This window comes from Nipponia nippon, unplaced genomic scaffold (genome assembly GCF_047370975.1).
Source record: "Nipponia nippon isolate SJK-2023a ecotype South Korea unplaced genomic scaffold, ASM4737097v1 scaffold_22, whole genome shotgun sequence".
Taxonomy (NCBI): domain Eukaryota; kingdom Metazoa; phylum Chordata; class Aves; order Pelecaniformes; family Threskiornithidae; genus Nipponia; species Nipponia nippon.
In genome coordinates this window covers 6,671,734-6,793,629 of record NW_028262339.1, presented here as the reverse complement: position 1 = coordinate 6,793,629, position 121,896 = coordinate 6,671,734, and the positions used below count along the sequence as shown (strand labels likewise).

The following is a 121,896-nucleotide window of genomic DNA, read 5'->3' as shown; positions in this document are numbered from 1 at the left end:
AACAGAATGGGCATTGGTGATCCCAGTTTAAATTTCTCAGTGATCCTGGGATGGGGCCACCTTGACCAGAGTCCTGTGAAGTCCCAGTTCTGCTCCCTGTTCTTCCAGCTTGCTGTAGTGTCTTTGGCAGTCCACTGGCTTTCTCATTCCCTTGGCTGTAAAAAGGAGTGCTGTGGATACAGGCTTAATGCACTCACAAGTGCTATAACACTTCCAGTTATTATTGTTATAGAAGAAATTTGATTAACTGCATTCTCCTCTCTGAACAGTCTCATTTACCATTAGTAGCTTAGCACTAGTAGCTAAAGTAGTTGAAGCCTTAGGCCGCAAGAGCTGACCAAGAGTAAGCTTTCTGATAAAACTAATGCTGCTAACACAGAACTAGCTGAATCCGGCAGATGCGAGCAGAATGAAGAAGATAAGGACCAAGGAAACAATTCCAAGAGAATGAGGTAACTTCAGAAGAAGGCCAGCCCAGCAACAGTGAAAACCAATAAGAAATCAAGAGACCACTGACCAGAATTAAGTGATTGGACTTGGGGATCGGGTGCTGGGTGGTACAGGTATAATTGAGGGGTGCAATCTGGGGTAGGTGCTCTGGAGGCACCCAGCTCGATCTGTAACCTGAGAACTAATAAAAGAGGAATTGGAAACCTTCACTCGGACCTTACATTAATCAGCGGGATCCTAGGGTCGGATCCTGTTATGGTGGCCAGTGTGCGTAAATCCATAACATTATCGTTAGCCCTCAAGAGCCTTGAAAACACATTCAGCGCATGCCCAAACTCTCTGAGCTCCTTGGAAAGATTTGTTCTTTCTTGATTTTTCTGAACTATTGAAACTTGAAGTGCCAGCGACCGCAGCAATGCGTGGAGTTGGCAGAGCTATTTAAATAAACCAGGAGAGAGTCTTACTGAAGCAGCACAAGCTCACCCAGCATGTTTCGCAGCGGGCTAGATTAGCCTGTAATCAGTGCCACACTGCACAGATTTTGCTGACTGATAGAAAAAAAAAGTATTAAGAATTCATTAGTTTGTGACTTGCTCAGTCATCTGCCATGCAGGCTGTAGCACAAGCAAATTCTTAGGCTATGTTCAGTGTTTTGTCGACCTGGGTAATAATAATAATAATTTGCTTGGAGAAATTTGCTGACCTGCGGATAACCTTTTTTGTCCTCTACACTTTAAATCTCTGAAAGGCAAGTAAACAGCTGAGCCACTTCTTTGGGTACCAAAATTTTTGTCTTTGAAACTGATCTCTTCTCCCCAGAGGAGCTTGCATAATCGGATGCAAAGCACAGCCAGCCCCTTCCCTTGGCTTCTCAGAAATCCAAGCCTAAAGGAGAGAGACCCAGCCAGCAAGCTCATCAAAGCGTGGGCAGATCTAGGAAAGGAGAGTAGATGTGCTTGTGCAGCTGTGATGCTCAGAAACAAGCAGCTGTTCACAACTGTGCTTCTCCATCTTGCTTCTTTTTTTAGATGGGCTCTTGGAGGAGAAAGGACAGATTTTAAGCAGCAGTGGTTCCTTTTAGCATGATATTAGGAAAAACTTCTTCACTGAAAGGGTAGTCAGGCACTGGAACAGGCTGCCCAGGGAAGTGGTTGAGTCTCCATCCCTGGAGGTAGAGATGTAGTGCTTAGGGACATGGTTTAGTGGTGGACTCGGCAGTGCTAGGTTAACGGTTGGACTTGATGATCTTAAGGGTCTTTTCCAACCTAAACGATTCTATGATTCTATGATTTCTTGGTCCAAGTCATATCAGCAAGACAGCTGGTGGACTTGATTTATAGAAAGCCATGTATCACAGGATCTAAGATGTAAGGCTGCAGTGTTTTGGGTTTTAAATCCTCCAAAGAGAAGGTGATTTGCCAGTTTATCACACAAGAAACTGTACCACTGTGTCGCGGATGGAGTGATGCACTTCACTCATAAGAGAGAGAAGCAAAAATATACTTTATTGATATAAACCAGTGAGTTAACAAGGTTCAATGGTAAATGTGACAGTGGTTTAACAATATTCGATGGCAAGGTGCACTTGATTATTTACTGCATAGAGGATAGGGTCAGACAAAACTGTCAGGGAGATCCTCCCATTGAGTCATGAAGTTCAGAAAGGACTCCCTGGCTTTCTAAACTCCTTCTCAAAGAGGAGCCTAGGTGCGGCTGGATCCAATCCTAGTCCCAGACTTGGTCAACGGTTTATGTCTAAAGGATTATATATGCGCAACCAATCCTTTACATCACTTTTAGCTAAGATTTCAAAGTTTGACATGCTATTAGTCACTTACCAAGGATCTGTTGTGGCAAGGAATCTCTCAACCTCAAGGAGTAACCTTGAGAAGTGTCCCTACTCAAGGGGAGATCCTGGCGTGCAGACCGCTGCCGTGCAGGAGAGCTCAGAGGGCTCTTAGGCTGCTCACTATTTATGGGGGTAAAAGATGATTGACTCATAGTCATATTTGCATACCAACCACAGATTTTAGTTTCTTCACTGTGATTAGGTGGGCGCATTGCACAATAGCCCTTGGCTATTGTGTTGTTATCTGTCTCCTGAACCCACTTTGAGCCAGATGCAGCCATCATGACCAGACACATCCATTACGACCACCACTGGTGGTTATCACCTGAGCAGGGTTATGGAAGATAAAGGCGGGGGGGGGGGGGGGGGGAACGGGACACACCGTCACACACTGGCTTCTTGTGTAGTAAAAATCTCTACTTTGACTAGTGACCACTGAGGGTCCCCGCATTGAGATTTACTATGTGAATGCAGGATTTACCCCAAGCATTGTAGTTTCTAACTTGAGGATACTGTTGCGTTGAGTTTACTGGTTCAGCCACTAAGCATTTTGGAGGAAATGGAGGAAAACCATGCATTCCTCGTGGATTTTTTTGGTGAACCAAAAGGGAAAGATGCAAATAAAAAAAAAATTCTGTCCAGCAAACAAAATATTTTGATCTGATATTGAACATTTGCTGATTCTTTTAAATTCATCTAAGGAAAAATATAAAAGAAAAATCTGTTAAAACAGACACTTAGTAAGCATCAGAATGAAAGATTTAGATGCTTTTCAGATTTTTTTTTTGCATGAACTATTTGGTGATACCACAATGATATTCTGAGGGACTTTGCTCCCGCTAAATCGGTATTTTACTGAAAAGGGTTTGGGTTGATTCTGCCCAGCTTTAAATGCAGGCGAATATTTTAGACAGCAGTAATAGTTGGTTTGAAACCTATTTCTGATTGCATGTGATGCTTACAGGCTCATTTCTCCAGGTTGAGACCAGTAATCGTGCTATCTACATCTTTCATTAGCAAAACTCTTCCTACATACACTTGTTATGTGTCAGGGTCTGAAATTTAACCTCTGCTCAAGTGAACATTGAATATCCTCATGATATGCAGCTCTTCCTCACTACAGCAAGAGTCCGTTCACTTTCCTCTTCTTGCTGTGCTGCCTTGTGTCCTCCTGTAAAGTGGAAGAACAACTCCTGCTGGCACTGCATGTCAGAATAACTGTCTTGTATCTCCAGCCCTTGTATTTCAGAGCCACGTTTCAGTTTTCACTTTGTGGGTCTGCATGGGGCAGACACTCTCTGCTCTTTCAGTGCATGCCGGTCCATCCATGCGGTGCAGAGCAGCACAGCACAAAGAAGCTGTCTCAGATCTGAAGCTGCTGCTTTTAACTCCAGCAGTGGTGCAGCCGTTGTCAGCTCTTGGGTCTGCATTCTTTGCTTTACTGTGTGCTCTCTGGTCTTCTAACATTGTTTCAGTAAGCTACCTGCATCCTGAGAGACTGACTACGCAGGATTTGGGGCACACTGCAGTGCTCTGCTAGGTTTTACTGAAAAACACAAACCTTTCTCTTGAAAAGCTCATGTTTTAAAGCTATACTACAGATATGCTGCTATGGGTATGTGCTGTCCCTGCCATTCCAGAATATTGCTAATGAAATAAGCCTATTTTTTCATTTATTAAAGAACATGTTGGTATGTCACAGTTTAGTACTCTGGGTGAGAATTCACCCTTCATTGAAATGGATTTATATGCCTACTCTCAGAAGGTTATTGCTTTCATAGAATCATAGAATCGTCAAGGCTGGAAAAGACCCTTAAGATCATCGAGTCCAACCGTCAACCTATCATCACTGCCAAGTTAATCTATACCATGTCTTCAAGCACTGTATCTATCCATTCTTTAAATACCTCCAGGGATGGGGACTCAACCACTTCCCTGGGCAGCCTGTTCCAATGCTTGACCACCCTCTCGGTGAAGAAGTTTTTCCTAATATCTAACCTAAACCTCACAACCTCAAACCATATCCTCACAACATCCTTGTAGTCCTTGTAGCTTTACTGGGATTTATGTGCCATACTTCAGTGTTAATTGTGGATTATTCTCATCACTTTGCCTTTCATCAGAAATAGGCTGTACTTTAGCAATCATATTATCCAGACTTACATGCAGTATTCACATATCTGTGATTTAACCCACATCCACAGTATTTCATAACATAAAGGAGACAATGAGTAGAATTCATCTCTTGGATTAAGATGGGTTTAACAGTCAGTAGAGGGCCGGGCATTACAGTCAATGGAGCCCAGAGAGTAAATCAGCAGATCAAATACAGGAATTTTCTTTAAGGTGAGTTTTCTGCACTCAGTGAAGTGGATTGATTGATCTCTACTAATCATAGCAGGAGCTTAAACTCTGGGCGCACAGCCAGCCAGCCACAAGTAGACCTGCATTTGGCTGTCTTAATCTGCAAACTGAATCCCATGTTTCACACTGCTAGAGCTTCTTCCCAAGACCTTGCTTTTCCCCTACCAGGCTAACCTCCAGGTGGACTTGCTGAAGCTGCTGAGTTATTTTACCCAGTAAAGGCCTGCTCCATCGTCTCTAATTGAGGAATGTGGCTGGCTTATGATACTGCCAAATCAGCAGAGAAAGCAGCACCTTCAAAACCCAATTCAGATCTTTGGTAGCTGAATCACCCTCCAAAGGGGTGTCTCTCTCTGCTGTCTGCGCAGGGAGCATGGGGGACAGCTGTCTGAGGCCCCTCAGCTCAGTGCCAACAGATAGAAAATGAATGTGCACTGCAGACTTCTTGGAAAGACGCCTGTCTGTTCAGCACACTCCAGGAGAAATAAGAGCATGAAACAGACTGAGTTCAAAGGTTGTCTAACCAATTTGACTTCCTAGCCCATTCTGCTGTGAGTCACTCCTGGTACGTCATCTCCACAGCATTTCTGAGTGTTTTTGCTGTTGAGGAGAAGAGATATTCAGCCGTATCAGGGCTGGACCTCAACTTAATACCAGTTCAATCATAGAATCATAGAATCATAGAATCATCAAAGTTGGAAAAGACCCTTAAGATCATCGAGTCCAACCGTTAACCTAGCACTGCCAAGTCCACCACTAAACCATGTCCTCGAGCACCACATCTATCCTTTCTTTAAATATCTCCAGGGATGGAGACTCAACCACTTCCCTGGGTAGCCCGTTCCAATGCTTGACCACTCTTTCGGTGAAGAAGTTTTTCCTAATATCTAACCTAAACCTCCCCTGGCACAGCTTGAGGCCGTTTCCTCTCGTCCTATCGCTTGTTACTAGGGAGAAGAAACCGACCCCCACCTCGCTACAACCTCCTTCCAGGTAGTTGTAGAGAGCAATAAGGTCTCCCCTCAGCCTCCTCTTCTCCAGGCTAAACAACCCCAGCTCCCTCAGCCGCTCCTCATAAGACTTGTGCTCTAGACCCTTCACCAGCTTCGTTGCCCTCCTCTGGACACGCTCCAGCACCTCGATGTCCTTCTTGTAGTGAGGGGCCCAAAACTGAACACAGTACTCGAGGTGCAGCCTCACCAGTGCCGAGTACAGGGGCACTATCACCTCCCTGGTCCTGCTGGCCACACTATTGCTGATACAGGCCAGGATGCCATTGGCCACCTGAGCACACTGCTGGCTCATGTTCAGGCAGCGCTCGACCAACACCCCCGGGTCCTTTTCTGCCAGGCAGCTCTCCAGTCACTCCTCCCCCAGCCTGTAGCGTTGCATGGGGTTGTTGTGACCGAAGTGCAGGACCCGGCACTTAGCCTTGTTGAACCTCATACAGTTGGCCCTGGCCCATCGATCCATCCTGTCCAGGTCACTCTGCAGGGCCTTCCTACCCTCCAGCAGATCGACACTTCCACCCAACTTGGTGTCATCTGCAAACTTCCTGAGGGTGCACTCGATCCCCTCATCCAGATCATCAATGAAGATATTGAACAGGACCAGCCCCAACACTGAGCCCTGGGGAACACCACTCGTGACTGGCCGCCAACTGGATTTGACTCCATTCACCACCACTCTCTGGGCTCGGCCGTCCAGCCAGTTTTTAACCCAGAGCAGAGTGCACCCATCCAAGCCATGTGCAGCCAGCTTCTCCAGGAAAATGCTGTGGGAGACAGTGTCAAAGGCCTTACGAAAGTAGACAACAGCCACAGCCTTCCCCTCATCCACTAAGCAGGTCACCTTGTCATAGAAGGAGACCAGGTTAGTGAAACAGGATCTCCCTTTCATAAACCCATGCTGGCTGAGCCTGATCCCCCGGTTGTCCTGCATGTGCCGCATAATGGCACTCAAGATGATTTGTTCCATGACCTTCCCCGGCACCGAGGTCAGGCTGACAGGCCTGTAGTTCCCCGGATCCTCCTTCCGACCCTTCTTGTAGAGGGGCATCACGTTTGCTAGCTTCCAGTCATCTGGGACCTCCCCGGTTGACCAGGACTGCTGATAAATGATGGAGAGTGGCTTGGCAAGCTCCTCTGTCAGCTCCCTCGGTATCCTCGGGTGGATCCCATCTGGCCCCATGGACTTGTGAGCATTCAGGTGGAGGAGCAGGTCAGTGACTGCCACCTCTTTGACAACTGGGACTTCACTCTGCATCCTATCTCCATCTCCCAGCTCAGGGGCCTGAAAAACCCGAGGATGACCAGTCTGACTATTAAAGACTGAGGCAAAGAAGGCTTTAAGTACCTCTGCCTTCTCCTCATCCTTCATGGCCAGGTTACCTTCTGCATCCAACAAAGGAGGGAGATTCTCCCTGGCCCTCCTTTTGTCACTGATATATTTATAAAAACTTTTTTTGTTGTCTTTAACGGCGGTGGCCAGTTTAAGTCCCAGCTGCGCCTTCGCCTTTCTGATCTCCCTGCATATCCTCACAACATCCTTGTAATCCCCCTGAGTCACCTGCCCCTTCTTCCAAAGGCGGTAAGCTCTCCTTTTTTTCCTGAGTTCCAGCCAAAGCTGTCTGTTCAGCCAGGCTGGTCTTCTCCCCTGCCTGCTTGTCTTATTGCACATGGGGACGGCCTGCTCCTGCACCTTTGAGGCTTCCTTCTTGAATAACATCCAGCCTTCCTGGACTCCTTTGCCCTTCAGGACTGCCTCCCAAGGGACTCTGTTGTAGCAAACACTACACATCAAGGTTATCCCACCAGATCTCCAGCCGACCCGGGCTTTATACCCCCAGCAGTAGGCGTGTCATGTTATAAGGGGCAGAGACAAGGGAGGGTCGACCCTTAACTCTTTCCGTACAGCACGTGATCTTCCGGTCGCCAGCCCTTATCTTTACTACATTTCCCCCTCCCTTAGCTCCAGTAGTTCTGGATCTTGCTGGGGAAGCTGCACGTAAAATAATCGATATATGGTAAGACTTATACAGACACGCATCCGTTACGTTCATGGATTTTGCCCAATCCAGCCAGTAGTTCGTCGCGGCTCCCTCATTACTCCCCCACACCATCAGGATGCATAGGGAAATGGTAACCTGTCAAGATAAGACTCAATAGATTGATTAATGTCTATACGGTCGAATATTTCGACTGGGTACCCATTCTAGCGTCCCTTTCTCGGTTTGCACACACGCATACCCACGTCCCAGGCAACGGAGGGAATAAGGGCCCCTCCATTCACGGGTTTGCAGGTCCCGTACTTGAACCAAAGGGTAAGGCCCTTCGTTCTCGTCGAGCCGGAAATGTGCCTGGGTTGCAGTCTGGGTTTTATAGGTGTTCCCTCAAATGGTATGATTTAAGGTAATTAGTGCCATCGTCAACAGACGCTGTGCCCGAAATAAGGGAGGGTCAAGGGGAGGGGGAACCCCTGTTCCTGGGCTTATCTTTTCCCCCTCCCTAAGTCGGTCGAGTAACCCTTTTAATGTGCGGTGCGCGCGTTCTACGATGCTTTGGCCCGTACTGTTATAGGGAATGCCATGACTCAACTGAATATCCCAGAGCGCGCAAAAGTCCTTTGTCTTCTTGCTGACATATGCCGCTCCATTATCTGTTTTAATTTTTTGTGGGATGCCAAGTTGCGCCATACAGTCCTGCCGATGTAAAATAACTGCGAGAGCATTTTGTTTAGCATGCATAGTCGCTAAAATAACTCCACTGCAGGTATCAACTGTAACATGCAGATACTTACGTGGATTAAAGGGTTCATAAATCGTAACATCAGACTGCCATATTTGGTTGGGCTGCAACCCTCGAGGGTTTACCCCTGCCTCCCAGAGGGGACCTTTGGAACACACAGGACAAGCAGCAATCACAGAGCGAGCATCTTGCAACGTAATGCCAGCGAGCCTAGCTAAACCGCGAGCTCCACAGTGGAGGAGCTCATGCAGGCGGAAAGCTCGTCTTAGGTTAGAAGTTTCTTCAACCGCCAGTACGCTCTTTGCTAAGCTGTCCGCTACTTCGTTCCCGGCAGAAAGAAAACTCGGTATGGAACTATGACTATTAACATGGATGGGACAGACAGGAGCGGTTCTCATTTGCAGTGCGGCGAGCAACATTCCGGCAATCTCCGACGTTGCCCCAAGTGCCCATCGGCACTTCTTCAGTAACTTATATACATAGCAAGAGTCTGTGATTAGATCCAAGGCCTCTTCGGGCCATTGAGTGAGAGCCATCCATACCGCTTTGGCCTCAAGATACTGCACGGATTGCCCTTGATAACTAATGTGGGTCCACTGACCATCCTCCTGCCATGTAACGACAGCTTTCCCAGTAATCGATGACGCGTCGGTAAAAACCGTGCGGCCTCCGGTGGGTTGTTCAACTATGGCACTAGCTGGCAAAAAATGGAGTACCTGGATTATCTCCCCACAGGGGTGTGGTCTTAGACCTTCAATACGACCCGTAAATTCAGCTATCGCCGCTTGCAGGAGCCCCACTTGTGGAAGTACGAGCTCCCACTGTGCCAAAGAACAGGGCAATGCGATGACCTCCGGGTCCTTCCCTGTTAAGTGTTGAGTTTGCCTCCGACAGCGGAGAATAAGCTGGGATAATAATGTTGGCCAAGAAATTAAAGCCGTCTTTGGTTTGCCTTGATACAACCAAGCAAAAGGCCAGCCTTTTTCACCATTATTTTGAATTAGTAAACCATGGCCAGCGGTATGGGTCATGTAAATCAGGGCAGTGACCGGTTGTTCAGGTGTAAATCGAGCGAGACCCCAATGCTGGGCCCGCTCCATAATTGTCCTAAGAATCTCCTGATGGTTTCTTGGAAGAGTCCTTGGAGCTAGGGGGGAATCTCCTCCTTTCAGGAGTTGATATAAGGTAGTCATTTCTGCCTCAGATATTGGAATAAAGTTTCTAAGCCACAATAGTTGTCCAATTAATTTTTGCGCCTCATGGAGTGTTGTCACTGTAGTCCGAATTTCAAATGATTGTGCTGTCACGCTTCGTGGCCTCAGTTGAGTACCTAAATACTTTACTGCACGCCCTACCTGTGCTTTCCGAGGCTCAATGTGTAACCCATGTCGCTCCAAACTGACTATCAGCTGCACGCGTGCCTTTTCCAGTAACTTCTCTTGGTTGGACGCCAATAACACGTCATCCATGTAATGGAAAATGATGACCGTAGGGAAATTTTCTCGAATAGGGCGTATCGCAGCAGCTACAGCAATTTGACACAAGACTGGTGAGTTTTTCATGCCCTGGGGTAACACCTTCCATTGATATCTGGCGCACGGGTGTTGATTGTTAGGCTCAGGAACAGTAAAGGCAAAGCGTACTCTATCTTCTTCATGCAAGGGAACACTAAAAAAGCAATCTCTAATATCTATAACCACTATTTGATAGTCAGGTGGAATCATGGCCGGAGAAGGGAGGCCCGCTTGTAGCGGGCCCATGTCTTGTATACACGCATTAACTGCGCGTAGATCATGTAGCAGTCGCCACGCTCCCGATTTTTTCTTTATCACGAAAATGGGGGTGTTCCAGGGACTTGTAGAGGGTTCGATGTGTCCTGCGTCAAGTTCTCGTTGTACCAATTGTCGAACAGCCACCCTCTTTTCCTCTGTCAATGGCCACTGCTCTACCCACACTGGTTTATCCGTCAACCAGGTGAGTTTTAATGGGCGGACACAGGCAGTGGCCATTATGATAAATTTGTACGCAGCGCTATATTCATCTTCTGCAAGCAACATCGTCCCAAGATGACAATGGGTAACTCAGCAATGACGGGGTTACACCATGCTACCCTAGCTTGTCCGGATTCCGGATCCTTCAACATAATTTGCATTGGGTTCCTGCTTTGATGCGAGGTCTGCATGCCTCCCACGCCTTGCAGCGAACCTCTCGGTTCGAGTGGCCAATCATCTGGCCATAGATGTGATGGGATTACTGTAACGTCCGCCCCTGTATCCAAAAGGGCTCTTAATACGAGGCGTGGTGTTCCCCCCAACTCTGGGAGCCATGGGGTAACTATAATATCTACTTCTGGTCGTGTGGTCATGTTTAGGGTGAGTGCCACATACGGCGAGGCTCTATCCCCAGCCTCCTCTATTGTGCGCTCCCATCTCCCCAAGGCAGCTGAGTTGGATATTGCATCATTGGAACCGCAGGCGACTGTGCTGGTCCCGGGGAAGGAGAGACTCCCTGTACCATACATTGCGCTGCTGTCGTCGGGCCTGTTGAGCTGATCACTGGGGCAGGTGGGGATGGCACGGCCCTCGGCCATCCCCTCTTCTCGTTTCCCCAGCCCGGTCTCCTTTGCTGACTCCCCGATTTGCACTGTCGAGCTCTGTGGCCTAGTCGCCCGCAGCGCCAGCATCGTAGGTCTCTCTCTCCTTCCCCTGTTCTGGGGGTGTTTATTTTTGAAGGGCATTGTCGCGCCATGTGTCCTTGCCCCCCAAACTTATGGCACGTAAGTCGTGCGCCGCAGCAGGCCGCATGGACCTCAGCCACTACCGGTTGCATACTTTGCGCCTGTTCCTGTTCCAGCACGTAACGAATCATCTGTGAAAGCGTGGTCCCTATGGGTAACTGTCTTAGCAACACTGCAGTTTGTGGGTTTGCTTGTGTACGTGCACAGTCAAGCAACATCGCCTCCTTAGCCTGCTCAGGAAGTCGAGCAACCTGGAGCACCGCTTGCGGCCGGTCTAAAAACTTTGTGAAGGGCTCACTTAACGATTGCCGTATTTGGACCCATGGAGGCTCCCTTTTATCAAGAGCCGCGATGATGCGTATCGCTTCCTGGGCAGCTTTTGAAGATGCAGCAAAATCGCGCCCCCGCATTTGCTGAGCCTGTGCCTGAGGAGTTGCGAACTGTCCTTCACCCATCAACTGCTCTAAAGTCACTCCTGCCATGGGATGGTTGGCCTGTTGCGCCTCGATAACAACTTGGGTGCACCGATTCCTCCACTCCTCCCTAAACAATACCATCATCGAGGGGGTCAATACGGCCCGCATCAACTGAATGATATCAAAAAGTGCAAGCGGCGTTGCAAAAACACAGTCTAGTAGGACTTGGGTTTCTGGGGAATTTAATCCATGACTTTTCACCGTTGTGGCCAATTCTTTCACCAACTTTGCATCTAACGGTTGCCACTCATATCCCCCACCTGGGGCTGCTCGGATAGGAAATGCTTGAATCGGAGGGGCCTGGAATCGCACTCCTTCCAAGACACAATTTTTTGCAATCATCCGCCAATCCGTCCTGTTTGCCCTCTCTTTCGGCATTCCCCCTGGCATAAGACTTTCTGCATTTGCCACCACCCCTCTCAATCGGCTGATCAATGCCTCGAGTTCCCTTGAAACCTCGTTAGTCCGTCTCGGAAGCGGGGGCGGATGAGCAACAATCGAGGATCCCTCGTCACCCCCTTCGCCCTCACTGCTATCAGAGCTCATGGGGTAATCGTGTACAGGCTCCCTCCACTGTGAGGGAATACCAGTTTGATTTCCCATTGCCCCAGGGATAGGGGTTCCCTCTGGTGGCTCAGGTATCACTGGCAGTGCCGGGGGAGCCCTACCACCCCCCCCCCCCGATGTCCTGTGCTCCGCTCTCTGTGTGTCCAGCACTCATCGATCACTGGGATACAACGGGGCGTCCTCAGGTGTTTTGCCTTCCTTTTCTCCTTCCCGCCATCTTCCTTCACGTAGTTCGCGATACCGCTGGGATCCCACATTGGCCCCCGGGACCCAATCCAGCAACCTATCAGTCAGCTCCCTTTCCACACATTGTTGCAACTCGCCCCAGGGGTACTGAGGAAGTGGCAGATCCGCCTGTGCAGGAGGTGCCGAAGGTTCCGTGGGTGGCCGCTCTAAACTCCCCACTTGTATCGGGAACACCTTTCCCGACTCCTTTGTTCCCGCTGCGCCATAGTCTCTCTGCACCTCCCCTTCCTCCGTTGGCTCAGCCCTCAGTAACAATGGTTCCGTCTGTGTCCCACAGGCCACTCCTTCCCAGCCAGCCTGTGTCCCCTCCGAAACTAAACTTGTTGGCTTTTCGTTCCCAGGAGATTCATGCCCCATCAGCGCGCTACGTGCGGCAGGCCGGCACCGCCTTACCGCAAACCCCCTCTTGAGCACCCTTGTTGTTACCGACTTTAGTACCTTTATGAGTTCCGCGAGCTCCATCGCTGTTGCCTGATCACGTCGGGGTCACCACTGTGTAGCAAACACTACACATCAAGGTTATCCCACCAGATCTCCAGCCGACCCGGGCTTTATACCCCCAGCAGTAGGCGTGTCATGTTATAAGGGGTGGAGACAAGGGAGGGTCGACCCTTAACTCTTTCCGTACAGCACGTGATCTTCCGGTCGCCAGCCCTTATCTTTACTACACTCTGTCAACCAGGCCCCTAAACAGCCCAAAGTCCGTCCTTCTAAAGTTCAGGGTAGCGGTCTTGCTGACCCCCTTCCTTACCTCTCCTAGAATTGAAAACTCTATCATTTCATGGTCGCTGTGCCCAAGACAGCCTCCGACCACCACATCACCCACCAGGCCTTCTCTGTTCATAAACAGCAGGTCCAGTGGGGCTCCTCCCCTGGTTGGCTCACTTACCAGCTGTGTCAGGAAGTTCTCTCCCACACACTCTAGGAACCTCCGAGGCTGCTTCCTCTCTGCTGTGTTGTATCTCCAGCAGATATCTGGTAAATTGAAGTCTCCCACGAGAACAAGGGCTAGGGATTGTGAGACTTCAGCCAAGCGCTTGTAGAATACTTCATCTGTTTCCTCATCCTGGTTGGGTGGTCTGTAACAGACTCCCACCAGGATATCTGCCTTGTTAGCCTTCCCTCTGATCTTAACCCATAAGCACTCAACCTTATCATTACTGTCGTTGAGCTCTAGACAGTCAAAACACTCCCTAACATACAGGGCTACCCCTCCACCTCTCCTTCCTAGCCTGTCCCTTCTAAAGAGCTTGTAGCCATCCATTGCAGCACTCCAGTTGTGTGAGTCATCCCACCATGTTTCCATGATGGCGACCACATCATAGTTTTCCTGCTGCACAGTGGCTTCCAGCTCCTCCTGTTTATTGCCCATGCTGCGTGCATTGGTGTAAATGCACTTCATTTGGGCTATTGATCTCTTCACCAACACAGGCATGCTACCCCTAGGCTCATCCCAAGCAAGACTGGTTTTATCCCCTTCCCCCTTCGCATCTAGTTTAAAGCTCTCTCAACGAGGCCAGCTAACTCCTGGGCCAGGATCCTTTTCCCCTTTTGCGACAGGTGAACCCCATCTGTCTCCAGCAGGCCTGTCAATGACATTACTTGGCTAAGAACAAAGACAATTCTGTGAATTCAAAGGACAGGGCAAATCTCTGATGGAGGAAGCAAGTTCACTTCCTTTTCAGCTAGAATTCTAGGAATAAGCTTCCCCCTCTTCCAAAAAATATGTTAAAATATTATTTGGGTTCAGATATGTTTAAAGTGATGCTGGTATATCTCACCTTTCTGCAAAATAAGGAAATCATTTCCCCTGCCTGGCCTCAATGTACAGAGACACCCGTGAAAATAGAATATTTCCACATTCCAAATACAAACCAGCAATAATAGTTTTATTGATGTGTGAGTTTCTTTACTGGTTCTTCAGATGTTTTCTGTGTGGCCTTGATAAATTTGAAGCAAGCAATGTCTGTACCTGCATGCTGATTTGGGATCAGCTTGCAGCCAAGGAGAGTTCTCTGAAGCTAGTGTTATCACTGGGGTACACGTTTACCAAGTCTTTATCCTGCAGGCTGGTCAAAATGTTAGGAAAGGTAGGAAGCACTTTTAAAAGGAGATTGTTCTGCAAATAGGATGTATAGTAGGTACTCGAAGCACAGAAAGCAGTAAATTTGTTTCCCATGTACTGTGTGCCAGAGGGCATTTGACAGTAAAAAAAAAAAAAGTGTTTGGAGAGATGGCTAGGATACTCTTAGAGAGAGCACTGTTTTCATAGACTAGGAAAGCTCCTTCTTTGCTTCTGGAGAGCTTATCTACATCAACAGCTTTTCTTCCCCTTTAAAAGAATTTGGAAATTGCTTTTATAGATGAGCAAAAAACCTGAGAATTGCAGAGACAGTCAGGACATGATTAAAAAAAACAAAAGAAAGATAGTCCTATTGAGAATAGGGAGAGCTAATTTCAGGCACTACTTCCCATCGGCAGGCAGGTGTTCAGCCATCTCCAGGAAAGCAGGGCTCCATCATGTGTAACGGTTACTTGGGAAGACAAATGGCATAACTCTGAACATCCCCCTTCCTTCTTCCCCCAACTTTATATGCTGAGCATGATGTCATATGGTATGGAATCGCCCTTTGGCCAGTCTGGGTCAGCTGTCCTGGCTATGCTCCTTCCCAGCTTCTTGTGCACCTGGCAGAGCATGGGAAGCTGAAAAGTCCTTGACTAGTGTAAAAACTACTTAGCAACAACTAAAACATCAGTGTGTTGTCAACATTATTGTATATTTGCTGCTTGTCTGGCCAAAGCTTTTCCTCCAGCAAACATTTTTAGCTCTTCTTACAGGTTTACATGGTACCCCAGCCATGGATTGTTATCATCATACAGTGTCGTGCGTACACGCACACACACGCTTGCAGAGAACTCCAAGCTCCTCCCATTGCCATATAGGCTTCCAGTAAAAATGCCTGACAAAATAGCGTCCTACGTGCAGCTTTTCATGGCCTTGCTGCAGCATGCTACAGGAGGTCACAGTTGTTACTGCACACTATAGACACCAGAATCCCACATCATTTGTGCCCCAGATGATATTGGGAAGGACAGAGTATGCTTAAGGGATGTTATTAGTGGCCTCATCCCTACAGACCAGAAGCAGGTACGTTCAGCAGTAGATGCTGTCTGTAAGGGGGTTGTAGAGGTAGGTTTATGTGTACCACTTGGCAGCAATGTGGCTCAGAGGTGAAAAAAATCATTAGGCACTCTAGGGAGATAGCTCTGAAAAGGAGAGAAACCACCTCATGGATATGGATAGATGTAGGCATGAGTAGCCTCTAGTTCCTTCTTGTTTGTTTTATTTCTAAAGGCTGAGTGCTGAGAATCATTAGTCTTAGTTTTCCTCTGCAATAAAGTACCTATATTTTTTAGTAAACTTTACAGTTTTTGACTTGATATGAAACTAGTGAGCAAGGGTAGTAATAAGGTGATTGCTATCAGGAGAAGAGCTTGTACCTCTGTTGGAAAGATCTGAACTGTAGGCATTTGTCAATATCAGCCAAAAGGTTTAGAAAAGGTTTTCTCTCCATTTGATGGGAGGAAAAGAGACATGAAGGACAATTTGTTAGATTGAGACACTGGATTTTTGTTCCTCATCCAGCATTAAATGGTTCTACAAAGTGATGCCTTGTTTCTCAGATTTAGTTCAAAGATGTTCTGTTCTCCCCCACCAACACCCCAACTAGTCTGAAGCCTGATCTCTGTCTAGACCACCCTGTGCAGTCCTCACTTTTGTAGAGGCCGCAAGCCCATGACTTTGAAGACCAATTAGAAAAGTAACAAAGTTCTCCTGGACAATTAAGAGCCTTTGTTCTCTGGACTGCCTGGCTCCTTCCTTTTGAAACAATACAGCCCTTTCACAATGGAAGCAAAATGAGAAGTGAATAAAGCAGCCTGACAGCTCTTTTCTTGTGCCCTTTAATCTTCAGTGACTTAGTAATATCTCAGTAAGTTTGCATAAAACAAAGCCAATGTAACATAGCCCATTATTAAGAGCAAAATAGCGTAATATAAATTTTCTAATTCTGTTACCTAAGAATGAGTTTGTCTGTCTGATACTGGCCCCCATATTTTTAAAGAGCATAGCTATGGCTTCTTATAGATTTGGCAATTGTCTTCCATATATTAAGTGCTACTGCAGTGTAAATAATGGAAAATTCTGGCTTGTTTTAAATTACTAATTTGTTACTACTGATTGATTAAGATCCAAAGCCAGAAAGGAATAAAGACATACATAGCCATGTGAATGTATATGCATGCCATGCAATGTGGCTAATACAGTCACTGAAACCTTAGATCTTACAGGAACATAGAACTAGAAATGGTCTCCCAGGTCAGTGAATTCAGGCCTCTGCCTTTGGCTGCGAACATCAGCTTAAAAGGAGTCAGCTCCTGGGAAACTGTGCCAGACCTGCCACATTCTGCTGGGCAGAAGCCTTTGTGGGCTCAGGCTAAACCCTGCTTGTATTGGGTTTGCGCGGCAAAGTTTTGGTAGCAGGGGGCTACAGGGATGGCTTCTGTGAGAAGATGCCAGAAGTCTCCCTTACGTCCGATAGAGCCAATGCCAGACGGCTCCAAGACAGACCCACCGCTGGCCAAGGCTGAGCCAATCAGCAACGGTGGTAGTGCCTCTGTGATAACATATTTAAGAAGGGGAAAGTGTGAGGAGGAAGGACTGGCAGAGACAACGTGTGATGAACTGACCACAACCCCCATTCCCCATCCCCCTGCGCCGCTCGGGGGGAGGAGGTAGAGAAATTGGGAGTAAAGTTGAGCCCAGGAAGAAGGGAGGGGTGGGGGGAAGGTGTTTTATGATTTGGTTTTATTTCTCATTATCCTGCTCTAATTTGATTGGCAATCAATTAAATTAATTTCCCCAAGTTGAGTCTGTTTTGCCCGTGACGGTAATTGCTGAGTGATCTCCCTGTCCTTATCTCGACCCACAAGCCTTTCATCATATTTTTCTCCTCCTGTCCAGTTGAGGAGGGGGAGTGATAGAGCGGCTTGGTGGGCACTTGGCATCCAGCCAGGGTCAACCCACTACACTGCTTTAATCAAAATAATGCTCCAAATAGTCAGCAAAAGCCTCACACCTCCATCATCTCCAGTACTGAGTACTCCTAGAAAGCAAGTCCCTGGACAGGGTATCTGTTTGAGACAGTGGCTCAGTCCCAGGGTTCTGCTCTGGATGTTAATCAGGGTGGCCAAAGTGGGACAACTTGACTAGCCTCTGGCACACAGAGCCCACAACAGCAGTCTCCTCTGGGGAGATGTGGCACCCTGCTGGGAAGGGGCTCTCGGCATAGAGCCTCTCCCTTTGCCAGCCTTTTGAGCTTTGTTCTTACTTTCTCCCTTCTTTTTAAAAAAGATGATGATTAGGGTTTATTTGCAGCTGAGAAAAGTGCTTACCTTTCATCACTGGGATATACTAAATATTTTAGGTTTGAAGCATTTGGAAGCTGGAGCAGTTCAGAAACAGGGATTGATAATTGAAACTATCATCTGCTGTGTCAATGTTTGTTTCTGCTGTTCAATCTCCCTCCTAAAACATATCTTATTCAACAAATTTGTTTCCACTGTCTGCTTCTGGTTCACTTTCACATCAAACCAAAAGGACTTTATTTCTGCTTGCGTCTGGGACTAGTACAGAGCCAATACTGCTGCAGAGGGTTGGAATTTTTTTAATTTTTTTTTACTTGCTCACCATCAGAATTACTGACTAAATTCCACTGCGGAGTGTTGATCCTTAGATCTGCAAAGGGGACATTTCTTTTGGCTGTGCTTAGAGCAAATCTCAGCTGTGACAGGCTTGCCCATGTGCACAGCGTGGTTTGGAATTGCTATGGAGAAATCACTGGTTAGAAAAGCAACTTGGTTCATTGTTAATTTACTGAAGCTGATCTGGCCTCCCTGAGTTGCTGACACCATGGAGCTTCAGATGGCATCCTGAAGAATTATTTTCTGCCTTATATTCGTGCATGGAAGGAGAAAGGGCTGGCCGCTGCTTGCTAACTCTTCACCAAATGCCATTTAGGTTAAATGTGATGCTTGTGGTTAGGACAAAAAGGACAAGGCAGCATGGTAATAGTCTGCAAACTTCCAAAGAAAACTAGAGGGAGTGTCAGCTTGCAGAATAGTTCCCCGGTAGAATTTGCAAAAGTCCCATCTCAAATGTAAACCAGATAAAACACCTGAGTCTCTCGCTGGAATTTGCCCTGTAATTGAGTGATCCCTTCTCCACCTCTACTTTCTGTGGTCTAATCTAAGTCCTTAAATATGTCTACAGTGAATCTTAGCAGTTCATGAAGCCACCCCAGACTCACCGAGGTCTCATTTTGCTGATGGAAGTAAATGAGTTCAGGTACAAAATCCCTTTAAAATCAGCATGACCTGCTGTTCTCCACCCCATTCCGTGCTGCTGGGCACAGCTCCACAAAAAAAAAAGGCCTTTCCAGGAAGCTGATTGTATTCACTGCACTTAGGAGAAGAAAAAGCATTTTGCTCATAATCCACTGTCACACCAGCACATTGTTTCATTTCTGATGACGGGCAGTCTCCTAAATCTGTCATCTGCAGTCAGACAAACAGCTTTTGCAGCTTGCTTGGCCTCTGAGATGTTACTGCTTCACATAATATTTTGTTCCTTTGGCTTCAGGCAAACAAAGAGTTTGATGCAAAGGAAATAAAAGAAAAAGAAAAGACAGAAGGTTGCTATCAAGGTCAGAATAAAGATCAGCTGTCTCAGAACAGGCTCGATGCCTTTCCTGTTGCCTTCACTGCTAAGGAGCACAAAATGGATGTTTGTTTGTTTGTTCAGTGATAAAATCTCATTCAGCTCCATGAGGATACTGTTAGGGGATAACTCTAGAGGAGAAACAGAAATTTGGAGAAGAAAGGAGAGCAACGGACACCTGAAACCAAGGAGGCTGGACAGGAGATAGGGCTGAGGAGTGTCAGGATGAGAGCTGGCAAGTGGGAGAATGTAGCCTGAAGGGATAATAGAGCAGAAACCTGATGGTAAGGATCATTTAGCACAAAACCTCTAGGGTAACACAAACAAACTGCGTCTCTCATACTGGGTCAGTGCAATGTCTGCACAGAGGACCTTCCTCTCCAGCCCCAGATTTCTCCTACTTTTTTCTTGCTACCAGCCATGCCTTGCATACCTGGCCCAGTGCAAGCAGGGCAAAAAGTCTAATTAACCTCTGATGTCCTAGGAGTAAAGGAGGCCACTGTATCCTCACCTGAGAGATCACTTCAGTCATTCAGCAGGTACACAGAAGTACAGAGGGATGGGAAGAACATCCATGGGCCAGCCAGGGTGCATTTGGGGCCCGGAGACTTCAATCTGTCAGAGGCTTCCTTGTTGGAGCAGTCCTGAGCTGCAATCCTGCTCCCTACACTGAACTCTGAGACCAGTAACAGGCTGTTGTTGCAGCAGCAGCTGCGTCAGTCTGTTGAGGACCTGACACTGCACTCCTCACTGCAGCACCGTGAGGCATTTAGTGACATCTGTCATATGTTTGCTCCCTTGTCCTCTCCTGGAGGGAAGTGTGGGCAGGAAGGGCTGTGCTTGGGAAGTGTTGCCATATGCTTGCTGTAGAGAACAGGGTCAAGAACAGCAGCTTTCTGGTTGTCCTTAGTCGCTGGGAGAGCTCACTGCAGAGTCACAGCCCTGCTGGAGGAAATCCTGTCTCCCACACAGTCAAGTTTCACTGTTTTTGGGAAAGGCTCTGCTGAACCACAGAAGTCCATCCGGAAGCTTTGGCCTCATTTAGGCATGGTGGAGGTCACAGAAAGTGCAAGACACGGCTGTAGCAGAAATGGTGGATAAAATCTTTTGCAGCATGTTTGTACCTTGTTCAAAACCTTTTGGACACTTTTTGAGCCACTTTAAGGTTAGGCAAGGTAAGTGTCCAAATGCTTCTTCCTAAGTATCTTTGACAATAATGAACAAAATCCATGATCTTTTAACTTGATGTTGTATTTTTTGAGATGGTATCAGACTGTACCTTCTGGAGATTCAGTTTCTGTACCTGGTTATTTTTAAATTGTGCCTTGGGTATGGCTTCTTGCGGATTAGAAATTCTCTTGCAAAGTATTGAAACCCTCCCTTGCAGATCATGTAACATTTGTCTGAAAAGGAGCTTTTTCTGCTTTGATGCTGCTTTTCCCTCTGTACTTCATAAAAATGCTGAACTTACTTACTTTTTGCCTTCTGCTCTCACTACTGCTAGCTAAATAGATTCTCCTCTAGTGCTGTATTGTTCTTCTCCTCTAGTGCTGTATTGTTCTTCTCTCTTCCCTTCCTTTTACTTAAGATCCAAACGATCTTATTGTGGGTTTTCAGGGTGTTAACAAGCAAAGTATAAGTAATTTTCTTTGCCTGTTAGTTGTACTGGTGCTAGTTTGTGGAGAAAACTTCACTTATGTGGTGGGTTGACCCTGGCTGGATGCCAAGTGCCCACCAAAGCCGCTCTATCACTCCTCTCCTCAGCTGGCCAGGGGAGAGAAAATATAATGAAAGGCTCGTGGGTCAAGATAAGGACAGGGAGATCACTCAGCAATTACCATCACGGGCAAAACAGACTCAACTTGGGGAAATTAGTTTAATTTATTACCAATCCAATCAGAGTAGGATAATGAGAAATAAAAACTAAATCTAAAAACACCTTCCCCCCACCCCTCCCTTCTTCCCGGGCTTAACTTTATTCCCAGTTTCTTTACCTCCTCCCCCTGAGCGGTGCAGGGGGACAGGGAATGGGGTTTGCGGTCAGTTCATCACACGTTGTCTCTGCCACGCCTTCCTCCTCAGGGGGAGGACTCCTCACACTCTTCCCCTGCTCCAGCGTGGGGTCCCTCCCATGGGAGACAGTTCTCCATGAGCTTCTCCAACATGAATCCTTCCCACGGGCTGCAGTTCTTCACGAACTGCTCCAGCGTGGGTCCCTTCCATGGGGTGCAGTCCTTCAGGAACAGACTGCTCCAGCATGGGTCCCCCACAGGGTCACAGCCTCCCTCGGGCACATCCACCTGCTCTGGTGTGGGGTCCTCCACGGGCTGCAGGTGGATATCTGCTCCACCGTTGTCCTGGTTTCAGCTGGGACAGAGTTAATTTTCTTCCTAGTAGCTGGTATAGTGCTGTGTTTTTGATTTAGGATGAGAATAATGTTGATAACACACTGATGGTTTAGTTGTTGCTCAGTAGTGTTTACACTAGTCAAGGACTTTTCAGCTCTGCCAGGTGCACAAGAAGCTGGGAGGGGGCACAACCAGGACAGCTGACCCAGACTGGCCAAAGGGCTATTCCATACCATATGATGTCATGCCCAGTATATAAACTGGGGGGAGTTGGCCGGGGGGCAGCGATTGCTGCTCGGGGATGTGCTGGGCATCGGTTGGCGGATGGTGAGCAATTGCACAGTGTATCACTTGCTTTGTATATTATTATTGTTTTCTTATTTTCTTCTTATTATTATTACTACTATTACTACTATTGTATTTTATTTTACTTCAATTATTAAACTGTTCTTATCTCAGCCTATGAGGTTTTCTCACTTTTACCCTTCTGATTCTCTCCCCCATCCCACTGGTGGGGGGGAGTGAGCTAGCGGCTATGTAGTGCTTAGTTGCTGACTGGGGTTAAACCACGACAACCATTAACCTCCATGGGCTGCAGGGGGACAGCCTGCCTCACCATGGTCTTCACCATGGGCTGCAGGGGAATCTCTGCTCTGGCACCTGGAGCACCTCCTCCCCCTCCTTCTTCACTGACCTTGGTGTCTGCAAGGTTGTTCCTCTCACATATTCTCACTCCTCTCTCTGGCTGCAGGTTGTTGTGCAGTTGTTTTTTTTTCCCCCCTTCTTAAATATGTTATCACAGAGGCGCTACCACCATCACTGATTGGCTCGGCCTTTGCCAGCGGTGTGTCCATCTTGGAGCCGGCTGGCATTGGCTCTATTGGACACAGGGGAAGCTTCTAGCAGCTTCTCACAGAAGCCACCCCTGTAGCTCCCCCAGCTACCAAAACCTGGCCACGCAAACCCAATACAACCCAATACCCATCTCAGCCAGACCCAATACAACTTATAAAATTTAAGAGTCCCTGAAGGCCTTGGGATGTTGGAAAATGTTAGCCTGAGGTTTAAAAGGGCAGATAAGTTGTAATGCATTTGTATGGTTGCTTGGATCTTTGCAGTCACAAAAGGTAACTAAATATTTAACAGGAATCAGAAAGCTATGTTGGATCTTTGTGGAAAAAATGTATTTCTGCGCTGGCCTATAAAATGTGACTGCTGATTGCTGGATCCTCGAAATAGGTATAGAAAGTGTACGGACCAGATGGGTCTTAATAGCACTGATGCAGCCTGTGAAACAACAGAGTGCTTCTCTGAAGATGATGAAATAGAGATAAGAGAGCGATAAGGGAAGAGCTAGAGGCAAGCTGGGCAGGGACGGTGCAAGCGAAGTTGCACAGATTTATAGTGGGATGTGGGGAGCAGGGGCTGGCCATGGCTCCCACCCTTTCCCCACTTCCAGCACCACAGTGAGCTGCCACAGCTCAGTGTGGTATCCGGGGCCCTCAGCACCCGGCAGGCCTTGGGGCCAGCGTCCCTGCTGCAAGCCTGCTCGATCCTGTGATGGCGGGAACCTTCTGTCAGGCACATTACAGATGCTGTCTCTGATTTAGCAGCATCAGTCAGCTCGGGGATTCGGATGAGAGCCTGCCTGCCATGTGTGTCTGCTTTCCCTGCGCATGGAGTGGGGAACTTCATATTTTGTCTGTAAATTGGAAATCATCTTGCTCGATGAGCACAGTCAGAATTGAAACCAAGAGCTGTGAATTGCAATTGGTTAAATACCCCTGAGCTTTGCTGGCCTCTGGCACCCATCATTCAGCTGTATGCTGTGTCTGACATAAGAACACAGCCGCTGATGGGACAAACAGGTGAGAGTCTAATGTTCCTCACTCCTCGGCTGTTAACATACCAGTCTAATAAATACAGTGGGAAGTGCTGTGAGGGGAATAAGCAAGCAGATTCCTGGTGAAATGCTGGACAAAGCAGAGCATCCGAATCCCAGCAGGAAGAAAACAAACCGAAAGTAGGGCCAGCCTTATCCAGTGCTATTTATAACTGATCTCTGCTTCCTCCAGTGTCCTGGTTTCAGCTAGGATAGAGTTAATTATTTTTCTTCTAGTAGCTGGTATAGTGCTGTGTTTTAGATTTAGTATGAGAATAATGTTGATAACACACTGATCATAGAATCATAGAATCATAGAATATCCTGAGTTGGAAGGGACCCACACTCCTGCCCCTGCATAGGACAACCCCAAAAATCACACCATATGTCTGAGGGCGTTGTCCAAATGCTTCTTGAATGTTGTCAGGCTTGGCGCCATGACTACCTCCCGGGGGAGCTTGTTCCAGTGCTCCACTACCCTTTGGGTGAAGAACCTTTTCCTAATGTCCAACCTAAACCTCCCCTGGCATATCTTCCTGCCGTTCCCTTGGGTCCTATCATTGGTCATCAGGGAGAAGAGATCAGCGCCTGCCCCTCCTCCTTCCCTTGTGAGGAAGCTGTAGACCACGATGAGGTCTCCCCTCAGTCTCCTCTTCTCCAGGCTGAACAGATGTTTTAGTTGTTGCTAAGTAGTGCTTACACTAGTCAAGGACTTTTCAGCTTCTCATGCCCTGCCAGCGAGAAGCTGGGAGGGGGCACAGCCAGGACAGCTGACCCAGACTGGTCAAAGGGCTATTCCATACCATATGACATCATGCTCAGTATATAAACTGGGGGGAGTTGGCCAGGGGGAACCGCTGCTCGGGAACTGGCTGGGCATCGGTCAGCGGGTGGTGAGCAATTGCATTGTGTCTTGTTGCATGATTTTACAGTAAAACATCAACACATTTTTCTACGAAGGACAGAATAGCACTGAGAACCCTCCGCTTAGCAGCTCCCTTATCTGTAGATAACTGTCTAGCTGAAACAATTTAAAAGAAAACCCTGATTTTAAGGTAGGAACATTTTTCAATGAATTTATTTTTAAGTTTATATATATATATGTAAATCAAAGTATTTTTTATTTATATCTTTCCATCAGCTTTTACTCACACTCGAAAGACTTGTCTGCTGTACAAAGCAGTCTCATCTGTTGCAGTGAATGAAACAGTCACAGTATGGTTGAACGTGACATGCAGTGAACTTGTAAAACACTGAATTTAAAATCAGACTGAACCTTCCCTTCTGGAACTGGGGAACTGTTCATGAATCACAGAAATGAGAACTGGAAGAGGCCTTGAGAGTGTCCTCTTCTTCCCATCATGCCATCACAGATGTTTTCATATCATTCCTGAAGTGCTTTATTCAAAATGAGATCAAGCAGTCTAGCTGTCTTCACCGGTACTGACAGACTGGAGTCATTACCTACTACGTCTTACATGGTACACACCTCTTAATGCATATGAAAAGGATTTCTGTAATACCACCACCCCCAGCAGTATCACTTTGTTGATTCCTGCACCAGTCTCTGATCCTTTTCTGCACTACTGCCACTTAGCCAGAATTTCCCTAATTTCTACTTGTTTATATGCTTTCTTCCTGTCTGTGTCCCTCTGCACTTGTCTTTATCAAATTTCACCTTATTGTTTTCAGACTATGTCTCCAGTTTGTCAAGATAACTTTGAGTTCTGATGCTAACAGAATCCTCTGTCTCCAAACTGTGTCATCTGCAAATATTCTGTGTATTTTGCAATCCACTATGCAACTTACTAATGAAAATACTGAATAAAACTGGACTCAGGACAGTCTCTTGTGGGAACCATCTACAGATGTTCTCCCAAGTGGTCAGGAAATCACTGATTATAACTCTTGAAAATTCATTTTTCAATCACTTATCCACTTCATAGTAATTCCACCTAGACCTTATTTTTTTAACTTGCTTCTGAAAACATCACAGGGAGTATGCCAAAAGCCTTACTAAATTAAAAGTAAATCACATCTGTTCCTTCCCTCTAATCCTTTAGACCCATTACCCTGTCAAGGAAGGAAATCAATTTTGTTTGACAAGATCTTTCCTTGACAAGCCCATATTCACTGTTCCTTATCTTCTTATCCTGTACATACATATGGATGACTTAATACTTTTTGTTCCAGCTCTCAAAGTTCAGTGTTAGGCTGACTGGTTCACAGTCCTTTAACCTATCCTTCAAGACAGGTTTTGTTTTGGTTTTCCTGGGGGCATTTTTACCCTGTTCCTGTCCTCCAGGACCTCTCCTGTCTTCTAGTTTTCATAGACAATTGCTAATGATTCAGAGATTGCTTCAGCTGCTCCCTTAAGTACCCTAGGGTGAATTTCATCAGGCCTTGCAGAGTTGCATATATCTGTCTTATCTCAGCATTCTGGCCTGTGCACTTAAAGTTAATTTTGTTAAATGTCTAGTTACAATTTATCTTTTTATATGGCACTGAAACAAGGAAGGCCTTAATACTTCTGCTTTACCTGTGGTTCGTAGTGGGACTTGCCTTCCTCTTTGTAAACAATAAATGGGGTCCAACAGGCAGAGGCTCAGATGAACCTTTCTGGGATATCTTATTTTGGCTTCAGACAGGCACCGGCTTCCTGGCCCAAAAAGTCACATCCCCCTCAAAAGAGAGTCTCCAACTTTGTCCCCATGCAGGTGTCTCAGGCAGTGGCAGAAAGGTGTTAGTGTCCCCCCCACTCGTGAGGGTTGCTTTTCTCCATGAAGTTTCTGGATGTGCAAAGACTCTCAAGTCTGACAGTGTCAGCCCAGCTCTCCCCATATAGCAGGCCTGATTTTTCCTCTCCAGGGTGGCTGCTCCTCTTTAGTTGTGGCTGGATTCATTCATCTGCTGTGCTTTTACCAGCATCGTGTCTAAAGCTCAGGGATGTGGATGGGGACAGGGACTAGACTTTCATAGCAGGGCTTCTGAGAACAAAATCAAGGGCTAAAGTCTTCTATGGCAATGTTGACCAAAACTCTTATTTTGTCGAAGATCTTTCATTCTTACTAGATGTTCCACAGCAGAAATGCTGTCTGCTTCCCAGTGTAATAGACAGGAATGATAAAAAGCCCTGATACAACCCAGCAATCTATTTTGCTGATCATGCACCACAGGGCAGGAGCTCTTTATGCTGTACCGTCCTGGCTCCAAGACAGGCATGTTGGCCATCCCATAGTTCTGGTCCCCATCGAGGGACCAACTGGAGTTTACAATGGCTCCTCCCTGCCTGCCTGCCTGGGTTTACCTTTGGCAGGAAGCCCAGATCCACACACAGTCAGGGCACAGACAAATCTTCTCCTGCCGCAGTGGTATCATATGGCCAAAGTGCAATCAGGACCCAGGAGCTCCTTCTCCTCCAAGTATAGACTCAGCCAAAGAGGCTGACTGGGCTGCTTTGACCTAAATTTTGGAATAAGCAGTCTGCACTCAGTTATCATAGCTCTTTAAGATCTTCATTATTGCCTCGAGTCAAGGTGAGTCATCTGGATTTAACTCACTCTTTGCCTTTATCCCAACTAACCATGGCGAGGAGTGAAGCTTTCTGTCTTCCTTCTTCCCACCTCCACATAGGACAACTTGTACTGCTAAGTTAGCACTGGAGACTCCAGACACTGCCCTGCTCTTCACCTCTAAAACTTGCTCTGCCTGTCTCTTGCTGCATAAAGACTGACACTGAAGTTACTTTGCATGGGAGTGAAGTAGCCTGTGCTTTCTAGGTGACCGAGTGAGTAATTTCTGGGGGTCTCTTGTGACTGATTGCAGGGGAGCAGCCTTGCTCTTTGCAATTTTTCCTCCAGGTGCCTGGCCTTTGCTTCACTTCTGGTAGCTGGCTGAGGATCCTCAGTGAGGTGGCAAGGCCTACTATATGGAGCCAGGCTGGGGAGCCTGGTAAGCAGCAAATGAAGAATAGCTGGCAACGTGATTGATGGAGGGCATTTGGGGACTTTATTGTAGAAAGACTACTTTGTCTCAGCAGCAAGGAGGGACAAAGTATTTGCTCCAGCAAAACAGAAAGTCAGTGGACTCAGGATCAGCTGACTGTCTTAGGAGACTTTCACTGCAGTGGATCCCTTGGGCAAACAGCAGAGGCAAGTGATACAGGGAGGGGAATAAACAAAAAACAGGCAGTTTGTCATTGACAGGAGGAGAATGTGAAAGATTTCTTCTCTGCTGATAATGACTTGATGTTTCCGGATGCCATTCTGCTGAGAGTCGCTGGCAGGAATCAAAAAGAAACACATTTGGAAGTGACAGAGGGAAGGAATGAGAACTGCTTCTTAGCTCAAATTTGAGACTGCTGTAAGGGAGTCCAGGAGAATATTCGCACCAGAGCACAGGAGAGATCAGCCTGGCTCCAGAAGATGTGACCTATGGAACAATTTATCGTAGATCAGCACTTCAGCATGAGCCCTCAGCACGATGCTGAGGCAGCCTAAAAAAAAAGATAGCAGTGAAATGGAGAAAGTATCCTCTACACAGACCAAAGGTGGCCACTGTTGGACTAACACGTCCAAGTTTGGATGGGTACTGCTGGATCGAGTTTGGTCTGTCTGCCTCTGCAAGCATCCACACTGTGTTCATCTGTCAGCTGGTGACGTGGGCCATCGTGTGATGGATGCAGCCAAACTGCATCCATGAGAGCTTGCACCCTTGCTAAATCACAGCGTATGTTCAACTCTTCTACCTAGAGAGAGTCGCAGAGCTCTGCTGACGCTTTGCTTTGGTCCAGGCTTGTGCATAAAGGCATTGGGGAAATGTGGTTTTGACAGTGGGCTTGTGTCTGTGCTTTGCTGACAGGGCAGGCACAGCTAGAGAGAGCCGAGGGCTGATTCCCTCGCTGCGTTTGCATGCTTGCTCAAGAAGCAGATGTTTACCAGTGGGAAGCCTTGAGTAAAAGTCTTTGGCTGAATATAAGAAGTGTCTGAATCTCCCTACTTAGCCCTGCATGCCCAAGGTGTGGGGAAAACAGGGTGTCTGGGAGGGGCTGGGAAGCACTTTTGCTCCCGTGATGCACAGCTCGGCTCCTGTAAGAGACTGTGGCTCCGTTCAGCTATGGAGCAAGATGGGCGAATGCCCTGAGCTGCTGGGCTGGGCAGAATGGCAAGCTCTCCGAGAGGGGCCTGTACGGCTGTATCTAGAGCTCAGCAGTGAATTACAAAGGTAGTCTTGAAGCACAGAAACAAGGGCACATGTCTAAAGCTGAGTATTAGAGAAAAGCACAGACAAAGGAATATAGAGATGGTGAAAGTGCAAAATGAGCTGTGATTATCCTGGGTCATAAAAGGGAAGGGGAAAATATTTGGGAAGTATATTAGAAGTTAAAGGAATGAAGAATATAGGCTCATTACTAAAGCAAGCTTTCAGCTAATACTGAGTGGTATGGAGAAGGATGAAATATTTGATGCTGTTTAATCTTACAATAAGTGTCTGAGACTGGCTGCTTAATATGATTAATATAACAAGGGGATGAAAGCACAGGTCAGAATAGGGAAAGAGCATGTTAAAGAATATTTCAATGAGACAGGTTCTTGCTTATCAACAAGATCAGCTTAAACATACCCTGGAGTACTTGAACTAGCCAGAGCAATTTCAGACCATTAGCAAGCATTTTAGGGAGTTTTTGGGCTACATCCATCCTGTATTTTAAGCAGAGGCTGGTGTTTATGTGCAAGCCCATATACAGCATCTGAGCTGATTGAGTATCTCGACTCAGAGGCAGGGTTGGGGTGTGCTCTGGGACATGGATGAAGGGAACCATCACTGCTGTTGCCTATGGATGCACACATATTCACGTACCTGTGATGTGGGCAGACTGGAATAGTGATACATGTGAAGTCTGTTGTCATCAATCCCAAAACACTTTTCAGTGATGCCGTGGAGCCAATGTCTGGCAAAAGACGTTTCTGCAGGTGCTTTCCTCGAAGGGGCTGCCCTTGCATGCAGGAGGGACAGTGGCATGGACAGGGTACCAGAGCCCAGAAACCAGTGTCCGGATGATTCACCCAGGCTAGAGGCATCCTCAGCCAGCCATGGGGACTTGCAAAGTGTGGGTGATAGCACAGCAGTGCATCAGGCTGCACTCTGGCCTGTAGGACAAGCATAGTCATGAAAAGGAGGAAAGGTCTCAAAGGACCAGAAGAAGTGGAAAAAATATCTGGGGAAAAATGGTAGGACCGGACCCAGGGAATTACTGACCAGCCAGACCAATTTCAGTGACTGGAAAAACACTGGAACAAATGGCAAAACCGTTTGTAAATGTCTAGATAATAAGGTGATTCAGAGAAGCTGACATGGATTTGTCCAGAATAAATTGTCAAGCTAGTATAATTTCTTTCTTTCGTTTCAGAGAAATGGGCCTCATGAAGAAGGAGGAGGCAATCAAGGTTATCATCTCTATCCATCTTGACTTGACTAAAGCTTTTGATCCAGGCTCACACAGTGACATTCTTATAACCAAAGTAGAGAAATATGAATTGGGTAAAATCACCATAAAGAGGCTGCTCAGGTGGCTCAGACAGTGTGCTTAAAGAGCAGTCATCCGGGGCTTGCTGTCAAACTCTGAAGATGCTTCAAGTGAGACCCTCCAGCTGTCAGTCCCGGTCTTCTTTTGATCGATACTTTCATTAAGAACTCTGATTACAGAATAGGAAAGCCCCCTTGGGAGGACAAGGCAGTTTGCAGGACATGATTATGTTCAAAATGATCTTGATAAATTGGAAGAAAGGTCCAAAATCAATGTGATGATGAAATTCAATAAAGACAAGAGCAAATACTACGTTTAGAAAGGGGAAATTAAATGCACAGATATGAAACGGGATGACTGGTTAGGCAGCAGGGTGCCAGAAGGGGAGAGTATAGCAGCTCACTGCTGATGGTCAGCAATGCAATACTGTTGCACAAAGGCATGTGTCATTCTGATTTATTAGCAGGAATATAAGATAAAGGCGGTTGTAACTCCTGACTGCTAGTGCCTAGTGACAGTCCTGTACCACGTGTTTGCAGCTGCAGAGAAGGGCTGAAGGGGAAGAACAGGAATGGTGAAGGCTTGGAGAGCAGGACCTGGAAACAACAGTTGAAGCCATTGGTTTTGTTTGGTTGGGAAAAAAGAGAAAGGAGCAGTGACACAGCAACCTTTTCTCGACCATTTGAAGACTGTTATAAAAAGGGGAATAAACGGTTGTTCTCTGTGTCCGCTGGGGAGATGGCAAGGAGTAATTGGTTTGATTTACAGTAAAGGAGATTTCTTGTATAAGGCAAATCAAACACGTATTTACAGGGAGGTTGTTGAGTGCCTGTTGTTGGAGGCTTGTGAGAACAGCCTATGCGAATTGTCACCAATGGTAGGGGTGTGTCTGATCCTACCTCAGAGCAAAATAGATATCCTTTTTGGGTCCTTCCAAACCCTGCATTGCCATGATGGCTTTGCTTAGGACTGTACTGATTGCCAGGTTGGCATTGGAAGGTATTTGTCCCCAGGTAACATTGGCAGGGACTTTCCTCAGAAGCCCAGGGAGTTGTTCACTTGCTGGAGTTGTCTGAGCGTGTCTTACTCAGCCAGTTCTTGTAAGGGTGACCCAGGGATTTGATGATGCTGTTGTCTTTCCTCTTCTCTACCTGTGGCAGACCTTATTCTTTTTTTAAGTACTGAGTGACCAAAACACTTTTATTTCACTTAGGGCAGGAGTCAGCAGGGCTGTGGTACTCCAATGCTGGCAAAGGGCTCCATGAAGCATAATTAATAGGAAGGGAAGGAATTGCTTGTCAATCGATGTGCATGTGGCACCCCACAGTTGAGCTTTGGCAAGCCAAGACCCAGATGGAGGGATTTGTGTTTGCAATAGCAGGTGTTGCCTTACAAGAAAGGCAGACAGATCCTGCCTGTGGCTGCCTGCAAAGTGCTCAAGTCAGCTTCATGGCCAGGATGATTTTGACCAATTGTATTTTGTCAGCACGAGTGACTAACAGCTTCCATGCCATGAAAACTGATCAAGCATTATATCTTTTGCAGGAATGACATCAGAAACATGGGAATTTTCAAATCAGATTGGATAAATGGTCTAATCTCCTGTTGGACAGGAGCCACTATCAGCTGCTGTAGACAAAGATGATAGTATTCCCTTGCTGAGAATTAATGGATTATTGCCCTGCTAACTTGCTGTACATAGCAGTGAACATGCAGGTTTTTATCTTTATTTTTCTATGAACAAATAGGGTTTTGAATAGTCTCAATTTCTTTATAAATAAACAGGCTTTAAGAAATAGAGAGTGGTAGACTCTTCTCACAGCAAGGAGTTTCACAGACTAACTTTGCACTGAAAAAATAGCAGTGTATCCTTGATTTGATTACAGGTCCCATCATGATCAGTCACAGCAAATGACTTACTGCACTGTGTTTACTTGTCTCCTTTCTGATGTTTACACATACTTTCCTTTCTCATGTGGTTCTTTACTTTTACTGTATCATAATTGAACTTTTGCTGTAAATCATCTCACGCAGCCAAAATCCTGGGTTGATTATCACATGCTTCAGAAAAAAATTAACTTCTTCCCACTAGGCACACAATTGCCTGGTTTTCTCGTCAAATGCCCTACCCTGCACAGCATGGATACCGCTAATGACAGGAGGTTGTGCCACGTTCATGGGCCTCTGGGAGCAGAAAAAAGGCCAGTTCTGAGCAGCTGCCCGATTTGATTGCAGTATCATGAAGGCTAATTACTCTGATAAGCATTCATGGGATTCAGAGATCAGGAGAAAAAAGATCACAAACACTATTAAGGTGTCAGAGGTGTTGAAGGCAAATTGAAAGTATTAAGTGCCAGTTTCTGTTTTCTGAAATTCAGGCTAACATCACTGAGAGCTGCTGGCAATCATCTGAGGGAAGATCCTGATGCCCTCAAGGGACTGTGGTCAAGCCTACAATATGTACCTAACTCAGGTACTGTTGACTGCTTTGAATGTAGGAGCAAGAGTAGCCCAAGCAAATCAGCCTACTTGCTTTTTGGGGCTGTTGACTCTACCTGTGTAATGGATGAAGAGAAGTAGTTGTGACACCTGAGTACCAATAGTAGAAAACTTGAATAGATATCCATCAGGGAGAGGGTATTTGGAGTAGGCGAACCCTGGGGAAAAGGTATTTGCTTGGGGAATGCTGAAAGGAATTGGCTTGGGAAAAAAAAACCATGAGCTCATGATAGTGCTTGCGTTGTCAGTCACCTCCAGATGAGGTTCCTGTAACATGTTGTGTTAGTGTAGACATGAGGACTCTGGAACTGTGTCTTCACAGTATGATCGGGGATGGACTCCAGCTACTGAGCCTTCATCCACATGTTTTCCATTGATGTGATGGGCTGTCGCTTGGCTTTAGCTCAGATGCAAAATATCTACACTGTACTTAATAAGAGCAGAGCTGGGAACTCAGCTGCAGCTGCCCCTGCACAGCTCAAGCAGAGCTCCTAATGAGCACCTGGACATATACTCTGATAGTGGGCACACTGGGACTCTCCCTTTGGAGAGGGCCTGGACCAGCTCTGATCCTAGCGTGTGCATTGTGTAAGCAACCTGGATGGTGGCTTTAGACTTCAGGATGGCTCAGACCCATGCTGACTGCAGCACAGGTATGTGTCACCTGCACTTCTCTTCTATGTGCAGGTCAAGGTATTGCTGGGTTCAGTCTGCAGGTTTCAGATACTGGAGAACCCCTTTTCTTGCAGTGTAGTTCTGTCCCAGTAGAGGATATTTGAGGCACTTGTGCTAACCGCTCCCAGGTTTAAATGGCAAAACCTTTGCACAGTGTTTTCATGGAAGATACTGTCTTGAGAAATAGCTTCCCCTACCTCAAGTGAAGTCAGTTTGCCTTAGAGGCAGGCTGGGAAGTGTGACTGTTTTTCCCAAATATTTGGGAAAGTAGATGGAAGAGGAAGAACATAAGTTAGAGGAGAGATATGTTGGACATATGAATAAAAACATCTTATTGTCACACAGTGTGGTGGGTTGACCTTGGCTGAATGCCAGGTACCCACCAAGTCACTCTATTACTCCTCCTCCTCAGCTGGACAGGGGGAGAAAGATACAACAAAAGGCTCGTGAGTTGAGATAAGGACAGGGAGATCACTCACTGTCATGGGCAAAACAGACTCGACTCAGGGAAATTAATTTAATTTATTACCAATCAAATCAGAGTAGGATAATGAGAGTTAAATACAATGGGATGGTTAGAAGATATATAAATGTATTAAATTATGTGGGACCTGAGCATGGCATGGAATAAGGGGCAGAGATTTTATTGGGTCTGGCTGAGATGGAGTTAACTTTCCCTATAGCAGCCCTCATAGTGCTGTGCTTTGTATTGGTAGCTAGAAAGGTGTTGATAACACGCAGGTGTTTTGGCTACTGCTGAGCAGTGCTCACACACATCAAGGCTGTCTCTCCAACATTTCCCCCCTCACCACCCCCAAAGGCCAGTAGGCTGGGGATGGGCAAGATCTTGGGAGGGGACATAGCCAGGACAGCTGACCCAGGCTGACCAAAGAGATATTCCATACCATATGATGTCTGCTTCAGCAATAAAAGCTAAGAGAAAGGAGGAGGGGAGGGGGGCATTCGTTATTAACGACATTTTTCTTCTGGAGCAACTGCTATGCGTACTGAAGCCCTACTTCCCAGGAAGTGGCTGGACATTGCCTGCTGATGGGAAGTAGAGAATAAATCTTTTGTTTTCCTTTGTTTCCGCATGCATCCTTTGCTTTTGCTTTATTAAACTGCCTTTATCTTAACCCATGAGTTCTTTTCCATCTTATTTCCCCCCCCCCCCCCCCCCATCCTGCTGAGGAGGGAGAGTGATAGAGCAGCTTGGCGGTCACCTGGCATCCAGCAAAGGTCAACCCACTACAGACAGTTTTAGAGTGGCATTTTAAAAAACTCTAATTTGAAACATGTCCCTTTTTCTGTGCCCAGCATGAGACACGTTGGGCATGTGTTTGTAAACAGTTCCCCTGAACTCTGCATTTCTCACTTTGAATTAAAACTCCTCACTACACCAACCCCTTCATCTGAAGCAGCTGCTGGTGACCATCATTGTCAGCAGTAGCTCATGATCCCAGGGAGATGTTCCTGGAATAGATATACCCAGCATATTTTGTGCATGATGGCCAGTCTTGGAAATCACTGTTCTCCATGTGTGCCATTGAACCTGTCCTTTCATCATTAGCCATTTTATTCTGGGCCATATTGAATTACACTATTCCTTTAATGCAGGATAGCGGAAGTGGTTCCACTTGGAGACTTAAAATTTCTCCTCTGCAAGGATGTTCAAAGGTATATGCTACTCGAGACTCTTCAGTTGCATCTTATGGACATGAAACTGGCATTTTGATGTATTCTCAGATGGATTCCTTTTACGTTTTATTTTTCCTTCCTCGGAATAGTGTGTTTAGGTAGGAAACCTGTTCACTAGAGGATTAATTACTCTTTGGTGAGTCTCTTGCTGAATTTTTGTGCTCCACAGAACTTCACAGTATAAACAATTTTATAAAACAGAATTAACATTGTTTTTCCCAAGGAAGTATCATCAGAATACCCAATCTGTGTAATTAAAGTATTGAGAATGCTGCTTGTTTTCTGGAACAGGTACCAGATAAATAGCTGGTCATAGATGGAGTATTTGGTAAGCTCTAGGATAATCATGCCCATTTATCATGTTTATGGGATGATGTTTAGTGAAATGTATCTGCTGCAATGCTTGGACAGGAACAGATATACCTTTGAAAACCTCAGCAGAACCTGCCAAAGTGCTTGTCCCCATCCTGAACTGTCTGACAGGTGCCCACAGGAGTGTATGCTGATAGGCTCAGTGACAAATCATCCTTTTCCCTTCAGTCTGATTGAATTCCCAGATCTGAAAATCAAGCATTCTTAATGCTTTTGGTCTAATTGAAATGTCTCTTCTAAACTGTAAGCCATTTATCTGAGTTCTAATCTCTCCTGCTGAGCTGTCACAGTCAAAAGTCAAATCTCCTTACCAGGCAGACAGATGCTCTGAAGGTGTAAGGAGGATTTCAGTTTTAATGGAGACGTTTTGATATCACTGAAACAGAAGTGCCCCAAGGACCCATGTCACACGTTGCCTGCAAAGGCTTGTCTGCACCCCACATAGAGACAGAAAGCTAATTTGAGGTCGTCTGGCTGAAGGGTAGCCATATGCCACTGCACTTGGAGTAATTGGCCAAATGGGAAGGGGTTAGTTTGTGCAGGGTCAGTGATGTATTCAGGTGTCTCAGGGACCTTTCTGCGGCACCTCTGGTGTTGTTTGGAGCTGTCTTAGGGATCTCTGGGATGACATTGTGCTGTAGTGCACAGCGCTGCGTAGCTCAGACACCTCACAAGGCCCAACCTTGATGGCAATGCTGGGGGAGATGGACGTGGGTAAGTGCAGAGTCCCCAGGTGTTGGGCTCTGCCCGCTCTGCAGCATCCCCAGCATCAGGCCTCTGGGGTGGAAACCAGCTGCCCTTTAGGAAGGATGTGAGAGGACCCTGCTGAGGGCTTGGAAAACTGTCCTGGTAATGCTGAGTGCCCTGTGCTGACTGGGACTATTTTCTTGTTTTAAGGTCAAGTGGCAGAAGAATGACATGGACAACAATTTGAACAACTTCTCTGTCTCCTCAGATGGGCGGATTGTTTCATGGACTTTAGTTAAGGTAAACAGTAGGTAGCAATTTCCTTTCCCAGCCAAATCATAACCAATTGCCTCCAAAGTTCAATGATGCATTAGTTTTATTTTTATTTGTAATGAGCCAGGTTTGAAAAGAAGTGGCAGCAAAAGATTGCAGGTGCAGTCACAGCTTGCTGCTCCTGGCCTCTAGCTGGGTCTGGGGCTCCATGCTAAACTCTGAAATGAGCAGAACCAGCCTCCTCCTTGCTCAGGATCTAACCTTCATCCTGCCTGCACCTGTAGCACCCCATGGGCCTGAGTATGAGAGATCATTTTCCTGCTTTGCAGCTGCAGGAATTCAAGACTGGTCCTTGCTCTGAAATTTTCCTTGTCCTGGGAGGGTCACCCAGAGACAGGGCAGAATAATCCACTTTCTTCTCCAGCTTCAAGACTCTCACCCCTCAAAATGCACCCCTACAGATTGCAATTCAGAATGAGAGAGGGAAAGTGCAAATTTATCCCCTGTGTGGCCAAAGTGGCACAGAATAAGCTCACATTTGCAGTGGGATGGCAACATGCAATCAGACAGGCAGAGGATTTCCCCCTGCCATGACATTGCTAGCTCACACACAAGACAATCTCTGTTAACTTGTTTGCATGCCCTGCCTTTGATCACTTTTTCTTTTGGAGTATGTACACTGGTAGAAACTTAGCATCAATGTCCTTAAATGACCCTTAGATTTATGTCTCTGAATCTCAACATGTGTTTTTTCTGTTGGCTATTTGATTTTACATTTTGAAGATTTCAAAATCTTTTACTTCAAAAATAAATGAATTTCCCTAAATATGAGTTTGAAGCAGCTGTCCCATTATTCCCCAGCAAGCAAAGAAATTTCTTTACATCCTTGGCTGCTCATTTTTTCAACCTGTTATACCAAGCTACTCAAGGCTTATCTGTTCTGAAAATTTTAGGACTTGCTGCCATGGGCAGGGATTCATGTCTAACATTATATTTATATCTTAGTCTTATGCTTACTTCAGGAGTGGGAGCTTCTTCTAATGAACACGGTAGGTGCATGCAGAGGGCATTGATTCTTAAGGTCTTTTATAAACTCCTCCAGGTTCATACATGCAGCTTCAGATACAAAAATCCTTCCTACGAGTGTGTCCCAAGACAGGGACAGGCTAACACTGTCCCAGCACTCATCTCCTGTTTTATCCCCTGTATAGTAATGCCAAAAAAATTTATGTTGAAGTGGGTAATACACACCTACAGCTAAACATATCCAATTGAGGTGACCTGGCAGGTTACACCTATCAGCTGAGCCCCAGTAACTGAATGTGCTCAGCCTGCTCCACTTAGGAGGCACGAAACACTGGATTAAGCCTCTTACTTCAAAGAAATGCCACAATTGGGACAACCTAAGAGTCCGCAGATGGACTCTGATGGCAACTCACCTGGTAGAGGGTCTTCTGCAACATTTCTGTGATTCATCTGTGCTTAACTGTGTTCCCATGTTGTAAGCTGTTTTTTTTTTTCTGTCCCTTGAGCATGTAGATAGCATCTTAAGCATCTTTGGTGTGACTTCTAAAAGACCTGCATCTGCTTAGCACATTGTCATTTCTACTTTTGCACTTCTGTTATAAACTTGGCCAACCCCATGTGGAAAGCACTGTTTTAAGATTTTTTTGAGGTGAAGTTACCTCTGAAATTGCCAGAGCTGGTATGTACTTAGCATGCAGGGGTGGAAAACAGCAAAGTTTTAGGTGCTGTCTGGTTTCTTTTTTTGGACTGAGATTCGACAGGGAAAGCAAGAAACAGAATGAAAAGGGTGTTTTGTTCAATCTGTAGTTTTATATCCAGCAAGGAGGAATGGACAATTATCTGCTTGAATTCCAGTTTTACAAAAGAGTGATTTCTGGGTTTTATTTAGAGTAAAATTGAAGAGACTCCAGAGGTCTTCTATTCTACAAATCCATAGTGCAAATACGGAATAAATGAAAGAGAGCTTCATTAATCTTTTTGACAGGACTATCTAGAAGTAAACCTTTTTCAAACACTGGTAACTGTTTGACACTTCCAAAGCTGAGAGCACAAAGTGAATAAATTCATTCTTACTTCCAGATGGATATTTGGCAAACCCCACTCAAAATTTGGATAGAAGAGTTGTCAAATGTTAGCTAGGGATGGTCAATCATCTGCCTTGATTGTACTGGTTGTCTCTGTTTGAAATGGGCACAATCACTTTAGACAAACTTCATGAGACATTAGCACGTGAGCTATGTGTGCTTAGGCTGTCAGCTTGGCTTGGTTTTGGGTCATCTTGAAGGTGTAAAACATCAAGGAAGGATGCAGGAATTCTGCAGCTGGATGACTCTGCTCTCCCATCTTGGGTTCACACATTGCCTATCAAAAAGGAGAGCTGTCAGAGCTATGTCAAGGAATCGTTGGTTGGGATGCAGGCTGGCACTGCTTCTCAGGCTGATCCTCAGCAATCCCAGGTTTGATTAGTAGCTGTAGGTCACCCTTCCTACATGACCTAGAGCTAATTTACTGAACAGCTCTGGGCCCCCTTCATCCCTTGAGGTTAATAACAACTAAAGGGAAACAGGCAGCTGCAAGGCCCAATTCACTAATGCTTACAAAGTGCTTTAAAATTGTTAGGCAGAAGCAACATATTATTGTTCAGTATTCCTGGAAGGCCAAACTGTCGACAGTCTGTTTACCCAGAGGAATATGTGAATGGCTCTGGCGACAAACAGCCCCAGGAACAGATGCATTTTTCAGACTGCGAGGCTGGGTACAAAATAAAAGCAGCACAATGGGGAAGTCTGCACAAGTAAGATCCTTTGTGAAGACAAAGGACAGCTACAGAAGCTGTCCACAGAGGCCTTGGCTGGGTGGAGGTGCTGGGAGGCATCTTCAGAGAAAGGCTGCAGAAAGGTATGTGCTTAGAGAGATGGTCTTGTGTGGTTTGCCTTTCTACTAGAACAGAGAGTGAATGTGCTAGCACATCTCTGGGCCTGCCCAGAGCATGTGTCTGACCTCTGCTAGACACACGGTGTGTATCAACATGATCAGCTGTGGGCAGCTCCAAAGCTGCTCTTCAGACCAGACTCATGTGGCCACCAGCCATGGCTTGGATGTGGCAGACACTCTCTGGAGAGCACGCAGACCTGGGAGCCTGAGCAGAGGCAAGTGCCTTCTCAGCGTGTCCTGTCTGCACTCCCAGCAGCCCACCAGCACTCCTGTTTGTATGGGCAGCAAGAGGCACGTGGAATATGCTCTGGGCACTGCTCTTTCCAATTCTTGCACACATGCACTAGCATATATGGCCTCTTTCTTAGCATCACTTCTGCCTTTACCCACTGAATCTGACTTGATGTAACCCAGGTGCTGCAAGAAGAGTCACTAACAGAAGGTAGGACTCTGCAGGCTGCAGGAGTCTATCCTGCTTCTTGATGCTCTCTCAGAGAGGAGTCACTCCCATCAATAGGCAAGGGCACATGGGTATACAGCAGTGCAAATTAGTGAGAAGGAAGTACATTATTTTACAGGTTTTGACTTTTCTTGAACTTTCTGTAAATTTGTCCCCCCAAAATATGATAAAAATATCTTACAGAACACTGTCCCCTCTGAATTGCAGTACTGAACAGATGCTCACAAGGTCTTCTCCCACCTTCCCTAACATGAAATTTCCTGGGATTGACTTTGCCAGGCAGAATCTCTTTTTCCACCTGAGTCCTGCTCTCGGCTTAGAGAAGCTCCAACTAAAGCTTGATTCACTGAGCTAAGAAGCTATGTTTTGTTCTTGCAGTGCTCCAGTGGGAAATCTGCAGATTCATGAAAACATCCAGTCCTCAGCCCACACTGCTCACTAATTTAATCTTTAGTTCTTTGTTCTTTTTATCAGCCTCAGGGTATTCTTATATTCACAACCAACTCCATTCTGCAGTGGTAATTTAATTCCCAAAGCTAGTCTAAGAATGGATCTTTGCCTTCTCGTCGTTTCCTCATACTCACCTACATTGTGTCTGTTTTCATCTGTCCTTTGTCTCCCACCTTGACTGTAAACTATGGGACACAACCTTTTTGCCCTGTGTTCATACAGCACCTAGCACAGCAGTGTCATGGCCTGCGATGAGAGCTCTTCTGATAACAACAACGTGGGGCACTTTTCCCTTGGGGAAGCTGCTTGCTAGATGTTGTTGTTGTTTGAATCTCAGAGCCCAGGAGGTTGTGAATGTTGGGACCTGAGGCTGCTCTGGGGGTAATAGGGAGATGGTAAGAAGCAAGGACTGGCAAGGTGGTAAGTTACTGTCCATTAGTGTGGATTTTAATTAGCTCCATGATAATATGCAATACCCATCTTAAACCACGCAGGGTGACTTCACTTAATGCAATGATTTAAGCTGACAGTGTCAACTTCCACTTGAAAACGTTGACCCCGAAACCCAAAGCTTTCCGGGTCAGCTGCATGTGCCTGGTGATGTACCAGTGGCTCTCAGTATTAGTGCACAAAAGCATCAGTTTCCTGGAGATTTTATGTAAAACAACATGTTAGCAAGTTGCCAACTGCGAGCATGAACCATTAAGCAACTTTTAGACAACTTTTTAAAATTCCTCCATAAAATTTGCCATTTCAAAGTACTGAATGTCTCTGCATTGTTTCTGTAAAGCCTGTTATTCATGAGGAATCTCCTCTGCCTGCAGAAAGAGCTGGTTCATACAGATGTCATCAAGCTGTCAGTAGAGGGAACAACGATGCAGGGGCCAGAGGGGCTGCAGCTGTGAACGCTTGGTAGGAGCCCAAATCCTTGTCATGCTGATTAAGTACTGACACAAAGCCTCTAATCAGTCATTCTGGGGAATTAAATTGGGAGTGGGGTGTTAAGATGGAAAGGAGGTAAAGAAGGGTTACTCCTCCTTGCTTTCATCATGTAGCAGGGCAAAGTCTGTCTGGAGCAATGGCCACTAACTGAGTCAAGGTTTGCTGCTTAGATCTTGTCTTTACTTGCAGAAAAAGATAAACATTAATTTTTAAAAAACTGATGTTTTACTGTGCTATCCCAATGCGGACAAGGCACAGGCATTACCTGTATTTGTCAAAACTAAGTCAGTTTTGTTCTTCCTACCGGGCATTGATCTGGACTGGCCAAATGAAGATGAAAAGCAACCTTTGCCCTTTCCTGGGTGCACAGCTCATCCAGCCGGTGGTAGGATGTGCCTCATCTGGCTTTGGTTCTCTAAAAGCACAGCATCTATTCTGAGCTACTATGTTAGGCTCCTTCCATACAAGGTGGAGACAGTGCAGTCCTTCTAGGCTGAATCCCCTCATCCTGACTATCCTGTGTTTGAGATAGGATGGGATGAGTCAGCTCTGGAGGTCCTGGACTACACAGGGAGCCTTGAGGAATCCCCTAATCATCCTACTGCACCTGCTTTTGGCTGTGAAGCTGTGGCCTGGGTTTGGAGTAGGAACTTGCTCTAAATTTAAGGATTGCTGTGTTTCTAGGCTAGTAATTGCTGAACAATTTGTGTTTGTGAGAAGGTTTGCATTGCTGCATAGGTTGCAAGAGACCAGCTAAAGCAGTACACTGCAGAACTCCCAGGGGCTTTGGGATTATTTGTTAATGTTACCGGGAAATGGATTTTCAGAGGCTTGTCTTGAATATTTAACAATCTATTCAAATGTTAAAAATGCAGACAGTATTACAGGTTTGAAACGACCTTAACCTTTTGAGGACTACATTTTGTTAATGTTTAAGACATAATGTTTAAGACAGCTGCCTTTGCAGAAAGTTCTCTGTAACTATGTGCTTCTGAGCCTTGTCTGCTTGTTCCTGTTTCTCCTCTGATGATTGCTGTGGGTGTCCCTGCTGGTCAACAGCCCCAAATTGCTCTGGCACTCAGCAGACATCCCATCTTCTGCTCAAGGACCATCTTTCTTTCACCATCATGCGAGTTGGCTTTCTTGGATGATGTTGCATCTGCCTCAGGAGCAGAAGCCAGAAAAATCTCAAGGAGTCACATCTTGTTGTGATTGACACCTGTTTTAAACACAGGTCACAATGTTGCTCGATTCAGGGCTTTCGAAGTCAAGACAACCCTTCTGTGCCTAGCAAAAGATTTCTTCCCAATCACTTCCTTTGCTATTGGCTTTACTGAAGTGAGCCTGCTAAATGGCTTCTGAGCTAAGGATGAAAAGGGCACAGGGAGGTATGATGTGGTGTTTCCTCTCTGGGCTCTTTTATGCATGGGAAACTATTTATATTTTTGTGAATACTAAACAAACAGAAAAGATCTGTTCTTCCCCAGTAGGAGGTGGGCCTGGTCCTCACGACCCTTACATTTGCATCAGGCATTTTAAATTCTTACCAGAGTGAATCCTGGTTTTGGGACAATTTGTTCTTCCAGTTCCCTTTGTCTGTGTTGGCTCTTCAAATTGCAGGTCTTGGGGACAGGCACAGCTTAGAAAGTGTTTGCAGAGGTATGGCTCTAATTTCTTTTGGGAGCTTCTGGCTAATAAATCACTTCTGAAAACACTGGCAGTGTGTGTGTACCATAGGCAAGGAGCGCGTACTGGTCAGATGAACCAATTCTCTGTCTCACAGACCTTTCTTCTGTTAACAGGCTGCAGGACATCGTTTGATTTTCACAAAAAGATAGACTATTTCTTGTTGGTACTGAAGAGGGAAAGATCTGTAAGGTAAGAATGGTTTCTTTGTCCCTTGTTTTACGTCCTCTGACCCATGCTTGTCTTTCAGGTTCATCATCTTAACTGTTTGCTCAGGCAGAAACAAAGTACAACTTCAGAGCCTGGTCCTGCCCTTGGATCCCTGTGGTGAGCCTGAGACCAGCACAGAGCCACAGAGGGTTGCAGGGAGTTCTCTGCACAGACCCGATTAAGACCTTATTTTGCAGAAACGTTTTTCATGCAAACTACATCCCAGAATGCTTTGCAGATTGCAGCTGTGCAAGTGAGATGCTAACTATGATCAGAGCAGAAGTTAAAAGGCATTGATCCTCTGTCCTTATGGCTATGGGGAAACAGCAGGAAAAATCTCATCTCTTTTCCTTTTTAGACCTGTTATCCCGTGAGCGGGATGATGCTAATGAAGCTTTGTTTCCTATGGATTGGTGTCCCGCAGCCCTTCCCTTCCACAATTACATCCCAGATCCTTTCCTCAGTCCCACTTTCTCCTTGCCCTCCTATCTCCAGTTCCTCACTATCTACTCTAATCCTTCCCCTCTCTGATCACCCCCATTCTGTCCCCAGCTCAGTGATCCCACCTCCATGCTATAACCCTTGATTCCTGCAGACAGTGCTGGCTACCTCCCCTCCAGTGCCCTCCTGCAGCCTGATGCCATAGTGCCCAGTGCTTGCTGGGAGCTGTTGACCAGCCAGCTCTGGCCACGTGGTGAGGGCAGCAGCTGAGCTTTGCTTACCCTTCCCAGGGTGGGGGCACTGCCCAGATGTTTGCACTATAAGGCCACCCCTTTTTATAAAATGTGTAAGAAAGACCGTAATATTGCTAAAAGTCCTGTGTGCAGCCAGCTTTGGCTGAAATTGCCAGTGAGGTCAAAAGTTGTTTGGGAGGAGAGACAAGAAGACAGCAGGACACAGATGTGTTCTCTTAAGAAATCAAGCTAAAAATAGGAAGGTTTGAGCTCTGCTGTACTTAGCCTTGAAAATAAAGCCAGTAGCTGCTTATGTTACTCATATAACTTCTGTTTGCACAGCATTCCTCTGAGCTGGCTTTGGAGCTTTGTTAATATTGTAGCCACAGCCCTTCAGTGTGGGGGGTGGACCATCAGCCGGAAGCTGACGTGCAGAGCAGAGTCATCCAGCCATCCCTAGAGGATGCTGTAAGCTTCTTCCCCATGTCCTGCCTGCAAAACAGAGAAGCAAAACAGAGAAGCAAAACAGAGAAAAAGAATCCAATGGAAATGGTATTCTGAAATCAATATCAATCATTTAGGCAAGACAGACTTAACAAATATGTATCCCTTTCAGAGGGATGATGCTGATTGAAATCTCTCCCTCTGCCAGGCAGTATCTAGGGAGAATTTCTGAGTAGTGCTCACTTGCATTTGACAAGACAGGCACAGAAGGGAGGTGGGAAAAGTGGGGGCCTGGGCTGATGGGCAATGGGCAGTGGGGTAGGTGCAATGGCTTTTTGTTGATGCTTTCAGGATACAAAGCATCTGTTCAGTCATGGGCAGATGTTCTGAGCTGGCCAGTCACCCATAGAAGTTGGTACCCTGGGTACTGTACTCCAAATTGTTTAGGTACTGTTGTGTCTAGTCCTGATCAAAAGGTGGTAAGGACCCACAGTGGATGTCAGTGTTAGATGGGGGCCATCAGTTACCCTTCAGGAGAAATATTCAGGCTGGTGTACTGGCTGAGTTAGTTACACAGCAAAGGAAATCCTTCGTGGAGGAGGATTGAATAGGAACAGAATTTGGCAGCATTTGCATTGACAAATCTGTAGGTGTTCCTGCCTTGGATGATCTTCAGTGAAACTAAAGCTAGGATGGGGTTTTAACATAAGGAATGATCCCAGCCATGAAGCCATGCAGATACTTTAACCACTTCTTGGGTGGACAAATGCATAGAGATACTGTTATACAGGATCTTTTCTTTTATTGGTGCTAAGGCTGATTTCAGGGTTACTGGTAAGCAACAAAACATTCCTGTGGCATTGGTGAGCCTTAGAGAAAAGTGGGACTGCTCTCACATTGTGCAACACTGCCCTATAAAATTCAGGTGTTCCCATGGGCAGGAAGAGGCAATCTTCCATCAGATTGTATAGGCTAACAGAGGGAAGAGAAATCTTGTGTCTAGCACAAGCAGGCCTCCATAGTATCCACAAAAACAGGGGGAACAATGCTTGGACCCTCAGTGTCCCCCAAGAGTTTGCTACAAGCAGTTTCAAAAGTTTTGGGATCAACTGCTGCTCCAGACATTTCTCAAGGACTACCACACACCTTCATCACACCCTTTATTGAAACACTGCACATTTGAACCCAGCTGTGGATTGCCTCCCAGAGCCTTGCTCCACTCAGATGCTGAGGACAGTGACAGTCCCGCAGCCACTCAGGCAGAGATTCATATTGAAACATTATTGTGGCTTCAACTCTTTGGTCAGAATTACTTCTTAGCAGGGCTTCAACAGAAAAATTGTGATTAGATTTGAACATTTTCATGTGAGAGAGGGATTTTTTTTTTTTAGTCTTAGGCAGTTTTCTTGAGAGTGTAACAAGTTAATATAATAAAACTCAGTGCAAGACTGTATAAAAGGAAAAGGTGATTCTTATTTTAAACAAAACTAATTTCACTTATACCCATTCGCTCATACTAAACACCAGGACATTTGTATCTGTGTGGTCAGGACAGGATTTCTTGCAGTTATACAGAGGACAAAGGATACAGGCTCTTGAGTCCTTATCACATCTCTTGGGTTTTCCTTAAATGATGATGACAAACTGGTTTCTGGACAGGCTCCGACTTCCAATGACCCTTTAGTAATGGAGAGATCATTTGCCTCAGTATCTTGTCTTGCCCTGTCTTAGGCAAAGTTGTTTTCCTTGTCTGGATATTTTATGGCTTGAGTTCTGTTCCTCATCTTCTTGCCACCTTATCTTTGTGGCTTCAATTTGTTCTGTCCAGTTATCTTGTCACTTGACTGACTGCATTTGCCATCAATTAACACAGGTTCTTTCTTTTACCATTTCCTCCTGTTTCTCCCAATGCATTCACATGCCTCTGTTTCCATTCATAAGCCTTTCTACAAATCTTAAAATTTCTGTTACAGGAGAGGGACATTTAGCTCAGTGACTTGACTATTATTGATCACAACAACAAAGCCCCCTAGCATTGCAATATGGAGCAGTCTTGCACCACTTTCAAACATGGGCAACCCTTTTTATTACACAGATCTTCAAAGAGGAAACTAGAAAGTCAAAGCCAGTCCCAGGCTATGTGCAGTGTCCTCCTGACAGCACTCAGCACCTCACAGGATGAGACTTGCACTTTAGAAATAATTTATAAGTACTATTGAATTTTCTTAAACTGGGACCTTTTCTTGCTCCAGTTGCCAGTGTTCCCATTTCACGTACTAAACACACCTCATCCTGACCACTGAGAATTGACTTCAGCTTAAAATAAATTGTAAATATGCTGATGTTGTCTCTCCACCAACTGCCAAAGAGAGCGGTCACAGAAAATGACATTATACAACAAAGATAAGGTTGGAGATGTGGCCAGGAACAGCGAAAAGAAGAAAAAACCCAGCTCTTTGACCTTGGGGTTCAGCAATCCTGCAGTTAATTAGAGCTCTCTTCTCCCTTCACATGCTCTGATGAAACCAAAAGTTATTTCACCGAAAATGAAGAAAACTGATTTAATGAGAGAAGATTCAAGCCTTTTAGATATACTGATGGCTTGTTTGGGTTAGCTCTCTAAACAATGCTGGTGTCTAAGGTTGCCACATCTCTGCCTGGGATCCAGAACTCTTTGTACCTGTGGTGTGACACTCTCAGACATCTGGATTTGTGCCATAGAGCTACTCTCCTGTGCACAGTGGATATGTCCAGGGCCTCCAAAGAAATAGCCAAAGGCTTCAGTTCTGCCCAAGAAGGATCGGAACCTGCTGGCACGTGGGGCATCTCTCTTACCAAGAAACAGCTTTCCAGCACTAAACAGTCCCCTCATTTTATCTCAGGCTATGCTAGATTGAGAGATATCATGATGTGGGACAGTGGAGGAAGAAGGGATCCTGCCAATGGGTTTCCCAGCGCAGTGGCAGGGCAGAAAAGCGTGGAGGGGAAGGAGCAGGCGGAAGGGGCAGGGAAGCCTGCTTTTGTCAGTGCACGTCAGTATTCCCTTTTGTAGATGTTGATTTACAGTTATGAGTCACAGATCTGCATAGCAAAATGGCCACAGGATGCAAGCAATGTTGCTCACGCACTGGCAAGCTGCACAGAAGCGACATGGCCTCTTGCTGGCCTCAGCGTGTGCTAGGGCCAGCACGCGCTGACAGTGGGGACTCTCACAGCAACCACCTCCAGCCCTTCCTGCTCCAAGGCAGGCTCAGAGTGACCTGTCCCTACAGATGTGTCTCTAACCTACTTTTGAAGGCCCTCAGTGCTGGGTTTCCTTCCCATACCAAGGGGTCAACTCCAGTGCATATCTGTCCTTACATGGCCTACACAAGCGTCACAGAAAGCTGTGAACAGGCAGAAGTAGGGTTTCATGAGTCCATGGATCCACCCCATGGTGCTCAGCTCTTCCCCTAACAGTACAGAGAGCAGCTATCTGCAACTAGCCTAAATAACAGGGGAGGGACTGAAACAAAATCAAAAAGCATTTGCAAATCTCAGAGGAAGCAAAGCCATCAAGATTCAGGTCAGTTTCTATGAGACCCAAGCTTATTTGTGTGTACCTCCTCATCAGGGGGCCAAACCGCATCTGGAGGAGGCAGTCCTGATGTAGGCAAGGCACAGCCACGCTTGATGCCAAATTCCTCCAGCGCTGCTTGTGCTCTGTGCTTTTGGGTCACTGCGCAATTAGCCAGCCCTGAAGAGACACAAGGAAATCCGGCCATCGCTCGAACTGCACAGAAGCAACTGTGGGAATCTCAACGAGAGAGGAGCATTTGCATGAAAACAGAGGGACTAGGAATTACACCACCAGAAGAGCAAGACTCAAGCTGTTTGGAAAGGAAAGGCAAGTGCTTTTCTCTCAGACAGAATGATATTACTGAAGAGCTGTTGAAATAAAAAGTTTGGGGACAAAATGTACTTTCCTCAGTGCTAAACCACTCACCAGTCCAGGACTGATGTGACCTCGGAGAGCGTATCTAATCTATAGCTTCCTCCTGTAAATACAGACAGTCCCACGTGCAGATGGATTGTACCTCCTGGGACAGGAGGAGGGAATTCAGGTTTGTCTTCCCATGTTGGTCGGTTCATCCCTCACAGCTACTGAAACACCTCCCACAGCTGCAGGAAAACACTAAGAACAGAAACAATGTCCTGGTCCTTAACTCCTTCAAATTGCTCCCTGTCACCCTAAGTCACAGCAACGCAAGGCTACAAAGCAGTGAGGTTCAGGAGCAAGCATCCCACTGTCTGTTCACACTGTCCTAGCTCAGTACCAGCTCTGGGCACAAGCTGTGTCCCACCGAGGCTGGGTATACGGACAAAAATAGGGTCCCTTGTCAAGAAAGCAGCAGGTGCTGCTGGGAAGTATGAGGAGGGAGCAACCTCCCAGGAGTTAGCGAAGGCGGCAGTGCTGGGGAGGATAAACTGAAGAAAAGATTTCAGCCACTCTCCTACTGCCTCACTAAAACTTCCCATACTTCCATCAACGTTCTCCAAACCCCTTTCCCTCCTTTACCTCCTGAAAATCCTGACATCCTCCCACTATCCATCACAGGTCCCCAAATCCTGACTGATCCCTCCCAGACCCTGCCATCAGCTATGGTCAAAGAGCCAAAGTGCTTCAGGCAGCAAAACACAACGCCCCCCCGCTTGGCTGAGCAACCCTGAGCTGGATCTGGCCAAGGGCAAAATCATCAGGGCTGCAAAGAGGCAGGGGGGCACAGGGAGTCTGGAGGTGACACTAGCTGGTGTGATAAAGCACAGAGAGAGAGCAGAGCAGATGCCCAGTGCGTGTGCATGGATAGGAAGGCTCAGAGCCAGCCCATGCCCCCTCGCTTGTCCCCACACCACAAGCTGCTCACAGGCACCCAGTGTTGGACTCACAGGTGTGCCCACAGCTCCTGACCCACACGCAACCCTGCCACTGCCTCCTGGGGTGGGCAAGCAGCCATGCTCCCCTTCCCACTCCACCCATACCCACCTAGACCCTGTCAGCAAGGATTTACTGCCTGGGAAGTAACTTGATTGTCCCCGAGGAACAGAGAATCATAGAATGGTTTGGGTTGGAAGAGACATTTAAAGGTCATCTAGTCCAACCCCCCTGCAATGAGCAGGGACATCCACAACTAGATCAGCTTGCTCAGAGCCCCATCCAGCCTGGTCTTGAATGTTTCCACGGATGGGGCATCTACCACCTCTCTGGGCAACCCGTTCCAGTGTTTCACCACCCTCATCATAAAAAATGTCTTCCTTATATCTAGTCTGAATCTAACCTCTTTTAGTTTAAAACCATTACCCCTTATCTTATTGATACTGGCCCTGCTAAAAAGTCTGTCCCCATCTTTCTTATAAGCCCCCTTTAAGTACTGAAAGGCCGCAGTAAGGTCTCCTCAGAGTCTTCTCTTCTCCAGGCTGAACAACCCCAGCTCTTTCAGCCTTTCCTCATAGGAGAGGTGTTCCAGCCCCCGATCGTTTTTGTGGCCCTCCTCTGGACCCTCTCCAACAGGTCCATGTCCTTCTTGTACTGAGGACCCCAGAGCTGGACACAGTACTCCAGGTGGGGTCTCACCAGAGCAGAGTAGAGGGGCAGAATCACCTCCCTCGACCTGCTGGCCACGCCTCTTCTGATGCAGCCCAGGATACGGTTGGCTTTCTGGGCTGTGACAGCACATTGCCGACTCATGCCCAGCTTTTCATCTATCAGTACCCCCAAGTCCTTCTTAGCAGGGCTTCACTCAATCCCTTCATCCCCCAGCCTGTATTGATACCAGGGATTGCCCCGACCCAGGTGCAGGACCCTGCACTTGGCCTTGTTGAACCTCATGAGGTTCACACAGGCCCATTTCTCCAGCCTGTCCAGGTCCCTCTGGATGGCATCCCGTCCCTCAGGCATGTCAACTGCACCACTCAGCTTGGCGTCATCTGCAAACTTGCTGAGGGTGCACTTGATCCCGCTGTCTATGTCATTGATGAAGATATTGAACAGCACCGGCCCCAGAACAGACCCCTGAGGGACCCCACTCGTCACTGATCTCCATCTGGACATCGAGCCATTGACCACTACCCTCTGGATGCAACCATCCAGCCAATTCCTTATCCACCCAACAGTCCACCCATCAAATCCATATCTTTCCAATTTAGAGAGAAGGATGTTGTGGAGGACCGTGTCAAAGGCCTTACAGAAGTCCAGATAGATGACATCCATAGCTCTTCCCTCATCCACTGATGCAGTCACTCCATCATAGAAGGCCACTAGGTTGGTCAGGCAGGACTTGCTCTTGGTGAAGCCGTGCTGGCTGTCTCGAATCACCTCCCTGTCCTCCATGTGCCTTAGCATAGCTTCTAGGAGGATCTGTTCCATGGTCTTCCCAGGCACAGAAGTGAGGCTGACAGGTCGGTAGTTCCCAGGGTCCTCCTTTCTACCCTTTTTAAAAATGGGTGCAATGTTTCCCTTTTTCCAGTCCCCAGGGACTTCACCTGACTGCCGTGACTTTTCAAATATCATGGAGAGTGGCTTGGCAACTACATCAGCCAGTTCCCTCAGGACCCTGGGATGCATCTCATCGGGACCCATAGACTTCTGTATGTTCATGTTCCTCAGGTGGTTGCGACCCTGATCTTCTCTTACAGTGGGAAGACCTCTGCCCCCCTGATCCCCATCAAATGGCCCATTGACTCAGGAGGTGTGAGGAGAGAGGTTGCCAGTGAAGAATGAGGCAAAGAAGTTGTTGAGTACCTCAGCCTTCTCCTCGTCTGTTGTTACCAGCTCACCACTTCTGCTCATCAGAGGGGGTACGCTTTCTTTAACCTTCCTTTTCTGGTTAATGTACCTATAGAAGCCCTTCTTATTATTCTTTGCATCCCTCGCCAGGTTCAGCTCCAGCCGAGCCTTGGCCTTCCTGATCCCATCCTTACACAACTGGGCAGCATCCCTGTACTCTTCCCAAGATACCAGTCCCTTCTTCCACTGCCTGTGCATTCTCTTCTTGGCCTTTAGTTTGACCCACAGGTCATGGCTCAGCCATGCCAGCCTCTTCCCTTCCTTGCCCGATTTCCTGCACCTAGGGATCGAGAGTTCTTGTGCCCTATGGAAAGCATCCTTGAAGACCTGCCAGCTCTGTTCTGCTCCCTTGTCCCTGAGGGCAGTTTCCCAGGGAGTCCTGTTGATTAACTCCTTGAAGAGCTGGAAGTTTGCTTTCCTAAAATTCAGGGTCCTGACTATACTCTTCACCTGACCCTTACCTCTCCGGACTGTGAACTCTACCAATGCGTGATCATTACAGCCCAGGCTGCCTCCAATCCTGACATCACCAATGAGCTCACTTACATTGGTGACCAACAGGTCCAGTACTGCATCCCCTCTGGTAGGGCTATCTATTACCTGGCTTAGGAAGTTGTCCTCCATGCACTCCAGGAGTTTCCTAGATTGCCTACCGCCTGCCGTGTTACTTTCCCAGCAGATGTCAGGGTAGTTGAAATCCCCCATCAGGACAAGAGCCTGTGAGCGCAAAGCTTCCTGTAGGTGGAGAAAAAAGGCTTCGTCAATAGGCTCCCCTTGATCAGGCAGCCTGTAGTAGACCCCAACCACAAGGTTCCCTTTGTTGCCTCGGTCTCTAATTCTTACCCATAAGCTTTCAACCTGCTCATGGCTATTCTTCAGAGACAGCTCTTCACACTCTATCCATTTCTTGATGTAGAGGGCAACGCCTCCACCCCTCCTACCTCACCTGTCCCTTCTGAACAGCCTGTAGCCTTCAATAGCTGAACTCCAGTCATGGGATTCATCCCACCAGGTTTCAGTGATGGCAACTAGGTCGTAGCTTTCTAGCAGTACGGTGGCTTCCAGCTCCTCCTGTTTGTTGCCCATGCTGAGTGCATTGGTATAGAGGCACTTCAGCTGGGCTGTCGTCCGTGTCACCTTCTTGGAGGAACACCCCTTGGTTCCCTTGAGGAATTTCTCTGATATTTCCCTGTTGTCTCCTATTACCTCAAGAGTGCCCCGCTCATCCCCGTAATACTTACTTTGACTGTGCTGCAGTGTCTCCAGCATGCCTCAGATCAACAGGTTGAGGGCCCCTGCTAGCATCCCATCCCCCGCTAGTACCCTGTCCCTCTAACCACGGCATGCCATCCCACCCCTTGTCACGGGCAAACCTGATATCGACCCCCTCCCCCTTCAAATCTAGTTTAAAGCCCTGTCAATGAGCCCCACAAGCTCCTGAGCAAAGGCCCTCTTCCCCCTTTGAGAAAGGTGAACCCCATCAGATGCCAGCAAGCCTGGTGCCGTGTAGGCCATCCCATTGTTCAAAAACCCCAAATTGTTACAGTGACACCAGCCACGGAGCCATGTATTAATGGACTGGATCCATCTGTTCCTTTCAATGTTCCTGCCTGCAACTGGAAGGAGGGAGGAAAAAAATAACCTGTGCTCCCGATTCCCTCACCAACTGTCCCAAGGCCCTGAAGTCTCTCTTGATAGCTTTTGGACTACGGGTTGCAGCTTCCTCTCCACCTACATGGAAGATCAATAACAGGTAGTAGTCTGAGGGCTGTACCAGGTTGGGAAGTTTCCTGGTGATGTCCTTAACCCGGGCCCCAGGGAGGCAGCAGACTTCCCTTTGAGGAGGGTTTGCCCGGCATATTGGACCCTCTGTTCCCCTCAGTTGTAGGTGAATCCCTTCTATAACCCTTCTTTCCTTCCTCATGGAGGTGGTCGTGATACAGGGGGTAGGCCTTTCTGACCTTGGTGACACCTCTGGTGCAGATGGACTGTCATCCACATTATCCATGGACTGGCTTTCCACATCCAGAGCCTCATACCTGTTGTACAGAGGCACCTGGGAAGGCAAGCTGGGCTCTACCTCTTCCCCCCCAAGTGGCACAGGGGGACGGGGAATAGGGGTTGCGGTCAGCTCATCACATGTTGTCTCTGCCGCTCCTTCCTCCTCAGGGGGAGGACTCCTCACACTCTTCCCCTGCTCCAGCGTGGGGTCCCTCCCATGGGAGACAGTCCTCCACAAACTTCTCCAACGTGGGTCCCTCTCACGGGCTGTAGTTATTCAGAAACTACTCTAGCATGGGTCCATTCCATGGAGTACAGTCTTTCAGGAACAGACTTGCTCCAGCGTGGGTCCCCCACAGGGTCACAAGTCCTGCCAGCAAACCTGCTCTCCAGTGTGGGCTTCTCTCTCTCCACAGGTCCTGCCAGGAGCCTGCTCCAGCATGGGCTTCCCACAGGGTCACAGCCTCCTTCGGGCATCCACCTGCTCCAGCGTGGGGTCCTCCACGGGCTGCAGGGGAATCTCTGCTCCTGGAGCACCTCCTCCCCCTCCTTCTTCACTGACCTTGGTGTTTGCATAGTTGTTCCTCTCACATATTCTCACTCCTCTCTTTGGCTGCAGGTTGTTGTGCAGTTTGGATTTTTTTCCCCCTTCTTAAATATGTTACCACAGAGGCGCTACCACCGTTGCTGATTGGCTCGGCCTTTGCCAGCGGTGGGTCCGTCTTGGAGCTGGCTGGCATTGGCTCTGTTGGACACAGGGAAAGCTTCTAGCAGCTTCTCACAAAAGCCACCCCTGTAGCCCCCCCCATAGCCCCCCCCCCGCTACCAAAATCTTGCCACGCAAACCCAGTACAGTCAGACAAAGAAGGTGAATCAGATCCTGCAGCAGTATCTCCATTATATTAATTACCATCAGGATGACTAGGTCTCTGTCTTACTGTTGGCAGAATTTGCCTATGACAGCAGCGTCCACTCTTCCACGCAGCAGACCCTTTTTTATGTGTAGCATGGTTTTCATCCCCATGACCACCCAGCTACTCCGTGGGTTGTCCAGGGTGCTTCCACTGAGGGTTCCCTTGAGCAGTTGTGGCATATACATTTGCTTCTTTGAGAGCAACTGGGAAAAGCAAAGGCTGCCTACAAAGACTATGCAGACAGACGTTGGTGACCAGCACCAGCCTTTACAGTTGGGGACTACGTTTGGTTGTCTGGTGAACATGTTCATTTGGTGCATTCTTCTTCTAAGTTGGACCACCATTACATGGGCCTGTATAAAATCATGGCCTGGGTGTGTCTGGTTGCATTTTGTCTGCAGCTTCTGTGTGCTCTCAAGAGTCACCCTATTGTTCACATCTCACTGTTCACCCAGATCCCTTCCAGCAGCAACCTCGACCTCTGCCTCCAATTGTTGTCCGGGACCAGAGAGAATATCATGTCCAGGCTATTTTGGATTCCAGGATATCCTGGGGTACCTTGCAGTATTTGATTAATTGGGCAGGGTACGGCCCAGAGGACCTAGAATAGAATAGAACAGAATAGTTCAGTTGGAAGGGACCTGCAATGATCATCTAGTCCAACTGCCTGCCCACTTCAGGGCTGACCAAAAGTTAAACCATATTATTAAGGGCATTGCCCAAATGCCTCAAACACTGACAGGCATGGGGCATCGACCACCTGCGTTGGAGATGCATGCCCTGGCTAAGGTTCAGGCTTTTTGTGCCCATTACCCTGCTAAGCCAGGTCCACTAGAGGGTGTGGGGGTGCACACTGGGTGACGGGGGGTGATGGTGTCAGGTTTATGCTTGTATCTATTCAAAGGAGACAATGTTTTGTAAATATGTGTTATCAGGAGAGCTAATAAAACTGGCTAGCATGCAGAGCTCAGCCTCTTCAAGCTATTACCTGCTAGAGCCTTTGAATCCCAAGATTTTGTCTCTCTTCCTGGGCCTGCCCTGACAACCAGGGTCATTATAACATCTTCCTGCTCCCAGTCTGTTCCCTCTGAGGAATGGGGCATATGGGTCTGATAGTTCTTGATCACATGAAGATTTTGTTACGCTTCTTGTAGGATCTTGGCTACCCTTGTGTCAGGTGCCAGCACTGTTGGTGAAAATCTGGCCTTTAGATCTTTAAAAGAACTTGCCCTGTGCTATTATATCTCCTAAAAGATAAATTCATACTGGGCACACTGTTATACAAAGCACAGCACTCATCTGCTGATGTCTCTATTAAAACCTAAGCACTGCCTTGAAAAGCACATACAAACTCTTCATTTATCCACCAAGACAGTGTCCTTGAGATACACTCGGGGTGGTGGAGGGCGGAGAGAAGAACTGTAGCTAGAAGGATTTAAACACTTAATGAAACAATTATAGGTAGAATGGCCAAAACGCCTTATTCCCTCACACACAACATAAATATTCTTATTTAAATGTGAAGGAAATATGTGTTTTGTATCACTTCATTATTATTGCCAAGAGCTTAATGGGATTAAAAAATAGATTAGCTACTTATTATGAACAGTGAGAACACCCACTTACATTGGCCCCAAATTAAGAAGGGATATAAATTGTATGCATCAATGTATTAGCATTTAACTGACAAGGGTTAGGGAAAGAAAAACAAAACTTCCACTGGGATCAGGTTGTTACTTTATTGTACAAGAAGTTTCTTGTGCTTGCCTTGCAGCTTCCAGTTCTGCTGCTGTCAGATGTGGGAAGTTAGGCTTCTCCAGCACGATAATTCCCATGATTTTGTGACCATCTCAGTTTTTCTGTTTTCCTGATTTTGAATATGAACTTCTAAGGAAAGGATCATTCCTTGCCCTGTGTTCATAACAGGAGGCTGCACTCAGTGATAACACACCAATACTTTAGTTACTACTGAACAGTGCTTACAGTGTTGAGGCCTTTTCTGCTTCTCAGACTGCCCCGCCAACAAGTGGGCTGGGGGTGCACAAGGAGGAGGGAGGGAATACAGCTGGGACAGCTGACCCAAACTGACCAAAGAGATACTCCATACCATATGACATCATGATCAGCAATAAAAGCTAGGGGAAAGAAGGAGGAAGGGAGGATGTTCAGAGTTATGGCATTTGTTTTCCCAAGTAACCATTACGCGTGATGGAGCCCTGCTTTCCTGGAAATGGCTAAACACCTGCCTGCCGATGCAAATTAGTGAATGAATTCCTCATTTTGCTTTGCCATTGTGCACATCTTTTGCTTTCCCTATTAAACTGTCTTTACCTTAACCCACAAGTTTTCTCACTTTTACCCTTCTGATTCTCTTTCCCATCCCATTGTGGGGGGAGTGAGTGAGCAGCTGTGTGGGGCTTAGCTAGCTTCCCTCACAATAATTTATTGTGAGAGACTAGGTTGACACACAAATTTAAAATGAGCATTAATAATTCTGCTGGAGCTTTTTATTCCCCCCAGGGGCAACTGTCTGCTAGTAACTTTTTCCCACAGTTTCCTTGCTTATTCCTCTCCAAAATGTCTGTCTGCCTTTCAAGCACAAGACTCTATGCAAGCCTAGGAGTTATTCAACTACTAACCTCCCCACGCGCATAATTTATTATTTATGTCTCCTGAGTGTCACTCTGAGTTAAAAGAATTTCACTTATTTAGCATTCTGCAGATTAACATCTATTTAGTAAGAAGACACTACATATACAGTAAGGGCATTTGTGGCAATTAATCACAGAAGGTCTAGCAGAAGTGTTGAAGCCATAGGAGCAGGTGAAGGAGAAAGCGGCGCAGAGGGTAGCAGGGGGGGTGGAGGGTTGTGCAGCCTGAGCACCCGCGAGCAAGGGCATGTCGGAGGACGAACCCGATGTCGGTGTTTCTGGCGTGCCCTGCGGGGTTAGCTCCGGAGCGGTAGCAGAGGCTGCAGCCTTTCGGTCTGACTCTAATTGTTCTAAAGTGTCTTTCAGTAAACGCCATGTCGTCAAAACACTTGTGGCATTACTGTCCCCCCTGGTGGCCGCTTCCCATAACACTTTTCCTGCCTCCTCCCAAGTCTCCACCTGGAACGCGGTCGCTGCGTTCGCTTGTTGCCCGTTTTTTCGCAACCAAGTTAACAACAACCGAACCTTTCCTTCATCATAATTTATGCTCCCTTTTGCAAGGATTCGCAAAAATATACACAAAATAGATTTTTCTTCCGAGGACATTTGCGCCCCCATTTTCCCATCCCCAGCTGCTCACCTCTTTTTCCCGAGGCGATTAATTGTCAACAAGCAGCTCTCTGGTCTGCTGCAGTAGAGTTCAGCGCTCTGGTCCGCTGCAATAAAGTTCAGCTGGGCTTGCCACCGGCCGCTCTCTCGTCCGCGGTTCTTAGGACTGAATCACGTCGGGGTCACCATTTGTGGCAATTAAACACGGACTCTGCATATGAGTTTAGGCAAAGACGCTTTACTTTTACAATCTATCCCTTTTATAATATGATCTAGTGTCCACGAATCTCTTCAGCTTTGCTTATTGGTTCTTCAAGTTGGTGCATGCAAATTCCTCTTTCAGGGATGTATCCAATCTCATCCTTATTTTTCTGCCTCTAAGTTTCATAAACTTGTTTGTAACAAGCCTCAAGGCCACAGCTGCATTCCTGCGAACCTGTTTGTAACAAGCCTCAAGGGCACAGCTGCATCTTGTCAAAGTAAAACACTATCTCATTTATTCCCACAGGCATTAATATATACCATGCATTCATATACAGTTTTTGGAAAAAAACTCTACAGACAGTACTAATGCTATCACATTAATAAAAATAAAACAATAGATGTAAGATGATATTACATTACTGTACAGCATCTGTGTCTTCAATTGAATAATTGCCTTGATTATTGAATGGGAATTTCTAGAAGAGAAAAAAAAGACTAACCTACCAGCCTAGAGAAAGGTTAATTGTAACTACAGAATTCTTTGAATCTGAAAGGGTTTAACACTTCATCTAGGTCCTGGCTTATAGCCCTTTGAAATAAATGGGAAGATGTTCATTTGTATGTTCATAGGTTTTATATTTATTTATATATATATATATATAAAGCATGTGTATGTGATTGGTCAGCCATGTCTGCCCGCAGAAAATAAAGGTTTCTGTGTCCAGATACTTTGTGCAACACAAGAAGATAAAACTGCAAGACATTTGGTCACATTAGCGAGTCATTCACCTATATCAGTCACCACAGGCAAGTCTGTCTGTCAGCCTCAGTTAATAGCAAAGTCAGGTTTTGATGGAGCTATACTAAAAATGTTGTGCACAAAGTGCTTTAGGTGCTTCATGTTTTGAATCTTTGGGTGTTTTATTTTTATTTACTGTTTGGTTTTGTTGTTTGGTATTTTTTTGCAGATTTTAAAATACCTCAAGGTGGTTACTAGTGCTTTTTTTTTTAAGATTTGTTTTGTGGATGCATTTTAGTAGTCTTCAGAACAGGTCTGTAGGGTGGAAGGATATTTGGTGGTACAATACTGGCATGTCATCGGGACTCTATTCACGATCATATAGTGATCTTTTGTCATGGATGGAGTGAGAGTGCACTCATAAGAGCAATATGTTTATTGATAACAAAGTTTGATAGTAAATGTGACAGTTTAATGAGATTCGATGGCAAGATACACTTGATTATTTACTGCATAGAGGACAGGGTCAGACAAAACTGTCAGGGAGACCCTCCCGTTGAGTCATGAGGTTCAGAGAGACCCCCCTTGCTTTCTAAACTCCTTCTCAAAGAGGAGCCTAGGTGCGGCTGGATCCAATCCTAGTCCCAGACTTGGTCAACAGTTTATGTCTAAAGGATTATATATGCACAATCAATCCTTTATATCACTTAGCTAAAAGATTTCAAAGTTTAACATGCTATTAGTCACTTACCGAGGATCTGTTGTGGCAAGGAATCTCTCAACCTCAAGAAGTAACCTTGAGAGGCGTCCCTACTCAATGGGAGATCCTGGCATGCAGCCTGCTACCGTGCAGGAGAGCTCAAAGGGCTCTTAGGCTGCTCACTATTTATGGGGGTAAGATGATTAACTCATAGTCATATTTACATACCAACTTCGTATGTTAGTTTCTTCCAAATCTAGCTTGAGCTGGACACTGACTAACACTGTGGTTAGGTAGACACATATTGCCATAAATTAGCCCTTGGCTGTTCTGTTGTTATCTGTCTCCCCCGAATCCACTTTGAGCTGGATGCATCCATCACAACTGCCACTGGTGATTATCACTTGAGCAGGGCCACGGGAAAAGGTCAGGCATGGGGGGGGGGGGGGGGGGCAGGAGGGTACAGGAGGAGCACACCGCCACATCTTTGTGTGTTCAAAAGTTGAATGTGAGTGAGCAAAGGTCCTCTTTTGCTCATGGAAGAGTTGGAGGGCTGTGGTGGATGTGTGGTGGAAGTTGGCACAGTTGTCAATAATAGAGGATGATTATTTTGCGTGATGTGCTCAGAGCTGGATGTTTGCACCAATGTGCAGGTCAGCTTAATCTCTCACTGTGACTCATTGGCACAAAGGCTGACAGTGCTATTCCTTATTTGCTATCCAGGCTGGGAAACTAAACTGTTTATTTCTGAAGTAGATTGAGATCTTCAGTTCATGTCATCCAAGTGCAAAGCACAATGTTATTTTATTGTCTGCCTCTCCAAATACACTGCATTTATAGTCAGATATGTGTTGATATTTCAAAGTAATTTTTGCTAAACATAGCTTGTCATAGCTTTGACTGTCCAAGCATGATGTCTGTGTAATGTCCCATAACTTATTCTGTTTCCCACTTCTTCATTTTTTCTAGTTCTATAGGGGACATTGTCAACTATAAAAACTTCTCTTTAAAAACAATATGTCCCATTATTAAGCACACCTTATAAACCTGAAACTTTAAACCTCTCATGATATGAAATTTGTTACTCTCCAGTAATGCAGTTTATTTTGCCCTTTAAACTGTAGAAATTGAACCTATTGCTTTTCATTCTGGTCCTACTTCTCTTCCATTTGCAAGATAACCCTGCATGTTTATGTGTGCTTGAGGGTTGCTGTTCTCCCACTTTCACAGTACTTTTACATGGAAGAATTGCCTGAGAAGAGAGTTTATGGAAAGCATTCTAGGGGATACACTTTGGGAAAGACAGGACAGGCTACAGAGTTTGAGCTAACTCCTAGGTTGGTCCTAGAGATGTTGCCTCAATGCCATTTTAAATAGGGAACAGAGTGCTTGGGAAGAAAAGGGAAGGAGTCCCTTGAACCTGAGGGTGTGTGGTTGTCTTGCCAGATATTGATTCAAAGACTGGTGGATTGAAGCTACTGAGAAAAAGGACTTAAGAAGCCTGAACCTGTAGTTGCAGTTCTGGGAGTCTGCCTGACACAAGGTCACTTGAACTATTGTATGTAGAAATTTGTTAGCTACAGCGTGTCGTGGTTTAACCCCAGCTAGCAATTAAGCACCATGCAGCTGCTCGCTCACTCCCCCACCGGTGGGATGGGGGAGAGAACCGGAAGGGCAAAAGGGGAAAACTCATGAGTTGAGATAAGAACAGTTTAATAATTGAAGTAAAATAAAAATAGAATAGTAGTAATAGTAATAATAACAAAACCAAGTAATAATAGTACAATAGTAATACAAAGCAAGTGAAACACTCTACAATTGCTCACCACCCTCCGACCGATGCCCAGCACATCCCCCAAGCAGCAATCGTTGCCCCCCCCCGCCCCAGTCCCCCCCTCGCCCCCCCGCTCATATACTGAGCATGACGTCATATGGTATGGAATAGCCCCTTGGCCAGTCTGGGTCAGCTGTCCTGGCTGTGCCCCCTCCCAGCTTCTTGTGCACCTGGCAGAGCATGGGAAGCTGAAAAGTCCTTGACCAGTGTGAGCACCACTTAGCAACTACTTAGCACTACTTAGCAAGAACCAAAACATCAGTGTATCATCGACATTGTTCTCACCCTAAACTCAAAACACAGCCCCATACCGGCTACCAAGAAGAAAATTAACTCTATCCCAGCTGAAACCAGGACAGTATCCACCCCTTATTCCATAACATTTACGTCATGCCCAGGTCCCACATTATCCAACACATCCTCATTAACCAACACATCCTCATTAACCACCACCCCCTTCCTTTCCTTTGATACAATACATAGGTATCATTCCCTTAGTCTATATGCTATTGAAAGGGTTAAAGCCAAGATAGACAAAGCCACTGCATCAAAATGCCTCCTGAAAAGCCTAGGGGCAAGGAGGATATTTAAATATCTTAGTCACTTAACTAAACAAAAGAAAGGCCTTTGTGATTTAGGGAGTAGTTAGAATGGTTGTAAGATAAGGGGGCTCCGGGATAATCCCATCTCAGACAACTGGGCCTTGGGAGAACAAATGCGCGGAAGATAGGAACTCATAAAAGAATGACAACAGCAGCCTTGAAGGACACCGTTTACGTGATCCTAGGACTGAGTTTGCGCAGAAGTAAAGGTCAATCAGCGAGCACAGTGAAGAAGACAACGAGCCTTCATCTGAAGACCCCAAAGACCACCTGAAGACCACCACGGGAGACAACTGCGCATGCGGATCGGACATTTGCATATGTTAATAAATTCCAGGAAATCTCATGTTTATGTAAATGATTTCTCAGAAATCCTGTGAATATGTAGGATTTTATAGTATATAATCTCTGAAAGTCCACCAAATCGGTGGAGCACTTATGGTGGAGAATCCCCAGTACTGCCCAGCGCTGCAATAAAGAATACCTGCTTAATAGTGGCTTCGTTGCTGTTGAGTTTCATTTCAGGGACTCTCTGAATACTCCGTTTTTCCCTTGGGGGGGATTCAGACTGTGAGGAGAAGCATGCGTGAATTTTTGTATCACTATTCCTCTAGAACGTTTGTTGAGTTCATTTAGTTTATGAGTTTGGGATTCATCTGTCATAACAGTCTTTCAGGGCAGGAGAGGTACTGTGTGATGTTGGATTGTTGCATGCTGAAGCCAGTTCTGGTTCCATCACCTCTGCACTTTGCTCGGTTTCATCAAAGTTCATTCTTCATTAATTTGGGTGATTCTTACTGTATACTGTTGATATGTCATATAGTAATCACAGAAGTGATGACATCCAGTATTATATAGCAACTAACATTATACAATTCAGTTCTTTGGCTATTCTCACCCAAAATCAAATCCCCTTGAGGTACACATCGGACTTCCCCATCCTCCCGCATCACCCACCAAGTGCACCCAGGTCCTTGAGCAAAAGCAATCCCATGAATGGGTTTACCTTTGCCTAAGGCAGGAGTAACCCAGACTGTCTTCCCCATCATATTTTTTAGGTGCACTACAGGGACTTTATCCCCTTCTACAGTACGTAAAAGTCTTGATTGGGCAGGGCCAGCTCAACTGGCAGATGCCCTAGTGTTGACTAACCAGGTGGCCTTTGCTAAATGTGTATCCCAGTGTTTGAATGTCCCACCACCCATTGCTTTTAGTGTAGTCTTTAACAGTCCATTGTATCGTTCTATTTTCCAGGAGGCTCGTGCATGATAGGGGATGTGATATACCCACTCAATGCCATGCTCTTTGGCCCAGGTGTCTATGAAGTTGTTTCGGAAATGAGTCCCGTTGTCTGACTCAATTCTTTTTGGGGTGCCATGTCGCCATAGGACTTGCTTTTCAAGACCCAGGATAGTGTTCCGGGAGGTGGCATGGGGCATTGGATATGTTTCCAGCCATCCGGTGGTTGCTTCCACCATTGTAAGCACATGGCGCTTGCCTTGGCGGGTTTGTGGGAGTGTGATATAATCAATCTGCCAGGCCTCCCCGAATTTACATTTCAGCCATCGTCCTCCATACCAGAGAGGCTTGAACCACTTGGCTTGCTTGATTGCAGTGCATGTTTCACATTCATGGATAACCTGTGCAATAGTGTCCATGGTCAAGTCCACCCCTTGATCACGAGCCCATCTAGATGTTGCATCTCTTCCTTGATGGCCTGAGGTGTCATGGGCCCACTGAGCTAGCAATAATCCACTCTTCTGTTGCCAGTCCAGATCCACCTGAGCCACTTCAATCTTAGCAGCCTGGTCCACCTGCTGGTGGTTTTGATGTTCTTCAGTGGCCTGACTCTTGGGTACGTGAGCATCTATGTGACATACTTTTACAACCAGGTTCTCTATCCGGGCGGCAATATCTTGCCACAATCATAGAATCATAGAATCATAGAATCGTTAAGGTTGGAAAAGACCCTTAAGATCATCGAGTCCAACCGTTAACCTAGCACTGCCAAGTCCATCACTATACCATGTCCTCGAGCACCACGTCTATCCGTCCTTTAAATACCTCCAGGGATGGAGACTCAGCCACTTCCCTGGGCAGCCTGTTCCAATGCTTGACCACCCTTTCGGTGAAGAAGTTTTTCCTAATATCTAACCTAAACCTCCCCTGGCACAGCTTGAGGCCGTTTCCTCTCGTCCTATCGCTTGTTACTAGGGAGAAGAGACTGACCCCCACCTCGCTACAACCTCCTTTCAGGTGGTTGTAGAGAGCAATAAGGTCTCCCCTCAGCCTCCTCTTCTCCAGGCTAAACAACCCCGGTTCCCTCAGCCTCTCCTCATAAGACTTGTGCTCCAGACCCTTCACCAACTTCATTGTCCTCCTCTGGACATGCTCCAGCACCTCGACGTCCTTCTTGTAGTGAGGGGCCCAAAACTGAACACAGTACTCGAGGTGTGGCCTCACCAGTGCCGAGTACAGGGGCACTATCACCTCCCTGGTCCTGCTAGCCACACTATTCTTGATATAGGCCAGGATGCCATTGGCCCTCTTAGCCACCTGAGCACACTGCTGGCTCATGTTCAGGTAGCTGTTGACCAACACCCCCAGGTCCTTTTCTGCCAGGCAGCTCTCCATCCACTCCTCCCCCAGACTGTAGCGTTGCATGGGGTTGTTGTGACCCAAGTGCAGGACCCGGCACTTAGCCTTGTTGAATCTCATACAGTTGGCCCCGGCCCAACGATCCAGCCTGTCCAGGTCCCTCTGCAGGGCCTTCCTACCCTCCAGCAGATCGACACTTCCACCTAACTTGGTGTCATCTGCAAACTTCCTGAGGGTGCACTCAATCCCCTCATCCAGATCATCAGTGAAAATGTTGAACAGGACCGGCCCCAACATTGAGCCCTGGGGAACACTACTCGTGACCGGGAACACCACTCGTGACAATGCGGCAGCCCAGATGGGTTTGCCTCTGCGCAGCCAATTGCTCTACTTCGATTGCCGTAACCACCACCACAGAGCATTTGCCACCATCCATGAGTCAGTATAGAGATAGAGCATTGGCCACTTTTCTTGTTCAGCAATATCTAAAGCCGGCTGGATGGCTTTCACCTCTGCAAACTGATTCAATTCACCTTCTCCTTCAGCAGTTTCTGCAACTTGTCGTACAGGATTCCATACAGCAGCTTTCCACCTCCGATGCTTCCCCACAAGACAACAGGACCCATCAGTGAACAGGGCATATTGCTTCTCATTTTCTGGTTGTTTATTATACGGTGGGGCCTCCTCAGCACACGTCACCTCCTCCTCCTCTGGCGATATTCTGAAATCTTTGCCTTCTGGCCAGTCCATGATCCCTTCCAAGATTCCTGGGCAACTGGGGTTTCCTATTCAGGCCCGTTGGATGATCAGTGCGACCCACTTACTCCATGTAGCATCAGTTGCATGATGTGTAAAGGGGACCCTCCCTTTGAACATCCAGCCCAGCACTGGCAGTCGGGGTGCCAGGAGGAGCTGTGTTTTGGTACCAACCACTTCTGAAGCGGCTCGAACCCCTTCATATGCTGCCAATATCTCTTGTTCAGTTGGAGTATAGCGGGCCTCGGATCCTCTGTATCCCCGACTCCAAAACCCTAGGGGTCGACCTCGAGTCTCCCCTGGTGCTTTCTGCCAGAGGCTCCAGGTAGGGCCGTTCTCCCCGGCTGCGGTGTAGAGCACATTTTTTACATCTTGTCCTGCCTGGACTGGCCCAAGGGCTACTGCATGGACTATCTCCTGTTTAATTTGTTCAAAGGCTTGTTGTTGCTCAGGGCCCCATTTGAAATCGTTCTTCTTCCAGGTCACTTGATAGAGAGGGCTTACCATGAGACTGTAATTTGGAATAGCAACTACTTAGCAGAACCAAAACATCGGTGTATCATCCGAAACCCAAAACACAGCCCCATACTGGCTACCAAGAAGAAAATTAACTCTATGCCAGCTGAAACCAGGACACAGAGTACCACTGCTTCTGAGGTATGGTTATGCTAATAAATTAAATGTGCCCAGGAGCATTTTCAGGTGGTGAGGCTAATGGACACAGATTGGCCCACCTCCACTGTATTGAAATCTCTTACTCTTCATACACAGAGTGACTGTGTTGTATCCGAATTTTAACAGTTAGTTCTCAAGAGTGGAGGTACCAGACCAAACACTCTGTGCAATTTATACGGACGAAAGAACACATCCTATATGCAAAGCCAATAATTCATTTTTAGCCTAATTAAAGTCTTAGTGGTCTAATAAAAATATTATTAGTCCAGTTGCAATAATACTAACAGTTATAGTCCAAGTTATCCAATTATTACACCTCATTCCCAATAGTATTTCTAGTATCTACCCCTTTCTTTGATATTATGCTCACCCTTCCTATGCTCCTCTGGCTCCTAAGGTTGATGGTGCTAGTTTTCCTTAAGAAGTAGGTGGCAAGGGTGGGTGTGTGCACAGTGAACTGTAAGTCCATTGTAATTGTAAGTGCACTGTAAGTCCTTTGCCAAGACAAGTATGGTGTTCATATTGATGGTTTCTTCTTTCTCACACTAGGGTCTGCTTAGGGCTAGTTTTATATGTTTGTTAACACACCTTGCTTTTTCTTCACTGGTCTATAATTCCACTTTTTATCCAAATTTACTATATATGGTGTGTTTTAGATATGTCTTTGTTACCAAAAAAAAGGTTTGACCCATATCCCAAGGCTGCATTCCTTTAGAACAAGACAGGACAGGACAGGACAGGACAGGACAGGACAGGACAGAATAGAATAGAATAGAATAGAATAGAATAGAATAGAATAGAATAGAATAGAATAGAATAGAATAATTCATTTGGATGGGACCTACAATGATCATCTAGTCCAACCTCCTGACCAATTCAGGGCTGACCAAAAGTTAAAGCATGCTATTAAGGGCATTGTCCAAATGCCTCTTAAACACTGACAGGCATGGGGCATCGACCACCTCTCTAGGAAGCCTGTTCCAGGGTTTGGCCACCATCTCAGTAAAGAAATGTTTCCTAATGTCAAGTCTGAACCTCCCCTGGCACAGCTTTGAACCATTCCCATGCATCCTGCCACTGGATACCAGGGAGAAGAGATCAGCACCTCCCTCTCCACTTTCCCTCCTCAGGGAGCTGTAGAGAACAATGAGGTCACCCCTCAGCCTCCTTCTCTCCAAACTAGACAAACCCAGAGTCCTTAGCCACTTCTCATAGGACATGCCTTCCAGCCCCTTCACCAGCTTTGTTGCCATCCTCTGGACGCATTCAAGGACCTTAACATCCTTCTTAAATTGTGGGGCCCAGAACTGCACACAGTACTCAAGGTGAGGCCGTACCAATGCTAAATACAGTGGGATAATCACCTCTTTTGACTGGCCGGTTATGCTGTGTTTGATGCACCCCAGGATGCAGTTTGCCCTCTTGGCTGCCAGGGCACACTGCAGGCTCCTATTGAGCCTGCCGTCAAGCAGCACCCCCAGATCCCTTTCTGCAGGGCTGCTCTCCAGCCACTCCTCTCTCAGTTTATGCTTGCGCCCAGCATTACTGCATCCCAGGTGCAGAATCCAGCATTTGGACTTGTTAAATTTCATGCCATTGATGATTACCCAATGCTCCTATCCAGATCCCTCTGCAAGGCCTCTTGTCCCTCGAGAGAATCAACAGCACCTCCCAGTTTAGTATCATCCACAGACTTGCTAATGGTGCATTCAACTCCTGCATCCAGATCGTCGATAAATATATCAAACAGAACTCGTCCTAGAATTGAACCCTGAGGAACACTGCTGGTGACTGGTTGCCAGCCAGATGTAGCCCCATTCACCACAACCCTTTGAGCCCTGCCCTTCAGCCAGTTCTTCACCCAGCGCACCGTGAACCTGCTCATCTCACAGTTGGACAACTTGTCCAGAAGGATGCTCTGAGGGACAGTATCAAAAGCCTTACTAAAATCCAGAAACACTACATCCACCGCTTTCCCTTCATCCGCCAGGCGGGTGACCTTATTGTAGAAGGATATCAGATTAGTTAGACAGGACTTTCCCTGTTGTGAACCCATGTTGACTGTGCCTGATGATGGCATTGTCCTTTAAATGCCTTTCAATAGCACCCAGTATGATCTTCTCCATAATTTTTCCAGGAACTGAGGTTAGACTAACAGGTCTGTAGTTTCCTGGGTCTTCTCTCACTCCCTTCTTGTAAATTGGAATAACATTGGCTAGCTTCCAGTCAGCGGGGACCTCCCCAGACTCCCAAGACCTTTGGTAGATGGTTGAGAGGGGTCCTCCTTTAACATCCGCTAGCTCCTTCAGTACTCTGGGATGAATCCCAACAGGGCCCATGGACTCAACCATTTCTTGACCACTGTGGCCAAGACAGCCACCTACCATCACATCTCCCGCAAGTCCTTCTCTATTCAGAAATAGCAAGTCTAGGAGGGCATCTTTCCTAGTTGGCTCACTGAGTACCTGTGACAAGAAGTTATTTCCTACAAACTTCAAGAATTTCCAAGACCTGCTTGTCATAGCAGTATGGTATTCCCAGCTGATGTCTAGGAAGTTGAAATCTCCTGTAAGACTTGCAGAACAATGAAGAAAAAGCAAGGTGTAGACTGTATTAGTAAATTTATAAAAATGACCCCAAGCAAATCCTAGAGTGAAGAAGAAGAAGAAGCCATCAACATTAATACCATGCTCCTTTGTGACTGTTCGCTCAACTCCTGCTCAGATTTTAGCTAGCACAGCTCATGCTAAGGCCTGATGTATGCTGGGAGCAGCGCCATTAGGTCAAAGTTACAGCACTAAGTAGGCAGGACAGGTGGCCAGAAAGAGCTAAAGGGCCATTATGCAGTCATTATCACCTGCAGATTGCTGTCTCCTGCAGCCATCATCTTTGCATGTTGATTGTCTGGCAGTGTCAGAATCTGCTAACTTATGGAAATGGGATAGACCAAACTTCCAAGCTGGTAGGTATAAATACATCAGATTACCCAAAAAGCTTTTGAAGCGGATCCAACAGCAGCTGGACTGCTGAGGCTTTCGTGCTTCCCAGTGTGATACAGGGGATGCCCGCAGCATGACAGAGGAGGAAGGATGAACTCTCTCACCATCAGCTAGGTAACTAATTTTGCTTGTAGGTGCATGGATTAGGAGTTACAGGTTATAAATTATGAAAACTTATGACTTGAGTGGTGAATAAGTGCATTCACGTGATTGATAGACTAATCTGGGCAAAGAGGACTGAGCCCTGTTTGTTGTGTTTGTTTGTTGCATTTTTTAATGAGCTCGTAAAATAAAGTTTAATTGACAGAGTATGTTCTGTAAATTTGAGAGATCCAAATGGACTGTGAAGAACTTGGGATATTGATGACTCATCATACAAGCCCCCCTCGCACACACCAGATCAAAGCCACTAACCTTAGGAGGGTGAGCAAAACACTGGAGAAAAGAGTAGATCCTAGAAAGATGGTGCACGTATCATTTGAACTGTATATAATTTGAACTGTGTTAGTATCACTGCAACTGCACTAATAATAATTCTTTGGTAAGACTGTTAAAAGACTAATTAGATCAACAATAAATTCTTAGTTTTGCATATAAGGTATGTTCCTTTTATCCATAACAAGATTTTGAGTGTAACAAACTGGCGGGAATTCAAGCAACCTATTCTGTAATTTGGATGCAAAAATTGGTAACATAGATCAGGTTGCTCAGGTCTTTGCCCATCTGAGGATTGAATGTCTTCAGGGATGGAAATCCCACCACCTCTCTGGGATCCTGTTCCAGGGCTTGCCCACCCTCATGGGGGAAAAACCTTTCCGTATATCTAGTCAGACTTTCCCATGTTCCAACTTCTGTTGGACTTGCAAGTGCCAAGATTTGGAAGTGCTGAAGAGAGAGTAAGAATCACTGCCCTCGACCTGCTGGTTACACTCTTGCTAATGCAGTCCAGTATGTGGTTGGCACCTTCTCTACAAGAGTACACTGCTGTCTCCTGTTCAACTTGTTGTCCACCAAGACCCCCAAGCCCTTTTCAGCAAAGTTGCTTTCCAGCCAACCAGCCCCCAGCCTCTACTGGTGCATGGGGTTCTATTGCCTAGCAATTGATTGAGGTTATGCTTGCTTGAGTTGTTGTAGAAGTCACTTTCTAGCTCAAACGGAATCCAATACATAGCATTAGGAGCAAGGCTTGCTAAAGCCTTAGGCTGCAAGCTGTGAACTTTCACCTAGATACGCTGACCATATGCTGAATTCCTACGTAGCTACATGAAGGAAGGCCCTGAAACCAGTGCAAACCAGAAAGATAAGGTAGCCACAACCATCGGCAGAAGCCGCATCCATTAAGATAAGAAAAGTAATGTCCCACTTGGAGACAGAGAAAGGATCCAATAAGGAACAAGAAGACCCCAGACCCAAATATTGCTATTGGACCGAACCGTCGCATGAGGGGAGGGGAACTTAACCTGTAAGGGTATAATTGCCCAGGGATTTCTTTGTTCAGGGTCCCTCTCCGGAGGCACCCAGCTCGAGCTGCTCTTCACCGCTGTACCACTCAATAAATTTGCCTAGCGTACATGGTCTCGGAGACTCTGCTTCGGGGAAACCTATGGTCGAGCCTGAGGGGAGAGAAAGCGCCCGAGGGTGAGTGTGTGTGTGTGAAGGAGTCAAAAAGGGGCACCGGTCAGCTCAATGGAGCTGCCTGCTGCGAAGGGACTCTGGTCCTAGCAGTTAAAGTCTCGGGTGGTGTGTGTGTGACTCCCTGAATAGTGTGTGAATGCTCGGGCAGCAGCTTCTCCTTTAACAGAGTTGAGAGTCAAGGTGAACAATGGATGACAAGATCAATTTTCAGGTAGGAAAGCTCACCATACACACAAAAAAATGTCACCATTGCTTTTACAGTCTGTTCATTGTGGGTGAGAATAGGTGTTTAAAATAATAGCTATGTTCCAAAGTACATTCATTTTCCCAACAGAGTGAATGTAACCAAAATTGGAAAATAGCAATTGAGACAAACAAGCACGAATGTAGCAGAAATCTGTTAACATGACCAAACACTGGCTGGGAAAGGATCTGAAGTGTTGCAGCAATCAAAATGTTTTTTCACAATATCAGAATGTTGCAAGCCCATCCCCAGCACTGTTTTACAACACATTTAGATTCATTTGTTTGCTTTTACTTAGTTTTAGAATATCAGGCTATGAGCCAAATAATACCAGGGGCTCCCTTTAGCCTACATGTAGGGCTCACAGAAAGTGGATATCAATGGGGATTGTGGCAACAAGTTCCTGACAAGGCCCAATTAACTCCTATATGGTTCAGATCAAAGGGAGGGCAAGGTTTCCAATTACAGTATTCACTTTGGGAAAAATTATTACTGGCTACTTATTAGATACAGAACCCATCACATTAAGATGCACCCTTAGAAATACGGACTCCGTTCCCTATCCTTAAAAGAGTCAGAGAGTCTTCTCTTCTACTTCTGTTCCACAGGGAATTGCACACTCTAATGTAATTCAGAAAATGGTAATGTGCATAGCACATTGCAATTGGATTGAGGGGAAGCCAGGGTTTACACGGAAATTGACAGAATATAATATTCAGTGGCAAGGGGTGCTGAACCACCCCTTGATACGCCACCCTAACCCGTTCAAGATGCACCACCCCCATCTGATTTACAGAAAGATACTGAGGTTTGGTCTAATGTCTGGTTTACAGATAGGTCAGCTCAAAGGATTAAAGGGAAATGGAAGGGAAGGGCTGCCCTCTTGCGGCTTTCTGACGGAACAACCAAAACAGAAGCGACAGATCAGCTCAACTGGCTGAGCTCCAAGCAGTAGTGCTAGCTGCCGAATGGGGCGCAGCCACAATATATACTGATTCTTATGCGGTATGGGCTAGGGCCAATCAGTGGCTCTCATAGTGGAAAGCTGAAGGATGGAAAACTAAAGGAAGGGAAGTCTGTGGGAAAAGACCTATCGGAAAAACTATATTCAATAGCTCAAGTGAAGCAGGATAGTGAGAATCCTCTCTGAATAGGGCATGACACAGAAGCAGCCAACAGACGCAGCAGTTTGTGCAGCATGGCATGAGGTAAGGGGCTCTCAGTTGAAATTGTGCCACTGTGATAGTCTATGCCATGACAGTAACACGCCACAGTTTCTCCGGTAGATGTTGGAGCATCTGTCCCTGCTAGGGCAGAGGCTTCCACACAGACTGAGCTTCAGAAGGCAGATGCAGCCCTCCAAGTCCTAGGCTGCAGGGAGTGCCTGGGACCTCTCCCTGAGGCCAGGAGAGATGGCCCTCTGTCCTGTAGGAGGTGTGCCATCTTGGAGGAGCTGTGCTGCCAAGTGGAGAAGTTACCAAAGGAAGCGAGCAAGCTGCACAGCATCAGAGATGAAAGGGAGATAGATAGGATCTTCTCTGACACTCAACAGCTTGAAGATCTTCAGCCCCCACCTGCAATAGAGAAGCAGGCAGTGTCTACCCCCACTATCAAAGTAAGTGTAACCTCTGGAGAAGGGGAAGGATGGAAGCTAGTGACTTCTGGCACCAAGATGAAGGTTGTTGCTCCACCTAAAGGCTTACAACTGCAAAAATAGGTTCACCACCCTCAAAGCTGAAGAGAAGCAAAATGTGCCTACAAACAAAGAATCTGGTCCACCTAAACCTAAACCAGGAAGGAACAGCGAGTCACTGTAATGGGTGACTCCCTGCTGCGGGGGACAGAGGCACCCATCTGTCAACCCAACCAATCATCTAGAGAGGTTTGCTGCCTGCCAGGGGCCAGGAACCAGAATGTTGTGGAGGGACTGATGAGACTTGTCCAGCCCTCTGACTATTAACCCCATGTCACGGTTTAACCCCAGCAAGCAACTAAGCACCACACAGCCGCTCCCTCACTCCCCCACCCACGGTGGGATGGGGGAGAGGATTGAAAGGGTGAAAGTCAGAAAACTCATGAGTTGAGATAAGAACAGTTTAATAATTGAAGTAAAATAAAACAGAATGGTAGTAGTAGAAGTAGTAATAACAATAATAATAATAATACAATAATAATATACAAAGCAAGTGATACATTATACAAATGCTCGCCACCTGCCAACCAATGCCCAGCCCATCCCCGAACAGCGATTGCTGCCCTCCAGGCCAACTGCCCCAATTTATATACTGAGCATGACGTCATTCAGTATGGAATAGCCCTTTGGCCAGTCTGGGTCAGCTGTCCTGGCTGTGCCCCCTCCCAGCTTCTTGTACACCTGGCAGAGCATGGGAAGCTGAAAAGTCCTTGACTAGTGCAAGCACTACTTAGCAACAACTAAAACATCAGTGTGTTATCAACATTATTCTCATCTTAAATCCAAAACACAGCACTATACCAGCTACTAGGAAGAAAATTAACTCTATCCCAGCTGAAACCAGGACAGTATCCACCCCTTTTTCTGTACCATATATGTCATGCCCAGGTCTTACACTTTCCAATACATTCCAATTAATCACCACAACTTTTCCAGTCTTTTGATATATACAAATAGATATCATTGCCTTAGTCTATGGACCATCCCTCTAAAATGTTTGTTGAGTTCATTCAGTCCATGACTTTGGGCTTCATCTGTCATAACAGTCTTTCAGGGCAGGAGAGATGGTGTGTGACGTTGGATTGTAGCATGCTGAAGCCAGTTCTGGTTCCATCACCTCTGCACTTTGCTCGGTTACCTCAAAGTTCATTCTTCATTAATTTGGGTGATTCTTACTGTAATAATGTTGATACGGCATATAGCCACCATAGAAGTGATGACATCTAGTATTATATAGCAACTAACATTATACAATTCAGTTCATTGGCTTTTTTCACCCAAAATCAAATCTCCTTGAGGTACACATCGGACTTCCCCATCCTCCCGCATCACCCACCAAGTGCACCCAGGTCCTTGAGCAAAAGCAATCCCATGAATGGGTTTACTTCTGCCTGAAGCAGGAGTAATCCAGACTGCCTTCCCCATCATATTTTTTAGGTGCACTACAGGGACTTTATCCCCTTCTACAGTACGTAAAAGTCTTGATTGGGCAGGGCCAGCTCAACTGGCAGATGCCCTAGTGTTGACTAACCAGGTGGCCTTTGCTAAATGTGTATCCCAGTGTCTGAATGTCCCACCACCCATTGCTCTCAGTGTAGTCTTTAACAGTCCATTGTATCGTTCTATTTTCCCGGAGGCTCGTGCATGATAGGGGATGTGATATACCCACTCAATGCCATGCTCTTTGGCCCAGGTGTCTATGAGGTTGTTTCGGAAATGAGTCCCGTTGTCTGACTCGGTTCTTTCTGGGGTACCATGTCGTCATAGGACTTGCTTTTCAAGGCCCAGGATAGTGTTCCAGGCAGTGGCATGGGGCATTGGATATGTTTCCAGCCATCCGGTGGTTGCTTCCACCATTGTAAGCACATGGCGCTTGCCTTGGCGGGTTTGTGGGAGTGTGATATAATCAATCTGCCAGGCCTCCCCGAATTTACATTTCAGCCATCGTCCTCCATACCAGAGAGGCTTGAACCGCTTGGCTTGCTTGATTGCAGCGCATGTTTCACATTCATGGATAACCTGTGCAATAGTGTCCATAGTCAAGTCCACAACTTGATCACGAGCCCATCTGTATGTTGCAACTCTTCCTTGATGGCCTGAGGTGTCATGGGCCCACCAAGCTAGAAAAAATCCACCCTTCTGTTGCCAGTCCAGATCCACCTGAGCCACTTCAATCTTAGCAGCCTGGTCCACCTGCTGGTGGTTTTGATGTTCTTCAGTGGCCTGACTCTTGGGTACGTGAGCATCTACGTGACGTACTTTTACAACAGGGTTCTCTACCTGGGCAGCAACATCTTGCCACAATGCGGCAGCCCAGATGGGTTTGCCTCTGTGCTGCCAGTTGCTCTGCTTCCATTGCTGTAACCACCCCCAGAGGGCATTTGCCACCATCCATGAGTCAGTACAGAGATAGAGCTCTGGCCAGTTCTCTCATTCAGCAATATCTAAGGCCAGCTGGATGGCTTTCACCTCTGCAAACTGATTCAATTCACCTTCTCCTTCAGCAGTTTCTGCAACTTGTCGTACAGGATTCCATACAGCAGCTTTCCACCTCCGATGCTTCCCCACAAGACAACAGGACCCATCAGTGAACAGGGCATATTGCTTCTCATTTTCTGGTTGTTTATTATACGGTGGGGCCTCCTCAGCACACGTCACCTCCTCCTCCTCTGGCGATATTCCGAAATCTTTGCCTTCTGGCCAGTCCATGATCCCTTCCAAGATTCCTGGGCAACTGGGGTTTCCTATTCAGGCCCGTTGGATGATCAGTGCGACCCACTTACTCCATGTAGCATCAGTTGCATGATGTGTAAAGGGGACCCTCCCTTTGAACATCCAGCCCAGCACTGGCAGTCGGGGTGCCAGGAGGAGCTGTGTTTTGGTACCAACCACTTCTGAAGCGGCTCAAACCCCTTCATATGCTGCCAATATCTCTTTTTCAGTTGGAGTATAGCCAGCCTCGGATCCTCTGTATCCCCGACTCCAAAACCCTAGGGGTCGACCTCGAGTCTCCCCTGGTGCTTTCTGCCAGAGGCTCCAGGTAGGGCCATTCTCCCCGGCTGCGGTGTAGAGCACATTTTTTACATCTTGTCCTGCCTGGACTGGCCCAAGGGCTACTGCATGGACTATCTCCTGTTTAATTTGTTCAAAGGCTTGTTGTTGCTCAGGGCCCCATTTGAAATCGTTCTTCTTCCAGGTCACTTGATAGAGAGGCCTTACGATCAGACTGTAATTTGGAATATGCATTCTCCAAAAACCCACAATGCCCAAGTAAGCTTGTGTTTCCTTTTTGCTGGTTGGTGGGGACATAGCTGTTATTTTGTTGATTACATCCATTGGGATCTGATGACGCCCATCTTGCCATTTTATTCCTAAAAACTGGATCTCCTGTGCAGGTCCCTTGACCTTACTTTGTTTTATGGCAAAGCCAGCCTCCAGAAGGATTTGGACTATTTGCTTCCCTTTCTCAAAAACTTCTGCTGCTGTGTTGCCCCACACAATGATGTCATCAATGTATTGCAGGTGTTCTGGAGCCCCACCCTGTTCCAGTGCAGTCTGGATCAGTCCATGGCAAATGGTGGGGCTGTGTTTCCACCCCTGGGGCAGTCGATTTCAGGTGTACTGGACCCCCCTCCAAGTGAAAGCAAAGTGTGGCCTGCACTCTGCTGCCAAAGGGATTGAGAAAAACGCATTAGTGATGTCAGTTGTGGCATACCACTTGGCTGCTTTTGACTCCAATTTGTATTGAAGTTCTAGCATGTCTGGCACGGCAGCACTCAGCGGCGGCATGACTTCCTCCAGGCCGCTATAATCTACTGTTAGTCTCCACTCTCCATTAGACTTTCGCACTGGCCATGTGGGACTGTTAAAGGGTGAGCGAGTCTTGCTGATCACTCCTTGGCTCTCCAGTCGATGAATCAACTTATGGATGGGAATCAGGGAGTCTCTCTTGGTGCGATATTGCCGCCGGTGCACTGTTGTGGTAGCAATTGGCACCTGTTGTTCTTTGACCCTCAGCAACCCCACAATAGACGGGTCCTCCGAAAGACCGGGCAAGGTAGACAGCTGTTTAATTTCCTCCGTCTCCAAGGCAGCTATGCCAAAAGCCCACTGGTACCCTTTTGGGTCCTTGAAATACCCTCTCCTGAGGCAGTCTATGCTAAGGATGCACGGAGCCTCTGGGCCAGTCACAATGGGGTGCTTCTGCCAGTCCTTCTCAGTTAGGCTCACTGCAGCCTCCAATGCAGTCAGCTGCTGGGATCCCCCTGTCACTCCAGAAATACAGATGGGTTCTGCCCCTTTACAGCTTGATGGCATGAGGGTACACTGTGCACCGGTGTCCACTTAGAGCCTTATAGTCCTGTAGGTCTGATGTGACAGGCCATTGAATCCACACAGTCCAGTAAACCCGGTTGTCCCTCTCCTCCACCTGGCTGGAGGCAGGGCCCCTGTATTTCTGGTCATAATATGTTACTCACTTCTTGTAAATAAGAGTCAGGAGTTCTTTCATTACAATCAGGAGTAAGATCAGCCCTTCTACTCTGTCTGGGTGTCCTGGTTGCAGCTGGGATAGAGTTAATGTTCTTCTTGCTAGTCGGTATGGGGCTGTGTTTTGGGTTTAGGAGGAGAACAATGTCGATGATACACTGATGTTTTGGTTCTTGCTAAGTAGTTGCTAAGTGGCCCTCACACTGGTCAAGGACTTTTCAGCTTCCCATGCTCTGCTGGGTGCACAAGAAGATGGGAGGGGGCACAGCCAGGACAGCTGACCCAGACTGGCCCAAGGGGCTATTCCATAACACATGATGTCATGCTCAGTATATGAGTGGGGGGAGTTGGCCGGGGAAGGGGCAACGATCGCTGCTTGGGGGATGTGCTGGGCATCAGTCGACGGGTGGTGAGCAATTGTAGAGTGTATCGCTTGCTTTGTATTACTATTGTACTATTATTACTTGGTTTTATTATTATTGTTATTATTACTATTACTACTGTTCTATTTTTATTTTACTTTAGTTATTAAACTGTTCTTATCTTAACCCACAAGTTTTCCCCTTTTGCCCTTCCGGTTCTCTCCCCCATCCCACCGGTGGGGGAGTGAGCGAGCGGCTGTGTGGTGCTTAGTTGTTTGCTGGGGTTAAACCACGACACTGGGGAACTGCTCACTGGAAACCGGAGCAGCAATTTTCCTGGAAGAACCACCTTTTGTAGTTGTTTTTCCTTGCAACTCATGTACCCGTGCCTCTAGGGTCGAGGTAGATTTTCCATCCCACTTCCTCATGTCCTCTCCGTGGTCATGCAGATAAAACCACAGGGTGGCCCATGGTATGTATCCACTATATCTTCTCTCTTGAACAGAGGGACGCTTACTCCTAATGGCTGAGATACTGGTCTGTACAGGTGAGGAGTAGGATATATCTTCTTCGAGTTGCTGGAACTCCTGGGACAGGTTTTCCACAGCCGAGATGCAGGCCTGTAGGGAAGAAGAGAGACTTTCTTCGTATTGTTAGAATTGGCCAGCCAGTTCATCCACCGTCTCTTCCTCTCCATCTTTCCAGGTCATTATTGCCAACGAGTTGACATACGATGATGGTGTGCTCCGTACAAACTTCCGCCACATGGGTCGTGTGCACTGGACTTCGTCTGGATCTTTCTTTGGATAACTCCTCGTTGTCCAGTTCACCATAAATCACCTCCAGAACAGCTAATTCCCTCAGGTACTGGATACCTCTCTCCATGGTGGTCCACTTGCCTGGGTGACATAGAACATCTTCCTTGAAGGGATACCTTTCCTTCACACCTGACAGGAGTCGCCTCCAGAGGCTGAGGGCTTTTGCGATGGCCCCTTATTCATCTTCATCCCTTACTAAACGAGCTGATTTTCTTGTGTATTTTTTCTTGTGTATAGGGGTGACTGATACTGGCATGGGTTGGTTCTCTGGCATAGCCGCAGTGCCTGTTGCTGGGGCTGGCGTAGCTGCAGTGCCTGTTGTTTTGTTGTCCTATCCAGAGACCTTCTGTTCCCCTTGAGGGTTCTGAATAGTGTTGAATAGGGCTTGGTAGGCTTGGGCCAGGCCCCAGTACGTTGCAGTGATTTGTGTCTCTCTGGAGTTGCCAGGGTGACAACATACTTTTTCCAAATACTTTACTAGTTTTTCAGGCTTCTACACTTTTTCAGGGGTGAAGTGCCAAAACAACACCAAGTTGAACACGAGCCAGCAGTATGCCCTTGCCACAAACAAGGCTAATGGTATTGTGGGCAAGAGAGACATGGACCTACTGAAGAGACACCAATGAAGGGCCACAAAGATGTTTAGGGGACTGGAGCATCTCTCCTATGAGGAAAGACTGAGAGAGCTGGGACTGTTTACCCTAGAGAAGAAAAGGCTGTGGGGGGAATCTTATCAACGTGTATAAGTATCTGAAGGGATGATGCAAAGATGATGGAGCCAGGCTCTTTTCAGTGGTGCCCAGTGATGGGACGAGGTATTTGCTTTATGTGGCAAGGTTTTGGTAGCGAGGGGAATTTCAGGGGTGGCTTCTGTGAGAAGATACCAGAAGCTCCCCACCATGGCCAATAGAGCCAGATCCAGCCAGCTCCAAGATGGACCTGCCGCTGGCCAAGGCCGAACCAATCAGCGACGGTGGTAGCACCTCTGTGATAACATATTTAAGAAGGGGTAAAAACTGCTGCGCAACAGCAGCTGGGAGAGAGGAGTGAGAATATGTGATAGAAACAACTATTCAGATACCAAGGTCATTGAAGAAGGAGGGGGAAGAGGTGCTCCAGGTGCTGGAGCAGAGATTCCCCTGCAGCCCTTTGTGAAGACCATGGTGAGGCAGGTGGTCCCCCTGCAGCCCATGGAGGTCCACTGTGGAGCAGATGGATGTGCCCGAAGGAGGCTGTGACCGTGTGGGAAGCCCGCGCTGGAGCAGGCTTCTGGCAGGATCTGTGAACCTGTGGCGAGGACCCCCCACGGGGGACCCACGCTGGAGCAGTCTCTTCCTGAAGGACTGCACCCCATGGAAGGGACCCATGCTGAAGCAGTTCGCAAAGAACTGCAGCCTGTGGGAAGGACCCACGTTGGAGAAGTTTGTGGAGGACTGTCTCCCGTGGGAGGGATCCCATTCTGGAGCAGGGGAAGAGTGTCAGGAGGAAGGAGCGGCAGAGACAACGCGTAATGAACTGACCACAACCCGCATTCCCCGTCCCCCTGCGCCGCTCGGGGGGAAGAGGTAGAGAAATCATGAGTGAAGTTGAGCCTGGGAAGAAGGGTAGGGTGGGGGGAAGGTGTTTTTAGATTTGTTCTTTTTTCTTATTATCTTACTGTTTTGTTAATTAGCAATAAATTAAATTAATTTCCCTGAGTTGAGTCTGTTTTGCCCAAGACAGTAATTGCTGAGTGATGTCACAGTACTTATCATGACCCACGAGCCTTTCGTCATATTTTCTCTCCTCTGTCCAGCTGAGGAGGGGGGGTGATAGAGCGGCTTGGTGGGCACCTGACAGCCAGCCAAGGTCAAACCCACCACAAATAGGCACAGACAGAAACACAGGAGGTTCCATCTGAACATCAAGAAACAGTTTTTCCTGTAGGGGTGACTGTGCACTGGAACAGGTTGCCCAGAAAGGTTCTGGAATTTCCACGCTTGGAGATATCCAAAAGCTGTCTGGACACAATCTTGGGCAACTAACTGGCTTTAGGTGGCCCTTCTTGAGCAGGGGGGGTTGTACAAGATGACTTCCAGAGGTCCCTTCCAACCTCAACTGTTCTGTGATTCTGTGATGAAGGTAATGTCCTATATGTTCCTAATGTCCTTTGCTCCCTGAAGGAGGTACCGGTTCTTTATGATTCCAGTACAAAAGGTATCAAGTATCACTTAAAATGCCATTTATTAGCACGAACACTATAAGGAAAAAAAGATGGTATAGATCATTTTGACACAGTCCCACACAACATCCTTGTCTCTAAATTAGAGAGATATGGATTTGATGGATGAACTGTTACATGGATAAGGAATTGGCTGGATGACCGTGTCCAAAGAGTTACAGTCAACGGCTCAATGTCTAAGTGGAACCCAGTAATAAGCGGTGTCCCTCAAGGGTCCATACTGGGACTGGTACTGTTCAATATCTTTATTAATGACATAGTGGGATTGTGTGCACCCTCAGCAAGTTTGCATATGCCAACAAGCTGAGTGGTGCAGTTGATTCGCTGGAGGGAAGGGATGCCATCCAGAGGGACCTTGACAGGCTTGAGGAGTGGGCCCATGGGAACCTCATGAAGATCAACAAGGCCAAGTGCAAGGTCCTGCACCTGGGTCAGGGCAATCCCCAGCATCAGTACAGACTGGGGGATGAAGGGATTGAGAGCAGCCCTGCAGAGGACTTGGGGATACTGCTGGCCAAAAAATTGGACATTGAGCCAGCAATGTGCGCTTGCAGCCGAGAAAGCCAACCGTATCCTGGGCTGCATCAAAAGAAGTATGGCCAGCAGGTCGAGGGAGGTGATTCTGCCCCTCTACTCTGCTCTAGTGAGACCCCACCTGGAGTACTGCACCCAGCTCTGGGGTCCTCAGTACAAGAAGGACATAGACCTGTTGGAGAGGGTCCAGAGGAGTGCCACAAAAATGATCAGAGGGATGGAACACTTCTCCTATGAAGAAAGGCTGAAAGAGTTGGGGTTGTCTAGCCTGGAGAAGAGAAAGCTCTGGGGAGAACCTTATTGCAGCCTTTCAATATATAAAGAATCATGAAGTAGATTGCTTATCTAAAGAATCTAGAAAGAGCAATGATATTGATCTTTCACATAACATATATACTCTCTCCACCCACCTCTGACTGTGTAATGCTGGGTTGGCTATGTGGCAGCTTAGGACATATGGGTGGCCTGGTTCTATATTGACAGGTTGGCCTCCAAGGTGTCCTATTTCTAAAACACAATGCCTAGATTTTGTAGATGCTCTTTTTGTGCAGAAGCCCGAGCCAAATTTTTGACTGGGCAACAGTGGACCAACCTGAGGGATGGTAAATACTTGTGATCTTCATGTCAAAGAGATTTTATAGGACCCCTACCTCGAACTCCCGTTAAATGGGAGTACCTTTTAACTGGGGTAGAGATTGTCAGCTCTTTAGGTATGGCCTACCTGCACCCTCAACCTAGTGCAAAATATGTAATTTCAGGATTAGGACAATGGTTTACACACTTGCCTTTACCCTCTGAAATTCAATCAGAAAATGGATCACATTTTAAAAATAAAGATCATAGAATCATAGAATACCAGGTTGGAAGGGACCTCAAGGATGATCTGGTCCAACCTTTCTAGGCAAGAATTTGCACAGTCTAGATGAGATGGCCCAGCACCATGTCCAGCTGAGTCTTAAACGTGTTCAGCATAGCGGAGTCAACCACTTCCCTGGGGAGATTATACCAATGGTTGACTGTTCTCATTGTGAAAAATTTTCCTCTCGTGTCCAATCAGAATCTCCCTGGGAGTAACTTGTACCCATTACCCCTTGTCCTCACCATGTGACTCCTTGTAAAAAGGGAGTCTCCATCTTCTTTGTAGCTCCCCTTTAAGTACTGGTACATGGTGATGAGATCACCTCTAAGCCTCCTTTTCTCAAGGCTGAACAAACCCAGCTCTCTCAGCCTATCCTCATATGGCAGGCTTCCCAGACCCTTGATCGTCTTGGTGGTCCTTCTCTGGACCCCCTCCAGCCTGTCCACATCTTTTTTGTATAGCGGGGACCAGAACTGTACACAGTATTCCAGGTGTGGCCTGACAAGCGCCGAGTAGAGAGGGATAACGACTTCTTTATCTCTGCTGGTGATGCCCTTGTTGATGCAGCCCAGCATCCTATTGGCCGCCTTTGCTGCAGCAGCACACTGTTCACTCATATTGAGCTTCCTGTCCACCAGGACCCCCAGGTCCCTTTCCATGGAGCTGCTCTCTAGGCCACCAGATTTGTCAGGCAGGATCTGCCCTTGGTGAAGCCGTGTTGGCTTTTCCCAATCACATGCTTCATTTGACTCGTGATGGCCCCCAGAGATGAGTGGAAGCCCTAGGAATTAGATGGATTTTCCACATGCCTATCATCCCCAGTCCAATGATATTATTAAATGATGGAATGGACTTCTTAAAACTCAAATATGTGTATATATATATACACATATACTATGTATATCTTCCAAAGCAACCGCTATGTGTACTGAAACCCTTCTTCTCAGGAAGCGGCTGGACATCACCTGCTGATGGGAAGTAGTGAATAAATCTTTTTTATTTGCTTTGCTTCTGCACACGACCTTTGCTTTTTTTCATTAAACTGCCTTTATCTCGACCCACGAGTTTTTCATCTTATTTTCTTCCCCTGTCCCGCTGAGGAGGGGGAGTGAGAAAGTGTCTTGGTAGGCACCTGGTGGCAATATGAAATGAAACAACCCACCGCAGTATGAAATGAAACAACCTTGTGAGCAATTTTCTTTCTTTCTCGTAATTGTTATTATATATATATAATGATTGGGTCATATCTAGTAATTACAATAATGCTTGTTCCCTTATGCCAGGGATGGAATAGTAATTGCATTATTCAATTTATGAATACAATTTCTCAAGTGGGTAATGAATTGGATTGTTGATATTGCTTATGCTACCCTCAATCATTAGATGACAGATTTTGGTGGTTAGCAGAACCTATCCCTGAAGCATCTTGGTATCAACCTAATTTGGCATGCTTACTCCCCTAATTATTAACAGCAACCTTTAAAAACACATTCATATGATAAGGTCCATGGTGCATTATGATGCCCCAGGGCACAAATTGTACTTGGGTGAGGTAGACAAGCAATTGTAATTACACTTTCTATTATAATCACACCCAAGCGCGGTTTCAATTTAAATGTGACAGAACACAAGCTTGTATTGATTCTGATCTAAAAACTTCATGGTCCTGTAATAATGAATCAGCAATTACAAGCAAAAGTATTTTTGATAGTCTAGAACTCTGGAATCTTACATGGAATGTTAATAATACGAATTGCCAAAAATACTATAATTTAACTGGTCCTAATTCTACATGCTATAATTTACAGAGTAATGGTTGGTTGAGTACTAGCGATAATTGGGAAACATGCGACCCAGATGACATATCTGGCTGTATAGATCGCAACCCCTTTTGGACAATCCAATTAAGCCAGATGTGCTTAATAAAATTCAGTTGTTCTTCTAATCCATGATGTTCATTTTGCAAACATCGCAATGAATCTGGGCAAAGCTGGGGGCCTACCATTTTAAAACCTGTGTGATCCTCGCTTTGCAACACTAATGCCTATAAGAGTCTACCACCGCAGTGGGCAGGTACTTGTGCCATAGCATTTTGTCCCTATGCATTTCAGTCTAAAGATCTAACATTTAACTTCCTACACAACCATTACCCTGTATGTAATAAGCGTGAAGTGTCTACTCCCTTAGTAAATAGACCAATTAAATTTCACAGGTTTGTACGTGCATTGCTTCCAAACTTGTGTGTTGCTGAATTAGAACAAGCTATTGTTAACATTTCCGCTACACTTGAAATTACCCAAAATGCTACTGTAGATGTTTTAAAGAATCTAAAGTCTGAAATTAATTTGCTCTCACAGCTAGCTCTTCAAAATCACTGGGCCTTAGACTATCTTTTAGCCTCATGAGGAGGTGTTTGTGTGTTAATAAATACTACTTGTTGTTTTTATGCTAACAAATCTAAACAAATCAAATATGATGTAAATATCATTCAGCAGCATGTCCGTACCTTTCACCAAATAGCCCAAGAGCAGTCCCTGCTCAGGGGTCTGTCAGCTGACTGGTCATGGCTACCAGACCTTGGAGCATGGGCATGATGCATTTTAATTATATTAGCTCTCATTCTAGCTGTAGGATTTGTGCTTTTCTGTATTGTATCTTGTATCAAATCACTGTGTGTATCACTTCTATTGAAACCAGTACTGTACATTTGTGTCTCAATTGACAAACCATCTCAGGATTTACAATAATATTGGGCCTAATGTGGATGTAAGTCTCCTCCCCCTTACACGTTAGGAGGCAAGAGACACGCATCAGATATGGTGTAGTCTCACTTCTAGTGATCCATAAGTGGTTGCAAACCAAGGGGTGGAGTGATGGGAGCAGCCATAAAGGCAACCTGGGTATAATGGGAAAAATACTGACAGAAGAAAATGTCTGCCAGCCTGGGAACTTCTAGCCTGGGAACCTCCCCTGAGAACCAGGAGCATCCTTGGGAAGTGCAGCTGGCATCCTTGAAGTACAGCTGGGTACCTGAGAACCTGAAACATCCTGGGATATCCTCGATAAACACAAACCCAAGAAACTGCGACAACAAACTTATTATCTGCAAAGGTGAAAAATAGTCTGGAAAAGTGGAAAACAGCCTGAGAAAGTAGGAATCGGCAACAGCTATTGGCTACTCTAGCTGGAAAAACAGCATTATCTATTGGCTATTCCAGGTGAAAAATAGAAGTTAGCAACATCTATTGGCTGCTCCAGGTGGTGGTGTCCTGTGCCCCCTTATGTGTCTAATGATATAAAATTTACTCTCTTTCTACCCAAAATGGAGCTTCTCTGAGAGCTCCCACTGCGAGAACTTCTTTACACGAGCTCTCCTGGACAGACTGGACCCTCACCAGGGGCACCTGGCTGATTCCAGACTCTGTGATGTGAATCATCTTTGAAGTGGAAGATGGACTTTGGACTTTGGAAGACGGACTTGAAGTGAAGACGGACTTTGTCCGTCATCGATTGGCCCCACTTGGGAGCAGCTGGTGAGTGCTGCACCAGTAACATTTCAAATAATATAGATATAGGCATGCATATAAGTAATTAATTATAAGTTTACTTGCTTTACTAGTAGCAATTTTGTAGTAACTTGTAAAATATACTTGCTTTACTAGTAATAATTTGTAGTAATTTGTAATAAGGAAATTTAAGAAACAAAGACCTCCATGTCCTCATGTATTATGGAATCCCGCAGGCTAGGTAACTCTTATAGGTCATGACAGGCGATATTCAAAACTCGACTGGACGTGGTCCTGGGCAACTTGCTCTAGCTGACCCTGTTTTGAGCAGGGGTTTGGAGTTGATGGTCTTGAGAGGTTCCTTCGAACATAAACAATTCTGTCATTCTGTTGGATACAGGTGAACTGTGTTCCCAAACCACCTCTTGACCTGTATGCAGCCTTTGGAAAATAATTTAACCATCCTTAATTTACATTCCCCTTTGATTTGTGGTGGCTAGACAGATTACAGCATTTCAGGAATCCTGGAAACCATTTCCAGACACATGAAGGTCAAGAAGGTGACTGTGAATAGTCAACATGGATTTATGAAGGGGAAATTATGCTTAACCAACCCAGTAGAGATGACTGTCTCAGTGGATGATGTTTATCTCAACTTTGGTAAGGCTTTTGTAAAAGTCAGTTCTTCACCAACCGAGGAGGGAGACAAGGAGGCTTAGCATAGAATTACCAAGGGAATTTATTCTCTCATATTAGCTATGCACATAACGGTGCTCCAGCCTAATGCATGGAGGATCCCGATACAGAGGAAAGCAGGGTTTATATATGTTACAATACAGTTGTGTAGACCAATCAAACTACTCATGTTAAGGGGTGGGCTAATCAGTTACTACTGCTGGAGGATCTGTTCCATGATCTTACCAGGCCCTGAGGTGAGACTGACTGGTTGGTATGCCCTGAAGGAAGCTGCAGCCTGTGGAAAGTCCATGCAGGAGCAAATTTTCTGGCAAGGACCGTAGCCCATTGAGAAGAACCCACAATGGAGCAGTCCATTCCTGAAGAACTGTATCACACGGGAGGGACCCTACGCTGGAGCAGTGGAACAGCATGAGGAAGGAGTGGCAGAGAGAAGTGTTATGAATTGACCGCAACTCTCCTCATTCCTTATCCCCCCGTGCTGCTCAGAGCGGGAGGAGGTAGAGGAGTCAGAAATGAAGGAGTGAAGTTGAGCCTGGAAAGAAGGGTGGTGGTGGGGGGATGGTGGTTTTAATTTTGTCTTTGTTTCTCACTGTCTTATTCCATTTTTAATTGGCAACAAATTAAATTCTTTTTCCCCAAGTTGAGTGTGTTTTGCCCGTGACGTTAACCGGTAAGTGATCTCCCTGTCTTTATCTCAACCCACAAGCTTTTTCATGTTATTTTCTCCCCATGTCCTGTTGAGGAGGTGGTGAGACACTTTGAGGAGCAGCTTTGAGGGCATCTGGCAGCTGAAAAAATAGAGTCGGATGGTGATAGACAAAGACAAAACTAAAGTACCTTCCCCCTGAGGCTCAACCTCACTCCTTCATTCCCAGTCCCTCTACCTCCTCCCCTCCAAGTGGTGCAGGGGGAATGGGAAATGAGGGTTGCAGTCAGTTCATAACAGTTCATCTCTGCTGCTCCTTCCTCCTCACACTTTTTCCCTGCTCCAGCATGGGGTCCCTCCCATGGTCCTCAGTTCTGCCAGAAAACCTGCAATTGTGTGGGCTCTCCATGGGCTGCAGCTTTCTTCAGGGCATATCCACCTGCTCCAGCATGGGGATATCTGCTCTGGCATGATCTTCTTCATGGGCTGCAGGGAAATACCTGCTTCACCATGATCTTCTCCATGGGCTGCAGAGGAATCTCTGCTCCAGTGTCTGGAGCATCTCCTTCCCCTCCTTCTTGGAGGAGCCTTGGTGTCTGCAGGTTTGTTTCTCACACTTTTTTTTTCCTCAGTCCTCTCTCTTACAACTACTGTGCAGTGTTTTTTACCCTTTCTTAAATATTTTTTCACAGAGGTGCCACCAGCTTCATTGATTGGCTCAGCTTTGGCCAGCAGTGTGTACATTTTAGAGCTGGCTGGAACTGGCCCTGTCTGGCATGGGGGGCCACCCCTGCAGCCCCCCCCCCCACTACCAAAACCTTGCCAAGTAAGCCCAATACAACAGCAAACAGTAAAAGCTAAAAGGAGCCATTAACAAGCCTTGGAGTTTGATGTACAGCAAGAAAGGGAACAAGGAAAGGAGCAGGTGAGGAAGCAAATAAGTCAGCATTGAAAGCAAATGTGTCAGCGTCACAACCAGCAACAGCAAGTAACAGCCTGCCAAGAAACAGCTAAACAGGTATAATAGCTATAAATTCAGCCTAGCACAAATCTGTCATTATCTCAAACCCCTTGAGCCCCATGTTGGGCACCAAAAAGGACTGTGGTAGGTTGACTCTGGCCAGCAGCAAAGCACCGAGGAGAGGCTGAGAGAGGCTGGACTGTTTAGCCTGGAGAGAAGGCAGCTCAGGGAATCTTATCAATCTTGCCAGATGAGAGGGAGTAAAGAAGATGGAGCCAGACCCTCCTCAGTGTTATCCAGTGAATGAACAAGAGGCAATGGGCACAAATTAAAATATAGGAAATTCAATCTCAACACAAGAAAGTACCTTTTTACCGTGAGGGTGGAACAGGTTGCCCAGAGAGGTTGTGGAGTCTCCATATTTGGAGATATGAAAAACCCAACTGGACATGATCCTGGATAACCTACTCTAGTTGACAGCATCAAGGCTTTCTCTCTCTCACCTGCCCCGCCCCCCCCGTAACATCACAACCTATAAGGGTTACCCAATCCCGTGGCTGTGTAAAGATCTCGATAGATGATGCAAAAGTGAGAGGAGTGACTGATACACTAGATAGGTGTGCTGCCATTCAGAGAGACCTCAACAGGATGGAGAAATGGACTGACAGGAACCTCATACCATTCAACAAGGGGAAGTGCAAGGCCTGGACCTGGGAAGGAATAACCTCATGCACCAGCATATACTGGAAGCCAACCGTCTGGAAAGCAGCTTTGCAAAAAAGGACCTGAGGGTCCTGGTGGACACCAAGTTGCACTTGGGAACTGTCACCTGTGGGGAACTCATGCTGGAGCAGTTCATGAAGGCCTGTATCCCATGGGAGGGACCCCATGCTGGAGAAGGGGAAAAGTGTGAAGAGGAAGGAGTGACAGAGAGGAAGTGTTATGAACTGACTGCAACCCCCATTACCCATTCCCCCTGCACTGCTCGGAGGGGAGGAGGTAGAAGAGCTGGGAATGAAGGAGTGAAGTTGTGCTTGAGAAAAATGGGGGGTAGGGGGACAATGGTTTTAGAGGTTTGGGTTTTTTTTTAATTATCGTACTCTATTTTTAATTGTCAATAAATGAAATTATCTTTCCCTAAGTCAAGTCTGTTTTGCCCGTGACAGTAACTGGTGAGCAATCTCCCTGTCCTTATATTGACCCATGAGCTTTTTGATCTTATTTTGTCCCTTCGTCCTGTTGAGGAGGGGGAATGAGAAAGTGTCTTGGTGGGCACTTGGCAACCAGCCAAGGTTAATCCACCACAGTCCTTCCTGGGCCATTAGGGTTCCCCATTCGAGCCTGTTGCATGATCAACGCTACCCACTTACTCCATGTAGTGTTGGTTGTATGATATGTAGAGGGGACTCTTCCTTTGAACATCTAGTGTAGCGCAAGCAATCATGGTGCCAAGAGGAGCTGTGCTTCTATACCAACAACTCCTGAAGCAGCTCGAACCCCCTCATATGCTTTTTCAGTCAGGGTGTAGTGGGCTGCTGATTCTCAATACCCCTGGCTCCAAAACCCTAGAGGTCGACGTCAGGTTTCTCCTGATGTTTTCTGCCAGAGGCTCCAGGTGAGGCCATGCTCCCTGGCTGCAGTGTAGAGCACATTTTGCACAGCTGGTCCTGTATGGATGGGCCCAAGGGCTCCTGTTTGATCTGCTGAAAGGCCTGCTGTTGCTCAGGGCCCCACTCAAAATAGTTCTTCTTTTGGGTCAGTCAATAGAGAGGGCTCACAAGCTGACTGTAACCTGGACTATGCATTCTTCAGAATCCCACAAGGCCTAGGAAAGCTTGTGTTTCTTTCTTGTTAGCTGGTGGGGTCACAGTTGCTATGTTATTGATCACATCCATAGGGAAGTGACGACGTCCATCCTGTCATCTTACTCACAAGAACTGGATCTCTTGTGCAGGTCCTTTGACTTTCCTTTTTTTGGCAAAACCAGCTTTCAGAAAATCTGGATTATTCTTTTTCCCTTCTCAAATTATTCTTTTTCCCTGCCACCCAGGGACTGACCACCTCAGGGCATGTTTCAGTATTGCCTCACCCAAAAGTTGTCTCCTCTTACGTCAGGATGAAATCAGATTCCACAAATCTGACAATAAGCCAACAGTGTTAGATAGTAGGACCAAAGAGCTTATATATAAGGATGTACAAAGACCTCAGGAGCCTGCGCAAAAAAACTGTCCACATCAGTTCCGGAGGAGAAGTATATTCCCTCATTCACTCTGCAAGATAGCTCAGCCAGCACAGCCCTTGCATCAATGCCAGAACGAAGTGCATAGCCATTATTTTTATCAAAACATTCCCAGGCCCAGCAAAATAGATAAGCAGTGCAGCAAGCAGCAAGACCTGAAAGCAGTCACTAACAAGTTGTAGTCTCTGTTACTGTTGTGCAATTTGGTATACTACTTATATAGAACTTACTTAGCGTAACTTGCTCAGCATTAGTAGCTAAATTTGTGGAAGCCTTAGGCCACAAGCTGTGAACTTTCACCTAGATATGCTGAACTTTTACCTAGTTAAGTAAAAGGAGGCCCCAGAGCTGGTTTGAGCTGGAAGATAAGGAAGCAAGGAAGGCCACTACAATCATCAGCTGATGCAGCAACCTTAGAGATAAGAGAAGAAACGGCTTGCCTAGAGACAATGAAGGGACTCAATGAAGAACGGGAAGACCCCAGACCCTAATATTACTATTGGTCTGAACTGTCACGTGAGGGGTGGGGAACTTAAATTTTAAGGGTATAATTGCCCAGGGATTTCTTTGTTCGGGGTCCCTCTTCGGAGGCACCCAGCTCAAGCTGCTCTGCATGTCAGATAAATAAACCACTTATTTACTCAGCAGATTGGTGACTCATCTTCTTTGAGCAGGAAACTACGTCTGAGCCCTATTGATGGTGGCATAATTCCTTGCACGTGGCGTAATTCCCTCAACACGGACCAAGGGTGTTGTGGGTGGCGTAATTCCTGGCAGGTGGCGTAATTCCCTCAACAGTTATACAGTTGTCCTGGTTTCAGCTGGGATAGAGTTAATTTACTTCATAGTAGCTAGTATGGGGCTATGTTTTGAATTTGTGATGAAAATAGTGCTGATAATACAAGGATGTTTTCCTTATTGCTGAGCAGGCCTTTTCTGCTTCTCACACCATCCCACCAGCAAGTAGGCTGGAGGTGCACAAGAAGTTGGAAGGGGACACAGCTGGGACAGCTGACCCCAACTGACCAAAGGGATATTCCACACCATATGACATCATGCTCAGCATATAAAGCTGGGGGAAGAAGAAGGAAGGAGGGGACGTTTGGAGTGATGGCGTTTGTCTTCCCAAGTAACCATTAATGTGATGGAGCCCTGCTTTCCTGGAAATGGCTGAACACCTACCTGCCGATGGGGAGTAGTGAATGAAGTCCTTGCTTTGCTTTGCTTGCATGCGCAGCTTTTGCTTTACCTATTAAACTGTCTTTATCTCAACCCTGGAGTTTTCTTACTTTTACTCTTACGATTCTCTCCCCCATCCCACTGTGGGGGGAGTGAGCAAGTGGCTGTGTGGTGCTTAGCTGCCGGCTGGGGTTAAACCACGAGAACAGTGAAGAAAGCAAACTCCGTGACCTGCACAGAAGCCTGCCAATTAACAACTACCACAGCTATAGCATGCTCAATTCAAAACTGCCATTGTCTTGAGTCCCACATTGGGCGCCAAAAAGGACTGTGGTGAATTGACCTTGGCTGGCTGCTAGACTCCCCCTACTCTATCATTCCCCCACCTCAACAGGACAGGAGGAGAAAATAAGATTAAAAACTTGTGGGTTAAAATAAAGGCTGTTTAATGAGAAAAGCAAAGGTCACACACGGAAGCAAAGCAAAAAGAGAAAATCTGTTTGCTACTTTCCATCAGCAGACAATGTCCAGCCACTTCCTGGGAATCAGGGTCTCAGTATGCATAGCAGTTGCTTGGGAAGACAAATGCATTAACCATGAATGTTCCCCTTCCTCTTCTTTTCTCTTAGCTTTTATTGCTGAGCATGACGTCATATAGTATGAAATAGCCCTTTGGTCAATTAGAATAGAATAGAATAGAATAGAATAGAATAGAATAGAATAGAATAGAATAGAATAGAATAGTTCAGTTGGAAGGGATCTACAACGATCATCTAGTTCAACTGCCTGACCACTACAGGGCTGGCCAAAAGTTAAAGCATGTTATTAAGGGCATTGTCCAAATGCCTCTTAAACACTGACAGGCATGGGGCATCGATCACCTCTCTGGGAAGCCTGTTCCAGTGTCTGACCACCCTCTCGGTAAAGAAATGCTTCCTAACGTCAAGTCTGAATGTCTCCTGACACAGGTTTGAGCCATTCCCACACGTCCTGTCACTGGATACCAGGGAGAAGAGATCAGCACCTCCCTCTCCACTTCCCCTCCTCAGGGAGCTGTAGAGAGCAATGAGGTCACCCTTCAGCCTCCTTCTCTCCAAACTAGACAAACCCAGAGTCCTTAGCTGCTCCTCATAGGACATGCCTTCCGGCCCTTTCACCAGCTTTGTTGCCCTCCTCTGGATGCATTCAAGGACCTTAACATCCTTCTTAAATTGTGGGGCCCAGAACTGCACACAGTACTCAAGGTGAGGCTGCATCAACGCTAAATACAGAGGGATAATCACCTCTTTTGACTGGCCAGTTATACTGTGTGGATGCCAGTATAAAAACTGCAAACCCCAGGATGCAGTTTGCCCTCTTGGCTGCCAGGGCACACTGCTGATTCCTATTGAGCCTGCCATCAAGCAGCACTCCCAGATCCCTTTCTGCAGGGCTGGTCTCCAGCCACTCCTCTCCCAATTTATATATAATTTGGTCAACTGTCCCAGCTATGTCCCCTCCCAACTTGCCCACCCCCAGCCTACTGGCCTTTGGGGGTGGGAGTGGGGGGTTGGAGAGACAGCCTTGATGCTGTTCAAGCACTGCTCAGCCAAAACATTGGTATGTTGTCAACACCCTTCTAGCTACAAATACAAAGCATAGCACAATATGGGCTGTTATGGGGAAAGTTAACTCCATCCCAGCCAGACCCAGTACAGCCAGCCATGTGGCCTATGAGAAAGAAGGCCAAGAACATCCTGGGCTGCATTAGGAACAACATTGCTAGGAGGTTGTGCAAGGTGATCCTTCCCCTCTACTCAGCACTGAGTGAGACCACATCTAGAGTCCTGTGTCCAGTTCTGGGCTCCTCTGTATGAGAAAGACATGGCCATATTGGAGCAAGTCCAGCAAAGGGACACTAAAATGATTAAGGGCTTGGAGCATCTGACCTACGAGGAAAAGCTGAAAGAGCTGGGACTGGTTAGCCTTGAGAAAAGAAGGTTCAAGAGGGATCTTATCAATGTGTCTAAACACCTGATGGGAGGGAGTAAAGACGATGGATCCAGACTCTTTTCAATGGTAACTAGTGAAAGGGCAAGAGGCAGTGGGCACAAACTGAAATACAGGGAACTTCATTTAAACATAAGAAAAAACTTTTTTACTGTAGGGGTGACTGAAAACTGAAAGAGGTTGTTCAGAGACATTGTGGAATCTCCATCCTTGGAGATATTGCAAACATGACTGCTAATGTCTTTTAACATTTTTTAACTTGTAACTTTTTGTACTGGGTCTGGATGGGATGGAGTTAACTTTCTTCAGAGCAGCCCATATGGTGCTGTGTTTTGGATTTATGACTAAAACAGCAGCTTGGTTGCTGGCCAAGGTCAATCCACCACACTGGATTACCTTGAGGACTGGAATAATAGAAATGGGATAAAAATTCAGTAGAACAGAGAAAGATTAGGTGCTGCTGTAAACTGGGAGCCTACCATTTAAAAACAGTGGAAGAGAAAGAACAAAATGTACTAGATTATGATACAGTTATAGACTACCCATGTGAAGAACCTAGGTAAACAGCAAACACATAACCTAAGATAGGTTGTAAGGGATCTCTGGGGGTCTCTAGTCCAACCCTCTGCTCAAAGCAGGGCCAACTAGATCAGGTTGATCAGGGCTTTCTCCAGTCAAGGTTTCAGTATCTCCAAGATGGAAAGCCTTCAGCCTCTGGGCTCCTGTTTCAGTGCTTGACCACCCACATGAGAAAAATTATTCTTTATTACAACTTGCCCATTCCATTGCCTCTCATCTTTCCACAGTGCACTTCTGAGAAGAGTCTGACTGTCTTCTCTACACCCTTCCATTAGGCAATAAGATATCTACTGAACCTTCTCTTAAGGCTGATAAAGAAAACAGTTCTTAGCCTCTCCTCATATGTCATATGCTCTAGCCCTCTCTATCTGGGACCTAGACAGGCTGGAGAAATGGGCTAACAGGAACCTCATTAGTTTCAGCAAAGGGAAGTGCAAAGTCCTTCACCTGGTCTGGAATAACCCCATGCACCAATACAGGCTACGGGCCAACTGGCTAGAAAGCAGCTTTGCAGAAAAGGACTTGGGAGAATTCGTGGACAACAGTTTGTATAGGAGGCAGCAATGTACCCTTGTGGCAAAGATCAACTGCATACTGGACTGCATTAGCAAGAATGTAGCCAGCAGGTCCCAGGCAGTATTCAGCACTGGTGAAACCGCACCTGGAGTGCTGTGTCCAGTTCTGGACACCCCAGTACAAGATAGACATGGACATATTAGAGTGAGTCCAGCACAGGACCACCAAGATGGTCAGGGGGCTGGAGCACATGGCATACAAGGAGACACTCAGAGAGCTGGGTTTGTTCAGCCTTAAGATGAGAAGACTTAGGCGAGATCTTACTGCTGTCTACAACTACCTAATGGGAGGGTGTAGAGAAGATGGATCCAAGCTCTTCTCAGAGGTATGTAATGATAGGATGAGAGGCAGTGAGCACAAGTTAGAATATGGGAAATCCTGATTAGATATAAGGAAAAAATTTCATAATGATGGTGGTCAGGCACTGGAACAGGGGCCCATAGAAGTCATGGGATCTCCATCTTTGGAGATATGCAAACCTCAGCTGGACAAGGCCCTGAGCAACTTTATCTAGTTGGCTTGCTTTGAGTGAAGGGTTGGACTGGAGACCTCCAGAGATTCCTTCCCATGTAAATTATTCTGTGATGCTATCATTCTGTACCGTGGAAGATCTGGGAATCTTTTCTGATGGTGCATTCTGTCCATTTCTGATGGTTCTGTGTGCATTCTGCTTGTACATTTGAACTCCTTATTTTGCCTTGCTTGTGTGTGTAGCTTTTGCTTTACCTACTAAATTTTCTTTATCTCAATCTGCAAGTTTTCGCACTTTTGCCCTTCTGATCCTCTTCCCCATTCCACTGAGCGGGGAGTGAGCAAGCAGCTGTGTAGTGCTTAGCTGCTTACTGGGGTTAAGCCACAACAGAGGTATATTCCATAGCCTGTTTAGAAAGGCTGTACTGCTTTTGAAAATGGGTTTGGAAATTGTTAAGCCACATGTTAAAGGCACCACTCGAGATATTGCAAAAAATGTGTTTAGACATGTTTCCAAGGTTTCCTGGACAAATTAGAAACACCATCAAGTCAGGAGGGCTTGGAACTTGTTTATAAACAAAGAAAAAGACTTAAAAGAAAGAGAGCCATGTAATGCCACTGGAGGGAAGGTCCACCCCAACTCTTTAAAAGAAAAAGGAAGGCAGGTACCAGACAATAGTCTGACCAGGACAAGAAGAAAAAGAACAACAAGCCAGGCCAAATGTGCAAAAGAAATGGAAAACTCAGAGAAAGAGGTTCTAATTTGCAGCTACAAAAGGAAATATATTTTTAAAAGGATGGCTTTCATTCATGGATGCTCAGAAAAATGTACCAAATCCAAGCTGGATTTGTTTGAAGTGTCCCCAACACAGACCAGCATTGAGAAAAACCTCTTTATTGAGGTGCCTCCACTTTCTGCTGTTGCAGAGTCTGCACCTCTGGACTTTTTTAGTTGGGAATGGGGAAGATTACAGAGAGCTGAACAATACCTGTCTGTCCAACCTCGGAGCCGGTGAGGCCGTGGTCCTGGTGAATTACCCACTGGCCTCTATTTTCAGCCAGCTGGACATTATGCTGGGGGACCAACCGATAAGCCAGAGCAATAACTGCTACCCCTACCATGCCTTCATTGAGTTGCTTCTCAATTACAGCTGTGACATGCTGTCCATGCACTTCTCCACAGGGCTGTTCTACAAAAATACAGCTGGGCATCAGGAAGCATTTACTCCCTAGGACCCATGTTTCTCCAAGACCAGCAAGCATGGTTGTGAATACGCATCCACATAACCAGTCTGGAGAGCACTGGCTAGCAATTTTCCTGTCAGATCAGAACCGCGCATTTTTTTGACTCATATGGCTATCCTCCAAACACCGCTCTCTTTCCTGAAAGCATCATGTCCTTTTAAAAGCACAGCACTATGGATATCACTTTCCAGAGGAAGCAACTGCAGCATTCCCTCTCCACAGCTTGCAGATACCACAGTGTCTTTTTCCTACATCACCATAAAAAGGGATTACCTTTTGAACAGCTTTTAAAAGTGTATTCTAACGATCTAGTACAAAATGACCAGATGGTGATGCATTTTGTAAAATATGAATACAGAGGTTTCCCCATGACAAGAGCTATTCAAAATATGTTTCAGAAGACCCAGACCTGCCTCTCTTGTAATGATTTTAATAAATGTAGTCTGTAAATAAAACTTACAGCCCAACACGACACCAGATCAACAACTCCAGGAGGGACAGGTTAGTCTTCAGACACTGTGACATCATGTTCCCAAGTCGGCAAAGACAGCAACGCAAGGTGTCCTCTCTATTTATTGACACCAGTCTTTTTTTTCCCCCACTCTGGCACAAAAAGACCAGTTCTTAGCCTAAAAAGCTCTGGGGTAGAAGCATTTAAATCAACAACCAGGTACCATATGGTGCCTTGTTATCTGTGTTGAGTTAACCTTGGCTAAGGACCAAACTCCCACACAGCTCACTCCCTCTCCTCAGCAGGATAGGGAGAGAAAACAGGATGAGAAAGCTCATGGGTCAACATAAAAACAGGGAGATTGCTTACCAATTAATGCCGTGGGTAAAACAGACTTAACTTGGAGAAAATTATTTTAATTTATTGCCAATTAAAATAGATTTGCGTACTGAGAAACAAAGGCAAACATTAAAACACCACCTCTCCTCTCCCCTCTCCCAAGTTCAACTTCACTCCTTCACTCCAGATTCCTCTACCCCCACTCCAAGAGGCACAAGGCAGGAAGTGGGGGGTATTTTGAGTACATAGTGGTTTCTCTGCCACTCCTTCTTTCTTACACTTTTCCCCTGCTCCAGTGTGGGCTCTACCCAGTGGCTGCAATCCTTCAGGGGGGAAAAAATCTGCCTCAGCGTGGGTTCTCCACGTCCTGCAGTTCCCGTCAGGAAAATCTGCTCCAGCGTGGGTTCTCCACGGGCAATAGTTCCTTCAGGAAATATCCATCTGCTCTGGCATGGGTACTCCACAGGCTGCAGGGAATATCTGCTCTGGTGCCATGGAATATCTCCCCTTTCTCTGACCTTGGTGTTCCTTCTGCTGTTTCTCACTCTTTTTTTCCTCCTCTTCTGACTGTCTGATGGGGTTTTTTTGACCTTTCTTAAATAAGTTTTCACAGAGGTACCACCGACTTCATTAATTGGCTCAGCTTTGTCCTGCAGTGCGTCCGCTGCTGAGCTGGCTGGAACTGGCCCTTACCTCTTCTCACAGAGGCCACCCCTGCAGTCCTCCCCAGCTACCAAAACCTTCCACATAAACCAAATACATGTAGCGGATCCTCAAACAAGGGTATATCACTCAGCATGACTTTCCTATGCACATGTATCTCTCTTGCTCTGCTTAACAGTTCTGTATCTGTCAGATGCCTCACTGCTGTAAGCACTGCAAGACTCCCAGCAAAACTGAGATTATTGTCACTGTTATTTAGATCAATTAAATAGCACCACTTTTTGACTATAATTTTGGAATGTGGGAGAGATGACAGAGTTCTGCGTACACCCTCACCAATGGCCTTTACTATGACAGCCAGGTGGAAACTCTAATCAAAACACAGCGCTCTCTTATTTTGCAGAAGGGCGCTGACCCAGTCTAAAAATTTTGCAGCATTCATATTGTTTGAATTTAATAGCAGGAGAATATAAAGAGTGATGCATGCTGACAGCTTCAAGATGGAGCTGAGCCAGGTTCAAACAGCTGGCGTAAATGATCAGAAACTCACTCTACACACTGAACAACTGTTTCATAAGCTTCGTGTAGTGATACCTGATCTAAATTAACAAATCTGTATTCTTCTACATATCACCTAGCCTCAAACCTCTGAATCATCCATTCCCACTGCCTAACATGCTCCATTGGAAGCCATGGGACAGACTGCTGCCTCCTCCACCACCCCTGCTACATTTAAGGGTGGGGGGTAAAACTGGTGACATGGTTTAACCCCAGTGGACAGCTAAGCACCACACAGCCGCTTGCTCACCCCTCCACCCAGTGGGATGAGGGAGAGAATCGGAAGGGTAAAAGTGCAAAAACTCATGAGTTGAGATAAAGACAGTTTAATAATTAAAAAAAAAAAAAAGGAAAAAAAAGAAAGAGAGGGGAAAAAGAAGAAAAAAAAGAAAACAAGAAAAACAAGTGATGCGAAGGAAAAATATTGCTCACCATCAATTGACCAATGCCCAGCCAGTCCCCGAGCAATGGCAGCCCTCACCAACCTCCACTCCCCAGTTTTATTGCTGAGCATGATGTCATATGGTATGGAATATCCCTTTGGTCATTTGGGGTCAGCTGTCCTGGCTGTGTCCCCTCCCAGCTTCTTGTGCACCCCCAGCCTACTCTCTGGCAGGGCAGTATGAGAAGCAGAAAGGGCCTTGATGCTGTGTAGGCACTGTTCAGCAATAACTAAAACATCCCTGTGCTATCAACACCGTTTTCATCACCAATACAAAACATAGCCCCATACAAGCTACTATGAAGAAATTTAACTCTGTCTTGGCCAAAACCAGTATAGCTGGGCTTTCAAATGCTCCTACAAACCTTGGCAGTGCAGCAGGCAGCCTCCCCTGGGAAACATCCTCATTGTGTTTGACAGCCTCTTGCTCTGCAGGGGGCTGCAGCAACCCAGAAGTCCCTTCCAGGGGGTCATGTTCTATCCTCATGGGAGACGTGTTCACTGGTCCACCATGTTCAGAGAAACAGTTGGCACTTAAGGGCCTTTGTGGTCCCTGTAACTCCTTGAAAACAAGACACTTGCAACAATGCAAAATTTGTTTAGCTTTCCTAATTAGTCTTTGTCCTAACATTTTTTTTTCTGTTTTGCTAGCCTGTAAGCCAAGGCTCCAAAACTAACAAACAGCCCCACCAGCCCTTTTATCACCACCATCCTGTCTGCTAGTCCTCTGTGCCCACAAATAATCATGGTCTTTCAGCCCTGCAATGCCCCCATTGCTCTTACTGATCCGTCTGGTCTTTCTGCAGTAGCCGTGGTCTCTAAAGGGATAGGGCCCCAAGGGTCTGTGCCCCAAAGCCTGGGTCTTGCTGGTTTTGCAGTAATCAGAACAGTCTAACAGGATAGTCTTGACTGTGTGCTCGGTCTTCTGCCTCTTCTTTGCAGCATCAACCTAAGGACAAGGAAAGACATATAGTGCCATCCTGCACTCTGTAATGGTCTTACAGGAAGCTGTAAGATCCTCCACAACCATGGGCAAAGGGAGCTCCTCCTCCCCCCCATGTAACACTGATCTCGAAATCCACTTTGCTGTTCACAGGCACATTGGCCAGTTCTTCTGGCTCATGTTGTCTCTTTGGGGAACCTCTTTGGGTCTTTTCCTTATTGTCCCCACACACATGTTCTTCTGAAGCTGGCATTTTGTTCTGGTTTTCAATTTTCAAAGACAGTTTTGCCTGTATCTTGCAGCAATGTGCAAAGCCCAAAGTCTGACCCAGTAATACTGCATGGTCAACCTGTTGGGCTGGGCATGGATGTGGTTGCCTCTCGATCCAGCTCACAGGATTGGTCTCTTGTTTGCATGTGACAGAGTTGGCACAGGGCACCCCTTGGTGGGCCTCCTAGGAGGGATCCTTAGCCCTCAGATAAGTTCTAACTTGTTCATGCCCCACACTCTTTTGGTGCCCCTCCACCCTCTTGAAGTTCCCTCCCACCCCAGACATATCAGGACTTGTTCTGCAGCCTGGTAAAGAGGGGGATCCCGAACCTGACTCTTACTTTTGCTTAATCACTTTTTATTCACATTTAAACTTTTATTATTCATTCCATTAGCTCTTATTAAAGAATGTTTTATCCATTTTATACCTATGCTTTTATAGATATGTAGGGGTATGTGGAAGGAGAGTGTCTGTTCTTTTAAGGATATCTGGTCAAGGACCTTTTCACTGCAAAAAGGGATAATAAGAAAAGGAAGATGCCATAAACAAGAACATACAGGGACACAAACCTGAATGACAAATGATAAGGGAGGCAGTGATGATAAAACAACCTGGTCACTCACACTAATTGGTAAGCATATATGGAGTGTGACAATGTTTATATTTCATTAAGATTATCTGACTAAGGACTTTTCAAATTGGTATTGAAAGGGTTAAAAACCACAAGAGCAAAAAAGATGTTGTAAATACCTTAGTCACTTAATTAGATCAGAAGACACCCTGGTGTGATTTAAGGATGTTGTGAATACCTTACGGTCTGATGTGATTTAGGGAGTAGCTAGAAGAACAGCTATAAGATAAGGGGGGCTCCGGGATAATCTCGTTACAGACAACTCGGCCTTGGGAGAACAGATGCACGGAACCATGAAGATAGGAAGACACAGAAGAATGACAACAATAGCCTTGAAGGACAACGTCTATGTGATCCTAGGACTGAGTTTGCGCAGAAGCAAAAGTCAATCAGCGAGCACAGTGAAGAAGACTACGAGCCTTCATCTGAAGACCCCAAAGACCACTTGAAGACCACCACGAGAGAGGACTGCGCATGTGAATTGGATATTTACATATGTTAATAAGTTCTTGGAAATATCATGTTTATGTAAACGAATTCCCGGAAACCCTATGAATATGTATGATTGTATAGTATATAATCTCTGAAAGTCTACCAAATCGGTGGAGCACTTATGGTGGAGAATCCCCAGTACTGCCCAGCGCTGCAATAAAGGATACCTGCTTAATAGTAACTTCGTTGCTATTGAGTTTTATTTCAGGGACTCTCTGAATATTCTGTTTCCCCCTCGGGGAGATTCGGACTGTGAGGAGAAGCATCCGTGAATTTTTGTATGTTTGATAAGGAAAGGGAGGGAGTAAAACACACAGAGACATGAAACCTGACCAATTAGCATTAACGAAGACACTAACCAGAAACAAACCTTGCCAGTCACACTAATTGATGGGCTATCAAGAAACTACAGGCGCCACTTCCAGGAAGATCAACCTGGACTTTGTGACTGATAAGACTGTAAATCAGGGGGGATGCCAGACACAGGACAGGGAGGGGGTGAGGTAATTGATAGAACTATACAAACCCATGAGGGGATGTGCAGGGGGAAGGGGGGTTGGGGAGGAACAAAATGGGGGGGTGGGAAGAAAGAAAGGGATATAAAAGGGGCCATGCGCATTGTAAAACAGGGCCAGTCTGTACACTTGTCTGGCTGAGCCCTGTGCCTGGTCACCACAGCCTGTCCTATCTTTTCTTAACTGTCTTTCTGTGTAATCGCACTCTCTATCATGTGTGTGTGTGTGTGCTGTGAGGACTAGGTGACAGCTACTGGTGAGACCAGTGTGAGTGGATTTTGGGCCAGCTACTGAAGTCAGACAGTGGAGGAAGGTGTCCTGGGCCTCTGGTGTCAGATACTGGAGCGAGTAATGAATCTAGCATCAGTAATTGGAGGGGCCATAGCTCTGTGGATCTAAGGAGGGTCCTATAGAATTTGAGCCTGGAGTGCCAGCTACTGGGGTGCGAGTGGACTGGGTGCCAGCAACAGGAATCAGACTCTGGCCTTGGCTCCAGTATCTGGACAGGAGGAAGTCCTGGGCCCAGAGCTGCTGGAAGAGGCACCCCCTCTTAACTTCCCTTAACTGGATATATATATTTAATTTCTATAACTATATATATATCTTTATATATATATTTATATATATATATTTAATTTCTATAATATATATTTAATTTCTATAACTTTATAAACCTTTTTAAACTATATAACTATATAACTTTATAAATCTGTGTAGATATATATAAACTATATGTAGAAAATAGTGTATTTATGTATAAATAAAATATATATTTATACATATTTGTACACTCCTTCATATATATATTTTTATGTAGGTATATATTGTATATAAATGTATATATTTTTGTGTCTGAGCACTTCCTGGTCAAAAGGAGGTGGGCAGCCAATCACAGGGCTGCCTGAGAACATGTGGATATGACATTGTCAAAAAATGGCTGTCAGTCAATCACAGAGGGGTATGAAAACACGTGATTATGATCTATAACAAAAAGGCAGCTCCCTGCCATAAAATGGAGGATGAAACAAAATGTCAGTCCCCTGTGTATATAGGAAAAGGGACTTCCTGGTCCTATGTACTTCCGGAAAAACTGGAAAGGGTGTCTGATCCTGCCAGCCAATCACAACAGACCACGTGACCAGAAGAGGGGAGTGATTTTGGGGGCAAGTGGTACATGTGTCTGCCTTCAGGAGGTGGGACTTTTGCCAGAAGCTGGAGGCAGTGCACCTGTCACTTCTTATCTTGGATAAATGTCCCTATACTACTAGGATATTATGGTCACTGGAAAAGAGTTAGAAAGAGAGTAATAATCAAAGATATAAGTTTGAAACACATACTAGTTACTGACTGTCTCCTTGCACAAACCTAAATCCACCTGTTAACTACTGTTGTGTGGCCAATATGGTCCCAATGGGTATTTCAGCAGGATGACAGTGTGGGTGGACTTCCAGTGTCATCTCCAAATCCACCTTAGGTGCCACTGGTTTTGCAGAGCCTGCATAACAAACACAGTCAGATAACAAAGACATTTTGGCATACAGGAAGGTCCTGTGACCATAACCTGAGGGTGTCCAGGCTCTCTGGCATGTGCTATGTAGGAAGTTAGGTAAAATGATCAGAACAGCCTCTTTTGTCATGGAAATGTTATAAGCCCCATACAGTAGTTCATATTCTCTGGAGACTTTGATGCTGGATGAGAAACCATATTTTTTTCTTATTGATTTCTGTTTAGTGGCTGTCCTGCTTCTCTTTCTGGATGTCCTTTATGTCAAGTGAACTACAAATTTATATTTACTTCTTAGACGCTGCAGAAGTCATGGACTCAGTGCCCACATGAAGACTATGAGCAGCTCTCAGTATCTCACAGGTCTTTTGGGGACAGCCTAGCCAATGGGGCCCCCAGCCTCATCTCGCATCACAATTACTACAGAAATGGCAGATGTGCTGTCTTTTCAGTTAGCTGTTGTGCTTTCAGGTCTTTATAGACTGTCACTTTGGAACATTACATTTATACATTTGTCTCCAGAAGATACCTCAACAGTTTACAAGTAGAGGTTCTGGCTCCTTTCTTCCAAGGCCTGTACAGTGTGATTTGTAGAGCACTTGCAATTCTCTGAGCTCTGTGCCTTGTGTTTCACCTTCCTGTTACCTGCTCTGAGGCATATCTATCCTGGAAAACAGCATATACCTTAGCAGCACTGCTTATGTTTATTCTGTTGTTTATACAGGAAAGGCTGCTTTCATTCTTAAGCTTTGAGAAGGCACTTGTATTTCTCACCTCCTGGGGATGCTGTCGGTTTTTCAACTGCTCTGCTGCCCACTAACCACCTGCTGTCAGGGCCCTGAATGTACCACCAGTCTCTGCAACTCCCCACCCCTGTGAGGTTTGGCTGCCTGTGCGCAAAGCCACTTCTGATATGGAGCAGCTGTGTAACCTGGGATCAGACTGCTAGGAAAATAGAAAAGTTAGGAGAAGGAGCTGTAAGAAGCCTTGCTAAGAGCCTCCCTGCCCTGACTTTGGAGCTGCATTTAAGCTGAGGCCCTTGCCCTTGGACCTTGCCAGAGCTACATTGCAGGTATACCTGCAATGCCCTGCCTTGTACCTTTCTGATCCTGGCCCCGCCTTGCTGATTTGAGTTCCTGGCTTGACCTCAGACCTGTCTTATCACTGAAGACTTGCCTAGCCATCGCTGGATTGTGGCTAACCAGACCTGTCCCGCTATTCTTGTTTGGATACTGTAGGACTGTGCCCTGTTGGTGAGGCCCTGCCCCTGCCTGCCTTACTGTTGCCCTCAGCTTCAGGCTCAAATTACTTTGTGGAGCAGCCACTACTGCTGCTCTCTGACACCTGAAATGCTCTCTGGTAGACCAGCCTTCTTGTTAGAAAAAAAAGGAACTTTTCCCTCACTACTCCAATTGTCATGGCATTCTTGCAGGCCAGTCAGCCTCACCTCAGTCCCTGGGAAAGTGATGGAACAACTAATCCTGGACACTATTTCCAAACATATGAAGGACAAGAAGGCAAATGGGAGTAGTCAGCATGGATTTACGATGGGAAAATCATGCTTGATCAACCTGATAGCCTTCTACAGTGGTCTTGGACTGGCTTGGTGGATGATGAGAGAGCAGTGGATGTTGTTTACCTTGACTTTTGACACTGTCTCCCTGTAGTGGGTCTGGCTGGGATGGAGTTAACTTTCTTCATAGCAGCCTGTAGGGTGCTGTGCTTTGCGTTTGTTACTAAAACAGTGTTGATAACACACCAGTGTTTTGGCTATTGCTGAACAGTGCTTGCACAGCATTAAGGCCTTCTCTCTCTCTCTCTCCTGAACCCCAAAGTGAGTAGGCTGGGAGTGGGCAAGAGTTTGGGAGGGGACATAGCCAAGACAGCTGATCCAAACTGACCAAAGGTATATTCTATACCATATGAAATTATGCTCAGCAATAAAAGCTCAGGGAAAAGAAGAGGAAGGGGGGATGTTTGTGGTTATGGTGTTTGTCTTCCCAAGTAACTGTTATGCGTGCTGAGGCCCTGCTTTCTAGGAAGTGATTGGACATCTGCCTGCTGATGGGAAGTAGCAAATAAATTCCTCTTTTTGCTTTGCTTGCATGCACAGCTTTTGCTTTTCTTATTAAACTGTCATTATCTTGATCCACAATTCATCTTGCCTTCCTTCTATTTTCTCCCCATCCCCCAGGAGAGGGGAGTAAGTGAGAGGCAGGGTGGGTGTTTGGCTGCTGTCTAGGGTCAACCTACCACACATGTACACCCAATACAAGGGGCAAGGGGTGGAGTTTGTTATAATGTTAAACCCTTTATCTTTGTCCTCTAGGACAAGGGGTGGAGTTTGTAAGGAATATATGTTCCAAGTACTGTAACCTTCCTGGGTTTTGTGTTTTGCAGATGGAATTTCACTGAGTGTATGTACACCTTCTTATCATGTCAATCCCTACTGTCTGGGAGGAAGGGTAGAGTTTGTAACACATATACTATGGTAGTAATGTTAAAAGTACAGTTTGTAACAAATGCATATTCAAATGACAGTTCTTTAAATATGTGTTTTGCAGAGGCAAGAGATGGAGTGTATTGATCGTCAAGGTTTTGGTAGCAGGCCGACCTCTGAGGGGGACCTCTGAGGGAGGAGGTCATGGACTGCCTTGTGCCAGTTCCAGCCAATCCTAGCCAGCTCAGCAACAGACCCACTGCATGTCAGAATTGAACCATTCAAGAGAGTTTGTGGTGCCTCTGAACCAATCAGAGGAGTTTAGTGCCTCTGTGAAAACATACTTAAGTGTACTGGGCCTGTCTGGGATAGAGTTAGCTTTCTTCATAGCAGCTCGTATGGTGCTGTGCTTTAGATTTGTGACCAAAACAATACTGATAATACACCAATGTTTTAACTATTGATGAACAGTGTTTTCACAGCATCAAGACCTTCTCTGTTTCTCACTCTTGCCTCCCCAGTGAATAGATTGGGGGGTGCGCAATAGGCTGGGAAGGGGCACAATCAGGCAGATGATCCAAACTAACCAAAGAGATATTCTATGCCATATAATGTCATGCTCAGCAATAAAAAGGGGAAAAAGGGGGTTTTAGGGAGGTTATCCATCTTTTGCTTGGGAATTGCCTGGGCATCGGTCTACCCGTGGGAGGTGGTGAGTGATTGCTTTTGCATCACTTGTTTTGGATTTTTTTTTCTCTCTTCCACTTATCCTTCACTTATTAAACTTTTTCTTTTAAATCTCGATCACCAAGTTTTCTTTCTTTTACTCTTCCTTTCCTCTTCCCCTGTCCTACTGGGGGTGTGGGGGGCAAATGAGTGAGTGGCCCTGTGGTGCTTAGCTGCCTACCAGGATTAACCCACAACAGTCCTTTTAGGCACCCAATATGGGGATTGAGGGGTTTGAGATAATGACAGATGTGATTGGAGTGTGCTAGATTAAACTTCTGGTGATTATACCTGTTTAGTGAAGTTGTTGTTATTTGATCGGCTGTTGTGGATTGTGATGCTGGAGTATTTACTTTGGGTGCTGACTTATGTGTTTCCTTGTGTGTTCCGGTGCTTGATCTCTTTTTTGCTGTAAAACAAACTCCAAGAATTGTTAATGACTGTTTTCAATTTTTGCTATTTGCTGTGTTGTTTATCACTTTGTTTTGCTTTGCCTGGGAGAGTTATGATAAAAGCACTAGCCTTGAGCCTAATCTGTTATTTGGGTCCTACATAGCTGCTGTCCCAGTACTCTGAGAACCATCTCATGGAGAAAATCAGCAATTACTCCTTTCCCCTTTTCTCCTCTGTGGAGAGAGGAAAGAATGACACCTACCCCTTCCTCTTCTCCAGGACAGGTCTTTATAGCCTCATTGTATTGGCCTCTCGGTTCCTTGAATACCCTTATGAAATCAAACTGTTTGTACTGGTCTGTGTTGTGAACCTGATTTTGATTTTGATTATTGTTCATAAGGTTAAACAACTAATTGCGAATGCCACATAGGAACATGCTCTAAGGCGATCAATCCCTGGGTGTCAGGGTGTATGGGAGGAGTTGGGCAGGTGCCTAGGGCCATTATCACCTCCGATAGCTTGGAATTTCATGCCTGAACAGGCATGTAATCCTGTTGAACTAATACATCATTTGAAGGAGAGGAGCCTTGCCTGCCCCAATGAAACACAGTGACTTTTAAAGTTGTGTTGGGGTCTGGCCCATGCCTATCAAGCTGCTGTCCAGCACCCTCAAAGGAGCAAGAGATTCTCCCCATCTAAGAGCACACAAACGGGCACTGAGACTAAACCAGAGACCCAATCCTCAACTATAGTAGTTGCTTCTGTAGTCAAGAAGAAACAGTGGAAGCAGAGGTCAAGTCAGTTAGTAAGAGAAGCAGCAGCTCCTCCTGAGAGGGGGAGAGAGGAAGAATCAGAAGAGGCAGCCTATTCTGCATCAGGACAGGAGAGGGAGGAGACAGAAATCATAAAAGAGGTAGAAACTACCCAGTCCCTATCCATGACCGAGCTGCGAGATGTGTGAAAAGTTTTTGCAAGTCAACCAGGTGAGCGAATTACTACCTGGTTGCTCTGATGCTGGAATAATGGGGATAACACTCTGGAACTAGAAGATAGGGAAGCCCAGCAGCTGGGATCCATTGCTAGGGACTATGGGATTGACAGAGAGATCGGAAGAGGGGCAGGCACCTGGAGCCTCTGGAGACAGCTTTTATCGAGAGTGAAGGCAAAGTATCCTCTCAAGGAAGATATTGTAACCCAGCGAGGCAAGTGGACTACCACAGAAGAAGATATCCAATATCTGAGGGAATTAGTGGTGGTGGAGGTGGTCTACAGTGACTTGGACAATAATCAGGCCCCCAAAGATCTGGATGACATCCAGTGCACACAGTCTATGTGATGGAAGTTTGTATGGAGCGCATTGACATCATGTGCCACCAACCTGGCTATGATGAATTGGTCAGACATTGAGACACCAACTGTGTATAGATTGTTCTGCCAGCTCTGGAGATTCAAAGACAATCTCTGTTCTCCTTCACTGATACGGGCATACATCTCAGCTGTGGAAACACTGTTCCACAAGGTCAAACAGCTCAAAGAGAATGTGAAGAATCTCCCTCCTTGCCCCTATAGGCCAACATCTCAGCTACCAAGAGTTGGCCTTTCCCTGATCAAAGGAAAGGGGACTGTGGGAGCATGCCACATGCCACCCTGTGGTTCTGTGTGACCATAGGGAAGACATGAGGAAGTAGGAAAGTGCACCTATCTCAGTCCTGGAAGCCCGTGTACAAGAACTGCAGGAAAAAACAGTGGCTAAAAAGGCTTCATCCAGGAGGATTACTGCTCCGGTTGCTGTCGAGCAATTCCCCAGATGTAGTAGATGGACTGAGGACACCTCTCCTCTTTCTAATACTGATCCAATGGACGTATGTCCACATGGGTTTGAACCCCACATCTGATACCCTGGAAGGACCATGCCGGTCCGTAGTAAGATTACACCTGTGAATAGTCCTTGCAGCATAGCCTGGACGACTGAGAGAGACACGGGCTCCTTTCATGGTGAAAAGACTTCTGGCTTGCAATTATAGGAACCAGGTGATGAATGCTCTGATCAGGAATAAGGGGGCCCTGCCTCTGGCCAGGAGGAGGAAAAGGACAATTGGATTTACTGGACTGTGTGGATTCAATGGCCTGGCACGTCAGACCCATGGAAGAATGAGGCTTTGGTGGACACTGCTGCACAGTGTACCCTAATGCCATCAGGGTACACTGTGCATCAGGTTCACAATGGGGCAGAACACATCTGGATTTCTGGAGTGACAAGGGGATCCCAACAGTTGTCTGTGTTAGAAGCTGAGGTGAGCCTAACAGGAAACAAGTGGCAGAAGCATCCTATTGTGACCGGTCTGGAGTCCCCATTTATCCTTGGCGCTGACTGTCTGAAAAGAGGGTATTTCAAGGATGCAAAGGGGTACTGGTGGGCCTTTGGTGTAGCCACTATAGATGCAGAGAAGGTTAAACAGTTGTCTAGCTTGCCCGCTTTCTCAGAGCATCCTTCTGCTTAGCTGCCTACTGGGGTTAACCCACAACATTAAGTAAAAGCAGTAAATGTTGGGGTGGGGGGATGTGGTGGGCTGACCCTGGCTGGACACCAAGTGCCCACCAGAGCTGCTCTATCACACCCCTCATCAGCTGGACAGGGGAGAGAAAATATAACGAAAGGCTCGTGGGTCAAGATAAGGACAGGGAGATAACTCACCAATTACCATCACGGGCAAAACAGACTCAACTTGGGGAAATTAATTTAATTTATTACGAATTGAAATCAGAGTAGGGTAATGAGAAATAAAACCAAATCTAAAAACACTTTCCCCCCACCCCTCCCTTCTTCCCAGGCTCAAATTCACTCCCGCTTTTCTCTACCTCCTCCCCCTCAAGCAGCGCAGGGGGATGGGGAATGGGGGTTGCGGTCTGTTCATCACATGTTGTCTCTGCCACTCCTTCCTCCTCAGGGGGAGGACTCCTCACACTCTTCCCCTGCTCCAGCGTGGGGTCCCTCCCACAGGAGACAGTCCTCCATGAACTTCTCCAGCATGAGTCCTTCCCACAGGCTGCAGTTCTTCACAAACTGCTCCAGCGTGGGTCCCTTCCACAGGGTGTAGTCCTTCAGGAAGAGGCTGCTCCAGCATGGGTCCCCCACAGGGCCACAGGTTCTGCCAGCAAACCTGCTCTCCAGCATGGGCTCCTCTCTCCACGGGGTCACAGGTCCTGCCAGGAGCCTGCTCCAGTGCAGACTTCCCACGGGGCCACAGCCTCCTTCGGGCACATCCACCTGCTCCGGCATGGTGTCCTCCACCAGGTGGATATCTGCTCCACCATGGACCTCCATGGGCTGCAGGGGGACAGCCTGCCTCACCATGGTCTTCACCACAGGCTGCAGGGGAATCTCTGCTCCGGTGCCTGGAGCACCTCCTCCTCCTCCTTCTTCACTGACCTTGGTGTCTGCATAGTTGTTTCTCCCACATAGTCTCGCTCTTCTCTTCTGACTGCTGCTGGTTTTGCGCAGGTTTTTTCCCCCTTCTTAAATGTGTTATCACAGAGGCGCTACCACCATTGCTGACTGGCTCAGCCTTGGCCAGCAGCAGGTCCATCTTGGAGCCAGCTGGCATTGGTTCTATTGGACATAGGGGAAGCTTCTAGCAGCTTCTCACAGAAGCTACCCTTGCAGTCCCCCGGCTACCAAAACCTTGTCACGCAAATCCAATACATGGCAGAAAAAGAACAACAGGTCCAGAGCAGGAGAGAGGAGACAGAAGAAAAGAAAAAGACCGTGCTGGAGCAGGAGAAGGAAAGAGAAGACAAGCCCAAGCTGGGTCTGAGCCAGAGTGGCAGCCTGAGCAGGGGCTGAAGGGTATGACTCTAAAGGGGCTGCTACCGGTAGAGGAGACACAATGTGCTGACCCCCCAGCTATTGTGCCTTCTAAGAGCACTGTCTAATGTTCTCAGGAAAGAGCAGCACTGAGCCATGAGGAAGGAGAAAGGGTTGCCACTTCTTGAAGAAACAGAGAATACAGTGGTTGAGGGGAACAATAATCCCAGATGCCTCATTTGCTCTGGCATTCTTCTTATCTAAAACAGCAAGATGCCTAGGAGGAGGGACAGCAATCCTAAGCATAGAGAGAAGAAAGCTGCAGATACTCCCAGCAAAGTCTGACCATCTGAAATGGCATCAACTGAAACTACCACAATACACCTAAACAGGACTCTGGAGAGCTGAACACACTCATTCTCTGCAGCTCTGTGGAAGTAGTTTGTGCTCAGCATCTCCAGACAGAAGTCAGGCCCCTTCGCCTCAGCTGCTCACCTCTGCCACTCTGTAGTGATACTGGATGACCACTGTACATCGAGGAGTTAGTGATCCACATAACAGTTAACCTGAGTGGGCCCCGGCGCTGTGCTGTGCTGCACTATGCTGCACATACAGCTTGCCCTTCAGGCCTGTGTTGTGGTGCACAAACTCCTTGGCCACAGGATAAACTTAGCCAGCTCATTGTAACAGAGGAGCCTGCAGACAGCTCCCACTTGGTATCGGTGATTACGCCATCTGCATGTCCTTGCCTTTATCAAAAAGTGCAACAAGAAGTTTTTATGTGAACATCCTTTCTGTTTGACAGTAGAAATGCTGAATAGACTTGTTTTCTTGTGTATTGGGTTTACACGGAAACGTTTTGATAGTCGGGGAGGACTGCAGAGGTGGAATCAGAGGTGAGAGACCACGGACTGCCCATGTGCCAGAAAAAGCCAGTTCCAAAATGGACCTTACCGCTGGCCAAAGCTGAGACAATCAGAGAAGCTGGTGGTGCATCTGTGAAAACATATTTAAAAAAAGGCTGCACAGCAGTGTGTGAGTGTACTGGGTTTGGCTGGGCTAGTTACATTGCTCGATAGTAGCTTGTATGGGGCTATGTTTTGGGTTGGTGATGAAAACAGTGTTGATAGCACAGAGATGTTTTAGTTATTGCTGAACGGTGCTTGCACAGTGTCAAGGCCTTTTCTGCTTCTCACACTGCCCCGCCAACGAGCAGGCTGGGGGTGCATGAGAAGTTAGGAGGTGACACAGCTGGGACAGCTGACCCCAACTGACCAAAGGGATATCCCATACCATATGACATCATGATCAGCAGTAAAAGCTGGGGGAAAGAAGGAGGAAGGTGGGACGTTGAGAGTGATGGCATTTTTCTTCCCAAGTAACCATTACATGTGATGAAGCCCTGCCTTCCTGAAGATGACTGAACACCTGCCTGCCGATGGGAAGTAGTGAATGAATTCCTTATTTTGCTTTGCTTGCATGCGCGGCTTTTGCTTTACCTATTAAATTGTCTTTATCTCAACTCACAAGTTTTCGCACTTTTACCCTTCCAGTTCTGTTCCCCATCCCACTGCAGGGGGAGTGAGTGAGCGGCTGTGTGGTGCTTAGCTGTCTACCGGGGTTAAACCATGACAGCGAGGGAGAGGAGTGAGCAAAAAGAAGTGTGAGAAACATCCTTGCGAACACCAAGGTCAGAGAAGAAGGAGGCGGAGGAAGTGCTTCAGGTGCCGGAGCAGAAATTACCCTGCAGACGGCGGTGAAGACAACAGTGGAGCAGGTATTCCCTGTAGACCATAGACAGGACCACACCAGAGCAGATATCCACACTGCAGACCATGGAGGTCCCCATGCCGCAGCAGGTAGTGTTGTAGAAAAAGTTAATCGAAACTTAGGACTAGCAGCTTAAACATTAATAATAGCTAGAGTAGACAAAGATAGCAGCTTAAACATTAATAGCTAGAGTAGAGAAAGCCTATAGATCATGGTATATGAACTGTAACAACTGTATTGCAACATGATAAATAGCTAACTACAGAATCAGCCGAAAACCGACCTAAGAGGATGTGATATTGTATAAGAAGATGACCACTTAGCAACCGCTTAGTAACAAAAAAGCAAACAAATCAAACCAATAAAAAGCAAGAAGACCCCAGACCTTAATATTACTATTGGTCCGAACTATCGTGTGAGGGGTGGGGAACTTAGATTGTAAGGCTATAATTGCCCAGGGATTTCTTTGTTCAGGGTCCCTCTTCGGAGGCACCCAGCTCAAGCTGTAGTGCTATTAATAAAAAGAACTTATAGAAGAATCTCTTTTTCAGCTTATTGACTCAGTGGAAACCTAGAGTCGAACCCTGTTATGGTGGCTGGCATATAAAATTTTCATAACAAGTTATGTTGAGGTGTTTTCCCACCACTCTATCAGGTTTTTGTATTCAAATTGGTGCTCACTAGCCTTTTTAAAACATTCCTGGATCCAAATCTCTTCTTAATGCCTAATGTTTTACAGGGGCATTAGCTTGCTTTTCTACATTGTAGTTTACACTTGCCTTCTTTGTTTCCTTATGGGTAAACATGATGGGGAAACTCACTGAAGACAGAGAAATGCTAGTATTACCTTTTGGTTAATTTTTCAAATACAGATTGAAAGAAAATACCACAAGGCCCAACTGACATAGGACAGTGTTTATACAAATTCCTAAGACCTCTCATCCAAAAAAAATACTTATCATCAGCAAACACCAGCCATGAGTGTAGTGGTCTTAACCAGAAGACTATTGTATATTGAGGAGTTAGTGATCCACATAGTTGACCTGTGTAGGCGCAGGCCTGTGCTGCACTGTATATATCCCTTGACAGCTGGATGAACTTAGCCAACTAATTATAATGGAGCAGTCTGTATGTGGCTCCCACTTGGTATCTGGTGATTATGCCACCTGCATGTTTTGTCTTATCTCAAAGTGAGGCAGGATGTTTTCATATAACATGCTTTTGCTTGACAGTAGGAATGATGAATAGAGTTGTTTACTTCTAAGAACATCCTATAAAATCTCTAAAGACTACAATGCTGGCAAACCTCACCACAGATGGAATCTGCAGTGTGCCATGCCCTGACTACAGATCTGTTTAATGCTATACAACTTGGGGTTCCCAGCATCTGAAGGGATGTAAGCTTATCTATGCTATCCCCTTTTTCCTTCTTGTGTTATCTCCAATAAATGGTATTTTAATCAATACCTTACAGACTCTGAGTGCCTTTCTTACTGGGATCCATAACAAGCACTTGCACTGATGAATTACAATGAGTTGCTCTTAATGCCATTTTTTCCAGGCTCTGCACCATTCATGACTGAATGCAACTGAATACAACCAAACACAAACCCAGCAGGACAAATACTTCTTATGTTATTAAACATACTTTGGTATGGTAAAAGGCAAATTCACATCAAACAAACATTTTATTAGGGAACCTTACATAGCAGCATGCTTGTCTGGGGGCAGAAAAAAAGGGAATAAAATCACCATCCATCAAAAACAGCATTTCGATTTCTGTATAGACCCAAAGACTGAAATACAGTCAAAGCCTTCAAAATCAGCTGAAGGATTTGGAATTCATGCAAGAGGAAAATTCAAATCGCCTCAGCTGTCTCAGAAGCCCTGTGTGAGTTTTGGACATCAACCACATTCTGATCTCTGTGAACCCAATAGAGATCTGTGAACTACCACAGGAACATATGAGAATTAAAAGTAAAATGTTGTCTCTAGTGAAGTAAATAGGCCTGGTTTTCACTTTCAATCCTGCCAAAAAATTCACACCAAACAAACTGTTCAATAGCCTTTTCTTTTTAACATATTACCCATAACTATGTTAAATTTCAATTGACTCCAGTTATTTTAAAATTATGTGGCAAACTGAAGTGACTAATCTTTGCCCTGCAGCCTTTCACACATTCAAAATTAGCTGTTTTGTTTGGATGCATTAGTTCCAATGACAAGTTTCCATACCTTGATAAGCTTTCTGGAAGCTTTTTTTGTTGTTGTGAATTTACATATAATACATTTTAATTAATTTTATTAATTTTAATTAATTTTATTAATCTTCCATTTCTGAGAAAGTAGCTGCCACTATGTAAGGATGTTCCAGGCATCACTGCACTCAGCATTACTTATCTGGTCTTTTCTTGAAATCCAGCCCACAAGTAGACACCACTGTATTTCCTGCTTCAATCCTCAGATTTTTCCATATCTTCTCTTCCAAGCAACCCATCAGACTAACTCCCTCTTCTGAGCGTGGAGGACTTTAGAGTCTACTGTCATATGCATATACACTAGTGTTCAAAAGTTTGGGTCTTAACCACCTTCAGTCCTCAAGTTAAGCAGGGCTGCAAATTATGTCTAACATTCTTGCAACCGTCTCATTTTATTCCTTGTATTATTCTTTCTGCACTCGAAAATAGGATGTCATAACTTCACCAACACTTTGAGCTGGTTTGGATGTATCAGTTCTACCCTCTTTCTCACAGGACAAACCTGAACTCTAAACAAATCCCCTTTCTTGGCCATTCCAATCCCCCTGTTTCAGCCTTACACTTCCCCTCTGCTGGTTTGTGAGTTACCTGCTGGCATTCAGCTTTATTGCATGACTGTCCAAATAAGCCCTACAATCACTGAAAAAAAAATTTAGCTGGACAGAGACCTAATAAGCTCAGTCAGACCTCCCTCAGCTCAGTCCCACATCCTGAGTCAGTCCCAGTTTAGTGTTCCCTACAAAGATGATGAGAAAGAAAGGGGTTTTGAAGAGGAGAAAACATTCCTGACAGTTACCTGCTGAGTGTGTTTGACCTCACATGCTAATTGCAGTCACATTTGCTTTTTTATAACCAGACTGTTAACATCTCCTGGACTTAATAGCTATAGCTGTCAATGTTTCAATGTCAAATTTAAACAAGATTTGCTATGGTAAAGTGTCAAATTCCCATAATATATCAGTACTGATGTTGTGCCAGGCTACAAGGAGCGTTTAGGAAATAAACAATTCTATATCCATCCTTAAATGAAATAGTGAGAATGAGAGTCAAATGCAACAACTGATTCCCTTCGTAAGTCCTCTGGTCTGTAACAAAGCTGTTTGGAGTCTCTAGTGCAACCCCTTAGCATGCTTCCACCTAGGAGGAAGAAAGTCCTAGAGACCTTTTGGATGAAGGGGAATGTGCTGCTACCAGGAAGGTGTGTTGCTAGTTTAACAAGCATGTCAGAAAAGTGAGAGTTTACAAATGTGTGGAGCAACACTATGGATTTAGAGGTGTGAAACTGAGCCTTATGCCAGGTTCATATCCAGTGGATCCAGCTGTATATAGGCACCCAGGCATTTCAAACAGAAGAAAACAAAAGTTGATGGCTATGTGTGCTGGAAAAGTGCTACCTCATTCCCTATCCTTGGCTATGGAAATTGATGTGCTTCCACTCTATTTACCTGATATGTGATCCTGATTCTGGGACACTGGACTTCTCCCAGGTTAAGTTTGAACATGAGCCAGCAATGTACCCTTGCCGCAAAGAAGGCTAATGGTATCCTGGGCTGCATTAGGAGGAGCGCTGCCAGCAAGTCGAGGGAGGTGATCTTTCCCCTCTACTCAGCGCTGGTGAGGCTGGAGCTGGAGTCCTGTGTCCAGTTCTGGGCTCCCCAGTACAAGAGACACATGTATATACTGGAGCGAGTCCAGCAAAGGGCCACAAAGATAATGAAGGGACTGGAACATCTCACCTATGAGGAAAGGTTGAGAGAGCTGGGACTGTTTAGCCTAGAGAAGAGAAGGCTCAGGGGGGATCTTATCAATGCGTATAAATACCTGAAGGGAGGGTGCAAAGAAGACGGAGACAGACTCTTTTCAGTGGTGCCCAGTGACAGAACAAAAGGCAATGGTCACAAACTGAAACAGAGGAGGTTCCATCTTAGCATCAGAAAATACTCTTCCACTGTGAGGGTGACCGAGCACTGGAACAGGTTGCCCAGAGAGGTTGTGAAGTCTCCCTTCTTGGAGATATTCAAAAGGTGTCTGGACATGGTCCTGGGCAACCAGATCTAGGTGACCCTGCTTGAGCAGGGAAGTTGGACCAGATGACCTCCAGAGGTCCCTTCCAGCCTCAACCATTCTGTGATTCTGTGATACTGTGCCCCTGCAGAGTCCCTAAATAATGTTCTTAACCCTATTCTTCATCCAGGCAGGAATATACAGAAAGTCTTACTGAAGGCCCAACCAATATAGCCCAATATGTTTGCTTTACTCAGCAGTCATGTAAATCTTTCCAAGAGGCCATCAAATATTAGATTTGTCAGCACAATCTATTGCCTTTAATGACCTCATGTTGCTTAAAAGCCACTGGGACAATCTTCACTACACGATGGTATTATGTCAACAATGTATTTGGTCCAATTCAATGTTCATTTAATTTGTGGTCTTACAGACCAGCCATGTAAGGACATCAGAAGATGGATTATTAAATGACTACACATTTTAAAAGCCAACATATAAATGCATTTCCATGCAAGCAGAAATAAAAATAATTAACATTTAAAGCCTAACATAATTTTTATCTGTAGATGAAAATATTTGCAATGACACTACACAAGATCTGAATAAGTGCTGATACATTTGACATTTTATTACTTTTTAACAGTTTATTAATTCATACTGTTTGCTTAACAAATTCCTAAATCTACCTTTAATCCTGGTAAAGAATATGACTACATTTGCCTTCTCTAGCTTTCTAGAACCTCATCTATTCTCCATGAAATTTCAAAAATGTTGTGATATCCCATGCTAGTTCCTTTAGAAGCCTTGACTAGGTGCCATCTGGTCCTGCTGCTTTAAAAATATTTAGTTTTACCATCTATTCTTTCACCTTCCCCACGAGAATAACTTTTATTGAATAAATCACCATCAGCCCTAACCATTTCCCGATGATCCATAAGAACAGTCTTTTTAAATTAAAAACTTGTTTGCTTCAGCTTTCCCACCATCCTCAGATACTCTAATCCTGTTCTTACGAGGGCTTTTCTTTCTTCCTTCCCTGTATTGGGCATCATTGGCAAGATTGTGGTAGCGGGGGCAGGGGAGGCACAGCAGGGGTGACCTCTGTGGGAGGAGGTCAGGGGTGGTCGCAGGCAGTTCCAGATAACCTTGCTCATTTTACCCTAACAATACTATGGCATCGTGAAACAGGATATATGTCTTATAACAAAGAACTCTAAAGTGAATGATAGATCGCTTCACTAACAGTCCGTAAAGGACTGCTTAGTGTTGCCAAAGTTAAGTGAACTTAGGGGAAAGGTAATTCCGGCAGGGGGAGATCACGACCACCAACTCAAGGACCACCCACTCAAGAAACCCACCGACCCAAAAGATTAAGGAAGTAAAGGTCTCGAGAATCATAGTGAGCACGGGTAGTAATTTACATGGCAGGCGAAGAATTTTAACCAATCATTTAACAAAGTGACAATGACTACGTATTAGATGATTGTATAAATAACTGTTAGTTTACATCAACGGTGTGCTGGTTTGTACCACGCACCCGTATTTGCGCATTTACGTAATAAAGGAAAATACCTCGACTCTGTGTGTGAATTGGGCAATACACACCGGGTAACGGACCCAAGTTTTTGGGACAACAGTTTTTGGTGACCCAGATGGGACTGCGCTGACAGCCTTGCCCGGTTTGTCTTGCCCCACCCGACAGGGGAAGAGAACTGAGTGGATTCCAGCGCGCACCGACCTGTTGATCGGGGACTCCATCGACTCCTCTCCTACAGTCGGGCAGTAAGCGACACGACGGTGCAATGCTTTTAAAAAGAGGTATTTTCAAATATTGGGAAAAGGGGGGTGGGTGAAATCTCTTGAGAAGCAGTAAGCTGTTGGCAAGCCCTGCGTAAGGCGTATCAGGGAGGATACGCGGCAGTGGCATCACTCTGCGTAAGGCGCATCAAGGATACGTGGCAGGGGAATAAGCGTTAAATTCTTTTTGGTACCGAAATGGGCTTTACTGCTTCTCAGGAGGCACCCCTTTGTTCTCCTCTAGGATGCATCCTAAAACATTGGAATGAATTTGGTGGAGACCCCATGACAAAAGATAAATTGAAAAGATATTGTAATCAATGGTGGCCACAATATTGTTTGAAAGAATGTGTGCAGTAGCTTGAAAATGGACAAATTTGGTTCCGGATGATGCTAGTAATATGAAATTGTTTAATATGTTGTTCATTGGCCAATCGGCGTCGGACATTAGGAAGAAATTGCAAAAAGTGGATGGTGCAGGCGGAATGACAATTTCACAGTTGATGTCAATTGCATATAAAGTTTATAATAATCAGAATGAAGTGGAAGGAAAAAGAAAAAGGACACCCCCCCCACACACACACACACACAAAAACCCCAAACAAAACCAAAGCTACAGGCTTCCTTGTTAGCTGCCTTGGCAGAAGGACAAGGGAGAGGTAAAGGAAGAGGCAGAGGAAATTCACCAAGTGGATTTAGGGGCCGAGGAGGAGGCCGTGGAAATTCAAGGGGGAATCAGTGCGATACCCCTTTAGGACCTAATTAATGTGCTTATTGTAAGCAGGATGGTCATTGGGAAAAAAAAATTGTTAGCATCGGTTGAATAGTCAGGAAAAAAGGGATGGAGACAGCCGCTGAGGTACTGGCAGAAATAGGATTAGATTGGAGGGGACCGGAGGAATCTGTTAAAGTTTCCCCAGCCAATCCTCTGGTTCCAGTGAAGCTGGGGAATGAAACAATAGATTTTTTGATAGATAGTAGGGCAACACTTTCCGTACTTACAGACTGTAAGGGACCATTAAGTAAAATCAAAACTAGTGTAATTGGTGCCACCGGGAAAAGGACTCTAAAATCATTTCTGCAACCAATGGAGTGCACAGTTGGAAATACTATAGTAACAACTCATTCTTTTCTCTATATGCCGGAGTGTCCCCTGCCACTGTTGGGGCGAGATTTACTGTGTAAATTGAACGTGCAAATAACTTTCTCTGAAAATTCTGTACAGTTACATATTCCCCCAGAAAATGCTTGGAAGGCACAGATATGTTTGCTGATTCAAGAGGAAAACGATGAAGATGCGAATATTCCAGAAGAGGCATTTAATGCAGTAATACCATTGGTATGGGCATCTGGAAAACCCGGACGAGCAAAGAAAATGACTCCAATCAAAACTGAATTGAAGCCTGGAGCACAACCAGTAAGAAAGAAACAATACCCAATAAAATTGGAAGCGAGGAGAAAATTGCAACCACTTATTAACTAACTCCTTTTTAGAATATGGACTGTTAAGGGAATGCCAATTGGAATTTAATACTCCCATCTTACTGGTAAGAAAACCTAATTCTCAAGAATATAGATTAGTGCAAGATTTATGAGAAATTAACATTCGGACAGTTGATGTCCACCTTGTGGTACCAAATCCGTATACGTTGCTTGCTTCTATTCCTGAGAATAACATGTATTTTACAGTTCTAGACTTGAAAGATGCTTTCTTTTGCATCCCGGTGGATGAGCAGAGTCAACTCATTTTTGCTTTCGAATGGGAAAACCCCACTACCGGAAGGAAAACCCAGTTATGTTGGACTGTATTGCCACAAGGATTTAAGAACAGCCCCACATTATTTGGTAACGTATTGGCAAAAGAACTGGAACAATGGCAAGGTGATAATGAACGTATAACTTTGTTACAGTACGTTGATGATTTATTAATTGGCTCAAATGATTACAGCGAGTGCCTTGAAGCTACAATTAGTTTATTGACTTGCAGTATATCGTGCTTCCAAGAAAAAGGCACAAATAGTAAAAGACAGAGTTCGATACCTGGGATTTGACATAATGCAGGGACAGAGGGAGTTAAGTGCAGAACGAAAAGAAGCGATTTGCAGAATTGCGGTACCCACTTCAAAGAAACAATTGAGAGGGTTCTTGGGTATGGCTGGATGGTGTAGGCTATGGATCCCGAATTTTGGGCTGATTGCTAAACCATTATATGCTGCTATTAAAGGGCCAGAAGGGCTGCTGGAACGGACTGCTGAATTCCGAAAAGGGTTTGATGAAATCAAGAAAAGACTAACGGAGGCTCCTGCATTAGGACTTCCTAATTTGGAGAAACCCTTTCAGCTATATGTACGTGAGAGACAGCAAGTAGCCCTAGGAGTCCTAACCCAAATGTTGGGAAGTTGGAAGAGACCTGTGGGGTATTTTTCTAAACAGTTGGATGAGGTCAGTAAAGGATGGCCTGCTTGCCTGAGAGCTGTTGCTGCAGCAGTGATTTTGATTGAAGAGGCCAGGAAACTGACTTTGGGACAACATATAACTGTATTTGTACCCCATGCTGTGATCTCTCTCCTAGAAAATAATGGACACCATTGGATTTCTCCTAGCAGATTGGGTAAATACCAGGCTGTCTTGCTGGAGCAGGATGATGTTACCTTTTCAATATCTACTACCTTAAATCCTGCAACTTTACTGCCAGTTTCAGAACAAAATGAATTATTACATCATGACTGCTTGACAACAATTGAACAAGTTTATTCTAGCAGACCGGATTTGCAAGATACTCCTCTTTCATATTTTGACTTAGAATTATATACAGGTGGGAGCAGTTATATGTCTGCAGGAAAGCGATGTGCTGGATATGCAATAGTAACCAGAGACCGTATTTTGGAAGCTGAATCTTTACCTCATAATACTTCAGCCCAGAAAGCTGAACTGATTGCGTTGATTTGAGCTTTAGAAATTAGTACTGGAAAGAAAGTTAATATATACACTGACTCAAAATATGCCTTTGGAGTAGTCCATGCACATGGCATGATCCGGAAAGAAAGGGGCCTCCTAAATTCACAAGGAACCCCTGTTAAATATGGCGCTGAAATTATGAAATTGTTACAAGTTGTTTTACAGCCAGAAAAAGTTGCAATAATCCATTGTAAAGCACACCAGAAGGGAAACAATGAAGTAACCAGAGGAAATCGGAGAGCAGATGCAGCCGCCAAAGAGGTGGCCCTAAAAAACCTAAAGATAGAAGGAGCTCTAATTCCTGAATGTTGCCTAAACCTGACCCCTCCACAATATACAGAAAGAAAAGATCAACTAGCTGAACAACTAGACTGTACCAAAATCGAACAAGGATGGTGGATGACACCTTTAAAGCAACTCTTAATTCCTGAGCGAACAATGGAATTTGTATTGAAGAAATTACACCAGGAAACACACATGAGCTCTGATGCATTGGTTCTCGTTGCAAAGAAATATGTTATAGGACCAAAAATGCAGAGCCTTGCAGATATAGTGGTAAAGAAATGCCCAGTATGCTGTGCCAATAACCCAAAAATTGAAAAGAGCATACCAGGAGGAAATGTAAAACAAGGAATAGCGCCCGGAGAGTATTGGCAAATAGATTTCTCAGAGTTACCTAGATGTAATCAATATAAATATCTGCTGGTTTTAGTAGATACTTTCTCTGGTTGGCCTGAAGCTTTCCCCTGTCGCACCAATAAAGCTAGAGAGGTGGTTAAGGTAATGCTAAAAGAAATTATTCCAAGATTTGGTATTCCAGAGGGAATATCTTCGGACAATGGACCCCATTTCATAGCAGAAGTAGTACAGGGAGTGTCTAAATTTCTAAAGATAAAATGGGATCTCCACACTCCATGGAGGCTTCAGTCCAGTGGTAGAGTAGAGCAAATGAATCAGACTCTCAAAAGACAAATTTCATAATTATGTCAGGAAGCCCATCTTAAATGGGTAGAGGCCCTGCCTCTAGCCCTATTGAGGATGACTCTAAGAATTAAAGAAAAAGTAAGTCCCTCTGAGATATTATACAGTCACGATAAGGGGGGATCAGATGCATATTAAAGGACAAGAGACAATCAAAGAGTACTTAATCTCTCTATCGCAGGTTTTATCTTCTTTACATAGATACTTGAACCAGAAGACACCGCTACCATTGGATACCCCTGTTCATTCCTTTCAACCGGGAGACTTAGTCTACATACGGACTTGGAAGGATGAACCATTAAAGGAAAAGTGGAAAGGACCATATACTGTGTTGTTAAGAACTTACACCGCAGTAAAGGTAGAAGGAGTGGATTCTTGGATTCATTATACGAGAGTGAAGAGGGCGCCACTTCCTGAGCAGAAACAGTGGACTTTGGAGCCCACAGGGGAATTGAGGTTGAAGATTTCCAGGAAAAATTGATAGTCATCAGGAATTGTTATGTTGAATGAGAAAGCATTTAGAGAATACTGTTTATAGTAGTGTGAACTTGAACATGGAGAAATTAAAGAATAGCGCTAGTAGTATTGATTTACCAATGCATGATTACTTGTGAAAGCAATTTGGTTTTGCAACTAGTCCAATCTTTCGGGAGAATCCATAACGTTAGTCAAAGTACTGCATTTTTACCATTGCCAAAATCTGCTGCTTCCCCCTCTAGATTGGGGAATTCTGACTGTTGACCTAAATAGAACTTTTGATACCATGTTAACCAATGGGACAGGAATATTACAGTTTAACTTAAAGAAAGAGAAGGTATTCGGATTAAGCAGATGGAAAATTTTGGGAAATGAATCAGAAAATTTATGTTGGCATATTAACGAGACTCATCAGCCAGGAATAAT

At 46.0% G+C, this 121,896-nt stretch overlaps 1 long non-coding RNA gene across 2 annotated transcripts; it reads left to right on the top strand.

Annotated features, from left to right (window-relative positions):
• The first annotated feature begins 20,159 nt into the window (after positions 1-20,159).
• LOC148055457 (uncharacterized) lies at positions 20,160-53,599 on the top strand. 2 transcript variants are annotated; one of them, XR_015705402.1, is made up of 5 exons: positions 20,160-20,388; positions 36,111-36,200; positions 40,869-40,956; positions 42,789-42,864; positions 53,241-53,599. It is a non-coding gene; the product is annotated as an uncharacterized LOC148055457 (long non-coding RNA). The 2 variants fall into 2 exon arrangements; XR_015705401.1 differs by lacking the exon at positions 40,869-40,956.
• Positions 53,600-121,896: the final 68,297 nt, after the last annotated feature.